At 44.1% G+C, this 104,599-nt stretch overlaps 5 protein-coding genes across 9 annotated transcripts; 2 read left to right on the forward strand and 3 right to left on the reverse strand.

Moving 5' to 3' along the window:
- Positions 1-20,298: 20,298 nt before the first annotated feature.
- LOC120788818 (hepatocyte nuclear factor 3-beta-like) lies at positions 20,299-28,302 on the reverse strand. Of its 2 annotated transcripts, none has more exons than XM_040124972.1 (2): positions 28,064-28,302; positions 20,299-21,641 (listed from the first exon to the last, which is right to left on the reverse strand). In XM_040124972.1, exon 2 carries the CDS (start codon positions 21,564-21,566, stop codon positions 20,529-20,531), a length of 1,038 nt encoding a protein of 345 aa, XP_039980906.1. In that variant the 5' UTR covers positions 21,567-21,641; positions 28,064-28,302; the 3' UTR covers positions 20,299-20,528. The 2 variants fall into 2 exon arrangements, with proteins under 2 accessions (XP_039980906.1, XP_039980905.1); XM_040124971.1 differs by lacking the exon at positions 28,064-28,302 and adding an exon at positions 24,202-24,454.
- Positions 25,003-31,797, forward strand: LOC120788820 (protein CEBPZOS-like). 4 transcript variants are annotated; one of them, XM_040124977.1, is made up of 4 exons: positions 25,003-25,083; positions 29,109-29,226; positions 30,344-30,388; positions 31,201-31,797. In XM_040124977.1, the coding sequence occupies exons 2-4, from the start codon at positions 29,109-29,111 to the stop codon at positions 31,281-31,283; spliced, it is 246 nt and encodes an 81-aa protein (XP_039980911.1). In that variant the 5' UTR covers positions 25,003-25,083; the 3' UTR covers positions 31,284-31,797. The 4 variants fall into 4 exon arrangements, with proteins under 4 accessions (XP_039980911.1, XP_039980908.1, XP_039980909.1 ...); XM_040124974.1 differs by lacking the exon at positions 25,003-25,083 and adding an exon at positions 27,793-28,016; XM_040124975.1 differs by lacking the exon at positions 25,003-25,083 and adding an exon at positions 28,310-29,003.
- On the reverse strand, positions 31,302-45,423 carry cebpz (CCAAT enhancer binding protein zeta). Its single transcript, XM_040124968.1, has 17 exons — positions 44,589-45,423; positions 42,118-43,616; positions 40,931-41,162; positions 39,181-39,340; positions 38,916-39,004; positions 37,689-37,742; positions 37,451-37,553; positions 37,139-37,198; positions 36,889-36,955; positions 36,279-36,385; positions 35,788-35,848; positions 34,466-34,656; positions 34,146-34,181; positions 33,904-33,999; positions 33,661-33,728; positions 33,066-33,147; positions 31,302-31,484 (listed from the first exon to the last, which is right to left on the reverse strand). The coding sequence occupies exons 1-17, from the start codon at positions 44,787-44,789 to the stop codon at positions 31,321-31,323; spliced, it is 3,270 nt and encodes a 1,089-aa protein (XP_039980902.1). The 5' UTR covers positions 44,790-45,423; the 3' UTR covers positions 31,302-31,320.
- On the forward strand, positions 45,132-57,510 carry ndufaf7 (NADH:ubiquinone oxidoreductase complex assembly factor 7). The gene is made up of 10 exons (XM_040124970.1): positions 45,132-45,819; positions 47,244-47,404; positions 47,559-47,639; positions 47,969-48,079; positions 49,337-49,550; positions 49,631-49,689; positions 50,366-50,479; positions 53,551-53,694; positions 54,091-54,264; positions 54,867-57,510. The coding sequence occupies exons 1-10, from the start codon at positions 45,753-45,755 to the stop codon at positions 55,086-55,088; spliced, it is 1,347 nt and encodes a 448-aa protein (XP_039980904.1). The 5' UTR covers positions 45,132-45,752; the 3' UTR covers positions 55,089-57,510.
- Positions 57,511-58,496: 986 nt separating this feature from the next.
- LOC120788816 (serine/threonine-protein kinase D3-like) lies at positions 58,497-103,908 on the reverse strand. The gene is made up of 18 exons (XM_040124969.1): positions 103,612-103,908; positions 85,315-85,453; positions 83,485-83,616; positions 80,151-80,308; positions 77,430-77,622; positions 77,118-77,195; positions 76,263-76,446; positions 75,773-75,896; positions 73,621-73,698; positions 70,823-71,099; positions 65,941-65,993; positions 64,695-64,767; positions 64,311-64,417; positions 63,752-63,913; positions 62,520-62,618; positions 62,153-62,420; positions 60,833-60,918; positions 58,497-59,584 (listed from the first exon to the last, which is right to left on the reverse strand). Exons 1-18 carry the CDS (start codon positions 103,906-103,908, stop codon positions 59,411-59,413), a joined length of 2,682 nt encoding a protein of 893 aa, XP_039980903.1. The 3' UTR covers positions 58,497-59,410.
- Between the last annotated feature and the right edge of the window lie 691 nt (positions 103,909-104,599).

Genomic DNA, 104,599 nt, shown 5'->3' on the forward strand with positions numbered 1-104,599 from the left:
AAAAATAGTTGAAAAGAAAAAGTTCCTTCTGCAGTGGTCTGCGCTCCTCCCGGCGGGATCGTCCACAGCTGAAAACACTGACTGTGTTTATGTTTAGGGGGAAAGTTCACATTTATCATCCGTTTGAGACACTTTGAGCCCGTCGGCGGGCCGATGGACCGAAGATGGAGAGGGAGACTCACTTTGGAAGCTTCTGACTCTACGGTCGCGGCGTGTTCTGCACACAGCACGGTGATGCTTTACACCGCGGCTGTAACAGGGGGTAAAGAACCACGCTTTGGTAGCGAAAGCCTCAAGGTGAAAACAGCTGATTGCAGCCAGTGCGGGACAAAGAAAATAGTCTGACCATCAGGACAGTGCTGACCGTTGACGGAAACGAGAGCCTGAGTCCAAAATGGAGGAAACTATTGTAGGTTATTCATTCGTTTTGCACCAACCACTTTAGTTTAACCTCCACTGCCACAGTATAAACTGCTCTACTAAAGAAGAATGGCTTGTGAGACAGAAGCCTATGGTCTTCTGAAAAGACACTGTCCACCCATTGTCCTACTAGCAGCTGAGGTAATGAGTTTGCTAACCGACAGCTGAGTTTTTTTTTTTCTGCATTTCAGTACCTCACAATGTGTTTTTCCAGTTTCTTAAAAACTGAAAAAAAATCATCCACTTCACGCAGTTATTGGTCTGCAGAGGTGTGAAAGCAGGCAGAGTTTGGACGTCGCTGTCTTTTTAAAAAAAAAAAAATTATTACTTTTCACACCACTACATTCATCTGTGCAACACTATGAATGCCTTTGAGCAGGGACCGTCCAAATGTGTGAGCTGTTATCCCCATTTGTACAATTCGTCTCACCCAGACTCGAAAAGAGCGGAGGAGGAGCCCGTGACAGGGGGGTGGGCGATTCCACAGAACGGGGTTCTGTTCCAATGCCGAGCAACGCCAGGGCCAGGGTCACTGATATCTGTGCCGATATATGTGCAAGCAACACACACATGAGTCAAGACGGCGCGTGACTTTGACACTGTTGGCATAAGGTTTCCTATCGACAGACAGGAAACAGTTCCCTTCTAACCATGACCGTGATCTTTCCATAACCTCACCCACGTAGTTTGTTGTTGCCCAGTCTTTTCCAAGCCTTAACGATAAGCGTGTTCGGTCAGAAAATGCTCATGTGGGTTGTTTCGGAAGAGACCGACAAACAATAGATTTGTGTCGTTTAGTTTTAGAGAACCTATCGGTCATTGACTTTTTTTTTTTTGAGACCACTATTGAGAGTGCCAAAGTTGGATATTTTCATATATGGCTGGGTTTGTTATTTCCTTCGTAAACATAGTGGCTGTAATCTCAGGGCGCGGTTGTAATGGCGTCTTGCTACAGCCCTTTGTCCTAGAAATTACAGTTCAATAAAACTGACGACCGTCACACCCGAGAGCGGCGTTGGCATCCGAGGGCCCCCGTCTGCGGTTTAGGCAACACAAGCACTTTGGTTAAGGTTACAGAAAGACTAGATGTAAATAAACAGGTTGCGTCTGAAAGTCACTCTGAACTTTTTCTGTGTTTAAACCAGACCAGGATCTCTGCCGAACCTGAACCAGGTGCTGCGATAGTCTAAACGGAACCATAAAACAGTTCAATAAAGCTGGAGTCACTACGATGTTGTGCTGCAAGATCGGACATTTTGACAAAAACAAATATGTCGCCTGCGAACATTTTAACGATTTGTTCGTTATCAACATATTTGCAACTCGCCAGATACGTAAATTAACAACACGTCCTCATTACATGATTAGAAGACGTAATTGGCCACAATTACATTTCATCCAAAACTTCAGTTCAGCTCTAAATATGCGTAATTTCGAGGACACATGGTTGCTTCTGTGGGTTTTACACCGGCCCCCCACCGCTTATGGACCCACCCTTATCTATATGACCTTTATGTTTAATTTGAAAGTATGTAATGTCATGTATTGTAATGTAGGACAGTAACATTTGGGCTTGACCTGGAGTATTTCAGAGGAAAACCTTGTACCTTTTGCTCCACTATCATTTATCTGGGCAGCTTCTTTTATAGATTAAAATTTTACATACAAACAATATTGCGATCTTATAAAGTATGATGGACTGGCTTTGACTAAGCAAACCCAAAGGTAGACAAAATGAGTGAAATATTCCACATCCCATATTTTGTGCTAAAATATTCCAGATGTCTTGCGCATATTTCATAGACATCACCCCGGCACGCCGCATATGGTGACCCTGGAAACTTAGAATTTAAAATACAGCCCTGTGAGTTTGAACACAGTTTGTGAGTTAGTGACCGACCCTGCAGTGAATCAGCCAGGATGAAGAGGATAAAGTCGCCTCGTGAATAAATTCTCCTGAACAATTTTCCTCTGATGCTTCAGCTTCTCGTCCGGCGAAGAATTCCTGTAAGGCCTGTCGGGAAAAATTCTGGGCTCGTACTCGGCCAGAACCAGACCGCACAGTCCAGTCATCTACACAAATATCCTCGCCTCAGACCCACGAGGCGACACCACCCACTGTATGTTTTCCTTGGCTGTTGAGCCCGCCGAGGGTGCAATACATCGCACGTTCCCTCTGGTACCGTTTAATGCGTTGACTCCAAAGCTCACAAATGCAGTAACCAAGTGAAATGTTCTGAACCCAAAACTGGACGGCCGACTGGACCCGTCTATCTTCACTGTGCAGACGCTGACCTCAGAAGACCCGAGACCTTATTCCGGCACACATCACTGTTTCTGTCCAGTTTGCGGTTTCTGATTTAGTATGCTCGTACACTGGAGCACAAATACTTCAGGTATCTTCAACCATGATTTAGCGATGATCGGAATAAAAACGTGCCAAGAAAAGTAATGAAAAACAATGCAGTGAGTTGTGCTGATCAGACATGAACAGACAAATCGCTTGTGTGGTATGAGCTGCCTCTAGGAAAACAGCCACATGCCCGTCCTCAAGTCCAGCACTGACAACAGCTTTCCCCTTCTCCCGCCTACTTGGCTTTTATATGTTACCAAACTACCCGTCAGCCATGTAAACTAAAGCATTACAACCTCAAATACTGTTTCAAACTCACTTGAGTACTGCGTGACCAAGTTTAGCTTCAAGCAGTGCAGCAACATAGAGTTTTCCCCGCTGGACTTCGCATAGCTGCGCGATCCTGCTGCCGAGACCGTTCGGCACTACAAACCCGCTCAAACCCGTACGCTCGACTCGACCCGGCTGGTTGCGGATACCAGTTCTCGTGCAGGCTCGCTGCCCTCGTCGCTTCCCGCACACCACGAACTGCTGCCTGCGCGCCGAAGGGACCGACCGGGAGATTTGGGGCTCGTCTGATCCGTTCACGTACCAAAGTCAGGCAGTAGCCTCCGTGCCTGTTAGCCTGTTAGCCTGTTGGCCTGTGGATATTACTCCTGATTCCTGCTGCCCCTTAACTTTGGAGAGACCCCCCCTGGTCATAGTTTGGTTAAGTTACACGACTTTGAGTGCCTGTCCGTGTTGATAATTGTTTTGCATTTTGATTTAAATACTTTTTATCTCCTCAGGTTATTTCTTATTCCCGCTGCTGTCACGATACAACGCACATCTGAGCTGTTGGATTTTTGTTTATTTACTGTAAAGATACTCACGTAGCATCACCATATTATCATCAAAGCGAGGTAAGTAAACACTTCCTGATTTCATAAATCATCAGCTTCATGTAGCCTGCACCTTGATACTTTGGGAGGATGATTATGCATACGGTTTTACTGCCGCTCGCCACCGACATACCATGTTAGTGTCCTGCACTCTTGTGGCCTGAAGGGTGCGCAATACTGGAAAACTCAAAATACTCTGGCTTTCATCAGTCAAACCCCAAACTTTGTCGACTTAAGTTTTCCTCAGGCTTTTCTTCGTTGACTTGTTTTTTTTGTTTTTTGTTTCTTTAATCTGGCGATCGGCTATAGATGAACGCTAACATTAGCATTCAGCTACCACACAGTCTCATGTCTTCTTCCACCCGTAAAAGGTCCGATCAAACCTTCATTTAAAACCCCCGATTTTTGCAGACAAATCCATTTATTTCAACGGGAGACAAAGTAAATATGCACAGATCTTAAAAAAAAAAAAAAGAGTCTAAAAATGGACGAAGCTATTGTGACTCATTAGCAGTGGTTACACCATCAACTTTTGTTGTACCTGACGTTCTGTCAGAATGTAAACTGTACACAAAAGAAACACGGTTTGCAGATAGTTATGAGACGGGGGTCAACGGCACACATACGCGTTTGCTGGGAGAGCTTTCCGTCCCCCTTCAGTAACAGAATTTAGCCTGGTCAGACAGGTGGATTTCCTGCGCTACTTCATAAAATGCTCCACTGTATCCATAATGCACTTCAGTCATTTTTATGTTTCTGTTTTCACTGTGACTCTTGTGAACACTTGTTATTTCAGCCCAGTTCGGCCAAATGAGGCATCACAGGCGCCTCAGGTGAACGCTGTGCCCGCGCCGCTGACGTCACCCTCCACTATATTTAGTTTTTTTCCGGTTTTGCTCGCACGGTCGCGGCGGCTTAGCGCGGCGAGCCGAGCGGGGGGGGGCGAACAGCTTTACGGAAGCTTTGCTCTCTCTGGCAGAAGATGACTTTTCGGCTTTTCGAACATTAAGACTCGATTTGGAAGTCTGACACCGCAGCTGGTCGTCATAACGAGCCGCCTCATCCCCCATCAGAGTTACCGACTTAAAGGGATTTCTCTCTCCGATTCCCATTTGGAGGGTAGACCGAAGCATCATGCTGCTGAATGCAGAATGAGACCGGAGGAAATCTGAGACTGGGGATGTGATCTGTTTCCCTCATTTCCTTCCCTCCCTCTCCTTTTCCTCATTACCTTTCCTAAGCGCCAGCATCTAACCAGCCATCCTAAAACTGTGGGCAGAGAATTAAACAGCTTTAAAACCTCTTGTAAGCTGACTTTCTTAGTTGGAACACGCGGGTATTGAATCAGGAAATGTTTCTACCGCTCATGAGTTTTACAGGAAACACAGTTGTGTTTACACTGGACACACACAATGTGTTTCTCGCCAAAACACATTGTGTGTGTCCTTCAGGCATAACAAATGTGTTGAAATCATTTCCGCGGTCATTAAGGAGCAACTTGATTCCCCCTGAAAATCTTGTTTTTGCTGACCGTCAGTGGCTCAACTCCTCAGCTTGCTGCAGTGATGTGCAGGTGTGGTCCCGGGCCCTGTCGCATCACTGTCTGGGTGTGATTACCGGTGCAATGGAGCCCCGCTTCAGACCGCGAGCTCGACAGTTTAAACCGGAGAAGGCAGTAAAATGGCGGCAAAAACGCTTCTTTTCCGTATTTTGCCGGAACAGCGCTGTTGCTTGTCACACTGCCACCACCAACTGTTGATGAGTGGAACAGTGTGAAACTAAGGGGACGTTATGTAGACCTGCTCTCATTCGATAGACGCGGTCGGGCTCAGTGTCCCTGCTTTGACTGCCGCCTTGGTCACGCGGGCCTCCTTACTTCACCTGCTCTTATTCTTCTTTGAGTTTTACAAACATTACACTTTTTCGTCACGGCACTTGCGGTTGGAAGGGACGTGTCCCTCTTCGCTTCCGTCCCCGTGCACGCGATATAAACAAAATGGGGGCCCACACATCAACACATTGCTCCATAGTGACAAAAACTAGAGCACCTTTAATGCCCATCTAGAGTACTTTAAACCTGCAATAACCGATTTGCCATGTTGTGACCTTTTAAGTTCATATTTTGAACTTGTGATCCAACAGTTGTTTATTTCCACATCAGTAGTTTCAGAGCAACATGATGATTCATCTGGAGTTGTCTTTGTCTCCACCTGATAATTCTATGTCCAACATTCTCTCTCTTTTAGCTCTGTTTTTGGTCTCCACCAACTCGAAGATAAAAGCTCCACCGCGTCCACCAGCCGGTCTCTGACTGTGTCCGTCTGCTGTTTGCTGCTGAGCAGGTAGTGTGCCCTCCGTTTTTAGAGCAGTTTCCGTTAAAACCGCGGCGGCCGTGAAGTGCGAATCATGACGACGACGAAACAACAGCAATTGTGCTGTTGATCATTGTGAAAGGTTGACAGCATATCAAGTTTCTGTTAAAAAGTGGGACACCGCGTCCGTCCTCGTCGATAGCAGGCACCGACCTTTTCCGGTAGAGGTTAGTTTCGTTGGGTTTTCTGCTTTGCCGTTGTCTTGGCTGATTTCTTGTTTGGTTTTCCCATTTGCCGTTGTGATTCGCGCTCCACGGCCAACCCTAGAAAAACCTCTGCCTGCTGCGGCCCGAAAACGACGCCGCGAGAGCGGCGAGACTCGACCGGACAGATTAACAATGAGCGCCGAAACCCACTGTAAAGCCCCGTGAGGCCGAGGGTGGGGGGGCTGTAGGTTCATCACCACCGCAGACACCTCTCACATTGTCATTTGATGTATTGTTATCATAAAAATATCAGTTATGGCCACTTTGAAACTGCACTTCATGGTTTTATCATAGAGGACCGAAACTCTTTCTAGCTGTTAACATTTTGAAACTGAGTGAAGATGATAAATTCATTTCAAAAACATCCGTGTACAGAATGAAATGTGGGAATTTTGGGGGGGGGGCTTTTGGTGGCATAATAAAATCAGAGTATCACTGTCTTACAAATAGTAACAATCTCTCTGGAATTTAGAAATAATAGAAATACTGACCAAAATTAAAAAAATAAAAAAAAGCTGTGGAGGCTTTTGTAGCTGGGGGTGAGCCAGTTTTACGGCTTTTATAGTCTCATCGTCTCTAGACTTTTTATGACATTTGATTGTTACAGTTGGAGATTTGCGATTGGCTGTTGGACTGATGTTTTGTCATTGAGGCTCTTCATCTACAGGCTCACAGACTCTAACTTTTTATGATGGTAAAAGCAGACGCTGTCCCAGTTCTGTTCACTCCGCTTCTCCTTCAGTGTCTCCTTTTCTTGCCAAAAATAACAAAACAAAACAAAACAACTTTTTATTCGAAAGGGTTTGAAAGAGAGAATCTGGTAACAACATTTCTGCCCGGAGACTTTAAACTCTGCATTAGTCGCCACTGATTTGGAGAAATCCGTGTTGCAGTCAGTTGGCGGCGTGTCGGCGCAGTAACACTGTGTGCCTGTACCCTGTCCAGTAGATGGCGCCACTGGTCTGCTCCTCAGCCGACCTCGCCCTCGGAGAGAGGCCCCCTCAATAAAAACCCCAGTGCCTCCACTGCTCCTGTGGACGGACGTGAACTGTGTCATAAACGCGTCCCTTTTCATGCGTCTCCATCTCAGGACACCGTCCTGGTCCGGATCAAGGTCGAGTCAAAATCTGTTCGTTTGGGGAAGAACGAGGTGAGATGAAGTAGAACAGAGCGTTACACAAGTTCAAATGTTGTCGGGTCTGTGAAGTACTCAGTATCCCGACAGTCCGTCGGAGGAGAGCATAAGGGATTACAGCACAGAGTAATCTGGTGTGTGTGTGTGTGTGTGTGTGTGTGTGTGTGTGTGTGTGTCTGTGTGTGTGTGTGTGTGTGTGCGTGTGTTTGTGTCTCTCTCTCTCTCTCTCTCTCTGTCTGTGTCTTTGTGCGTGTGTGTGTGTGTGTGTGTGTGTGTGTGTGTGTGTGTGTGTGTGTGTGTGTGTGTGTGTGTGTGTGTGTGTGTGTGTGTGCGTGTGTGTGTGTGTGCGTGTGTGTGCGTGTGTGTGCGCGTGTGCGTGCGCGCTTCACATCGGTTTTCATCGTTTGCTTCGGTTTCCCTCAGTCTGTGTGTCAGTCATCGCATTTCTGAAAATGTATTTTACCTCATATCCGTGGGGGAGAAACCAATGATTTTTCATTACTGAATAATAGGACTCTATTAATATTTAGCCGGATAGTCAGGACTCTCATCTGAGGAGGAGGAACCGTCAAATGTTTGGCAGTTGTGCTTGAAAACGCTCCTAAAACAATTAATCGATTATCAGAATATCTGCAGATTAATCGTCTGTCAATCAAGAAATCGATTAATCATCGTAGCTGTAATCCAGTTTTCAATTTACAAAAGTCACAGCACACACACACACACACACACACACACACACACACACACACACACACTGGATGACACCTCAATAACGCTAACAAGTTCATCATATCAAATTTAAAAGGTTAAACAAAATCAGTTGATGCAGGTTTTAAGAACTGATTTCTGTGCTCAATATATTTATTCTGTTCCCCCAATAACAAGTATTCCTGAGTCTGGCAGAATACCTGCCCCCACCACCACCACCACCACCACCCTTAGAGTAAACTACAAGCATCACCTGGAGTCTTCCTGACATGTCGCCTGCTAGATTGATCTAAATCTTGGGGGATGTTTTGCACAAAGCAGCTGGTTTCCTGTCAGTTGAGGAAACACAGATTTTTTTTTTTTCCCCTCAGTCATGCTTTGTAGATTTTAAGATTTTTGCGGTTAAACCAGAGAAGACGCTGGCTGCCATGATGTTTTCTCAGTAAACTCCTGAGATCAGCCCGTGTGAGTTTCACCATCTGATCTTTTTCTCTTAACTGGATGCGAAACGACCGCCAGATTCCAGTCGGACTTTCTGTCGAATTTCTGTTTACACATGATGAGTTCGCCTTACAGGCAATGTTTACCCGCCGGTTCTGAGCACTGAGGGAGATCTGCCAGTATTAGGGTTCTCTGTAAAGCCATGGAATTCGGCTCATCGCGAGGCTGAAAACCAGATTCGGTCCCGAATAATGCTTTTCTACCAACCAGAATGCAAAATTACCACCAGACCCCATTTAAAAATTGGTCATTTTTTGTTTCTGTCAGTGAAGGCAGGTCATTTATACATAACAGACCAACATCTGGATTCCTACTCTAAGAAATAATTAGTCAGCTATACAAAACTCATAGTATCTTGTAAATTTGGGGACTTGTTAGAAAGAAACTACATTTCCCGCACTTTAAAAGGGACAAACTTAAGGATTTGTCTAATATTTAATCCCAGAGGAAGCAGGTTTATCCCCTCTGATGTCAGATTCTTTGTTCGGGACTTTTTGATGGCATGCTCAGTGTTTGCGGCCTCCTTAACAAAGAGCCCCTAATCTGCTGATAACATACAGCACAGATGTGTTTATCACTCCACCGTGCGCTTTACATCGAATGACCCCGCTCGCGGATGTTAAGTGGGGGGGGTCAGAAAAGGTGGCAGCAGGGATTTTAGCGTGAGGTGGTTTTGGTGAGGAGGTCTTTGTATGCAGAGGGAGCTCTTTATCATCACTTAGTCCGTCTGAGGGGGAGGACGGACGGGTGAGGAGAGGGACAAATGGTCTTAGTTGAACTGCAGTAAATTTAAGTTCTGTTGCTCAGTGGTTTCGAGTAAATTCTCTGAATACCCCGTTTGGAAAGTAGATATTCTTTCTGCGGTGTCTCTGCAAGATGAATCTTAACACAAAATAACATTTTTTTTTTTAGACTGTTGTCTAACCTTGTCTAGAGCAGTATTTATTTTACAGAGCGCTTTTCAAGAACAAGTTACAAAATGCTTTACAAGGACACGTAACCGAGAAATACCAGATCAGAGTGGAATACAAATAATTAAATAGGATTTCAGGTAATACAGTCGCAAGCACGTTTAAATTTATAATTAGAGTTTAGAGTTTAAAAAAAATGAATGAAATTCTAAAAACAACTACGATCTTCTACGAGTTCTTATGCTAAAGGTCAAGATACCGTTGTCGTTCCAACGGCCTCCAGACACCAGCATTTTCTGATGCCTCCGTCAACTGGGTGACTTCGCCCCCTTCAAAAATGAAAGCCTTTGTGGGACGTGACAACGCTTCGGTTAAGGTTTGCTTAGGTGTGAGCACCAAAAGACTCCGTCATGTGCAGGGGAAGAACAGTGGTTCGGGTTAGAAAAGGCTCCTTTGTCGAGGTCACGGGCACCGTCACCGCGTGGTTAGAGTTAGGGAGCGACTATGATGCATCATTCAGAACAATAAAACCAACAAGGAAAAACACGCATCAATACCAAAGATCAAAAAATATAACAAGGCTTCAAAAGCCAGATCAAAATTAGCTTCTGCTGATTCTGCCTCCTTTTACCAGGCAGCGAGGGTCTAATCAAAAGATGTCGCCCAGCTGCATTATGGGAAGTGTAGGATCCAGTGTTTTCGGAGCTTGACCTCCCGGGGGGAAGACACGTCTCTGCCCCTGCTGCTCTCGATCTTAGCCTTTCTTTTACCCGCCCGTCTGTCCACTCACCTGCTTGGTTTCTGGAGCAGCCGTCGGAGGTTCTCTGAGGAAAGGTTGCCACGCATGCGGTCGGTTCTTTCGCGGTTCGAAGGGGCAGGACGGGAGGGGAGGAGGGACACTACGGGGTCCTAACTCCAGCGAGACATCTCAGACCAGCCGGCGCTTGCACCGCAGCGAGATGCGGTATCACACAACACGAGGAATGAAATGAAATGAATAGAACCTAATGTTAAATTCTGTCATGTCAAGTGTATGATTTGTAGTCAGTGGGCGCCAACGTGCTCCGACGTTACCACCGTCCTCCGCCAACTATGTTCCGTTTCTCGTGTACCTGGTTCTCTCCGGAGGAAAGGCACAACTAAAATAATCTTTAAACATAATCCTCGAAAACCGCTCACTGAGGGCGAGCAAAGCATCCAGAGTTTTTCTTTGAAATGATTCAAAGTCCATAAATAAAAGGCCGAAAACTGAGTTGGACTCTTTCTGCCGCCCAATATTTGTACACCTTGTGTAGCGGGAAAGCTTTAATAATCTCCAATAAAACATTTCAGGGAGCATTTGGTGATGGGTGGCCCACCCCTCCGGCTTAAAGCAATTAATTCAGCTTTCTGACATCAAACTCTCGGCTCAGCGCGACAGCTTGGAGCTCAAATAAAAAAAAATTAAAAAAAAGGCAAGTTCTCCTGGGAACAGAGTAAAGATGGCAGGCTCCTTTCTCCCATGTTTGCTCAATGGCTCTGCGAGCAACCTGCCCCCCCCCCCAGCCTGAATGAGATGCGAGGGCACAAACAATGTGCTGGAGGAGAGAAAGGGCCGGCGGGGAATGAGCAGTTTGGAGTATTTGCTCAGTGGAGGAGCAGCCACAAAGGCAGAGCCACGGCGTTCCCATGAATCAAGGCGCCGTCTCAGGCGCCTTTTTGTTGTGGCGGGCCTGCGTCGCCAGCTATTAGACAACGCTACGTATAACTGGTTTCGTGTCATTTAAAGCCCCTTTCTCTGTAAAACTGTACCATCAGGTGACCTGCTGGTGACTTGTTGTATTTGGCCGGTTGGCGGAGAGGCGGTGGGCCGAGTTTTGCGCCGCGCGTGGCGCTGCAGCTCACCTTTTTTTTGGGGGGGGGTGAAATATTTAGCCGGATAGTCAGAGTGTTTCCGCACTGTAAATGTGGGAGAATGAAGATGAGATTTCGGCCAATAACTCTGACGTTTAGCTGTAGTTGACCGTTGCCCCGCCAATTTTTATCCCCAGCCCAAACCCCCAGATCCAGATCTCTCTGGGTGGCCGGGCTGGAGGTCTGAAAGGCACCCAGATTGACTCTTAAGCCCTTTTCGCCTTAAGAAAGCGTCATTGTACATGTCCATGAATGGCAAACTGCTGTTTATCTAAGATGGACCCGTTTTTTGGTTTTTTCTTTTGTTTCTTGGTTTTTTTTTGGTTTTTTTTTGGAAGTATCAGCGGTTCAAAGACGCCCCGCCCCTGTGAGACCTGAGATCCACTGTTTGTTCTCATCACTTCAACATTGGAGCAGGAAAACTATTCTTACACTGAGATCAAAGATGAGAGATTCCTTTCCTCTACAATGCTGCACTCGGCAAAATTTTCGTGTTGACGTGCAGTGATTTTTTTTCCCCACAGTATTAAAGTCTGGCTACAAGAGAGATGAGCTCGTCCTCATCCACAGATTCTCAGTCAGTTTTAAAGTTGAACTGAACTTAAAAATAATTAAAGCTAAGAAGTATATGTCTTTACAGTCTGTTTGAACGTATGTACCTATTCTCTGAATCTGTCCATCTTTCAGGACCCAAGTTCCTCTGATGGTCTGCTAAACAATCTAAGAGTCCAAACTAAACAGGATTTATTTTAATTTATTTTATTGCTAAATCGTCGCCCTAATTACTTTGCGTTTACAAAAGTAATCGCCAGCTGGATTGTGTTCAGAGACAACAATTCTTTTGAATAAATGAAGGAGCCACGTTTATTAACGGTGCCAGAGTAACGGGGAAGTGGAGACCACAGTCCTCTCTGTGGTTTAGGCAACAGAGGCACTTTGGTTAAGGGTTTGGGAAAGATGGTGGTTTTGGTTTAATGCAAATAAACACCTTGTGTCAGGAGTCAGCGTGAACTTTTTCTGTATTAAACCAGACCAGGATCTCTCCCGAACCTGAACCAAGTGCTGTGAGAGTCTAAGCAGAACCATTATAAAACAGTTTTATAGGGCTGGAGTCACTGCAAGGGGGATATTCTACAGCAAGACCAGAAATTCTGGTGGAAAATAAATACGTTGTCTGTGAACATTTTAGTCATACATTCAGTAACAACGTATTTGCGTCTCGCCAAATCCCTCATATCCTCATATCCGCAAATTAGTCGTACGGAGATGTAATTTCTTGGAGACGGGGTCGGCTGGAGCAAACTTTCAGGAGATAAAAGACCTGCCCCCACTTTTTGACCGCCTTTGAAAGTGCAATAACCAATGGTGTCATATTAATCATCAATCAAATGAACAGGTGTAATATGAGGTTTCACTAGCTGTGATGAACCCACTGAGAAATAGCTCCCAGTCTATCAGCCCTTTTCTTATCTTTTCTCTTTTGGTTTTTAAACATTTTTTTTTGCAAATCTACTTCTTGGGTTCAGCGTCGTTTCCAGCAGCAGCAGCAGCAGCAGCAGCAGCAGCGTTCATCAAAGCAACATCCAGGACAAACCCCAGGTCATAACTCGGTCAAATCCTGACCCGCAGACATGAAACACATGTTGATGTCGTTCAGGGTCATTTACTCTTCCCAAGAACATCATTATCTCCCATGTCCTGCGGGAATAAACCTCCATAAAGCCACTTAGAAATCATAGGAAAAAAGACACCTCAGAACTTGCCTGAGAATCATCACTTTTTTATGTTTTTCTTCAGTATCAAAGTAATCCCGTGATCGTTGTCTGTACACCCATGGGTACACGGTAAAAAAAAGGAACCGCTCATAGCCAATTCGGTAACCTTTACTGGCGCCAAATTGTCAAAACGTAAACAAATATAGGCTCACAACGAGGCTCAACAGAGAATACTATTACCTACCTGTAGCTGATATCGCACTGTGTTGTCACATCGGTTCCCAAATAGGCCCATATTTATCACATTAGCAAAAACCGTTGCTCCGGGCAGGTTTTAAGTTACAGGAGGGCCAGCAAGTGAAAAATTACCCAGATACACGCTCGCCACCGATCAGGGCGGGTAATGTTAAAATCTCCCCCAGAGCCCAAACGGGGCTTTAGATTTGCCAGGTGGTCTCAAGGTAGATGCTAATGTGTTGCTCTGTGTCTGCTGGATGTGTAAATAGGCAACATTTTGCTAACACTTCGGTCATAACAACTTTATGAAGTGATAATATTTTGATGTCGGGTCTAAAGCTTGTTCCGCTGCCTCCAAGCGTCCAAAAAATTAATCAATGCTGCTTTAAACACGGGTCAAAAAAACTTTAATGTTCTCTAAATGTCAGACAACTGTTTATGGGTGAGCCTCCGTCGGCAGGCCGACGCGGAAACATCGCAGATCCTCGTCGTCCATGCTGAGCCGCTGAACAAAGCGGAGCAGAGATGATGATTAACCGCATTTAAAAAACCTGCTGCCTTTGTAGACGGCCGTTATCTGGCTGCTGCCGCTCACTCTCTCTGCCGGGGCCGAGGGGAAGGCTGCTGAGCAAACACAGTTGGCTGGAAGTCAGGGACAACGCACTCTGACACACACCGACCCAACAACAACAACCACACCACAAAACAACACTTCCTGGACTCCACTGATATTGGACTTTGAAGGCTGATATCAAACTTCAAGCCAAACGGTTTGGTGGTAAACATAATTGCTGCCCGGATTATATAAACAAGAAATGTTTTTTCAAGTGAAGGAAAAAGTCACTCGTTTCTGCTGCCCCACGAATGGGCAAAAAAAACAACAACCCAGTTATCGCAGGTTTAAGCTTTGGGCAAGATTGTGGTTTCTGTAAAACGTAAAGCGTAAACTTGTGATTTAAGTCACCGTCAACTTTTTCTGTATCAAACCAAGACCAGGATCTCTCGCAAACCAAGTGCTTGCGTGTTTCAGCAAATAGAAAATGCTCCAGCTCTGCTATTTCGTCTTTTAAACTCAGGTCTACGTCGGACGTGGGGAGGAGTCGCCTGGTAGGTTGATTCTATCGAACATCCGGCCGGTCTCATAACGTAACGTACGCCACGAAGGACCGACGGAGCCGGACGGAAACGAGAGACTTGCTTCTACAGCAGGCTGACAAACGTCGACTGATTTTTTTACACAGCGGCGCCAATTAGATCAGTTCTCCCGCGCAGCTCTGTCGATTAGCGGGTCGTGTTGCTGTTGCAACGGTCATGCTGACTGGTCTCGTTGTTTTTTGTGTTTTTATTAGGTGTTTACAACAATGTGATATCAGAACAGAGGTTGTCTGAGTGGACGCTCAGAACGAAGCAGCTAAAGAACACAGCGTATGCTAGCTGAGTTAGCTGTGAGCTAGTCAACGGCGAACGTAAGACTTGCGATCTCGCGGTCCTTTTTAATCCGATACTTTTGCCGGACGAGGTGTTGTCAGACCTAACGAGAAACGTACAGCAGGCTGCGTGCAACAGTCAGGGCCGCGACATTTTACCTGTGTTCTCCACCGTCAGAGAAAGCAACCGGAAACTGAACAAACGATAAAAGGGGACAAGCATCCACAGACGCCATTAACTTTCGGACAGTCCCTAAGTAGTTTGACACCAGGGACGTAAGCTCCTCACTTTCCCACCTGGAGGTGCCTTCCTCGACGACTCGTGCATGGCAGATATTTAGAGAGGAGACAGGGTTATTCGTTCATTTTCAGTTTTCCTGCTTCTTCTGTGCGGCTAAGCAACCATCATCACGTGACCTCATCTCAACCTCCAGCAGCAGGGCATCACGTTCCCTGTCTCTCTGACACACATCCCTAAACAAGCCAAATAAAAACAATCCCCTCGAACTTTTTAGGTTTTTTTTTGTTCCGGAAGCCGGTCGGGGGCCCGATAAAGCCCAGCGCAAATATGAGGAGGACGTGGAGGTTTGCTCAGAGCACACATGGTCTGACAGCGGCCGGAGAAGCTCGGCCGAGCTTTGCAGGGGAATCGGAGGTCTGAGGAGAAACCGGGAGGCGAAGACACTTACAGAGCCTCAGAATTTGCTCAAACTCAGGAACGCAGACTGCATGTCTTTCGTGCGGCACCGAACATTTACTCCCACCTCACCGTTGCTGAAACTGAAGTGCCAGAGGGAGTTGTGGAGCCGTGTTTGACCAGCCGCCGACGCTGGCCGAAGAAGTTCCGGGGACCACAAAAAGTCAGTGCAGATCTCGTCCTCGGAGCACCGCGGCATTTCATGGCAAGACATCCGACATTTGTTGACACATTTCCGCCTGAATCCAAGGAGGTGGGCGGTGCAACGTAGCCACGCTGCTCTTAAAAAACGGCTGGGGCGGAAGAAAGCTGGCTGGATGTGACAGTATTGAGCAAAAAAAAAACAAACATAAAATACTGAAAGCACTGGCCAACCTGGCGCTTGTCGAGAGTAGAGACATCTGAAAATAACGTTTACGCAACGTTATAGCTGAAAACAACAGGAAATTACATGATTTCAGAGCCTCAGTAATCTTTCATGACCCGTTTAGATTATTCATATAACTCCTGCTAATGTAAACACGAACCTAGTTTTGGAGATTTCTTAGTATTTGACAATGTGAGTCCGTCTGATTTTAATCCTTGGAGGGGTTTGTGCAGGACTGTAGGAATAATTGTGCATACAAAGCCTGAGTAACCCTCATATGTATGCATGCGTGTGTGTGTGTGTGTGTGTGTGTGTGTGTGTGTGTGTGTGTACGTGTGGTAAACGCTGCTTGTCCAAACACGGCATCGCTGGCTAAGCCCTGACCTCGAACGGCCCGGCATGCAGCCCTCCCATTATTCTTGGCCAGGAAAAGGTCGTTATTATTCATAACGTGCTGATTGTTTCCCGAGCTCGGCGGCGGCGGCGGCGGGTCTGGAGAAACCAACCCCCCCCCAACGCCTCTGCACCGATATGTGCCTTTTTGTTCATGAGAATGAACCACACCAAGAGTTCGTTTTCCCCTCAAATGTCCCCCCGTATGTTATACTCCTCTGTGGGGTAACACGCACAGGACACGTCCCGCGTCATCTTGATCCAGGTCTCCACTGAAGCTACGCCGTGTTTACACCGAGTGAAATACTCAAACCCACGACGCCGCGTTTTTTTAACCAGGTTAACGGTGAGTCCACCGCTTTGGTCAAGACCGAAACAACTGGATGGATCTTCATGAAATTTGATAGAGACATTCGTGTTCATCAGAGGATGAATCCCACCGACCCTGGTCCTCCCCTGACTTCTACTCTAGCGCCACCAAAAGGTCGAGGTTTTAACCGCAGTCTGACCAATACGGGATTTCTGAGAGACTTTCCTTCCATATGAAAAAAAAAAAACCCCAAAAACAAAACATAACTCGTCGCCCCCCAATCAGAGCTCAATTGTCCCATTCTGGAAGAAGCTTTTGTGTTTTTGTCATCAATGTTGAAATATACAGCTTCATTCTTATCGTTCATTCTTATTTGTTGAGCCGATTTTTATATCGTAGCTAAAAAAATTTTGGCAGCGTAAACAACACTGGCGTTCTCGTGGTCGTGACGTTGGCTTTCAATTTCCTGGCCGCAGGCCCAATGAGCGACCGGCTGTAAACACGGTTTTCCCGCTAAAACTCTGGCACCAGAAATGCCGAGGAGCTTAATATTCAACGTGGAGCTGATGTGGCGTCTCTTTTGAACACAGCCCATTGATCCCGCGTGTTGAGAGTTAATCAGCAACCTGCCCTGTCTGTGGATGCTGCCCCCTCTGAGAGCTCCCCGGACGGGGGGAGCTCTTTTTTTTATAAAAAAAGAAAAGAAAAAGACAGACCGACCTGAACCGTGCGGGTCAACTTCGGTTCTCACACACACACACACACACACGCAAACACACCGTGGATGCTGAGCACGTGTACGCGGCTGTGACGGACAGCTCGGTTTCTGGCCGTCACCATAGAGTCTCTTATCTGCCAGGACGTCAGATTATTCAACTCTGTAAACAGCAGTTTGAAGCAGCTTTTGGTTCTTTTGGTTCTCGACGATTTCCACAGATAATCCCGGTGCCAATTCAGACGGGTTTTTTTTTTGTTCGTTTTTTTGACGCAAGGCTGCGTAAACAATGATTGTGTGCGTGGCGGCGTCATTTTTCGACGACGTCCACTGCGCCTGCTGCCACCGGCAGTACGGCTCTGCCTATACCGCCTAACCACCACAACAAACGATAGTATATAATGTGACCCATATATTTTAGTCATTCTGGGCCTAAGTGGTGTGCGTGGCCCTCGGCTGTAAATGTCTCCACGCGATATTGTGATTCTCTCTCGTCGCGATTCCCCCGCGGGCCCGTTTCCACCTTTTCGTGACTGATTAAATGATTTCAAATTCAACGTCGTCCGGAACAAGCTGACATCAGGCGCGTCTTCTGAATCGCAGATCTCCCCTGTAGTAGCGGCCTGTCTGTCATCGGGCTCCAGGTCCGTCCGTGAGAGATAAGCATCAGGGTCAGTTAATGTGGAACCGGGTCTTTGGTTATGGGTGGATTCATAGAGCAGGGGGGCGTGCAGTGTAATGCTGGCTGACAGGTTTGTTCTGGAGCGGATCCAAACCGGTTTTCCCCAAAAGTGATCAGATATCACGACCCACGTGTAAATGTCTGGTTTTTAAAAGATACCAGGTATAAAAGTCTGGAATATGTTTTAGTTTGGAAATAGCGAATATTTTACGAGGTTTTTGAAGAATTCCAAATATTAGCGAAACGCGTGTTATTTGAACGAGGACTTACCATCACTTAAAGGACCTGTGTGTAGGATTTAGTGGCATCTAGTGGTGAGGATGAAGATTGCATCCAGCTGAATACGTGCCCCGACGCGGGTCCTTTAAATCAACACAGTCGGTCCTTGTCAGAGTTCAAATTTGGTTCACATGGTTTGGTAAAGGGGGTAAGGAGACCTTGTGAGTGACAGGTGTTAATAATTATTAATCACTTACCAAGTTTTTTTTTTTTTTTTTTTTTTAAATCAACGTAATTTGATTTTGTGAAATTTTATTTTTTTCCACCACAAAGGAAGAAGAGTGGTTTTGTTTTGTTTTCCCCATGCTAACTTTAATTTTCCAATAATAATAATAATTCATGCTTTTTGGTAATTTTTGTTCTATTAGTAGTTATTTTTAAATAGAGCTGTAACTACCTGATTTTCGTCATTGATTAATCTGATGCTTATTTCTTCGATTAACCAATATCTCGTTTTTTTCTGAAAAATGTCCTTATAATTTTCCCCTGACGTTTGAGAAGCAGCAGTTGCTTGAAAAATGAGTAGGAGGATTATCTGATCATCAAAATAGTCCTTGGACCAACTGCAGCCCTCCTTCTTTAAATGGTAGACCTTCCCTGTGTTTTAAAAACTCAGCTTTTTAACTACCGGTAGCCACGTTCTCACACGGCGGCCAGAGAAACGAAGCCGCTGAATCCTCTCTTCTGTTTGACCTTTTCCACGTGGAGCCACACTCGCCCGTACGAGCGCGTCGCATTTCGGATGCCTTGCTCCGACGCCGCCCTCGTTCATTCGTCACGTCGTGGGTTCTCAGGGTCGCGGTTTGGAACCAACGATTTGAGACGTGACTCCGTGTTGTCAGCCGTTACCTCGCGACTCTGCAGGTGGCAGTGTCAGTCGGTCCGCTCTGGTTATTTCTTGATCGTTCTCGTAGCGCCACCAGCGGGTTCATCTTATTACTTACTCTGTGAAGCATCTAAACAACTTCTAGGCGGACCGGGCCGAAATTCTGCACGGACATTCGTGGTTCCCAGAGGATGAATCCTACTGACTTTTCCCTCTAGCGCCGCCATGAGGTTCGCATTTGTGGTTTTTCACAAATCGCCTCTGAAAACTGCCCCGATAATTCGGGACGAACTGTGATGACTTTTTCTCTGATCCGCTGACTGTTCATCCGGCGCCATCATCAGGTCAAACTTTTAATTTGTCCAGTCCAACTGCGAAACTACTGACGTTCTCGCGGGGCCCGGCTGTGGTTTGAGCTGAGAGCTAACTAGCATGCGTCAGCGCGATAACGTGCTGAACTGAGGCAGTGAACACAGTACGAACCCGGCCGCGAGCGACGCTAGGCCGAAACTCTTTGCCACCAGATCCTTCTCTGACAAGAACAAATAAACGTTTAGACTGACAGAAACCAGGCTGCTCCGGCGAAGACCTGAATCTGCTGTAAAAAATCAAAACAAGTTCCCCAGTTCCCCAGTTCCCCGCCTGCCCCCTGAACGTGGCGGCTGACCTGTGTGGTCTGTTATCGGCTGTTTAAACACCACCTCGGTCTCCTGTTGACCGGACTCGAGTGCCTCTTGCTGTTGTCTGCTGACTCTCCCACCTGCCTCTGCAGGACACAATGAAACCGCTTAGTGCTAATGTCGCCCTTTAAACACAAACAGAAAAGGAGAAGGGTTGGACTGGATCTCAACAAGTCTAAAGGAAAGGAGGCCTGCAGATGAGCTTTTAACAATTACTCCTATTTTTTTCCCTTGTGTTCAGTTTCTTAATTTTGTCTCCTACTGTCCAATCAGTGCTTTTTTCAGTTGCACTGTGGCACCCAACCACAAACGTGGCACCTTGGTGAAGTTATTATGTAAAAATGTACTATTTAAGATCACACTGTCCTAGTTGTCCTTAACCCATTTAGCAGTTTTTTTAGTTGTATGCATTTGGTTATTCAGTTCATTTAATGTACGTGTTCACAAATTGCTTCCTCAATGCTTATTCATATGTTTTCTTATTTATTTGTGCTTTTCTTTGGGGGGCCTTCATAGCTTTTATTTTTTGAGTCCGCTGAAAACCCCGATTTATAAAAAAAAAAAAAAAAAGGTTGCAGAGTCCGGGTCAAATACACCTTTGTGGAGAACTGGGACAAACCAAATAAAACTAGTGAAAAACATCAGGTTTCCATATAAAGATTTTTATCTGTTGCACATATAAACACACAAGTGAATGACGGTTTGGGGAGAACAGTTCTTCAGGCCTCGGACTAAACACGTGAGGGACCTTTACTCGCGTTTTCGACGTCGCCCACAGACGGAGGTGGTTTTACTCCAGAGAAAAGTCCCGTTTCCTTCATGTGGAGTTCACTATGGGCCTGGCGTACACGCCGTGGTAGTAGTTGGTGTCGGTGTGAGCTGGATCCAGGCCGGTTTTGGCCGCCACCAGCGCCCCGGCGGACACCGGGCATCCGTAGGCTCCGTACTGCAGCGCCGGCTCCGGTTTGTGGTGCTGTGGCTCGGACATGAGGTTGTTGATGGAGAACGGGTGGTTGAAGGGGTAGTGGGGGTGGGGGTGGGGGTAGTGGTCCGGTTTCAGGTGGGAGGCGTCGTGCAGCAGCAGCGGGTGGGGGTGGTGGTGATGGTGGTGGTGGGGGAACAGGTGCGGGGAGGGCATGCGCACTGGGCTGGAGGGCAACAGTTCACCCCGGTGCGGTTTGAGGTCGAGCCCGGCTCCCTTTGCCTCTGAGGACGGGGGCGAGGAGGAGGAGGAGTGCGGGGAGTCTGAACCGGAGCCGGTGCTGTTCGCAGAGCCCGGCTTCCCCGCCGCCTCCTTGTCACCGGTGCCGGGCCTTTTCCCGCACTTGAAGCGCTTCTGCCGCCGGAGGTAGCAGCCGTTCTCAAACATGTTCCCCGAGTCCGGGTGCAGGGCCCAGAAGGAGCCTTTCCCCGGCTTGTCCGGTGAGCGGGGCACCTTGATGAAGCAGTCGTTGAAGGAGAGCGAGTGCCGGATGGAGTTCTGCCACCGCTGCTGGTTCTGCCGGTAAAACGGGAACAGGTCCGTGATCCACTGGTAGATCTCGTTCAGCGTCAGCATCTTGCTGCCCGACTGCTGGATGGCCATGGTGATCAGGGAGATGTATGAGTACGGCGGCTTGGCGTGCGTGTAGCTCCGCGGGTGCGGTTTGGGCTCCCTGGACCGGAGGCCGCAGGCCTGTCCGTACACCGGGCTCATCACCGGCACGGCTCCGTACGGCGGCGGGCTGATGGGGCTCAGGCTGGGCGCCAGCGCAATCCCGGCTCCGGGGCTCTGCGACATCCCCACGGGCACCGAGTGGTGGCTGACCCCGACCGGGTTCACGTAGGCCGCGTTCACGTGGCCGGCGCCGGCCATGCCGGCCGCGCTCACGTAGCCGCCTATGGAGTTCACGGACAGACCGGAGCTGATGTTTCCCGCCGCGGCGTAACACTGAAACACAGGGAACCGGTACAAGCGATGGTGGAGTTAATAGACGCAGGGTGATAACGAGACTTTCTCTAATAGGCCCAACTTTACTCAAAAGAGAAAGCGAGACCCCAAATCGCGCGTTGGATGAAATATACGGCTACGTGAAGTGCGACAGACAAACCAACGACAACCAAACACCAACGCGTTGCTGTGGTTCTCTCTTAAAACTAACGTTTTAAAAGGCTGCAAGTTGCTACTGTTTCATCAACGACAACCCTGATGATTCTTCTCTTGATCCATTGTCTGATCAAATAAAAAACAACTTATGTCCGATGGATTTTCTGCCAATCAACTCATCAACTCATCAACTCAGCTCTGATGGAAACGTGCGTTTGGGCCTGTGGAGCTTCAGGTTACGCATCATTTCTGTCCGCGTGGTTACGCCGAGTGTGAACCGAACGCGCCGTTTAACGGCACCGAGCTCGGTGCCGTTTGGGGATCGAGTTTCACGGCACGGAAAACCACAAGCCCTCCCTCTCCCGAGGCTGGAACCAGGGTTTTTTTTTTTTTTTTGTGGAGCTTTTGCTTTGAAACCGGTTGCGGATCAAAGTTCCTGACGATCGATTGATTGGTTAATTATCTTGTGCCACCGTGGACGTGATTTTTTTTTTTTTTAATTGTTCTGTAACGCACCTGGTTTGCTGTTCATTAACCCACTTTAACATTCATTTGTCCGGATCTACCGAGACCGGCACAAAGTTGAGTGAGTTAAGTAAAGGGATGAATTCAATCACGTTATTTTTCACGACACGAATTTACTCCTCATTCCTTTATTTCTCTTTTTTTCTTTCTTTCATCATCTCATCTGATGTTGTTCTAATAAATAAACTGTGACCCGGGACACTCCGGCCTCCTCCTCCATAGTTCAGCATTTGTTCACGTGAAGGCTCCTAATGTTACTGGACTGTAGTAAAAACTCTACCTAGGGGGGCCATGTATAAAATACCCGTCCCTCTGCTTCTCTAACATATTTATAATAAGGGGCGATGTCTCGTAAAGAGGCCGCGATTGAAGAGGTCGGAAGACTTGACTGAAGCAGGGCCACGGCAGGATTTCGGGAATACTGAGGTCAAAGTCCTTCGGTCCCCTGAACCCAGCAAGCAAGAAGCAGATTATTATATATATATATAAATATAAATACATTATATATATATATATATATAAGGTATTTATATATAGTTAGCATTTGAATCTTTGGTCGCTTGTCTATTGCAGTCGTTCGATCAACAACGCAGCATCACTTCAATTAAAATAAATGTCTCAAAAACCTCCGGATCACATGGTTCCAGGGAAACTTTCGTTAGGAAATTATGAGGAAATTATTCCCCCGTAAGCATAACTTTTTCCTTTCTTTTTCTTTTTTTTTCTGGCAATATGAAGCTCTACATGCTGTTCCAAAGGTATCTCCACAGCACCGGGGATAAAACTCGGGTGGAGAAAGACCGGTTTCCCTTTCTTTACCTAATTAAAGAAAGGGAAACCGGTGGGAAGGATTAATAAAGTGATATAATCCTGGTGGTAAATTTTCAACTGTAACAAAAAAAAAAACTCTCCTGAAATCCTCCGCGTTACAGACACAGAGGATCCTGGACTGAAGCTAATTATCATCATCATCATTATTATTATTATTATTATTATTATTATTATTATTAACAACAAAGGAGAGGTGCTTAACATTGATCTTGGCTCTTACGATAAAAAAATTATAATCAAAATACTGATAATATCATGAGACGGGTTCAGTACAAGGCCTTTAACCATAAAACACTATTTCAGACATTAGAGTTTACGGTCACTTTACATACTGTGGCTTTGGCATACTTGTCTTTTTTTTTTTTTAAGTTTTATTAAATCTTACAAACATGACCTTTCCTGAAATTTCACTTTAATTTGACTTGTTTCCAGAACAAGTCTCGGTTTATTTACTGTAAATGTCATCAATTTTTAATATGATCCCTGCACTGGAAATGAGGAGAACTGTCTCAAGAAAAATACATTTTTTTTTGAAGGCTCTTTAAAAAAAAAAGTCCTTTTAAAATCAAATTTAGCTGAAGAATTTTTTTTTTTTAAACTGAGGTTATTTTCCATAAAAACCAGAGATTGGATTTTTGTTGTTCCTTTTATCTCTGATCCCAGGTCAGCAGGAGATCTGCGCTGTAATTTTGACACAGTGCGGGAACAGAAGAAACAATCATCAATGAGAGGGAAATGAAAGCAACGGGTCTATTTTTAATTCCAAAGTGTAGATTGAAGATTGAAAAGGGGTGAAAATGTGGAGCCTCGTTAAAAAGGCGGTGGGATGAGTGAAACGCTCCGTGGGCCCATTATTAAAAAAAGGCCAGTAAGTGGACCTTGAGTCAAGTTTTTCACGTTAACCCGGATGTTCATATTGATTATTTCATATCAGATGGAGGAAGCGACCTGCTCAGTATTTAACCACGAAGTTAAAACTCTCTCTAATATTTGGTTTTATCATCAGCGGGGTTCAGCTCAGATGAATCCCGCTGTCAAGCGCACAGACCTCGGTCTCTCCGTAGTAGCCGCCGCCGCCGCCGCAGCCGCCGCTCCAGTCCGGATGGTCGTGTCCCTCCATTTTAAAGGCGCTCAGCATCGTGCGCGCTCCGGCGCAGATTCATCCAAACAGCCGCACACGAGGCGGGAAAAAGCAGAGTCCTGAACCCCAGCTGTCCTCAGCTGGTGGCCGGCCCCGCTCCGGTGTCTCCTGGCTGATTACAACCGGCGGCTGGTGGCTCGTACCTGGGCAGCGACTGTAACCGGGGCGCGCGCTCTGCTCAGTGACCGACACTCGGTGGCACTTGCGCTCGAGCTGCTGCGGAGCCAGTAACCAATCAGCTCGCTCGCTCTCTCTCTCTCTCTCTCTCTCTTTCTCTCTCTGACCCCCCCGACCCCCCCCTCCAGCACACGGTCTGATTTGAACCTCCTCGACACGTTGGCACGAGGCTTTGAATACCTGTCCGGATCACTTCGTACTTTTCACCCGCTGCTGTGAAGTAACGAAGTAGTTTTACCTCAAGCACCGAAGTACTGTCAGTAAAACCTCGAGGCTCTTGTACTTTATACCTGTACCTCACTTCATGTCAGAGGGAAACACTGTACTTTTTATTTCACTACATTTAACTGGCAGCTGTATTATTATTATTATTATTATCATTAATAGAATATATATTAATAATTAATATATACAGCATTTTATTATTATACTTTACAGATTTAGATTTAATATAAAAACTCATATGAAAAGCTTGTAAATTAAAGACATTGTTGTATTGCTATCGTTGCTCACTTCTTAATTTGTGCACAAGGACGAATTAACAAAGGACTCACACAGAGGGACAGAATCACCGTGGAGCATCCAATCAGAGCGGGCCCTACAGGACGACAGGTGAGTTGATGTGCGCGCGCACGGTGTCCTACGCGACCCCGGTGATCGCCGTTACCGGCTCCACCGAAGACGCGATAAACCTCCCGACCCGGGGCTCAGGGGGGGCCGAGCCCCGGGTCGGGAACCCGTGGACGCAGCGGTGACGTGCCGCCGGGGCACTGCTGCGCCTGCGGCGACGCTCTGACGACGGCGCACCCCGCGTGCTTGCTGCCGGTGCTACCGCACCTGGACGCGAGTTGAATCACGTGATTTTGGATGCAGGACTTGTGCTTGTTGATGGGGGGGGGACACAGGTTTTGTCTCTTAGTGAAGTAGAGGATCTGAGTCCTTCTACCACCGGCTGCACCGCATGACGCTTGTGCTCGTGTGTGTTTGAAGTGGTGACATGTTGAGTCATTGTATCATCATGACTCGTTATTAGGCTTGTTGTTATTATCAGTATGAGGAAGAGGAGGAGGAGGAAGAGTAGTATTGGGGGGGGGTGTTTGGCCCCGGGGCCCTACTGCAGCAGAACCTTCATTCACACCGGCCATGCTCGTGTGAAACAGCACGAGTCCTGCGACGTTTAGAAGCGGAACGATTTTGTTTTTTTTTGTTCGGGGCCGGTTTCGGTCAGGGCGGTGTAGAGTTCGGACACTCTCGGATCAGACAGCACGACAGCTCCCGACACTGGTCCGTCAGCGACGCGTTGCCCTGACGTGATCAAGAGGGCGACTCCCGCACCGGAGGTGAACAACGTCTGTACAGTGAGAGGAACGGAACAACTTTTCCCAAAAAAAGAAAAGGAAGAAAGGTCGTAACTGCTAAGTTGAGATGTGGAAACAGTCTCGTCGCCAGGTCCATTGAGTGGCTGCTCTGGAGCTTTCGGGCGTGTCGCACGCTCCGGCGCACTGTCCCTTCGAACCCTCGACCCGCCTCGTCTGTCATTTCGATCTCGGGTCCCGAAACGTCTCGCTGCCGTGATGCATTCTGGTCCACGCTGTTGCGTCGCTCCCGTAGCTCTGGCCGCGTCTCTTCTCCTCTGCAGAGTGGAGACCGTCGGGGATCTTCCTCCTCCTCCTCCTCCTCCTCCTCGTCCCGCCGGCCGCAGGGTTACTGTTTGTGGTCTGACAGTGCGTATTTACCTGGCGGTGGATCTGAAAGGACAGACGGTGCAGGCAGCCGAGGTCAGGCTGGACCCCCGTGCCCTCTGCACGCACATGCCTCGTCCACAACCCACAGTATACCCCTCTCCTTTTGGGGGGGTCACGCAGGGCACCGCGACTGTCAGGCCGGAGGGAGACGGTTGGAGCGTTTATCGAAGCCGCTGCGGCAAAAGTCGGCCCAGGTTCAGAGGCCTACTCCTCCGGCAGGAATGTGCTTCGTGCGGCCGCCGCACTTTACCAGAGCACAGGTTCACTTTTTTTTCCCCTTTTTTACAGTTTCTGTGAAAAACAGTCGCCGGGTTCCCCCGAGCGCGTTGCTTGCTCGCTGTAATCGGTGCCCCTGTTCATACCGGCCACCCAGAGCCCCCGTTCCTGGGGGGGGGGGGCTGTTTTGTTGAGACGGATTTGGGAAACTGGCTGAGAGGAGGGACCAGAGACCAGAGACCAGAACCGAAGAGACCCTCGTCTTTCATCCACACGACGTCAGTGGTCATTCATTCATTCACGAGTCAACACTACGTCATAACGCAAAGCAGTGCTGGCTGAAGAAAGGGGGGGGGGGGTTAAAAACCCATGACAAGAATAATAACAGCAACAGGTACCAGCACCGAGTCTGCGGCATCAACGGGGCGTAAAGAGTCAGAGGAGACGTTTTGAGCGCGCGGTTCCTCTCCGAGACCCGGACAAGCAGCAGAGTCCGGTCCTCGATTTCTGTTTTCTTTGCATGACTTGATGTCATGCAAAGAATCCTCAGCACTCGCTGCTTCCCCTTTCCTCTGACCTTTCCTCTGACCTTTCCTCTGACCTCTCCTCTGACCTTTCCTCTCTCCCCCAAACCTCGGGAGCGGCGGGTGGGGGCCACGTCGGACCGCGCTGACACCGAGCGGCGAGCCCCTGCCACCGCAGCCAGAGGCAAAGTAAATGAAAAACAAATACAGATCTGTACTTGTTTTCGACTTTTATCGACATAAAATGAGGGAAAAAACCAAACCAAACCAAAAAAAAAGAATAAAATAACAGTGGCGTAAGCAGCAGGGGAAGGGTTGAGTTTTTAGATAGGACACCAGTACGGATGCGCGGAGGGAGACATCTGTGATGTGACATTTCTGCGGGACATGATACAATATCTAGGTGTTGAATCAAGAGACAAGGAAACACCGAGCACGTCCAGAGACCAAGCGCCACACGCACTCTCTAAGCGGTGTCCCCTTGTCCTTGCTCCAACCGGTGTCCTTTATATGTTCTCTCATTCCTTTGAAACCTTTTCATCCCGTCACAGAGAGTGAGACTAAATATTTCCTTAAAGAGATAGACAACAAACAAACAACGGGACATCATGTGACAAAGTAGTGAAATACGGACTTTATGTCATTATTACCTGACAATGTAAATCTTATTATTCACTTGTAGAGTTAGTACCGATACAATCGATTAATTTATTCTCATTCTTTATGCATATATATATATGTGTGTGTGTATGTGTATATGTATTTATACACACACTCACTATTAGTGGTTGTAGTAATTGCAATGTTAAAAGTCCCTTTATTGACGGCATGAGACCTTTCATGAAAAAGTCGATTCGCGTGCCGACGATTTGTACCGACCGAGCTTCCGTACTTGCGACATAGCCGAGCAGCCCGTTAGCCGCTAGCTCGTGTTAGCCGCTAGCTTTGGTTGTGCAACGCAAGGGCAGAGGAGCGTTGGAGTCTGCGGACACTTGACGTGACATTTAACATTTTTTTTTTTAACCGCCATTCAGTTTTCTACTCCACCTCGAATCCGAAGGTAAGTTTACTGAAGGTTAGAGGAGGTAGAGTGGACGTTAAACCGACCGTTGGACCGATTCCTCTCGCGTCCCCCCGCCCCGTTTAAAAGTGGCGGCATGTGACCGGACTTCGCTGACAGATCGCGGTCAACTTCGCTCCACCGGACGTTTTTGTCCTCTCTGCCAGCCGGAGAGACGCCACGTAACTGTAAATGTCCCGTCGTGCGGCCCAGCAGCCTGGAAACGACGAGCGTTCGTCGGTAACTTGTGAGCGGCTTCACGGTGACAACAGGAAACCGTGTAGTTTAGCTAAAAAGAGCGAAGCGACGAGGTGTGTGTCCCGGTCAAATCGGGGTCACGTCGGTGCAGGTCAGCACGTTGCAGCCAAATGAGACCGAGCCCCATCCGGTCCATTAAAGGCAGTAGTGGCATAAGGTGGAGTAAAGTACAATAAAATAAGCTAAACACGCGAAACAGTTTTAGGTTCTTGCTCAAAATGAGGCAGAAACTGTAATTGAACCTGATTTCAGCTCCAAGCTCTTGGTGTTGATCAGAGCAGACAGACTTTACTTCTTCTGAAAAAATTCCCACATTTTTAATGTTAGGACCGGCTCACAACAATCATCATCATCATCATCATCATCATCATAGTAGTGAGTCATGATACACGGGGCTGCTCATTCTGTCAGCACAAACACAAAATGTTCCCATGTTTCTTGAAGTCTTGTCCACACAACAGTCAAAACCCCAAACGTATTCAGTTTTCAATCACAGGAGACAAAAGCAGCAAATTCTCACACTGCAGAAGCTGGAACCTGATAAGCGTTTACACTTGTGCTTAAAAAAATGATTGAAATCATCGATCAGTTATTAAAATAGTTGATTATTGACACGTGGTCCAGTCGTGATTATCTGGTGCCTCATCTTCCGGTAAAGTTAGGACCTTGCACGAGCTGATCTTGTCGCGGTCGCAGTCCACACCGCGTCCGCCTGCGTCGTTCTCAAAGGTGTGTGAGTGTTGCGTGGCAACGTGGGTGTAAGTTCAGACCGGTTTTCATCCCCGTCAGTCTAAATAAAGTTGTGTTTGTGTGTGTGTGAATCTGTCTCCTCAGATGCCGCCCAAACCCCTGGAGCCTCTGGCCAAGAAACTCATGAAGGGAGTGATCGTTCTGGAGCTGCTGGGCGTGTTCGGGGCGTACGGTCTCTTTCACAGGATGAACAGCAGCCAAGGTACCTATTGAACGCCCTGAAAGAATGAAGAGCGTCAGACACGCCCTCGATTCCCGTAAGGTAGAGCGAGCCAGGCCTTTACTGGGAACCGACTTATAGAGAACAGGCCTGTCGTGTCTAATATGCCCTGTCCTCCAGTCAATGGAAACTCAAAACCTCCTGCATGTTTACCGGTTACCGAGGTGAGTTCGGCCTGAAGTCCTTTCCCACAGTCACGTCAGACTCAGCACTCTGAGTTTCTCTCCCCTAACAGAAGGTTTGATTCAGTATTTGTTCTTCTGCCCACGAAGGTTTCCAGCGTATGGGGACAAAATCAAACCTAAACCCAACCCCCTCAGAGAGCCAGTGGCGCAGAACGTTCCGACCCGCGCTCAAAATGTTCGCCCCCGCTCCGTCGTGTTCCACTCTTCTCTGCTTCGCCTCCTTTTTACTCCACCAGAGACGTGCATTGCCCAGCTGACAGCACCAGGTCCTGAAGTACTCACTTACACAAGTTTCAACTTAATACCCAAAAAATCAAACACATAATTCCCAGAATCGTCATCATAGGTCATTTGACATTCCTACTCCCAAAATAGCAACCCTGCTATTTACCGTCAGTTTTGGTTCTTACACATTGACTCAACAGACACAATCCTAGAAAAAACATCCAATATTATTATATTCATTTTTGAACATGGATATTTTGGATAAGGATGCTTGACCTATAGTTATTGAAGAGCTGCGACCAAGACATGTACTGAGCAGGACATTGTGCAGCTGAAGAATAAACTAGTTTTAGTGTCAGGAACTAAAACCACTGTTGGTTGTCGCCTTCGAATAACGTGCACTTTTTAATGATGCATAAATATAAGCGAACTGCAAGTGAACTGCAAGCATGCGTTCTACAGCAGCTGTCAGCGCTGCACTGATGAGGCAGAAAATGAGTGGGGCTCCGGGACGGCATTACTCCGTTTCCGTGTCGTTGGAATCGGTTCTGTGGAAAAAGCGCTTAATACCCAATTAAATACGTGGTGCTAGTACATCACAGGTAATTCCAGCCCCCTTCAGTGTTCTTTAACTGCCACGGCCGAGTGACTTTTATTTACCCAAACAAATCTTGTTTTATTACCCGCAGATTTCAGGAACACCATGAACAGAAGGTTTCCATCGATTCTAGAAGGTAAGAGGAGCACATGAAGGTATTTATCCGCCACCTGCTGTCAGTGTCTCTGTTGGACTGACAAGAGTTAAGGGAATTGGGTGTCAGCCTGAGGGGAAGTCCTGAAAAATAGAATTACGGCATTTTCTCAAGATGCTGCCAGTTATGCCTGAGCAAATCTTAAAACCTGCAACACTTCTTTTTACATCGGTCCACATTAGACGGGTTCTGGGTTTTATCCAGCACGTGCAACTCTGTAAAACACTAACTTTATTTTGAAAAGTGCTGAATTAACTAAGTTACAGACGACTCAATATTGACATTTGAGTCACTGAAAACGTTCTTTATTGGGAATAAATGACTGATTACAAGATCAGCAGAATTGTGGCAGATTAATTCCATCGGCTCTAATATTTATTATTAATCTGAGCCCGTTTTTTTTTTGTACTTAATGTCCCATAAAATAAAGTTACAGCAGTTATATATTTAACCTTACCTGGTATGATAATGTGGTTTTGGAATTAAAGGGGCAATCCATATTTTTTTTGCTAGTTTAACTTGTAGACAGCTTAAAATAACGAAATCAGCATCACGAATCAATAACTTGACTTTTAGTGAACATCTCTTGGATTTTTATTAAAGTGGAAATGTATACATGATCCTCTGCAGACAGAAAATTATGACAAAGTCTTTAATTTTATAAAAAAACTAAACATGGCTCCACACATCATGAAGATTTTCAATCTCGTCAATGAGAGAAAAGTCAAACAGCCGTGCAAAGCTTTCTTCAGCTGACAGACCGGATCTGAAAACCAGTTTCTGTTTCCTCCCAGTTTACTACCAGTCCAACGAGTGGGCGGGGGTGTACGGCATCCGAGAGAGAGACCACGAAGCCTGGTCGGCCAAACAGGACTGAAGGCGCCCGTCAGCGAAAAGTCCGCATCATCAAACGGCTACTTCTTCCTCCTCTTGTTCCCGAACGTCCTGCTTCCCGTCCTGGATCGGCCGAACGCCATCTTGTTCCGGTTGAACAAGGTCTTCTTCCTGCGCAGCGTCTTGGCGTCGCGGCCGTGGATCCAGTCGTCACGCTGAGCCTCCCACTTCAGCTGCTTCAGACCTGCAGGGATCAGCAATCAAGTGTTTAGAAAGGATGAGGGGATGACGTCTGCGTCGTCGCCAGCTCCCGCTTTATGAATCGGACCGATTCAAACGAGAGGTTTGCATTTTCCCTAATCTGGCTCATTACGATATTAACAGAGTCATGGGCCACTCTAGTCATATTTATTGGTTCTGGACCTTTGGTCAAACAGAATGATGATCTCAAGACTTCACATTCGACTCAGCAAAAAAATGTTGCTGTTTCATAAATTAAATGGTTAATTATTTGTCACTGCCCTAATATAAACATTTATTAAATACTGTATAGCAGATCTAAGTGTTTATTAATGTATTTATCAACGGCTCTAACTCCTCCTGTTAAACACCCAATGAACGACAACATAGTAAAACACAGCTGGAATAATATAATTTGTCTTCATATGAGAAGTTGATAATTGTTGACAAATACTTTACATTCAGAAAACACCAAAAAAGTTCTTATCTGCTTATAACTACAATATAGTTTGTTAAACTGCTAAATAAGTAAAGACTTTACTTTAAATCCTTTGGCTACAGCAGAGGGTTGGTAACATTTAAAGCCTCTGAAATATATGACATTATGACTTAACAAGAAACAATCAAGGTTAAAGTCTGGGGGGACAGAAACATTCTTAGTTATGTATTAAGAGTCTAACACTCAAAAACTCTGCTAAATGGCTTCATCAGATGTGATTGGCAGTGTCTAAACTTAGTTCCCCCACCGTTCTTGGTCTTTATGCTGGGCTCCAGACGTGAGGGGGGGATCAATCTGCTCATACAGCTCTTTACAGGAAAGCCAATAAGCCTATTCCCCAAAATGTTTGACTATTCCTTTAAGACAGACTCTACAAATCAGGCCGGGAGAAGTAGATTTTATTTTAGGGTTGCGCTGTAATTCATTATTGATGAGTTGTTTCAGTTTTACACACGTGCAGGGTTTTTCTGATGATGTATAAGACACAGAGGATCAGTCAACTGAACGTTGGTTTGATCACATTATGGAAAGTATTAATATTGTGATATTTAATTCATTTCAGACACACCTCTTAGCCCTAATTTATTTATATCCTGAATCTGAGTGATTTTTCTCTGTGGAGAAGTTTATTAAATTCAGCTGGTATCCAGCAAACTGAAGAAAATCCTTGTCTCACCTGTTCTGTTTTTTTTTTAAATTCTAACTCGATGCTCAGAGCTTGATGATTTCTACTTGACACCTACCTACATGTATATTAGACAAGCTGACACTGGTTTTAACAATCTTAAGTTAATCGTTATTTCAAGTAATTGAGAATCAAAAGGTGAAAACGACAAATTAATCTTTTCTCTAGACGCCTCAGAATTTAATTTGTATAGATGTAATTTTGCAGGTTTCTAGCAGCTACTTTATTTCTAAATAGTGAAACTTTCCCGTATATAAGTGGTTACGACATTGTGGAGACGTGTTCTCTGCCCCAATCCTCGACTGAACGGGTAATTCGTCTGCAGCTTTTCATGCACAAAAAGGCGGCGTATGAGCTGCGTCATCTGATTCATCAGGTTTCAACACCTGCAGGCGTCTTACCTGCTCTGTCAGTGTTGGCCATGGCGTTCAGCCCGATATTGTCAAACTTGGAGCCAGCGTTCTCATCCAACAGGGAGCCAAACTGGAAAACAAAAAACCACATTTGAATAAATAAAATCAAGTTTCAGACCCTACGAACAGTCGGATCTCAAAATATTCATCTCTCTTTTAAGAACACAAAATCGTTTGGATGAATGACTGAGACTTTTGGGGTCACTTTTCAGGCAAAATGCAGAAAATTAGCTTGTGTTTTTTAACTGTATGACTGAAAATAATTAAAGTTCTGGTAAACTGTGATTGACACTTTTTGACCTCTATACTCACAGACGCAGTCATTAAATCACAGAAATAGTCTGCAGATTAATGGGAGTGAAAATAATGGTTAGTTGCGGCCCTGTACTCATCTAGGACCAGGTCTTGCTCCGAGTTGTCTGAAACCACGAACCACACTAAAACGGGAGCAGTTTGCACCAGACAGCGACCACCTGATCGAGGGTCACACCGTCCACACTGGAACAGACTCGGATTTTTAGTTTCTCCCGAATCTTTTCATCATTTGAACCAGTTTACAGGAGTTGTCCACGTATCAGCTCACCTCTTCAGCAGAAGCAAACATGGCTGCGTCTTTCTTTCCTTTCTTCTTCTTCTTCCCCGGTTTAGAACCTGTGATCAATTTAAAATAAGCTGATCAACTACAGTCTTTCACTGACATAGAGGCTAAAGCTTTGCTCACAATAGTTCAAATTAAAAACAGGACGATTTGATGCGATAAATACTGTCGAGTACGTTAAGGTGCCAGGTTAAAATTCCTTCTTCAAGTAACCTCAGAACCACTAACCTGAAGATCCTGAGAAGTCGAGCTCCTCTGAGGATCTCCTCTTCCCCTTCTTGGTGTGAGGAGTGATGTCTGGAACCTCCATCTCTTCGTCTGAATCTGCAGAGGAAGAGGGAGGTGTTTGAACATTTCCACATTTTGTCATCATCAAGATTCCCGCTGCGATTTTTCCATAAAAGTGACCAGGGCTCTTATTCAGACACAAGACGCGTCTGAAAAGGGGCTTGAGGAAAACCTGTACTCACCACCGAATCCAGCGTCGTCATCCTCCAGCTCTGGATCTGAAAGAGAGCAGAAGGAATAAAAGAAGGGAGAGATTTAATCTGGCGTCCAGGTCAGAGGAGAGTCCTGCAACTGTAACAAGTCCTGAAAACAGCCAAGTCACGTGGAGCACTAAACTGAATCCAGGACAAAAGCAAGAATCTACGCTGATTACACACGAATATCAACATAAACATGATGTAAATCACCACTTTTTCATATTTATATAAAATACGTACGAGTCCAGAAAACCTCCACATACAACGTGATAACCAACATCCAGTTATTTTTTGATGTTCACTACCTTCGTCGTCGTCTTCGTCTCCATCTCTGCCTCCGTCGGGATCCATGAACGTCCCTCCTTCGTCCTCCAGCTCATCTCCGAAGTCTTCCTCGTCCATACTGCCCAGAGACACCTCCTCGTCGTCCAGGTCGTCCATGTCCGAGTCGTCCGAGTCCTCGGTGTCTTTCTTACCTTTTTTACTCTTCATATTACTGAGAAGCATCGAGGGGAAACAGAGGGAGACGCGTTAGGCGCGATGTTGCTGAAATTAAAATCAATCAATCGATCAAATCAGAGAAAAAACAGCAAATCCTTCCAGAGGAGAAGCTGGAAATCAAAGTGTGTTTCACATTTTGTGCCTGAAGAATTCAAACGATTCATTAATTACCAAAACTGTTGCTGGTTACACTTCAGTTGATCCAATTATTCATCTTTTCCCAGCTTTGGCTCAGTATCAGTGTTTAGCTTTTAAGTGGGTTAAAATGCATTCAGTTAGCAAATGGATCAAAACTCAGAGGTCCAGTCCAGTGATCTGGATTTGAGTCTCCTCAGGCACGGTACCACCAGGATCACCTGGAGTTAAAGGGACAGGTGCACAGTTTTTTTTTTTTTTTTTCACGTCCGGTTCCCATATGAACACCGCAACAGATTTTTCTGGCTGTAATCATTCCTCCTGTTCTTAGTGGCAACAAAGTGACGCGTGAGCGAAAATCCACCAACACCCACTCAACGGGGAAACACTGTCTGGAGGGAAGCTTATACTAAAGCAACAGTAACTTTGGAAGATCTTCGCCGGGTCTGTCTACGTCAGACGGGCTGAAGCCTCACATTAACCTCCGATGAACAGAACAAGGACTGTGGATTCAGTCCCCCATCACTTACACTGGAGGGGATCCCTTAGTCTGCAGTTTATTAGGAACACCCGGCTAAAAACGAATGCCGTCTAATACCGCAGTCCTGTAATAAATCCTCCCTTCACGAAGGTTATAATGATCCGTTTTTGTTGAAGCTGTAGCAGAGAGGCGTCAACTCCGCTTCATGCTCCGGTTGGAGGCTGCGGTTTGTGGTGCTGTTGTACTGTACCGCGTTCATCTCTATTATTTTGTCCACCCCATTCATATCGATGAGGGGAGCCTGAATAACAGAACTACCTACCTTCATACGTCGCCGGGATGACCTTGTGAAAGAGGCGGATTTGAAGGCTCACCAGGTTTTCACTTTGTCGTTATTGGTTATCGATTGTAGATTGGTGGGCAAAAATGGCGAAAAACCCTTTTGTTTTGTGGTATTCAAACAACAGAACACAAACTGACCAGCCGGGCGGTAAATTACAGAAACCTCACCCTGCAAAGTCCAGGTCATTATCCGCCAGGTCGACGAAGTACGAGTCCCCCTCACAGGAATCTGCTCACAAACAAAGTCAGGTCCAGTTAGAAAGTCACAGAGGAACCAAAATATTAAAAATCTGTGAATTCATGATTAAATATTCATAAAAAATGTTCACAGCAGAGCTAAAAAAAGTGCTGTATGGATAATAGAACTACGATGAGTAAAACCCTCTTATTTCATTATTTTCAGTACTGTAAGTCACTTATTGACATTACTCCAACTGTAGCAACCGATTTTATTATTATTATTAATATTTTTTCACCCTCTAATTTGTGACCAGTTAATGCTGAAACTTTTAGTTTGTTTGCTGATTCATTGCTATTTGATTTTCTGATTCATGTGATGTTAACCACTCACTGAGCAGCCGGCCGTTTTCCGGCTGAAACCGGCCGGCGTGAACTGACCTTTGGCAAAAAGAAAAACTAGCCTTTCGGAATCGACTCACCGAGGATTTTCTCGAACTCTTCGTCGTCCACGTCCTCCACGCTCTCGTCATCGCCGTCTCGCCGTGGCCGACGCACCTGCTTCTCCTGCTGCCGTTTCTTGAAGAAGCTGTTGAGGAGATTCGTCAGATTACAAACCGCGTCGATCCGCTGACACGAGTCGCACTAAAAGCTCCCTCCTACGTTTGCTTGCGTTGGTTTGGTGAGGCAGAGGATTGTATTGATTATTGGTAATTCTGCATCCGTATCTACATGGACATCGTGAGGTCAAAGTTAAGACTTTTTTTGAAACTATTAAGTGGGATGGAATTTAAACCTGTTTCAATAACAAATATAAACAGCCTATGAACGATTAAACAAAATGCGAAACAGCAGCAAATCGTCGCTTCTTACAAATTGAGTTTTAATGTCCAACCCTTGTGATTCTGTAACGAGCGCAGAATGAACTTTCCTGCCAAACGAACAGAAAACCTGTTGGAATAAGTCGTCCGGCTTGGCTGCACATTAGGCAGAATATTTGATTTTTTAAATTTTATTTGAGAAATAAAAGCTACATTTGATCGATCACTGCTCTAAAAACAACAACAGAATCAAAACATTTTCCTGACTCACCGGTGGAAGAAGATTTCCTCCACAGGGATCTGACTCTCTTCTTTAGACAGGAACTCCTCACAGTTCACTGACGGGAGAGAAAACGTTCACGTCACTGATGCAAAGACTGAATGAACAAACTGGAGACGTGTGTTGTTGGAGACTTTTCAAGTGGTGATAACACGTGTGAATCAGACAACAAGCTTTTTATCATCTTCTTGAACACAAATCTTCAAAAACAAAAGGAAAGAAGAATTTTCCCTGAACTCACCTGGTAAAGAGTTGACAGGTAACCTCTGTCTGGGCTGCAACGCTGCAGAATCTGTGTTTTCTGGGAAACAAAAATATTAGAACAAATCAATTTTTTCTCAAGCGCTTATTTTTCGTTATTCCGTAGCTGAACGCTAATTAACGCCGGAAATACTGTCAGAATGTGTGAAATCGGTGGGTTTTCCTCTGGTTTCATGTGTTTTAGTTTGTCTTGTATGTCGTGTTTTCCACCACAGATGCAGCCTAAAGATGTTTTGGATAAAACTAACAACCAGCAACGAAATAATAAATGATAAAAACAGTAATTCATTACGTTTGCCCTTCAGCTGTTTTGGGTTTCTGAAGACGAATCGATCCAAGAAGCGGATGAGGGTGAAGTCCTGCAGAGGGTCGCCGGAGTACAGGACGAACCCTCCCTGTGGAAAGAGAACACCAGACAAGCAGCACAAAGTGTCTGGCGTGAGTCAAACCACCAAAAAAACCCATCCGAGACAAAACGTGAATGTTGCGATGCGCTCGTAATAAAACAGCTTGACTGTATTAAACCGTACCTGCAGGACGGTTTTTGCAAACAGCGACACTGAGGGATGGAAGTGAAGAGTGAGCTGCGGAGACACAGACGCAGGAAACATTCAAGGGAAACCGAAGCAGAGCTCAGACATATTCAAGTGAACGGTTAGCGATTGTCAGTGAACTAAATCCCAGCCTCTGTTTTCCATCCTAGTGAGCAACATTACCGTCGGGGTTTTGAACTACATTGATATTCAGTGCCTTTGTTTTGTTGTCTTCACACCTTATTTTTTTATAAAATGTATCTCGGTGCACTTAAATAAAGACGATTTTAAAAAACGATAAAATCATAAATATACATTTTAAGAAAAATTAATATTAATTATCCGAAATTACATCAATGTTCAAAAAGAGAAGAAACTATGAACTAAGGCCTGAAAAATACGGGATGTTTTAAGGTTGATAAGCATATTGATGTATGGGGGTTTAAATAAATCTGATTATTTATCAGCCAATAGTCAAAATAAATGTCAACACAAACCTCTCTACAGGAGAAATCTTCTAATGGAGACACTACACCGATACAACATATCGGGAATAAAGTGATAAAAGCTGATATATTGACCTGGCCAACTCCTCTTTCCAGCTCCATTATGAACTGAAACTTGTAATGAATTATTCTTCTTCTCATCAGGAGGGTAAATCTTCCGAAACTATAATATTCAGCTCGGTGAGGGACAAACTATTTCTGCAGAGGTGGTTGACAAACAACCTCAGTGTCTCTTTTAAATCTCTACTAAAGACTTATTTTTGTAATTGGTTTACAATGGCTTTGAATGTAGTCTTTCTAGTTTACTAATTTATTCAGTACTGTTGACATATTTTCATTTTTTATAGATATTGTCTCCCTTGTACGTTCATTTTCTCCTTGTTTTTATCTTCTCATGTCTGTAAAGAAAGTTGTCAACTTGTTTTTGACAGGTTTTTTTGAAAATAAAGTTTATCATTATTATCATCATTATTATTATTATTATTACAGGAACATCAATTTGTTGTGGTAGTTCTCATCTAACTGTGCTTTTATTTCGGCCCAACTCTCGTAAAAGAGATCATGTCATTCGCCATCTCTACAGCGCAATAATCAGTCAGTCAGTCTATCAATCAATCAATCAATCAACATTAGACTGGGCCTTCCCCCGCTTGAATTAAAGCTGCATCTATGAGTCAACACCTGCGTGTTTACTGTGCTTTGTGCGTTTGTGTCTCACCCTCTGTAGCTCCCATAGAGTCGTGTGGTCGGCGCCGCAGAATAACGGGTTCCTGTGCAGCGGGTCGTAGCTCTGCGTGGCCTTGCCTCCTGGAAGTAAACAGGAAGGAACGACAACAACGTGGAACATGGCTCTGTAGTGACATATCAGTGATATGTGACCGTCTCGATTATTTGCTGGCTGAAGAAACAACAGCAACACGTACAAAAGCCAGATATTGATCAGTAATCTCAGAACTGACTGGGAATCAGAGCGGCTCACAGACCTTCCAGGTTCCGGTGATGTACCCATGATGCAGTGGGTTTGGACCCCTCGGCCTCTGCACTTGCTCCCTCCTCCAGTTTGTCGGCGTCCACAAAGCGCTCCTCTTCATCCTCGTCTTCATCCTCTTCAGCGAGATCTTTGAACTCCTCCTCCTCTCCATCCTGAGGGAACGCAGCAGGGAGTGAAGTTGAAAAAACAAACTTCGACCCCCGTCAACAGAAAAACTGGACAGACTGCACTCGATTTCAAAAGCAGGGAGTGGGAGGTGACTGTCGTTGTAAAGACACATCAGAGAAATAGTCAGATACCAATATTGTATAGTAGCTGTGGAAGCCAATTTCTGCCAAGAGAATTAGAAAAAAAAATATTTAAATTGAATGTTAGGAATGACAGAAACAAAATCATTCGCGTGTTCAAAAAGATACTAAATCTAAGAATCCTTTGCCATAATTTTCACCTAATTACGATGATCTTAATTATACCTAACATCCATATTTTCTTAACGCTATATTCCTCAGTTTAAAAAAAAAGAAATCTCTCAATCTGCACACACACATTTCATTGATTTTCTTCTTGCTGCATAATGAAGACGAAGAGGAGGATTTTTCCAAATTATAACGAATACAGGAAATTTGAACGTACGCTCATTTTTCAGGGAGCAAATTTTCTAAACATATAAAAATATATAATAACAAAGAACCAAGGGGAGTCTGTTCTTACTGCAACATATAGATTTTAGTCTAAGTCAGCTGGTTAGCTTGAGCACTGGTAGCTCAGTAGTTTTAACTTGGAGAGACTTCCCCAAAGGTTTTGTTTAACCAACAGTTCAAAACTTGAAGATGCTCAGTTTACAAATTACATACAACAAAGGAAACTTCTCTCATTTGACAAGTTGGAACCGAATAACGTTTGGTTCTTTTTCCTCCATTTTTGCTTGAAAAAAATAAAGATTTATATTTATTATCAAAATATTTGCAGATTATTCTTCTGTCGATCAACTAATCAATTAATCAGTGGCATCTAACAACAGCGTTATTACTGCTACTGATCGCCCTACGCACTTTTCTCATTTGTTCGGCCTGGTCACACCAGCATTTATTGCAGCCACGTTTTGTCCGTGACCGCAAAAAGACTTTTCCTCTCAATTTTGCCACCACAGCACAACCTGCTGGAAGTTATCAGTTTGCTCATCTGACATCTCTCTCTCTTACTGACTTTCACTGCAACATTTTCTTCTTTTTTGGAAATCTTAAGAAAAAAAAGATTTTCGTTGAGGTTTTACCCCTTAGAGCGTGAAAAAGTTACGGGGAGTCCTGCTGCAGGGAGACAGTGGTTACAGCAGTTTAAATCAAACAAGGTCCTTTTGTGAGGAGCACCGCTCAGGAAGTGAGGAAGGGGGAGGATCTGGTGCTTTTCTCTGTCTTGGGCGACAACAAACTGAGTATCTCTGGAGTTCAGGATTGTTGGTCGGACAACACCAGACGTCACCTTGGGCGTTAGAAAACTGTGCTGCAATTTTATTTATTTTATTTTTTTTAAAACTATTTTTTGACATTTTATACGGCAAATGCCTGATCAGTTAATCCAGAACTTAATCAGCAAATTCATCGATAAGGAAAATACTTATTGTTGCAATTAATAAAAATACATTTTAAACCCCTTTTTTTTTTTAAAGAATGAAGAGGATGACATGCAATCAGACCGGGCCCATTACTAGGCCACCAGACGCCCCAACCCATTTTGAACTTTACCCCGTCCTCCTGCAGCAGCATCATCAGGCCCGGCTTGGACTTCATGACCTCTGACACCAGGAAGAGCGCCCCGCAGGCGAAGCTGGCGTTCTGCTCGGCGCTGACCTGCAGCAGCCGCTTCACGAAGGCCTTGACGCGCCGCAGCATGATGTCCGCCTTCAGCGACTTGTACAGCAGGTTGAGGAACATGCTCTGTCTGGAGGACGACGACAGCCCGGGGTCCAACAACTTCCTGCAGCGACGAAGAAGAAAAGTCAGCGTCTAGGTTTTCGTTTTATGTCACCTTCACGTCCTATTTCCTTACATTTAAGCTTGTTTCACAGCACCACAGTTATACGTATTCTTTACCTGCCCGTTCCCTGTTTTTCATTGAAGCAATATGACGTTTACACAAAATATTCAAACCACAGATTCCATGTTTTCTAAAGCTGCACCATTCCCATCGAATGGAAATATTTCAGCTGTTTCGTGCTTCAGTTTATACACAGTCCTCCAAAATTCCGCCTGACATATTTATTACCTTTGGAAACTTTGGGCAGCGGTATTAGAAGGTTAACCTCATTCATTTATACAAAACTCTTCTCTCTTACATTAAACAATCTTTTTGTAACATTTCTGCAGTAATATGTGGTTCTAATGTCAAATCTTATGACATAATGATGTGAAGCTTTCCGTGGCTTTTCGGGCTGAATGACCTGAATCCTAACACGTTGTCTGTTCCTAACTTATTCTAACCCAAGGGGTGCGTTTGTCGGGGCGTGTTGCTTCACGTACCCCTGAGACGATGAAATACGACCCCGGAAATCCAGTCGGAGGGAGCTTATTAGAAGCTTAAAGCTTATTAGACGCCAAAACACAGCACAGTAGTTTGAAATACTCTCAGACAGGATTTTAAAACTGTAGGAAGTTATCACGGCGGCAACTGATTTATCTTTGAACGTGACAATCTCGGGGTGAAAAGCCGAAATACAGTGTCCCAGCTGCAAAAAATATGTGTTGTAATCCAGGTAAAATGACCTGGTCATAAATTTCCCAGATATTCCACAATTATTCCAGAGGATTTGTTAAAATCCCAAACTTTTCCCTGTCTGGAAAACATAACGTTCAATTACCAGACATTAAAACCAGGAGAGTGGATTTGGTCAAATATAGGAAGGGTAGAACCTGACAGGCGGGGACAGTTTTACCTGTACAGAGCGACGTAGTATCGGTCAGAGATGGTCTGCTGGGAGTCCATCACCTGGAACAGCAGCATTAGAGCCTGCACGGCTGTGTTGAACTTCACCACATGGACCACTTTGAACAGCGTGTCCAGCTGCTCCTTCACCTTCTCGTCTCCGGTGCCGGCGTAGGGATACGCCCTGTTCACGCCCGACAGCAGCGCGCTCAGCATCTTCGACTCGATGTCCTTACTCTTGACGCAGGCGCGGAAGAAGGAGAAGTAGATGGTGATGAGTTTGGCTGCGAGCTCGGCCTCGTCGTGGCTCAGCATCACCTGGCTGAGGAAGCAGACGGCGTAGTACTGCGCCTTGGGGCTGATGTTGGGCCGGAACATGAGCCGCTCCACCTCGCAGCACACCACCGCCTTCATGTTGGGGTGTTTGTGCAGCAGCGTCTCCAGCAGGTACGACGCTTTAGCCGCCGTCTTGTACTCGGGGTCTCCCAGCTTGTTGACGACCTGGATGAGCAGCGCCTTCTCCTGCTCCGGGCGGCTGCACAGCAGTTCGTGGGCGGTGGCCAGCGCCTTCGCCTTGGTTGCCGCGACGGTGTCGTGAGCCACCGAGTCCAGAGCCACCACCAACTCGGCCACGTGGTGCTTCAGCTGGTGCTCAAAGTACCAGAGGACGAGGCGGCGGTCGCGGGCATCGCGGTTGCCGCTGGCCTTCTCCTCCAGCTGGTCAAACGGGTGCAGCGCGAAGGGGCGGAGCTTCCTGTTCTCCGGCAGTAGGTCGGACAGCAGCAGTTCTCGCAGCGTGTCCAGAGCCATCAGACCCATCCGCCGGCTGCCCTTCTTCTTCACCATGGACACCAGGTTCTCCACATGCTCCAGCGTGTGCACCGGAGCGTCCTGGATCAGAACCGTCATGGCCGCCATCCTGTCTGCCAGCACGCCAGAGGAGACGACCGTCTTCATCCAGGTGGAGTTGGCTCCTTTCTGCAGGTTCTTCTTGCTCTTGTAGAGCTCCACCTCGGCCTCGAACAGCCGCTGGGCGAGCGTCTTGTACTGGGAGACCAGTTGGGGATCCTGTGGGGTGGATGAACCCTCCGCTGTGTATTCCAGGTCGAACCATTTCCCTCCAGGCTTGATCAGCAGGACCTGCCTCTGCTGAAACTCAAACACATTTGCATTCTGTTTGGCCTTTTTCCCAGCGGGCGTCTTCTTGGCCTTCTGTTTGCTCTCCGCCTGCTGGTCATCGCCAACTTTCTGCTGCGCGTCGGATGCTTGTTCCTCTACTGAAGCTTTCTTGGCTTTGGCCTTTTTACTTTCCTTCTCGCCCGATGCTCCAGAGTCGTCGCCGCCCTCTGGCTCGTCTGCAATGACGAGCTGCCCGGCGAACGCCCTGATGCCCAGCTTAGCGATGAATTTCTCCAGCTCGCCCTCCTCCAGATCGTCTATGGCTCCTTTCTTCCCCCCGTCCACGAGCTCGTTGGAGTCGTCCAGGCCGGCGAGGAGGATGTAGTCGGCCTACACGTAGAGAGGAGAGAAAAAGAACAAAAGGAAAAGATTAGATGGGTTCACAAACTACTCTGTAAGTGTCAGACTGCTCAACAACAGACAGAGAACACCAAAAAGTGTGTGAGCACCTGAACATAGGATGAAAAATTGGTGCGTTGGCCATATTATGTGTACCAGTCATGACAGAGAAGGCTTGCACTCAGAGACAAGAGGTCACTTTATTTACAGAAGACAAAACGTTATCCACTGTCTGACCTTCATCACTCTGATGTGTGATATTTTACTTTACTTTACTTAATCATATTATTCATTTGAATTAATTTTCATTTTTCTGCATTTTTCAGTCCTGGCAAATTATTAAATGCCATAAATTTTCCCGATTCTTTTCATTTATGTTGTTTCCTGTCGCAACAATAATGTTTCAGTCAGCCTTTCTGTCAAATTTAAAAATTAAACAATTAGTGGATTCATCTATTAGTCAATTAACACAAAGTTAATCGGCAACTAATTTCTCAAGCAAACCTGCAAAAAATTCTGGTTCCAGCTCCTCAAATTGAGAGGATTTGCTGCTTTTCTGTTTTATATCATTATCATTATCATATCATTATATCATTGTAGACTGAACCTCTTGGTTCTGGACATCTGAAGACATCACTTTGGGCTTTAAGGATTTGGGATGGTTATTTTTTAGAGTTTACTGACCTATGACTAAAAATATGCAGATTAAATAGTTTCGGACTGTCGTTTATAGGATACTTAGCAGATCAAAATACTTGATAGTCGCAGCTCTAGTTATGTTGTCATTATTGTGTATGAAAACGTCCATACTGGAATCTCAATTAAAATTCCTTTTAAAAAAACAACAACAATACATTCAAACAAGTTTAAATTGGGTGAATGTGTTCAAGCATCCAAAAACATCCAGGTTAATGATGAAGAAACCCCTATGATGTTCTGAATGAAGCCAGGTTTTTATCTCACCTGTGTCCCACCGAGCCGTAAAACCTCCTCCAGACTGAACTCTTCCTCATCTTTCTTCGCTCCGTCTGCACCTTCATCACCTGCTGAATCTTTGTCCTCCTCTCCGCCGCTGTTTTCAGCCTCCAGGTCGTGTTCTTCCGGCTGAAAAGTCACTTTACTTGGCGTTTTGGATTTTTTGCTGTGCTTGTTTTTCGCCGCCATGCTTGCTACAGCATGAGGAGAGCGACCCGGATGAGGAAGGCGACGTCACGTCCGCGTTTCCGAAACATTTTAGTCATTTCCCGTGCGTTACTTGTTTTAGATATGAAAATTAAATATGAACAAAAACTTTTTACGCAGAAAATTACCTTCGTTTTGTTTAGTTTTTACGTTAATGTCGGCATCTCGGGGAATAAAAAAGGCAAAAGTTCAGAGCCAATCAAATTTCTTCTCCAAACTACGTCACCGCAGGCCATCCAATCAGACAGTTTGTTGTTACAAAAAAAGTGTAAAGTTAGCCGTTATAAAACAAAATTATACAGGAAACGCGGATTTTTTTTCGAAATAAAAGTTAACAAATACCACTTAAGAAAAAGGGGAGCGTTTCCTGAAGTGGGTTCTTCTAAAGGACTTTGTCGTCGTGGCCTTCGTATTTCTAAAATCCTGGAAATAACCCATAATTTTTATCTGGGCTCATCGATGCATTAACCGACACATAAAGGGGAGTACACACAATGATTCAGATTAACCCAGATTTGTTTTAAACTGATTTTTAAAAAATGTGCATTTCTGTTTTCATTTGGCCCTGCAAACATGTCCAATAAAATGATTTTATTGTGAAAGGTTAGCCGGACGTTATATCTTTCGTTTCATTACTCTGTTAGCATTAGCATTAGCGTTTCGCTCTTACACAAGAACTTTGTAGATTTTATCTACTTTAAATGACAGGAACAAATTAACATGTGCACATTTTTATAGTTTTGTACACGAATATAAATTGTGTTTCAGTCTGCGGTTCTCTGCGTCTTTAGCCATTAACGCACTTGTAGCTAGCGTGGCCAATGCTAACCGGCTAGCCGCTAATGCTGTCAGAGGGCAGAAGTTAAAGTTAAGTTTTACTCACATTCGACAAATAATGCTACCCAGTCAGATATTATAGTTGTATTTAGATGCACACGGAGCAGAATGAGGGCTTTACTTGGTGTTAAAACACAGCAGCTGCTCAGCAGAGTCTTCAGACCATCAGCAGCAGGTGAGACCTGTTATGTTTAACATTGAAACACAATTTAATTCCGATTTATGGACAAATAGCCTCCACAGAGGTGCTTTAAATGTCAAAATATTACTGTGATATCCCTGTCCAAGTGTAAAAAAAAAATAAAAAATCATTTGCTCATTCCGAGAATCTTAAATGACATGTGACATTTAGTAATTACATTTAAATAATTAATCTTATTAACTCTGTCCAGTCGGCGTTCGTACAAGCCAGGAATAGAATATCATTCCCTACAACATGATTCATAAATCACTGACAAAAAATATGTAAAGCACCGGAGAAATCAGATCATGTTTGTGAACTGTGCTTTTAGAATACTGGACATCTGATTCAGGAAAATAACCTAATTTTGAAGGTTTTGTTTCATACATATCATCAGGTTTTATTGGTCTCGTTCTTAGATGCGTCTCTTATAATTGGCTTTTTATTAACCTGATCAGTTATATTGATTTATGAAACCAGTTCCCTTTCTATCTATCTATCTATCTATCCATCTATCTATCTATCTACCTAATTCATAGACTACAGTTTTAGGGCTGTGAATAATGATTATGTTCATTATCAATTAATCTGCGATCTGTGATCCATTGTTTCATCTACAAAATTACAGTGAATTGTCAAAAATGCATTTTACAGTCTTATTATGTCTGACACACAGTCCAGAATCCAACAATATTCAGTTTATTATCATGTGTGACAAAGAAAAGCACTAAATTCTTACATTTGAGAAGCAGGAAACAGCAAATATTTGAGATTTTTGCTTAACAAATGATTGAAAGGTTTTTTTTTTGTGATATGAAATGGTTGCCAATTTCTTTTCTTTGGATTGACTAAATATCTAATTGATTAACTGACTACTCACTGCAGCTCTAAACGGTTTTATTAAGGGCTACTTTCTATCAAAATTCAACCACTGCTAATGAAGTCTTTGGATTATATTTTGCAACTGTCATATTTAAAAAGAGATGTTACTGTTTGGAATATAGCTACAACGAAACTTTATTTATATTCATTTTTGAGCCATCTGTTGAGCTGAGGGTTTTTTTGTTTGTTTTTTTGGATGAATTGATGCAAGGCAAACGATTTGTGCCACTAGCTACACAAATTTTGATCGTGTGTGCCGAACTTTTGAGTTTGTTTTGATTATTTGTCCTGAATTGCACATATATCAAAACATTAATTTTCTCAATCGAAAACACAATTCTGAAAAAATGTAATTCAGAACAGACGTCAAAGATGTAAAGGGTAATTCCAATACACCATACAACCACAGGCAAGAGTTGTTAGCCTGTGTTTTTGGGTAAAATGTACCTTTATGTTCCTGGACATCTCACTCAGGAGCAGTTTTTTTGTTCTTCAAACAAAGGTTTCTTTTTTTTTGGAATGTTTGTGTTTGACAGTGCGATGGCGAGCAGCTCAGACCAGACTCTTCTGCAGCTCTTCGCCAGATGAGGGAAAGCCCCGACCGTCCATGCTGCGACACCTGACCTCCAAAATAAAAGCCACAGGTCCGATTCCAGTGGCCGAGTACATGAGGGAGGTGCTCACCAACCCCGTGACGGTAAGTGACGACCGTTCCAAGCCGCCCGCAGTTCCCGGATCAGGGAAAAACAGCAAATCCTTCCAGAACCAGCAAGACCTGTTACCACTTGGCTTTTGTAGAAACTGACCACAGTAGTTATCTGTCACTCAGGCTGATTTGCTTCCTCTTTCAGGGTTATTATGTGAAGAACAACATGCTGGGACCAGATGGAGATTTCATCACTTCACCAGAAATCAGTCAGATTTTCGGAGAGGTGAGGCTGGAAAACTTCAACCTTAAAGAGAGACCATATCACCGTTGAAACAAGTAATAATACAATCTTTCTTATATAGATGAAAAGTTTGAGTTCAGAAGCAATAAAACTCAACGCTGCCCAGTTCAACACACCCAGGGTTTTCAAAGATGAGCTTCGTACATTTTGCCTCATGACTGAATTAGTTTGTTGACTTTATGACTCTGTGACAGTTGAGGAAAAAAAAGTTAAACTTGTTAACGTGAGATAAGATTATGAAATCATGCTGTTCGCTATTTGATTTTGGATGTGCCTCTTTCTGTTCTTTTTTTTTTTTTTTTAACCTCCAGCTGCTTGGTGTGTGGATCATCAGCGAGTGGATGGGAGCGGGTGGACCCAAACAGCTGCAGCTGGTCGAGCTCGGACCTGGAAAAGGATCGTTGGCCAGCGACGTCCTCAGAGTGAGAACCGAGTCGTCTCGCTTGTCACAGCCGCGGCACTTTGCGCTGGTCATGAAAGATCATAAAACTTGTCTGTTTCAGACGGGGAAAGTTTACAAACAGCTCCCGTTCCTCACGTATAATATTTGGCAATAGATATTTCCTGATAGCTTTTGAACACGGTTATCTTACCGGTATTTTTAGGGGAAAATTCCTATAATAAAGATAGAATAACGATAGAATAATATTACAGTTTTCAAAGGTCAAGTTAGTAAAGTGCTTCACACAGGGCAGCGAAATGAAATCAAAATCATGAGATAAAAAAGCTAAAACTAATTCCAGTGATGTTAGATAAAAAAGAAATGATCAAAACCGGATTAAAACTGAACAAAAAGACAAATCAAGTTTTCAGACGGGTCTCTGGAACAGATAACAGACCTCTGCCTGAGGATCTCAAACTACGCACTGGCTCATATGCTACTAAAAGGTCATAAATGTAACTGGGAGAAAGGCCATAAAGAGGCTTAGAAGTAATCAGTAAATCTTAACATTATTTCTGGAGTGACGTGGTCCTGCCTCTTGGTTCTGGTTAAAAGCCTGGCAGCCGAGTTCTGAACAGTCTGCAGTCGATCAATAGAGTTTTGGCTAGGACAAGTAAAAGCAACGTGTCCCACCACAGGGGAACTAATGCTATCTGGCCATGTTTTGTGCTAAATATAGCCCAGAAATGAACCTTAGCAAGGAGGGAAACAGTGCAGCAGTGCAGAGTAAACATCCGAAGTAAATCTATCTTTTATAAAACTTCAAGTTGCTGCGAAGAAATTATTGTAAAATTGATTTGGAAATTTCAGTCATGTGATTGAATATTTCTGCAGCAGGGGGCGCTATAAGTCTGTGTGTCTGTCTGTCTGTCTGTGTGAGTGAGTGAGTGAGTCAGTGAGAGAGCAACAGCTGCAGCCATTGAATATGTTTGAAGTACTTTTCAAAGCTAAGTTCCACTTACAAAATCCAGTTTAAAAAGAAAAGAAGATCAGAACATTCATCTTATACATGTTTTTTTCAGTTTTCTTAATTTTCTGTATTCACCTGCATGCATCTGTTTTTTTGTGTTTAAAGCCTCTAGATTAAAATAAGTTTCATTTTCTGTATCTGTACTGGTGCTAATAATCATGATGGTACTTCACATTTAGACATGGCTACATTATCATCATCTGGTGCCTTAGAGATTTGATGAACTTTCCCTCGGTGGAAACGGTGAGCGTTGTTATTTCTCTCCAGGTGTTCGGTCAGTTGCGGTCGGTGCTGGGCGACGTCTCGGTGTCGCTGCACCTGGTCGAGGTGAGTCCGGCTCTGAGTCAGCTTCAGGCCCAGAATCTGACCAGGGACCGCAGCCGGGAGGCAGGCGCCGAGGACGAGCCGGTTTACCGCCGAGGGGAAACTGCAGCCGGCCTGCCGGTGTCCTGGTACCGCCGCTTAGACGACGTCCCCACAGGTACACTGCAGCGCAGAGGCAGGTTTGGATGTGAAACGTTATGAACCATCTCACAGCCAGTTTCTCCCTCCTCCTCTCAGGTTTCAGCATCTTTCTGGCTCATGAGTTCTTTGACGCTCTGCCCATCCACAAATTTCAGGTGCGGTTTAAAGCCACTACGTGTAGAACGTTTACGTGATGATGAACACTTTTTTGTTAGCGTCTGTTTTCGTAGAAGAAGGAAAACAAAACTTCCTGGTGCAAACTGTGTTGCTTTCAGCCCATTCATCTCAGTGTCCTTGGGCTATAGAGGCTTGCATTGCTGACTACCAGTGTCATATGTTTTATATATATATATATATATTTCTACCACCAGATGGTAGTGAAGTGACAATCCATCACACGGTAACAACATCTAAAGAAACAAGACAATTACACAAGATATCAGCCAAGATATCAGTCGTAGTAGTAGCTACGTTGGTAGTTCCAATGAGTTTCTGAACACAGGGATTGTATGAGATCTTACTGGTTTTCCAAACTCATCACTTCCATTTCTCCGTTTTCCATATATCACCATTTAAGTAATGTGTTAATAGTTTGTCCTGCTTTGTCACACTTAGAATGAAGTTTGTGTTTAAATCCTGTAATAAACAGGCAGCTATGAGTAGATTTTTCTTGTTTCTGCTTGTTTTTTAGTTGTTTAACTGGTTTGAATATTAATCAATTTGATGAAAACCCCGTAGACAGAATGAAAGCTGCTGTCACACAATTTTTTTTCCTCTGGGGTTCTGGACACTCGTCGTCTAACGTTGTGTGTGTTTGTTTGTTTTGGATAGAGGACGGAGAAAGGCTGGAGGGAGGTGATGGTGGACATCGACCCGGGGAAGCCGGACCAGCTGAGGTTTGTCAAAGCGCCGTCTCCCACCCTGGCCTCGTCCACACTCGTACAGGTAGGTACCAGAACCAGAACCGCCGCCGAGCGACCACTAGGCTCCTGGCCCCACACTGTGAGGCAGTTGATTAGTGCGGACAGCTCGTCTCACACACAAATACGTGATGTTGTTTTAAATAGTTTGAAATGGAAAGTTCTGATACACATCTGTTTTGAGTTTTTAGTCTTTTCTCTGAACTTTTTCTTTTTTTCCGAAAAACGGGATAAATAAAACCTCTTTGGGCCTGAGACATTTATTTAAACGAAACCATCCGATAAGTTTCGAGGTGAAATGTCTCTTCTGTAAAAACAGCTAACAACTCATAGACATCTGAAACATGAAAAGGAGACAAGACCAGACAGTTTTTTTTTTTTTTTTTTTGCATGGGGTCACAAGCCAAACTGATGGGAGCTGCTGGTTTTAACTTGATCAATGTGTTGTGTTTTACGAAGGGGTGATTGAAACGTTTACGGCCTAAGGTAGAAGGAGATGAGTTAGACGGCTCTCGTCACATGCTCGGGCAGTTCAGCTCTTTGAGTGATTATGCAGAGAGTTTGAAGGCAATAACTTCTGTGGTATTTCCACCGCTGGACTAAGTGTGTAAATGTAGGAGGGAACTATGTAGGAAAATAAATGCGCTGTGTTTTGTAGAACTGACTCCTTCTACCTTAGGCCAACAACTTATCAATCACCCCTCGTGTTTTTGATGAGCTACCCACCGTAGTTTTCCAGAGCCGTCTGTGTCATCTTAAAGAGCGTGTCTCGTCCGACCAACGGTCCAAAAGCCAAAGACCTTCAGTTAAAACCGATGTAAAACATTGGTCCACATCGGAGAAGCCGGGACTAGAGAATATTTGGCACTTTTTCAAACAATTGATGATCAAACGTGAGCTGTCCGTCCATCGACTTAACTGTTCGAACACTGAGCTCTGTCTCCAGACATCGCCTCAGGTCCTGAAATGTACCATTTTAACAAAAATGTGAAACATTTGTGGGGGGCGGGGGGGACAAAACAAGCTATTCTATGTCTTTGTAGAGGTCATTATTCAGATCATTCCTACTGGCATGTTAGAATGGCTTTTAACTGTGTAGATGAAAATATAATTGCACTGAAAAACAAACAAATGTCCTTGAAAGCAGTAGTTGGAAATCTGAAAGGCAGGTACACGCGCTCATTTAAAAAAAACAAACAAACAACTTATACAAAACTACAAATACAAATGTCGGGACTTTTAAAGCTTTGGAGGTTTAACTTAATTTGAGAGGACTTTTGAGAGTTTGATTATTTCCACTGTAAAGCCCAGAATGAAGAACCTCTTTAATCTTTTAAACACTGTGGAAATGAACTCCTCACGCGTACTCTTAGAGGTTTGTTTTATAGCCTCAATCTGGTTTTTATTGCCCACATTTATGCCATCTATACATTTGCAGCCTGTTTGCTCAGTTTAGTCACTTTGAACATCCTGCCAGAGGCCTGACGTCGTCGTCATCATCAGCCTGTTTGGATGAAGAACCTGCTTTTAAATCCAGTTTGAGGGCTGGAGCCCAGCGTGCATATCGTCGAGCCAGACACCAACCGTGAAACTGCAGAAATGAGATTTCAAGAAAAGAAGGATTCATTTCTCAGTGAGGTCATCTGAGTTTTTTAAAATTCATACAATGGGCTGTTTTAGCTGGTTTTAAAAACCAAAGATGCACGAGTATGTGATGTGGTGACTATAAAGACTTAACTGAGAAACTCTTTAAAAAGCAGATGTTGCTGATGATGCACCGATGCTCTTCCGTTTAGGTGTTTGCTGTGTTTTTTCTGGACGATGAGACAAACGCACAAAGGGTCTAGATATTTCCAGAAGCTGCAGAAGTTGTGTTTTTAGTGTCAGTCCCTCAGGATCAATGAGGGAATCAGAAATGTAGGAATTTAAGTCAAATAAAACAGAAGAGGGATGAGCAGGCTGAGGCAAAGCTGGAGCACAGAGTAAATCACAACACAACTGAACATCGCATCAGATTTTATGTAAAAAAAAAAAAACAAACAACTTATACAAAACTACAAATACAAATGTCGGGACTTTTAAAGCTTTGGAGGTTTAACTTAATTTGAGAGGACTTTTGAGAGTTTGATTATTTCCACTGTAAAGCCCAGAATGAAGAACCTCTTTAATCTTTTAAACACTGTGGAAATGAACTCCTCACGCTGCATTCTTAGAGGTTTGTTTTATAGCCTCAATCTGGTTTTTATTGCCCACATTTATGCCATCTATACATTCGCAGCCTGTTTGCTCAGTTTAGTCACTTTGAACATCCTGCCAGAGGCCTGACGTCGTCGTCATCATCAGCCTGTTTGGATGAAGAACCTGCTTTTAAATCCAGTTTGAGGGCTGGAGCCCAGCGTGCATATCGTCGAGCCAGACACCAACCGTGAAACTGCAGAAATGAGATTTCAAGAAAAGAAGGATTCATTTCTCAGTGAGGTCATCTGAGTTTTTTAAAATTCATACAATGGGCTGTTTTAGCTGGTTTTAAAAACCAAAGATGCACGAGTATGTGATGTGGTGACTATAAAGACTTAACTGAGAAACTCTTTAAAAAGCAGATGTTGCTGATGATGCACCGATGCTCTTCCGTTTAGGTGTTTGCTGTGTTTTTTCTGGACGATGAGACAAACGCACAAAGGGTCTAGATATTTCCAGAAGCTGCAGAAGTTGTGTTTTTAGTGTCAGTCCCTCAGGATCAATGAGGGAATCAGAAATGTAGGAATTTAAGTCAAATAAAACAGAAGAGGGATGAGCAGGCTGAGGCAAAGCTGGAGCACAGAGAGAGTAAATCACAACACAACTGAACATCGCATCAGATTTTATGTAAAAAAAAAAAAATCTTTACTCTGGTTTGACTTACGAGGACGTAAACTATGAATTGGAGCTGTAACTAATGATTTATTTTTTTATTTGTGATCGTAAAATAGTTAAAAATGTCCATCACAAGTTCTCTCAGCTCAGCACGACGTCTTCAGATTTGTTTTGTCCAACCGTCAGTCCAAAATCTGACTGTTTTGAATTTTGTGTGTGTGTGTGTGTGTGTGTGTGTGTCAGGCAGACGAAAGGCGGGATCACGTGGAGGTGTGTGCAGAGGGCGGGGTCATCGTCCAGCAGCTGGCCCGGCGTATCGCAGAGGACGGCGGAGCGGCGCTGATCGCCGACTACGGCCACGATGGAAACAAGACGGACACGTTCAGAGTAGGACGAATGCCTCATATCTGAGTCTGGATACATGCTGAGTGTTTTAGTGCTTTTTAAAAAGGTTTTCTTAATAAGTTGTATTCGGATCTTTTATTTGTTCAACAAGACATTTGTGCAGTACTGTGTAAAAGTTTTAGCCTCTAGAACTAGAGCGAGGGATGCTTTCAAAAACTTCATACTTTATACAAAGTGCAGTAAAGAGAAAAATCAAGTCAGCATTTGCTGTGACCCCCCCTTTGCCTCTAAACCAGCACCAGATCTCCTCGGTACACCTGCACACAGTTTTTCAGGGTACTGGGCAGGTCGATTGTTCCAGCATCCTCCGCTTTTCAGTTCCAAAACACCTGAGCCTCCACCCTTCTTCATGTCTTTGTTCTAATTACTATTCATCAGGGTTTTAAGGGTCACCAGCTCCACGACGTCCTGGCCTCCCCCGGCTCGGCCGACCTCACCGCCGACGTGGACTTCAGCTACCTGCGGAGGATGGCGGGAGGGGGCGTGGCCTGCATGGGGCCCGTCACTCAGAGGACGTTCCTGAAGAACATGGGCATCGACACACGACTACAGGTGAGTCTGACGGTGCCTGAAACGCTGTGAATCATTCATTTCAATTGTTGGTTTCTCCACCAGGCAGTACAGTGTGAAAAGTCAGTACATATCAGCACATAGCCTCTGTATTTTTTAGGGACGCAACTAATAGTTATTTTCATCACCAGTTGATCTGCCTGGGGGCAGGGGTTTGGTTCAGTCTCTACCAAATCCTGGGAAAAATATTTGGTTCTTTAGCTGCTAAACGCTCTGCTATGCTCACCGGCTGGTCTCCGACTGTCTGTCTGAATTCTGAGTAGGTGGTGTACAAGGGGTCGTAGAGCTTCTTTTTTTTTTTTTGCTGAAAACAGCTGCTGCTGGACACACTGACACTGAAACATGCAATAAGATCAAAGTATGAGCTAAAAGAGGCTAAAAAGCTCCATAGAGTTGGTGATATCAATGTGGGTCGGTTACTACGAGAGACACCTTTCACATTACATAGTCATTTGATCCACTGTTAATATAGAAATATCGATTAGCAGAGCTTTAATGTTGTTTATTTAACCAGAAACATGTCCAGAGTTTTGATGGAGAGCCTCACCTTCAGAAGCTCAAACTCCCCCCTCGGTTCTCTGCAGGTTCTGCTGAGGAACTGCAGCGACCCGTCCACCAGGAAGCAGCTGATCAGCAGCTACGACATGCTGACCAACCCCGCCAAAATGGGCGAGCGCTTCCACTTCTTCAGCCTGCTGCACCACAGCCGCCTCGCCAAACCCAAGACACCAGAGGGGCTGAAGCTGGAGAAGAAGAGCCCGGCGCCGCTGCCGGTGGCCGGATTCACCGAGCTCAGCTTCTCCTGAGGGTTTTCATCAACAGGTCAGAGAAGTCTGGGAACAACTGGAAACTTATCTGATCTTTTTTTAGTCAAGTGTGGGAGCTGGGACAGACATTATGGGATATCTGGGAGATTTTGAAAGCTCCAAATTTGACGGATCATGTCAACGGGACAATGCTGTTTTTACGGCTGATGTTTAAAAATGTGCTGTTTTCACACAGGTGAATGACACAGTGAATCTAACTTAGAGAACAAGAAGAAAATATTGCAGTATTGAACCTGGTTTTTTGACCAATATGATGTGAACTAAAAATACAGTTTCTCTTGAAGTCAATTTTAAAGGCATTTTAATGCCAAAAAGGGAAGACAAAAAATATTGTGTGGGTTTTTTGACTTTGATTGTTTAATCGGTGATAAAAAACAGTTGCTTAATGATGTAAGAGAGACTTTCAGAATCCAAGCAATCTCCCAAATTCTACAATTTCGTAGCCATGTGCGAACCCTGGTCCTTAAAATTCAGAGCATACTGACACCTGATATCCATCGACTGGAGTAAACTGTGACACCACTTCAGGTCAAAGGTCGTCCCGCTGCAGGAGGATCTTTTTCCTCCCTCGCACGTCATCTCTCGGCCGGCTGCCTCCGTCCACATCTTGAAGCAGTTGGCTGAGCTCACAGTTGTGCAGCGGCCATTCAGAACGAGCCCGCCGCTCCTCCGGTAGCAATTAAAAGATTCAGTTACACATGTGGGGGGGTCGCCACTGCCAAGACAAGCAGCCGTCCTCCAGAGGAGCGGCAGAGCAGGGCGATCGTGTTCAGGATTGGTAATTAAATGATCGTTTCCAAACATCCTGCTGCGGATCGTTATCAGCTTTTCCTCTGATTCAAGAGGGTGTTTTTTCTTTTTACTGACCGGATTAATTTGATGGGTTTGACTCGAACATTTGGAAGAAATTAAAGGATTTTATCAGACCTCTTGAACTGAAGATTTTTTTAAGGTTTCTTGCCTTGAAACTGCCACAGGACAAAGTCAGATGTTTTAATAACAGTTTGGTTTGTGCCTTTAAGTCTGATTTAATTTTGAGATTAGACAAAATTTAAACAAAAAACAAAATTTGTCCAATTTTTTTGGCTCAGATTATGATTTAAGATCTAAATTGAAAATTTGAAATCTTGTGGCAGCACATTATCTATCAATTACACGGGTTACATTCTGATTTCTTCACGCTCTCTGTACATTTAACGTGTTATATTATCAACTTTACACCACAATAACCCGAATGATAAAATGAAAGTAGCTGGAATAAAAATAAATAAATAAATAAAAAATTGAAAGATCTTCAGGTTTAAATAAATTAAACATAAACCCTCAAAGCAAACATATATTTCAAAGGATGTCTGTGTTCATTGCGTTGTGTTTTGCAAAATCCTCCTTGCCGAAATTATTATTCTCTTATTTTTTAAACACCTGAAATAGTTAAAACTTAAAAGGCAATGCTAGTTTATAAAACCAGGAGTAAAAGCCCGTTTCCACCTCGAGAACCATTCTTGGGACCCAGGAACTTTAACAGTCTCTCAGCCAGAGGCGCCAAGGTCTAGATTTGCAGCTGGTCCCCAAAAAGTCCCCTTTTCAGGGGTAGGATGGCCCAGGAACTATTGGGGTGGAGTTTGTAGGGCCGCTCGCTCACTGATCAATCACAGACCTCGTGGCTGCAGTAGTTCCTGAGCAGCTTCCTTCACACGGTAAAATAGCCCTGGGCACCACTAGAATTGATACTAGCATGAGTGTCAGACATTTCTTATTTATTGACGTTAGGTACTTTTTACCTTCGCATCAGTTCATTATCAGAATATGAAGAATAATATAACAACTTTGGGTTTTTTGTTTGTGTCTTGGAACTATTTGGTTGAAAAGTGGCATTAGTCATCTTCCTTTAAGTCGAACTTTCTCCAGCCCAGAACATAATGTTTGAGTGCACCACACACACAATATAAGCATCCTACAATTTCCTAGTTTTATCTGACTGTGCAGCTTTTCTTCCTCATACCTACCCAAACATTTTATCTTACCTTATGTGTCCGATCCCTTCATTTCCTCACCAAGGAGTACTCTTTGCTCATCTTTTTTTAAAATGACTTGTAAGAATTAAAACTGTTATCCAAAGGAATTATAAGTGTATGTACTGAAGCAGCTTTGCTGTTGATTTGCGGCTGGTTGAGGCGTCGGTGACACAAGGACCGAGCCTCGTTCTGCTGCTGAATCCACGACTTGCTGTGAATAGGAGCATAAGTTGAGCAACTATGATGTAAAATGAAGACTTTCTCAAAGTTTGCCAGTCAGCTTTAATATTTTCCCATCAAAATCATCCACACGATGCAGAGTTTCTTGCAAAAATATAAAACATGAAATAAATTCTCAGGCTGGAGTCAGATCAGGATCAAAGATGCTCTACAATCAAGTCGTTTTTTTTTTTTTGTTTTGTGTTTTTTTTTTTTTTTTTTCTCAGGCAGGTTTCCACAGAAAGACAAAGACAGAAAATAGCAGCTCGAATCTCAGCTCGTCTTCATCCAGAGTTTAAGAAAGAATCTCTCTGAAAATAACTGGGTTTGTTTTTCTGCAAAAGTATAATGTTTGTAGATTAACTTCACAGTATGTGCGGCAGCCGGGTGTCTGCTCGATCCGTTTGAGCTCACGAAAACAAAGCTTCCACAGCTCAGTCTGTAATGACTTTTGAAAATAATCATATCTGTTTGGAATAGAGCAAAGCCTTCATTTAAACCACGTTAGCAGCTTTAGAGACGGTATTGTGGGTCTATTAGATGTACTGACATGAAGCTTGGTTAAGACATTCATGGTCGCCAGAGGATGAATTTGAATGACTTTGATGAACCCCTGACTTTTCATTTGTCGTTCACCGCTTCACTTCATGCCAGGATACGACTGAAATTAATGACGAAATTCCCACCAACCTCAGCTGTACCTTCAGATAAACGCTAACGTAAAATTCTAACATGCTAAACAACACATTTTCCTGAGATAATGAAAGTTAGCGGTTAACATGTTAACATTGAGTATTTTCACATGCTAACATTAACACTGATAGCTTGCAAGTTTCCCTGGAAGCAGATCTCTATGCAGTTAGCTACAAAAGCTAATCTAGGAGGCTAGTTTCTGTGCTTACTGTCGGCTGGACTCAGGGACAAGTGTTTGAAATGATTTATGTAAAATTTAAGTTTATCTGTAAAGCATTAAGAGGCCTGTGCTGCTTGCTTGTCCCAACATTCGCTGTGTTTTTTTTGTTTAGTTGTGTTTTTGCCAGGGTCATGATTACTAAATCTCTACAATTAAGGTGCTTTGCGCAAAGTTAGCGTTACTCTCAGTCAGAATAGCTACAACTATATTTAAAAAAAAAAAAAAAAAAAAGGATCCAGGTTGAAAAATAATGGAATTTTCCTTTAGCACGCTAACATGCTAAATGTCAATATGGTAATGTTAACATGTGAAAATGCTAACATCTCCTGAATCGCTACAGCTGAGTTGGTGAAAGTTAGAATAATGGCCAGAATTATGAGAATTAAAGGAACCAGGTTGAACCAGAATGACCGCCTCGCAGTTGTATGAAAATCAAGTCTTTTGATTTAGGTAACAACATGACCTTTCCTCTGACGCCACCTTCATACTTTTGCAGATGAACAAACCAAAAGTTATTATCATTTTTTCCTTTAAAAGAGTTTCCCAGATAGTGCAAAGACATCCCAAAAAGGAACAATGAAAAAAAAACCCAACAAAAACAAAACATTATAGTCAGAACTTCTTCAAGACATAACATGACCCAGTTTGTCAACTAGGACACTTTTAACTAAATGTAAAATAGCCGTCACATCTCCTCCTCTGCACAGCTTTATGAGATCTAAAATGTAACAACGACATAATAAAAATATGCTATTTGAGCTGAAAGTCTTTGGATTGTTTTTTAGGCTAGCCCTTCTGTGGCTCAACTGGCAGTAAAGACAATTATTTAACAAAAAAAAACCAAAAAAAATCCGGATTTGGGCTCACGGGATCTGTTTGTTATGGCTTGTAGAAAAAAAATTGGAAAAAGGTTAAATGTGTTAAAAAAAAATTCAATGGACCTGATTTGTCACCACAGTGAGCATGTAGAAGTGTCCTCATTGAGCTGCCTGACGCGTCCTCGTTATCCATGTTATCCCGCGCCGCCGTACGGACAGCTCACGGTGTCCTTGTTGCCATGGACTCCATAGCATCTGCTGCAACCGCTGAGGGACTCCTCGGGGGTCTGCTGCCTCATCATTGAAATGCTTCAAATGTTGACCCTCTTGCAGCCACTAAGGGTCTTCGTCCATGTCGTCCAGGTTTGGCGACATGATGAAGTGTTTGGGGTAGTGCAGGCCTCTCTCGTCGGCGTACTCCTCCCAGCGGGTGTCGTCGCTCTCATGGGTGATGTAGCGCTCACCTCGACGGGTCTCGAACTCCCTGAGGTCCAGCCAGGTCTGGTAGTCCTGTAGAATGACGACAACAACAACAGGAAACAACAGGAAAACAGCAAGATTCAAACCAAGGAACTCCCATTAAATCAATGACACATGGTTCACAATCTTTACTCAAAAATAGAGCACTTTAGTGACCAGGTCACAGTTGGTAGAGGTGAAAGAAGTAGTGTTTCGATCCACAATGTAAAAATCCTGCATTAAAAATGTCACTCAAGTAAAAGTAAGAGTATCATCGGTAAAATTGCAAACTGAATATCTAAGTAACTGAGTATTTTTGGATTTTGGACTATTGGTTGGACAATCTGAAAAGATTTTAGAGTCTAATGGTACTGTTGAGGGGAAACATTGTAATCATACCCATTTTCTATAATATCGGGGGGGTTAATTTACTTTATAACAGTCATCATATTTTGTATTTTCATTATAGGTTTTTAAAGTTTTTAAAAGTTAAATATTTCCATTTAAAACATAGTGGAATACAAGTATAAAGTAGCATTGTATTAAAATACTCAAGTGAGTAAATATGTTTTAGTCACGTTGACGTGGTCATCTTTCTCCAGTAATGTAAAGGAGAAACTTGGTTTTTCTAATCGGAGGCAGGGGATTAGCTAGATTTTTCCTGGAGAAATTTGGTTTCTTGGCCATGTATACACGTAAAACAGGTTTCTGAATCGAGAAGAAAGTATCACTGTACATCCTTGTATTTTAATTAACTCCATTGAAAAACTGAATGAAACTAGCAAAAAGTAGCCTGTATTAGTCTAAATAAGTCAGCTTTCAAATCTGAATATTTGACGTTTTGTAAAATTCAGACGCATTCAGCTGTGCTCTCAATTCACCGTCAACCACACAAAATGAAGCCAGAAAGCAGTGTATCGCATCACAACTACAGTCACAATAAAAAGCCCCTTTTTCCAAAATAAGGTCGGGGAGTAGAGGAGTTACCTGACTACTGACCTGCTGCATGTATACACAGATTTACAGTTGCCAGATAACTACAGTGTATGTAAACGTTTTCTGAGATTACCCATGTAACCTGTTTTCTCTGAGTAACCTGGATACTTGAGTGCATGTAAACGCATTGACTTAAAATAGCTTTCACATGCAGCTTAAGTGGTTGACTGATATCTGCAGGAACTTGTTGTCATAAATGCTCTAGTACTTATTTATCAGTACGGTGTGAACATTTTATTTTGAAATCTCTCCTGTTCCTGTGTTTTACAATACTATGTAAAAGTAAAGGGCAGTATTCAGTACCTGCAGCCAGGGGTGGCTCAGTGATTTGTCCACACTGTAGCGCTTCCTCATCTTCACCTGCAGCAGGTTGTTAATCAGGTCTGTGGCTGTGAGCAAGAACAAAAACAACACCTTAAATCCACTCAGAGAATCTGCTTTAAAATCTGATGTTTTTCTATTCAACCGTGAGGCCAGTCATTTAGGATTCATGGCCCTTAAAGTATTTTAACTTTTTAACTTGTACCAGAAAATTTCAGTTCCTCTACTGTATTAGTTACTTGTTAATCCACTATCATTTCTCAGTTTCCTTTTCAAAGTGAAAGTGGGAAGGAAAATATACTTAATTTCTCAAATAAAACAGGTTTCAAAAGATAAAAGAACATCAAAATGGTAAATGTGCAGCATTTAGTTCTTTCCAACTTTACCTTAAAACTTGTCAGCTGTGTAGACTAAATGTTTAACCATATACATATGATTCCTGGAACACACTTGATTCAGTGTAAAGTTTAAAACCATAATGACCCAAAATTTCCACAAAACTGAAAAAACGCAGGGACCCAAACATGTCAGCATCCTACTAATGGAGCACTACTACATAAAGATAGTTCCAAGATGTTTAAATATGCTCCTGCTCATGTTTTAATTACAGAAATGCATGAAAAGTTATTGGAAGAATTAACTACTCCTTCAAAATATCCCCAAAACATCACAACTGTACGGTGCATACTTGATTTTAATCTGATTTCTAGTCTACTTTTCTTATGTCTACAACTTGTTTTGGTCTTGTGTGGACCAGTTATGTCAACCATATTGTCTCTCCAGCACTACAAAATGTTAAAAGAAGTTCATCTACATATAGTGACGCGTTGGTCCTCGAATGTACTTGCATTTATTTAGGGCTGCAACTAATGATTATTTTCATAATTAAAATCCGACCATTTTCTCTAAGTCCATAGAATGTCAGAATATAGTGAAAAATGGACATCACATTTTCCCAGAGTCCTTGTTGATGTCATCAGATCAGTCTTATTTCAATCAACCAACCTGAAAATATTCAGTTTACAATGACATAGAACAGATAAAATCAGCAAATCCGCCTAGTAACGTACTCTCGTGTAAGCGCAGTCGGATTCCCCTAGCACAACGGTTGTCTTTTCCTAAGTCCTTATGAATCCTCCTTCACATCTTTCCTTGACCTCACAATGTTTTCCATCAAGGTCAAGGAAAAGCTGTTAGAAAAGGACATTTTGACTTTTCGACTGCAGCCCGAGCCTTGGTCTTTGCTTTGCCTCAAGCTGCTTATAGACCAATTTGGTGATAAGATCTAAAACTGTCCCTTACCCTCCACTGAGATCTCCTTCCAGGGGTTGGGTGGGTACATGAAGGCAGCGTTCTGGATCTGGTCGTTGATGTCTTCGTCCTCGTTGAAGGGAAACGTCCCGCTCAGACTGACGTAGATGATAACGCCGACTGACCACATGTCCAGAGATCGGTTGTAGCCTTTGCTGCGAAGAACCTCAGGCGCCAAGTAGGCTGGAGTGCCAACTACCGAACGACGGAAAGACTTCTCCCCGATGATACGTGCAAAGCCGAAGTCGCAAAGTTTCACCTGGAGGAAAATGGAGAATTGAATGTTCCTCTGAAGTAATACTACATTAGAGCAGAAAGACGAGACAATGACTGGAGTTTTAAGATGATGTGTTCTAACCTGAGGAAAGGGTTCTGCTGACGCCAGGAGGACGTTCTCGGGCTTCAGGTCACAGTGGACGATGTTCTTGAAGTGAAGATGTCTGAGGGCAACCAGGATCTGTGAACACAACATGTGCAAAGTGATTTAATACTCAACAGTCAGAGCGCTCCAGCGAAAAACAGCAACAATTTCCGATTGAATCTCAGAGATCTCGCAAGACCTTAGTCCAAATTTGCAGACAAATTCTATACAACAGCTGATTGACACATCTTACCCTCACACAGACCTCATAAACTCTTCCTATAGATGATTGGACAAACAAACTCACTCGCTGGCCGGTCATTGGTCTTTGCTTTAAAACTTTAAAAACAAGGTGTCTGTTTCTTAAAAATTTTGAAATTTCTCTAGAATATTGCAGCGAAATCAGTCTCCGAATAAGTTATATAAATTGACCGTATAGCTGCAGAATCACACGTGGTTCTGTGTCTAAACTACCGTGTTTAAAGATGCATTCATTTGTGATTTAGTGCTCTAAAGTTAATGTTGTTTTTCCAACATTAACATTAAAGCTGCAATGGTTAGTTGATCGACAGAAAATTGTGAACTTTTGTCATTTTGACAATCAATTTATCATTTAAGGAATTTTTAAAGAAAACAATGGCAAAATGTCCTCAGTTCATCATCTCAAATGTGAGAATCTGCTGTTTTCCTCTGTTCTATATCTTTGAAAACTGAACATCTTTGGTTTTTCTTGACTGTTGGTTGGACAAAATAAGACGTGTGATGTTACCTTTGGTTCTGGGACACTGTTATAACATTTTATAGACCACACAACTGATTTTCAAGTAAATAGTCTGTACATTAATGGACAATAAAAATACTCATAAGTTGCAGCCCTAATTAACATATTATTACTTAATAAATTAGTTATGGTGGATGTGTCAGCAAACATTTGGTATTTACACATCTAGCAAATACAGACCCACATGGACATTCATTTGGAATCGTGTTTGTGTCCACCTGATGAATGTAAGTCCAGAATTCACTCTCCTTTTAGCTCTATTTTGGTCTCCAACAACTTCTCGGCTCTTTAGCTCCTTCAGAACCAAGACAGTAAAGTTTGGGGGCCACGAAACCAAAACCAATGAGCGGAAAGATGCCAAAATGCTCTGTGGAGGTGAGGGGAACTGCAGTGTCGGCTGATTCTGGTGTATAGCTCAGCAGTTCAGAGGTTTGTGGTAGTCACTCACCTGTGTAACCAGGAACTTGGTGAGGCGTTCGGGCAGTCGACTCTTCTCGCTGGATAAAATCGTCTCCAACATGTCGCCATGAAGCTTCTCCATGACGACAAACACCTGTTCGGGCGTCTCAAACATGCACTCCAGGTTAACGATACCAGGGTGGTGGAGGTTCTGTCAGACACAAGACGAAAAACTGCTAATGTTGGACAAAGCAATTTGATGGAATAATGCACTACGCCTTAACTCCGTACTCTGAGACATATTCATACATTTCTTTCTTTGTTTTTTAATATCTTTTGTATATTTTCATTTATATTAACAAATCAGGAAGGAAGATAAAAAGAAACAAAGAAAATTATAGTAAAATAAAATGCACTTTACCATTTACAACAGCAAAAGAAAGATGAATATGAGTTAGTACTGACATATCCAAAGAGCTTAATCTTCCGAAAGTCCCAAATTAATTATTTAGTCCTAGAGCACGCATGGCTTGTTTCCGCTTTGTGACCAGATTTGATTTAATTTGATCTAATCTTGTTTTAAACTGGCACCAGTCGGTGTGTCGTACCTGGAGGATGGCCACCTCGTTCCTCAGCTGGCTCTCCTGCTTGGTGGGAAACCTCATTTTGTCAATGATTTTGATCGCTACGTCTCTGCCGGTCTTTCTGTGTTTACCTGCAGAGGACGAGGGTGAAGAAAGGAGGTTCTTTATTAATCGTTAATTCAGCTGACATTAGAGAGAATGATGTGCAATCGGCAGAAATGACGAGAGACACAATGATCCACAACTGCGGCAATGTTCACTTATTTTTCTACATTTTATGTCAAACAGAAGCTAACGTCTCAACAGAAGCCTGTGGCTGTAATTGTAATGTGCTCCCCATTTTCACTGGTTTGAACCCAAAGTGCTGCCGCACAGGTGCGGTTTTATTTCATTTGTTTCAAGTCTCACCTCCGTAGACGATCCCAAACTGTCCGGAGCCGAGGACCTCGTCTGCAAAGATCTGATACACTGAACTGATATCCTGAACAAGAAAAAGATCGGAGCGGTTTCAAAAGTTGTCAAATTTCTAATCTTTACAAAGTCAGTTATATCCAGAACAGAATTATCTCCACACGCCAGTAAAATGTTACTGTTAACATGACCTAAACTAAATTGGTGAATTAAAGGTTTGTTTGTCCCAATTCTTTGTTTGTGACACTAAAATATGCAGACAATGTTTTGTGTATCAGTACGAGCCAGTGAGTATGGAGGCCCAGAAGTGACAAATGTCACAAATAAAAAAAAATAGAGGGAGGTAGGTAAATGGCAGAGTCAAATAAATTTGCTATAGTGACAGTGGCAGCCTGGCTAAATGGATGGCACTGTGGGTCCGATGATCCAGAGTGAAACAGTTGTTGGATGGACTGCCACGACGTTTTGTTCAAACATTCACGGACCCCAGAGGATAAATCCTATTGGAGATCCTCATCCACAACATTTTCGATTATCAGAGGCTTCACTTCATGTCCTCCAAAAGGTTATAAAGACCACCGAATGTGGATTAATCTGCTGCTGAAAATGGTCCCCAACAAATGCACCATTTCCTCCTGTTTGTTTAGATAAAACTTTAGTGACCAGCTGTTTTAGGAGAATTACTAAACTTTCTTTTTCTTTTTTTAAAACATGAAAGCTGTGAGCTGTTTTTAGAGATTTACATCTTCAGTAGGAACCAATGGGCTTGGAGCCAAGTGCGACAGGATCTGGTCTTTTATGGGATTTGCTGATAATCTCATCAATTGAAGCCCAGACTCGCTGCACAGACAGAGGTAGACAAGATGCAATAGCTGGGATATGTAACTCCTGGGGGTGCATGTGATAAAACTGCCAACAGAAACTTTTATTTAACTCACTTACAGTATTGGAGGTTAAGTAAAACCCATTAGTGCTGTTCGCTGCTATAGAGTGAATACCAGAAAACATCGCTATACCACAAAGAATTCAGAATCAGAGAAGGAGAAAAGACTAATGCTGGCAGTTTCTAAAAAGCCGAATGAGACATTTGTTTCTCAGAATCCCAGTGATTTAATAAAAGAACACATCAAAGAGATCATTATTGTTGTTCATCCCCTGTTAAGTTTAAAAAACAAAACAAAATGTGTTGCCCAAAAACACTGCACTGTCAAAACTGGACAAAAATATAAAATATACGACTTACCACATTTTCTTGTATCTGGGAGTTGGAAACTGATATGCTGATAGAAAGTTCCTCTGAGGAGAGACAGGACAAAAAAATGCAGTATGTAAATGTGAAAGCCACGGATACTGTAATCCATAACCACACATGTAAACCCCCTCACTTACTGTCCAGCAGAGACGTGTGGGGTTTTATTTTTCTAACCTTTAAATCATTAAAATCTCATTTCCTACGTTTCCTTGTTTAATAAAGAACAAGATGACAGGAGATTTCCAGCTGAGATCAAACCAGCAGATGTGTTTGTTAAACACGAGATGAAAGAGCACTGAGGATGTTTCCAGCTGGTACAACAATCTCAAATCATTTTCTAGATTTCAAAAAAATAAAAGCTTCTATTTCCCGTCTCCTTTTTTTTTTCTCCCCCCCCCCACTGTGTTTAGTACTATACGTGTGCATGTGCAAAAACAGGATTCTCTCTCAAAGCGTCCCAGACTGTTACGTGCAGTGTTAATTCAGCATGACATTAAAAGGCGCGTTCTGCGTAGATGAAACCCGCCGCTGTGAGTGAGTTTCCACTGATGAGCCGATATGGACTTCAGATCGCTGACTGGGGTTTGATTGGGTCATCGCTCCGCGATCAATAGCTGCAGTCTGATGTAGGAAGGCAGCTGTTTAATATTGAGGTCACCAGTTAGGTCATCATTCAGAGAGTTTACGTAACTTTATCGACAGAAATGTGGACTGTGGGAAGGTCACATGCACAATACTGAGGAATTTCAACTCAGTGTATTCATTCTTAAAAAAAAAGTTGGCAAGAACATCATTTAGCTCAGTGTACAAGGAAAAGTGCGTCGTCCTATTTCAGTAAGAATCCTTCCTTCCTGTCGTACCAATTTGCTGTTCCTGCCGTTCACTTCCACCATCTGTTTCATAATAAAAGACTTCCAAGAGTTCAGAGAAGCAGAATCCAATTTCATCCCTGGAATGCTTTTACTGTGAAAAATGTGCAGGAATCGTTTTCATCTACAGCAGCTTAAAGGAATAGTTTGACATTTTGTTAGAAAAAAAAAAAAAAATTGGCTTTTCTCCAAGAGTTAGATGAGAAGATTAGTATCAGTCCCCTGTCTGCGCATAAAGCACAGAGCTGGTTAGCTTAGCTTAGCATGAAGGCTGGAAACGGGGAGAGGCAGCTAGCCCGACTCTGTCCACTGTACAAAAATCCACCGACCCACACCTCTGAAGCTCATCGATTACCTCGCTGTATCCCCTTTGTTTAAACCGTACAAAAACACCAACGCAAAGGGATGTAAGGGTGGTATCAATTTTCTCATCTTACTCTCGGACAGAGAGAAAATGTTGAACTGCTCCTTTAAAATCTAAAACCCTCACAGCAGTTGAGGGAACAAATTCAAGTTCCAATCCCAGAGGGTTTTCATTGTGGAAGATCTGCAGGACGTGTTTCCTTTCATTTAACAGGAAGTTAACACGATGAAGACATTAAAGGAATAACTTGAGATTTTGGGAATCAGGAAATCAGGAATGAAGGAATCACTGAATCTTAGGATCAGTCCAGACTTCATTTGGTTTGTCTGCTAAATTTTGGGGTTATTTTTCTGGAGTTGGTTGGTAATTAAATAAATGTACCAATACGACAATGTAAAAATACTCCACTAAAAGTCTGACATTCGAAGTCATAATCAAGTACAAGTACAGAAATATTATGAGCAAAATCTAAAGTAAAAGGGCCTGATCTGGTTCTGACATTATTAGATTGTGTGAGCAGCATTTTACTGTTGTAGCTGCTTGAGTTGGAGCTACTTTTAACTACTTCATATAAAGTCTGGTAGTTGAGTACAGTGGTGCCCAGCCCGGGGGTCTACTACATTTATTTGTCAAATAAAAAGGGCAATATTAAGTCTAAGTAACATTAAGTACAAGTACCTCAAAAAGTACAGTTCTCAAGTAAATCTAGTTACTTAATTTTCCACCAAAAGTGCAGTAAATACAAACAAAACATATAATATAACCATGATTGTTGGTGTTGGGGGGGGGGGCAAATAAACCAAAAACTCAGAATGAGATGCAAATCACCCGCAGTGAACTCTGTCGTTGGGAAATAAACGGAATGAAATAACATTTCATAATAACGAGCTGAGTTTTAAAACGTGATTGGATTATTTTACAGTTTCAAGGTTTACGTTACATGTTTTGTTTTAATGTTTAAATATGGAACATTCTGGGTCTCTGCAGAGTTCGGATAAACGCACGACAACACGCTGACTGTGAACGCAGCATTTAGTGTTTGCGTGTCACCTGATCACTATTCAGAGTTTACGTAACTTTACCGACACTGATGTATCTGCATTAGAGCTCCCAAGCATCTCATAACGTAGTGTAATATTTGCCCGCTCTATTACATGTTTTTATTTACTCCTGTCATTTTTCGGTTTTATGTTACTCTTGTTATGCACCATTGCGGTCACTAAAAGGTCCGCTGTTTTTTACTGTTTGTCATTGAGACGGTTAAAAAAAAAACTAAACTAAACTAAAAGCTTCGTTACATCATCTGTCCATTAAATTATTGAAGTGTGTGTCATTGCCAAACAAAACATCCATTTTCGGACCGAAGCTGAAGCTCGACATTAATTACCCAACAGGTGGAGAAAACAGCTGACTGCATCCTCTAAATTACAACTGTTTCACAACAATAAAGGTCTTCCATAATAGCTAATGGTCATTTTTTTTTAATACCACAAGGTCTGTTTAGACATTTAGTACTGGAAATCTAATGTTTGGATGAAACTTAAAACTCTTATCTTCAGACAAAAGGATAGTTTAACCTGAGATGAATCAGAGCGAGATGAAGCGGAAAATCCTCTGAAATCCCTTCAATCGTGTTAAAGTGTGTCCGTGTGCGTGTGCTTGTGTGTGTGTGTGTGTGTGCGTGTGCTTGTGTGTGTGTGTGTGTGTGTGTGTGTGTGTGTGTGTGTTTGTGTGTGTGTGGTGTGTGTGTGTGTGTGTGGTGGCGGGGTTGTATATCAGTTGTCTCCTGGAACAATATTTGGAAGATCTTCACAGACAAAGCCACACATTCATTAGAACATAAAAACATATCAGAGTCTCATCTGATTTGAGAAGTTACAAAACTCAACCGCCAGGGGCGCCACTGGGTCGGGCTTTCCAAGAAGCATTAAGCACAATCTGCCTTTTTTTTTAAGTTAAATTTGGTTAAATTAGTTGAACAATGTGGAGGAAATTTTTGGGGCCGATCTTATTTTCTCAATGCTTCCCCAAGGACACATCGCACGTATGCGTGGCGTTAACCTGTTAAAGGCCAGGTCTGGTGATTTTCTACATTTTTGTTACCGTCAACAAATCCCCTGCAAAGACCAACACTGTCTCCACACGGACCCATGGAGGACCCAGCGCAACCCGACATACATGAACTGTGTTTCCGAAAAAAAAAAAAAAAGGGAAGACCTGGTCCCAGGGGGGCCCCGAGCGCAGCCGGATGATTGATGGAAAAGTATCAATAGCAGCAATACCATAATAACAATGAATTAAGAACAAGTATAGTGTCTGAATAAAGTCACAGACACTAAATTCGTTCATATGCCTCAAGACCCACTGGGGTCTTGGACATATTGACACACAGTAGAACAAGACCTTGTCCTACCAGACCCGTGAAGACCTCTCCAACACCGTACTGCTGCTGCAAACACGCCCTGACACAACAAGTCTGCAGCTGAAATAGTCCCCGACAAACACACCGTTTCCTCCTTTTTGTGTAAGGTTCGCTAAAAACTACAGGGTCCAGCGGTTTTAGGAAATTACTGAGCCCTTTTAAAAACACGAATGTTGTATATGTTAGCCCATTTTAAAGATTTACGTCCTCGGGAGGAACCAGTTGGCTCGCAGCAGACAGACGAGGGAAGTCAGAAAGTGCTGAGGGACGAACACACTGTTGGTTTTTGTCTTTTCTTGGAATTTGTTACGTGTCGTACCCGTTTCTCTCTCCCCTCATTTTCCTTCCTGCCCCTAAACATTCAACTATCTAACGAGGGCAAAAAAGACTGTAAACATCTATTACTGAGAACCGTTGGCCCGCTTTACTGCTAACTGAGTCTGAAGCGCCAGTATTTGACTGAGGCTCACGCGCACATTATAAAAAGAGCGCTGGCAGCTGGAGACGATAAGGTGATCCCGCAGTTTTTGGTACAAAAGTAATGAGACGAAAATGTTCATCGTCTCCCAGAGGGAGAATTAGCTGTGATGTGGCCAGTGACGCGGTCAGAGCTGTGGAAGGTTTGACACTGGAAGCGCAGGGGGATAGGCCGCGGGCAGACAGCTCACGGTGGCGCTGTGTGTTTTAGGCCCGCTTCCTGAATATCGCCGAGGCTGAGTTTCAGCTTGGGAATCGGCGACAGCTGATGGAGGAGCAGACTGATGACTCGTTGTTACAACGGGACACAGTTACAATTACAATTTTCCAGGGAGGAAAATTAAAGCAGGCCCAGAGAGTCTCTTTTTCATGCCCCCGCGTGGCTGATCAATAATTCTGATTAAATCCTGTATTGACAGTTTATCAGGACTGAAGCTCTGCCTGTCCACACTGCATTTGGCGTTTTGTTCTTCTGCTACTTTCACTTCTACTTTCACTTCAGTGGAGTCTTATGCTGGGCTGACCCCACCAGCTGAGCACTCCCTTTACTGTAAACTGTACTGAAACACAGTTTTGTGTACTATGCTGTAAAGAGAGATAAAATTCTGTTTCTTCCAGGTATTTTTGTTGAAGATTTATAAGAAATGCTCTTTGAGCCTTAGCTATATTGTTGTTTTCAGATATTTTTTAGACCAAAGAGATGACTGGGTTGAGCCTGAAGTGTCCGTTTCTGATACTCACTGTGGTCCTTCCCCTGGCCGGGCCCGGTGCCGACGCTGGCCTTGGGCGTGACGGGCATCAGCGCCTGTCGGATGGCCTTCTCCCAGCTCTGGCCCACGTCCCGTCCCACGCCGGACGCCGCCAAGACGGGGTTGTGGTACAGGCTGCCGGTGTCCTCCCCAACGTAGTAAACCATGTTGGCCGTGATCACCTCGAAGCAGTGCGAGTTGCTGCCCTGAGGCAGGCTGCCGAAGTCCTGCGCCGGCTCCACCTGCAGGATCTCGGACAGTGGGATCTCCTGCGGTTCGTGGGGACAAACGCAAAGTCACACAGAACAATCAGATTCCTGTCATTTTTATAGGTCAGGTTCAAGCCCCCTGGAAGAGCCAAAGTAATCGGAAAATGTTCCTGTTGTGTGTCCGACCCCCACTTTCAGCCCAGAAAAACCAAACCTCTCTCTCCTCTCTTTAAATTCTGGTAAACTGCACTTGCCATAGCTGTTTTAAGAATCATTTCGGCCAATAAGAAGCATCCACAAGGTCTTGAGATGATCCAGAGGACACAGGTTCAGCTGGCTAATATTCCCTCCATCCCAGCACCTCTCCTCTCTTTGCTAAACTGTGAGACAACTCTTTGTATTTCAGTGTTTAAAACTTCCCTTCCTTCCTTCTCTGGCAGAGTGCAGCCCCCTTCCAGCCCTCCGAAAACCCTAAATCCTGCCAGATCAAACATAAAAAGGAGAATGGCTCGGTGGTGTCTTTATGCCCCTTGGTGTCATCTGAACGTCTTGTGTTTTGCCAAGTCCCCCCCACCCCCTTCGACACCAACCACGCCCTCCCATCAGCTTTTATTCATCCTGTGATTAAAAGCCAGGACATGCCTCGGCCGCTCCGGGCACGAGTCAGCGTGGCGACGTGCCAGAGAGGCGGCAGGGAAGCGACCCAAGGTCCTGAAACCGCCACAGCTCTCCCCCTGTGCCTCTCGCCGCGCTCTCACTTTCTCTTCAAACGAGGGTTTCTGCAGCGCTTTGTGGTAAAGGTCAGCAGGTCGCTGGCAGACAAGATGAAAGGAGGTGGAGCATGAGAGAGGAAAATGATGGAGAGTGAAAAGAGCTGCAGCTGCACCCACCGGTTCTGACCTGAATTCACAATCACGTCATCGCTGGATATTTCTAAGAAACAAGTTCTCCACCTTGGGAACTCAAAACTAGATCAAAAGAAAAGTGCGTTTTTGCGTTCAACCTTCAACTAACCTGTTGGTTAAGTCTCTGGTTGGTTGGCTGGTGTCTGTTAAAACTGCAGAGGAAGAAACCTCAAATATACGCTGGTTCGGGTCCACGGTTCAACGACTGTTAAAAATCAGCGCTCCAGGTGTAGCAGGCAACTACGGCAGCAGCTCTGATGCTGCTAAATCCTGACACGGTCAGTTAGTTGACAGGAGTATATGAAAAATGTTAAATATATTAATCGTTTCAACAATAAGTCATGTTCTATATTTTTCTTAAAGTCAACAAAACTTCAGAACCTACAATGAATTGAAATGGTGTGTGTGTGTGTGTGTGTGTGTGTGTGTGTGTCCAAAACCTGATACGTCTTATCTCTTTGAGCCATAGAGCTCCATTGTTTCCAAAAACCATTAAAAACACATCAGTTAGCCACACTGTCGCTCTGGGTGACATGTTCCTTCATTACCATGAACACACACACACGCCTTAGTTTATTTTGATTCAGTCCCCCACACACACACACACACACACACACACACACACACACACACACACACACACACACTGTCCTGCTGCCACAAATACCAGGGCACCAAATGTGGATTAATCCACCGCTGAAAATAGTCCCCAACAAAGTCACTATTCCCTCCTGTTTGAGTTTTAGAAAAATACTGAGAATTTTTTTTTTTTTTTAATGAAATTTTATAACAAAGTGAAGAAGTCAGAAAGTGTTGAAAGACGCACTAACACATTGTTGGTTTTGGTCTTTTCATGGGATTTGCTGACAGTAACAAAAATAGAGAACGCTTAACTTTATCCCTTAAAACACGTCATCTTTTATAGTATCTACGACTTATCGTATGGCAGCTAACTAATCCAGACGTTTGTTTGAATCACAGCTACCTTTAGTAGTTAATTGATATTTGCATTTCACATTATTCTGTCAACTTTGAAGACCAGACGTAAAAACATTTTTAAAAAACTTTTCTCTTACGTTAGTGTCTTTAGAGATGTTTCTGTTGTTTAGCCTACCCTCGAGGATATAAAGGGGTTGAACAAAATACTGGAAACGCCTACAGTCAGTACAACACAACGCAGTTAAACAGCCCCACAAACTACATCCTGTACAACGATCACAAAGTTGAATCAGCACTTCTCTAGTCCAGTTTCAGTCTAAACCGGAACCCTTGCGAAGGGAGGTTTTATTGTTTTGGTGGATTGTTTTACTGGCACATGACTCCTGCAGAAAAGAATAGCTCTTAAGTCACATGATAACTCACCGTATACATCGAAACTGTTACTGTCAATCATAAAAGGCGTGAAAACCTCCATATAACGATGAAATTGTTCGTCTAATATTTTTCTTTCCTACATTTTCCTGAAACAAATTGGATGGCTATTAGTGAAAGGTGACGACCTACTGTAAACACCCTGACATGATAAGCATAATTACAGTGAATAATCTGGTTATAATTAGACAGTGATGGAGCTGAATGTTACTGTATGAACCCGACTCCCTCCTGCCTTCTCTTCACGCCGCTGCTTTGTTTGGCCGAGCGGCTGAAACCAGATCCGAACTGACCGGGTCTCCTACCTTGTAATACTTGGCTCCACTTTCATTCTGAAACAGGGTCAGGCTCTTGCTGTCCAGCCTCCAGTAATGTCTCTTCCTCTGCAAAGACAAAGAAGATCATCTGGGAGAAGGCTCGGCACATTCAGGAGCGTTTTTTTTAAACCTACAACAGTCCACAGATATATTAGAGAACTGGACATTTTAACATTGAAGTGCATGAACAGTGTGTTCATGTACACAATGCTCCATGTAAACATGATGTGCAAAGTGAAATTAATAATCATGACGTCAGTTAAAAACAAGCCATAAATTAATGAATAAATTAATGAGAAAAGCGTGTTTTATCAGGTGTATGTTTTAGTCGCTGTATTTATTAGGATTCGTGTCTTGTTAGGAGGTGTGGTTTGTCCACCTAAATGTTTATCGGGGCAAATGTTTAGAACATGTTTTTTTTGTCGGGGCGCAAATTCGAGGTAACGCAGTAGAAGTTTTTGTGACCAAAAAGCTCGATATACGTCGTGCACAGTATTTCTGTTCACACAAAATGGAAGACATAAAATCCGAGGGACAACATGTTGAAGCGAGAAAACTCCCATGGTCCCAAGAGGAGTAAAAGACGAGGAAACACGTGTAACATAAAACTAGACAATAAACACCTAACATCCAGTAATACATCACCACACATTCAATGAAAATAAAACCCACATCCAAAAAAATACAGCAAAGACAATTACAATGGCTAAAGAGAGTTGATTTGTGAATCTGTGATCCTTCCCATGAAAAAGTCCTAACTTACTTACTAAAAACTGAATGTGTAAAAAAAAAAAAAACTCAAGGTACTTTCCATGAACTGGTGTTATCGCTATGCTGACAACGTACCGTTGCTATTTGTGAACACAAGCACCGCGGAACATACCCAGTTCATGATACTGCGTATACGATGCATCTTCTGTTGTTCAACCCTGAGCTTTGCCGACAGTAGTTTGTTCCTAAAGTTAGTGTCACTGTTTATTACCTCAAAAACCACGAAATGACACTGTATCGAGTCAATAAAACCTGATTTCTGTGAAACAGGAACCAACGTTTTCAGGAACTCTTATATTTGCAGGAACCTAATATTTCAGCAACCACAGATTCACAGGAGAGCGACTGGTCCAGGATTGTTCTTAAATAGGAGACACAGTTTCAGTTCTATCTCAAAAGTATTAAACGAATCGAAATTTTGATGGCGCTAGATTAAAAGTTAAAGAATCAAAGTTACTGCAGTTCATCCGGATGGGAAGGCGAATGGTGTGTATAGTCGTCGAGAGATTTCCCTTAAAAACCACCAATATTCAACCTCACTGTGGCGCTAGAGTGAAAGTCAGACGATCACCAGTGCCGGTAAGGTTCGTCCCCTGGGGAACACGAATGCCTGTACAAAATTTCAAGGCAATCCCTCTAATAGTTGAGATGTTTCAGTCTGGACCAAAGCGTTGGACAGGTCCGACCGATGTCCCCATCCCTAGAGCCAAGCCGGAATCAAGGCTTAAAAAAAAAAAAAAAGGGTTCAAATCCGTGCGTCTGAGATACAATATTACCTCTGCAGCAAAAAAAAAAAAAAATAACAGAAAGTGTATGAACAAGTGTATGAAGAGGTCAAACGGAAATGGGAATAAAAACAACAGATCAAGTTTGAGATACTACATGATAAAGGTCGGCACGAAGGATATACTAAAGTTGGGTGATATGACGATAGTGTACCAGGAGACCGCCTTCTGTCAAGGTGTATATTTTGTTATATATATGTCACCTGGCCGTGTGTTTATCAGGGTAAACGTTTAGTATTAACGTTAAGTTTCTTCATATTTTTGTTGCACGTTTTCAAGACTCAAAAGGTTTTACTTGTCACCTGCTCAGTAAGCGATAAAGGATCATCGTTAGCTTAGGAGTAAAAACATAAAGAGATTTTTTAAAAATATATATAAACGCATGTAACATGAGAATCAACATGGTAAAGTGTGTATTGGCCCAGAGTGTGGGTGGACTGTGCAATATATCCAGTATATAAAAATGTGAAGCCTGCATATGTCACAGTTGTAAAGCGACAGGTGTTCAGTGCATCTTTACTGTATTTCGTGAATCTTTTTTTTTTGGTATATTTTGCGTTTGCGTGTTTTGCGTCTCTTCCCACCAGGTTGTCCCGGCTGGTGTAGTGCACCATCCAGCCCTCTTTGACCACCGTGGAGCTTTTCCTCTTTGTGTGCTTGATGGACTGAACCACGCGCATCAGAGGGATGTTGCTGCTGGTGGACGGGCTGCACCAAAACAAATTTTAAAAAGATAAATACACACATACACACACACAGAGGCATTTGTGGGCCTGGGTCAGAGCTGGCGTTCGTTACTGACAGAGGTCGGTTTAAGCTAATTTAACATTTTACAGTAAATGTGACGACCAGTATTTATTAAAGGCTTCAGAGTCTCTCAAAAGCCTCTATCAAGAGGTGAGTCTTCTTCCTACGAATTGTGACACATTTTGGTGAGAGAGAATCAACCGTCGTGATTCTCTTTAATCAAACCGATGCCGAATCAAAAATCTGACTGAATTTCTATCACAAACAGCCCGAGGATCCTGTGTAACCCAGGCCGCAGAGGGCGTTTCGGTTTTGAGGGGGCGTCACCTGATGGCTCTGAGCGTCTCGTCGTCTTTCTCGCCGTCCGTGCAGGGACTCTCGATGAAGAAGAGCTTGTCCTCGGGGGTGGACGGCTCGTCCTGCTCGTCCATGCTGTGACCGCCGTCGCTGTTCACGTCGCAGTTGTCCACCTCCATCGTCGCCTCGGAGTCCAGACTGGGACTGGCCGGCTCTGCAGGAGACACGAAGTCAGAGTCAGGGTACGGGACCTACAACTGACCATTTTTATTAGAACTGAAGATTTCATTAAGCTGCAGTTCCCCTAACTGGCCATTAGGCCATTAAAAACCTTAAAACTGCATTGAAGTGAATGAGAAAACCCCCAAATTCTATCCAGAAAAAATACATAATAGTGAACTTTGTTTAGGAAAGTGCTTTTTTAGATAAAGTTACAAAGTACTTGACAACTAAATAAAACAGTAAAATTTAAATGCTAACATCAGATAATTTCACAGGGAAATAAATAAAAACAAATTATTATAAATGCAATTTTTCAGGAAATAACTTCACTTCTCGCTGGTAATGTTGAAAATAACCCTCGCTACAAAGATTATAAAAATTGAAAAAAATAAAGCTATTGTAGGGGGCGTGTCCAAGTGGTTCTGCCACAAAGTGGCCTTCATACAACCCGAAACCCAACAGTTCATTGGGATGTCCTGGCGTCAGGTCACGTTTTGGGTTTTCAAATGTAACTTTCTCTCTCTGACTGTGACAACTGTCATCTGGGGATCCATGTTTGTCATGTGTCCTAAGTAGATTTGCACAGCACAGATTTTGCTCAGAGTCACGCACCAGAGACGACAACAGATACAGGCAGTTTCCTCCGACGTGAAACCGACTCACCTCCGTTGAAGTCGACCTCGCCGAGGCAGTCTCGAGGAACTTTGGCTGCACATCTCTTATGGCAGTTAAATTTACAATCTAAGGAGGCAGAACAAAGACAAACGAAAGCCCAGTAAGTCTCAAGCAGTCCTGCTTCCTGGCCCTAGAAAACCATGACGGACACTTTTTTCTATGACGTCTTAATTGAGAGAATGAGCAGCAGATGAAGTGATCATGAAAACACTCGTTGCTCGCCGCCGTAATTTATAACCTGAATAATTCAGAGAAGATATCGGTAGTTTTAGGTCCCAGTGGGCTCTGGCGTGTGGTCACCTTTGCACTGCATCCCCTGGCGGAAGAGTCCCTTCAGCAGGCGTTTGCAGAACTGGCAGATGGTGGGACGGGTGTAGGTGTGGACGGAGAAGGTGTGAGGGACTTTGACCCGCCCCAGGACCATCTTCTCCATCCAGATGGGACGGCCGCTCAGCAGGGAGTTACGCTTACCGGCACCCAGGAGGGGGCGATGCTGATGGAAGGCGGGGAAGCCGAGAACCGGGAGGGAGGGAGGACAAGGAAGGGAGGAGAGGGTGAAAAGTAAAAAAAAAAAACAGGGGTGTAAGAAATTAGGAGTTTACCCATTGAGCGTAACCCTCTGGTACTGCCGTCCCCCTACAGGAAGCGGCCCCTCCCTCCGGATTGGCGACTTTCCGACAGGTTTGAGACTCTTACTTTCACATATATTTTGTTTTATGTATTGTGAATGTGATTCTATGTCATTTTCATGTATATCGACGTTTCATTTGCGGGTTGTGTGCAGGTTTAAGTCGGGTGTGTGCATGTTGACGTTTTTACTCGTCGTGTTCCTCATTGGCGCCCAATAAATGAAGCTTTGAGCTCTACACTGATGAGCCGATTGACAGTTACAGCCTTACTGATACTGAATTTTTCTTTCATAAACTCGGAGCAAAAATATTTCTGACGCAGATCCTTTCAACAGGTTGAGTTTTACCTGATGAAGGCGCAACATCGAAGCTTCGTAATTGAATTAATGAATCGTTTTGTTGGGAGCTCTTTTCTCTAAAGTAGCTCAAACATATTTTGTCGTATCTCTACTGCAATCTCTTGTTGTGGTACTTTAGCAACTCTAATATACGCTAATACCAACATAAATGCAATACATTAACATTGGCTCTAATTACAGGTAATGGTTTTGTCAGGATCTGAGAGTATTTCAAAAATACTATTACAAATTAACGACAATAATAAAATATACCGATAAAACCAACCAACAAATATGGAACATTCATCATTAAAAAATGTTAATGCAGAGAATCATGAGTGAACTTTTGTCCAAAAAAGGATGCAAACGACCAACTATTAGGATTCAGTCAGTCGTGGGGATTGAAAATCATTATCAGTATCTTTAGGATTAACAATTTTAAAAACTTAAAATATTCAAGGGTTTCACAGCAGTGTTCGCCATATCATAAATTTAAGACTTTTCAATACCTTTTAATGCCAACTGGAATGCAAGTCAATTCAGTGTTTACACTCATCCCTGTCAAAGAACGATGGAAAACCAGTAGGGTCAGTGAAGGCTACGATCGTTTATGAAGTACATGAGTTTATAGGCATTAATATGGTTTCATCATCACGTGTCTTTTTCTAAGTACGTCCCCAGATGTATATGACGATGACTCCCAGTAATTTGTGAATGAAATATAAGACCTTTTTTTTTTTGAGGGAGATGAGTTCAATGACATGTTTTTAACATCATCAAACTGCTGGTTGAACATGTCGACACGCTGAACATCCTCTTTGGCATTTTTATATTCTTCTGCAAATGTTAAATCTGGAATGTTCTGTGTGAACAGAGTTACAGTCAGTCTTCTCCGTTAAGCTGATTAGTTCAACATGTAAACGAGAAAGCCGATTTCCCCAGGTAGATTTCTCCCAGAGAACGCAATTGTTTTTTTTAACTAACACACACGTAACGTGACAAAAGACTGACAGGGAGAGTAAAGAGCGGAGAATCTGGATGAAACGAGAGATGATTACTCGGAGCAGCGTGTTCTTGTGATAAAAATAACACCATCCAAAGGCAGCTGAAACTCACACAACGTAGCCTGTAGAAATAAACGCACCGTAAACACATCCTCATGTGTTTTCTGAGTAACCTGATTACGCAAGTGCAGTGAAGTGAAGTCCCTGTGTTGGTGGTGAAGGTACTTTAAAGTTTAACGCGGCTGAGAACTGATACTCCATAAACACAACACAGGTTTTATATTTTTTGTGGTTGTAAGAATGCGGCGGGTTTGTTCCAGTTAGTGAGAAGCTCTCTGTTGGCTGGTTTGAACAGGATGGAAAATCCGGTTGTTTGCCTCCAGCCATCATTGTGCGTGTGTGTTTTTGTGTGTGTGTGTGTGTGTGTGTGTGTGTGTGTGTGTGTGTGTGTGACAGACAGAGAGAGAGAGAGCGAGATAGTTAGTCGGTTGCACAGCGTAGATCTGCTAGCATGGAAAGTGTATGTTTTCATTCATTATCTTTCTTTCACTTCACTGACAACTCATCAGCATGTGACTGGCCTTGCATGAAAACCTCCTAACTCCAGTTACAAGGCCGTCAACAGGCACTTCATTTGAAGCGCCCCGGCACCTCAAAGGAGGCCGGAGCCGGAGTGTGGACTGAACGGATGTGTGTCTGGTGTGAGTCTGGGAGGTCGGTCTACGCCATTTTTAGGCGCCTTAAAGCGGATATGATCAACATCTTTATAAAGACATTGAATGAAAAGACCATGTGAAAACAATGTGAAGGGAGTCGCTCGTAGCGAAGAACCAACAGAGAAATATCTCCGTCCAAATGGAAGGCTTTAGTGCTACAGCCGAAACAATTAGCGCAAAGTTTCTGTGACTCTACAGCTGATAAAAACCCCTCCGACCCCCGCGGATAAGCTCTCAAACTCCCCGTCGAAGGCCCTAAACACAGGTCCGACTGTCTGTCTTGACTTTCTGGAGATACACGGTTGCCACCCCACAACGACCGTATTGAACCAACCTCCTCCTGCGGCGTCGGGGCGAACTCAGTGGAAGGCGGGCGTGCGACGGACAGGGCGGTACCCGGCAGAGACACGTTGGACAGCCGTCTCTTCCTCACCCCGCTGCAGTTGTTGGGGATCTTGAACGCACATCGTTTGTGGTAGTTCAGTCCGCACCCTGCAGGGGAGAAAAATCTGTTACGTCTGTTCAAACTCGCAGAAATTGTGGAAAACCCAAGGTGAACAAAAAAATCCTGAATATTTCAAGCTAATTTGTGGATAAATGTGTCGAAACGAGCGTCTGCAGCCATTTGCAACATCGGGTCCCCATCAAAATGGGGAAAGGATGGAGGTGTGGGGTGTTATATCGTTGGGGCGTTGAACCCTGCGCCTAAAATCTAATCTAATTTATTAATAATATGTGCTATCTTTAAAACACTCCCTCCGAATTTGGTCACCGTCCCCTTAAATCTTTTATGTAGTCAGTTATTATTATTTCGACGCCGCCTGCCGGATTTAGGGGCCTTAGTTCGTACTGTTCGCGGGATCCAGACTCTTTTAGGGGACGAGAGTAAGAATAAGAAAAATAATAGCGAAGTGGTCAGTTATTAGCATGCTAACATTTGCTATTCAATGTACAGCTGAGGCCGATGGGAACCGTCATGTGTTTTGCGGGTACTGGGTCAAAAACCAAAGAACTGAACAAGTTTAAATGTTGACGTCATGACGGCGCTAGATGAAAGGTCCGACGGATCCGTGTATGTGATGTTTGTACCAAAGTTCCTGTAAAGAGTCGCTAGCTGTTGAGATATTTCAGTCTGGACCGAAGTGGAGGACCAAACGACAGACAGTTGACGCTGGAGCCATCCAACTGGAATGGCTTAAAAAAAAACAAAAAACACCTACCATCCCCGCTACAGGCGTGTTCAAACACAGTTTCTCCGCTATTTTCTCTTGTCTCTGTTCATTTATGAAGCAGATTCATTAGGCCCCAGGATACGCACAAGTTTTTTCGCTCAGGTTTAAAACACTCTTTACTCAGACTCAGACTCTTGACGTGTCTTTGCGCGTCAGTTCGCTCTGCCGAGGGCGGGTTCCCACCTGATCTTTCTAATCTTTCCACTGACCTCGTTCGCCTTCATGCCGCCTCTTAAACTCGGTTCACATTCCGTCTGAACACACAGGTCGCCGGGTCGCAGGTCGTTCCAGCAACGTAGCCGTCCCAAAACTACACGTTGTCGTTTTTACATTTTAATTTGCGTCCAGATTACACAAACTAAACACAACACGCTGGTTTATGAGCTTTAGATGTGCTGTTAGGTGTATTCTTGAACCTTCGGACAGAGCCAGGCTAGCTGCTTCTTACAGGGTTTGTTACAGATAATACATCAGGTGCGTGCAGCGAAATTCAACAGCCCCATTCATAGAAAAACTGCCCGCACGCTGACAAAAACCTGAAACTCTAAAGATGCAAAAAAGCGTAAATTTATTTTGTGTATATGTGATTTTCACTGTGTCACTTTTTAGACACAAAAGAAATGCACTCTTTTTTGCCTTTTTAGAGGCTCTGCTACTCTTTTGTCAGTGTGTGTGCAGTTTTTTTTATGAATGGGACCTTTGTGTCGGTGCCTTGGCCGACCAGTCGAATTAAAGTGTCTGAGTAACCCTGCGAAGGGGATGTGCATGACAAGATGGGGAAATCAAAGGGTTCATTCATGCAGCCGACTCCTCACAAAAAAAAAAAAGGACCAGGACCGAGCTCAGAGACCTGATCCTCTCACAGTCAGGACGCCCCAATTATCTGTTGGTGTGCAGCCGTTTCAAAAAGCAGGTACATGAATTTTAATGAGCTCCGGATGCGACTCCTGAGGTTGTTTGTCTAGTTAGAGGCTTAAATCTTCATCAGGGTTGTGTTTCTTGTCCTTCGCCTCCATCAGTCGGCGATTCTTGCGTTCCGCCTTTCAACCACTTCAGCCTCCAAGCAAGTGGCGTATGTGAGAGGAAGCCGCGTCCCTCCGCCGGCTGCCCAGAATGTCAAGCGTCTCTTTTCTCCCTGCTTGGCATCGCTACAGTTGAGATTCACTCTGAGGTTACTGAGCACCGAGCTCTGGACTTTAAAAGACGAGGCCCTTTGAAAAAGAATCGCAGGAAGTCCCAGAGTCAATGAAGACATCCTGCTGCGCAGCCACTGCAGCTTTGATTCGGGCCCTGAAAAGCGGTGTGTGAAGAGCTGCGTGCGTGCGCGCGCGTTGGATGCGCGCCCGGGCCTCGATTCGAGGTGATGACTCGGCCAGCGTGGACGTGGCAGAAAATCAAAGCCGAGGCGGAACCATGAGAAGTCACCGCGCGCAACCTCAGTGACAATAGAACCCGATTGAACGCATTAACACAAACATGACGTCGCACCGAATGAGTCCGAGAGGCCGAGGTTTCTAGTTGTATACGTTTAAAGATCCATTTTTTTTCACGGCTGCGCACGTCAGCCCGCAGCGACGGGGGGACTGACGCGCGGCTTCCCGTTCCTCTGTTACGCTCATTGACCTCCGATTTCTTTTCCATCACCACAGAAACGCTCCTCAAGCTTAGCTGAGAGGAAGCCCGTCTGATTTCATCTAAATGCCCAGATATCCTGAACATCCATTCCTGATGACTTGTAAGAAGTCGCTATCTGATCTGCTTAACACCTGTTTGACTTTGAAGTGGGTTTCCGTGTTTATGTAGCTGCTACAGGGATTTTTGCAGGTGACGAGTCCCCGGAACGAGAACTGGACAGTTTTGCAGTGACAGTTGATCATTGTTCATCTTTTGCATCTTATCTTTATTGATTTTCAGCCAAAATGTGCGCAAAACGCCTACATACTGATGTAATGGGCTACATCCTATAGGCACAGACAGGTAGTCTACACGGTGCAGCGCATCACCTCGGTATGTAAGTATCTATTCATTTCATGTAGTTTAAACTAAGACAAAATTGAAATCGTTTGTTTTCGGAGCCGAAGAAGAACAAGTAAAAATCAGTGGTCAGCTTCAGTCAGTCACTCGTGGGTTAAAAACCTTACGTTCTTCCCCCACAGGGGGTAACGATCTTTTCACATTATTTTTTCACTGCAGTCAAGACCTGTAGCACTGAATGAATTTACGAACATCATGCACACATGAACGTGTGGAAATGAAACCTTCAGCAGTCCTGCGGCTCGCTGAGACTTACAAAACCTGCGCATGCTGGTTACTGATAAACTGCACTCACGGTCTGTCAGCAGCTCAAATCCGTTCCAGCTCTGTCGGAGGAGCCTCATCACAACATGACGTGCCCTGACGTAAACCCAGCGGCTACTAGACCTCGAACCGTCTCACCTTCGCACTTGAGGCCCTGTCTGACGAGCCCCCACAGCATCTCCCCGCAGTCGTCGCAGAACGCCGGGGCCTTGTAGGAGTGAACGTACAGCGTGTGAGGTCGGATCTGGAAGTCCTCGGCTGTGGCGAGAGCTGAAATAGATAAAAAAAGAAACGCGGAGCAAAAAGTTAAGGAAAACTACAATCTCCTCCGTTTTTCCGACTGCGTGCAGCCTCTCTTTGCCCGCCACTTTTAGGAAATTACAGTATTTCAGTTCACTTGCTTTCAGCGTATAAAACCAGAACAGCCTTGGGGACATTCTTTAGTGAGAAAATCAGGACCATCCCGGTCAGGTTTTGGTTGCCCCCCGATCCACTTTAAAAAAACCAAAAAACAGAAGGCCTCGATCAATCCTGATCTCAGTCGGCCAGAGCTCAACGCCAGTTACTTATGTTCCTCATCTGCTGATGCTGAGCCCAATCCCGGACACTAGGCTCACACTCGACATGGTAAAACCAACCCAGATGTGCTTAGATGTGTGGCGGCCGTGGATCTGTTGTGGCAGGAACATTCGAACAGGATTCGAGCATTATTCTCTTTTCGCTGCACTCGGGAGTTTTGATGCGCCTACTTTCATTGGTTTTGTTTGCACTGATCTAATTTTGGTTTCTAAACTGTATAGCAGGTTTAAAAAAAAAAAAAAAAAGTTACGAAGCGCTATTCAGTAAAAGAAGGACAAAACAAAGAGCAAACCTAATCCACATGGTAAAACATAAAGCGGGTAAACTACAACGTCAGTAGACGAGTTTTTCCGGTTCCTTCACTTGATATGAAGTCAACTGATAAACAAACAACTACTCCTGGCGTCATCTTTGAAAGCATCCTCGGGGGGAGCAGATGCAGCCTGAACAGTGACGGTAATAAAGAACTAAACCAGCAGAGATCTGCAGGCTTTTGCAGCAGCTGCAGCAGCGGGAGGAGGAGGAGGAGGAGGAGGAGGAGGAGGAGGAAGTGGTCTCGGGTCTGAGCCTGATGCGGTTCGAGCTGCGACTGTGTAATTTAAACCCGCCGCTGCTCTGCGTCCGGGTGTCGAGCTGTCAGGGTGTCAGTTTTTAGTTTTCACAGCCCAACCTGTCAACACGACTCAGGAAATGACAATCCTATAGACAATATTATGGTTAGAGCGTGCAGGGTGATCCGGGGCGACGCTGCGGTGGAGGAAACAAGATCCGGGCCGGCCTCGCCGCTCCCCCCTCTGAGCTGGATTAGCGAGAGTGGGGGAGGCCGAGACAAAACAAATACAATAAAATTCATATAAGAAGTGAATTAAAGCGTAGAAAGAAAAACTTTTTTCTCCCGCCCGTGGCTTTGAGGCTGGAGAAAGTGACACAGGTTCAAGCCTGCGCTGGCAACAAACACGGTGCATTCATTCAACTCATGCTCGACCAACGGCGGTGATAAGTGAATACTTATTTTTACCGTCGATTCACACATGATTAAGATTATTCGGTGTTCAGAGCTAGAGCCCTACAGTTTTAGATCAGAGCGATATTCTTCTTATTTTTCTCACTTTTATGTCCTGAAAGTGGCTGGAACTCAGCAACTAAAAGCAGCAAAATCTGACAGACAGGTTCAAAGTCTCGGCTGCCACCAGACTCCATAAAGATTTCAGGAGACCAGGACCAAATAAAGAGAGAGACTAGCTTGCAGATACGTACATTATTTATAACAAAATGTAGATTAGATTTTGCGTTGCACCAAAGATGTAGTGGTGATGCTGTTTTGACGCCGGCATCAGGGTCAGGGGCTGCAGGAGGCAGGAAGTGAACTTGGAAGTGCTAGTTTCTTACCGGAGAGCACCACCTCCACCAGGTCGCCCTCGTGGATCTCCTCTGCCGAGGTCAGCCGCTGCAGGATGTTGTCCGAGTTCAGGTCATGACGGAAGAGCAGGATCTTGTCGTACATCCCGAAAAATCCACATTCGGGGAACTGAGGAGGAGGAGGAGGAGGAGGTCAGGGATACATACAGACTCGGAGAGAAGTTACTGCTGCGATGAAAACTTTTCAACGTGAGCTGAAACTCTATGACTCCCAGTTCAGGAACGTAGAGAGGCGAGAAACTGGAGGGACATGGTCAATAAAAACCGGAGGTCTGCCTGGGCTGTGCTCTACATGCAACACAGAGGGACGGGAGACACGGATCAAATCCTCTGTCAGGATAAAGGACATAAGTCCCGGCTTCAGTCTCTGGAATGTCAGAAGACCGTGAATGATGCCCATCAACATTTCCCAAGTCATTACTCAAGAAAATAACAGGAAATGAAAATAATAACTTAGTTGCCACACTCTCCTCCCGAGAAGGTAGTTTTCCTTCTCCTGCAGTTAAACCATTACCTAACCCGTTCATATGAGGAACACATGATGTGTGATGAAACTAATTCAGAGAAATACCACACTGAAAACTACCGGCGGCCAGAACGCCGTAGAAGGCTTCTGACTGTGGCAGCTGATTCAAGCAGCCGCCGTTTACGGTCGGTCTCAAAAAATCTGATGTTCCGGTCACAGGCACCAGCGGCTGCGAGGATTGTGTTGTTTTAGGGTTTTTTTTTAAAAATGAAGGTCTCTCAGCAGCTACAGCGCTTTCACTCTTTATTATGAACCTTAAAATAAATAAATAAATGAATAAAGTGTCCGACAGTTTGCACTGTCAGGATGAAATCTACAGGTCAGGTCAGTCCGTGTCAAGTCTGCTCCACAGGTCACATACGACTTCAAATACATCACGTGGGACGTGGATGAATGGACGGTCGGGTGTGTGACGCAAAGCCAGGTCAGGATACTTTCCAACTCCACACGTGTCGGTTAAAAAAATGCGACCACTAGACAGAGAGTTTTAGACTCAAGTTTCTTTACATAAATAAAATACTTCAGGCGTTTCTCCTGCAAATGAATCCTGCGGCACTGGGCCTGATCCTTGAGCACTATGTGATTTAATATTTGATCATTATTCTTTTATTTATGGAGGATGAGAGTGGACCCAAAAATAAATAAATAGATAATATATTTATTATAAATAGACCTATTCTGAATCTTTACTTCTCTACTCACTCACTTTTCCTCTTCCCCATTTCATTTTACTGCCATTCTATTATATTTATCGATTTTCTCCGACCCGTCTTTGACCCGTGCCTGCAACTACATGAATAGCTGTTTCACAAATCCCAGCGGACATGTGCGGTCACATTAAGAGCGGACGTCTTTTGACCGTGAGCACTCGCCGGTTAATATAATAATCAATGCGTGAGAGCAACGTGCGTAACCAGAACCGCGTGCGCAGCGGGGAGGGAAGTGTTTTCACTGCCTGTTTAAAAAACAAAGGATGTAACCTTCTGTATCGATAACGCTGCATCTCGAGACAACACTGGGTTTAAAAAAAGGGCCGTGCCAGTGGTTTTTCTACCCTCCAGAGAGCAGTTAGTTCCCTCTCATTTCTGTTCATTTAGTTTTGCAGACTCAGTTACGAAACCTTTCTCTGAACTCCGATGAAAGGTCGCTGTAAAGAATTCCATCAAGAGCGCGGCTTGACAAAACCGATCCCAAAGTGTGTGAGGAAAAGGCAAAATCTCTTTTATTCAGTTTTCAATGAATCCAGACTAAAAACTTCGCTAAAAATAATTACATTTTTGTCAAAAGGCTAAAAAGTCCACATCAGCACGCCAAAAACGAACGCCGCTGAATGGTGTATGTTGATATGATGTGTGTGTGTGTGTGTGTGTGTGCTTATGGAGCCTCTGCAGCTTCTGCAGGTGGAGCGGCTTCCTGCCCCGCGCTGCCCTCTGCGTTAGCAGGATGTTAGCAGTGTGCAGGTAGCGCGCAGCGTGGATCCTGCAGCGCACGCTGGCAGCAGGAAACCCGACAGACAGGTGATGAGTCAGAAGCTGCTCGGATCAGACCAAGGTGTGCCACTCGCACGCACGCACGCACACACACACACACACACACACACACACACACACACACACACACAGACAGAAGGTCTATCGCGAATTATGGCTCAGGTCCAGTGTCTGACACCCTGCAGTCATTAACCAACACACCCCTGCTCAAACGAATAGACAATGACGGACAGAAACACGGGGAACAGGTCCGAAAAGATCCAAAAGAAAAGAGACGGAAGAGTCGCTCTGTCCCGGAGGACTTGTCTCAGCGGCTGAGGACGAGCTCACTGGCCAACCTGCGATGGTCTCCTTCAAACTAACGTCCATGGCCAGATTATGAGACAACAGGCCCCTGGGCATAGACATGTAAAAGCCCCCCCACCCGTCCTGCGTAGGAGCAAGTTCTTCTCTGTCTCTTTATAGTTGCTTTGTGTCTCTTTGTGGACGTTTCTATCTCTGTGATCATTTTGCATCTCCTTGCAGTCGTTTGGGGCTTTTTGCGGTGGCTTCGCGTTGCTCTGCGGTCTTGAACATTTACTGGTTTCCCGTAAATGTGAGGGTTTGCTGTTTTTCTCTGTGTAATATAATTTTAACAACTCGAATGTTTGGGTTTCGGACTGTTGGTCATTAACAAGCAGTTTGTCTCTCTGAGCTCTGGGAACCTGTGAAGGGAATTTTAACTTTTAAATAAGGTACATTTTAATTTTAACTAATTATGTTCTGATCATTTATGAACTAAATAAGCAACTGAATCATCATGAAGAAAATGAATCACCATTTTTATTATCTATTTTTATTTTTTATCTTTTTCAGTTATTCTGATTAAAAAAAAAAACAACCAGCTATACCTACCTTCTAGGGTTTACGTTCCGGATGTGGAGGTTTTGAAAGAGTCAAGAGCTCGAATTACTCGTAAATACAACTCTCTCAAGGGTGAATTCAGGACACGTGCAGTTGTATGCAAAGTTGTGGGTAAATACTTAGTTGAAAAAGAAAAAGAAGTGAACCCAACCCCTGCAGCAAGCACTGCACTGACTGGGCTGTGTCCAGTCACGTTTGCGCCTTCAGTTAATGGACAAGAGTGTGTGTTTAATACACACTGATCCCCTCTTTATGGTTAATCCTCCATTAACCGGGCTTAACCTCTACACACACACACACACACACACACACACACACACACAATCCCTCTCGCATTCTCTCACTCTTCACTGACGCCCTCACCAAACTGAAACCAGATTTCTGACGACTCCACAGCCTCGCTCCGGTCGTCAGGGTCACGTGAGGCCAAAACCCCCGGGCCCCGCTGTGACCTTTAAACCCCTCCTGCAGGAGCTGGAGCAAGGGAGGCCAGGAGGTTTCGTCCTCCGACGTTAGGCCGTGTTTTTACTGAGCCGGGGGGGGGGGATATCCACCTCCTCTTAATCTGTGCAGCACTCATGCCATTATCAGAGGGACTAAGTGTTCATGGAGCCCTGTAATCCTGCTTCACTGTTCTAAAAGGGAGGACGAAAACACTAAACATCCAGCCCACAAACACACACACAAAAACACAACTGCAGGAAGTTTATATTTATGTTTGTATCGTAAAGTAAAGAAGGGAGAATATTCTTTTAGTCGCATCAGGTCTAAAGCCCCATTTGGCCCAAATTTAGGTCTCTAAGGGAGGTTGGGGTATTTTAACATTACCTGGGCTGGTTAGTGATTTTAATCCAGTCTGGAAAGCATGCGGGCAATTTTTCAAACCCCCCCCCCGCCTCATTAATTATTACAGCTGCAATTACCTATTGTTTTTCAGTGAACTGGCTGCTCCTCCGTTGGTTTTAAATCCCGTCCAGAGCGACGGAGCAATTCCACAAAACAGGCTATTTAGAGCTGCTGGTACTTCTACTTACTCTACCAGCGGTTTCTGCAACCCTGGAAACATGGTGACACCGACACACAGGCCCCGTTGGGAACCATCATGATGAGAGAAAGAATTAAAGCCATCAAAGGCTCATCAAATCGCTGTTGTGGTTTCAGCTGGTATTCTCTTTGATGCCCCGTTTTTTGTTTTTGTTTTTTAAGCGAATAGTTGTTTACGCTATGGCGAATTGGCACCATTAAAAGTCTTCCGAATTAGCTAGAAGCGGCTCCTGTTTGCAGCGTACCCGCCGGTGTACAGGCAGCGAGCACTCGATTACTGTGATATTGACGAAAAGTTACAAATGCGATGATTCTCAGGCAAGATCTGAAGCGACCTTTTTCTGTTGCTTTCTCAGCGGACTCATGGACGTTTGTGACATCCTCGGGGAGAGTAAGTCACACTGAATGATATCAACACGCGTTTCATGTCTGCGGGTTAAGGTTTGACTGAGTTACGACTCTGAGCAGAAGCAGTACAATCTTTTGACTCAGATTCACCTCCGGCGGCGTCCTTGCCTCCCCCTTCAACTCTCCAGGGCGGACGTTATATACATTAATGTTGTCAGCTACTTTTGGATTTAGTCTTAACCCTGAGATCAAAAGTCCGTGTTAGTTTTTCGTCATAGACAGTCAACCTCATCCTTTTTAGTAAATTTTTAGTCGACTAAAAATGAGAGACATTTTAGTCTCGTTCTAGTCGAAGAAAACCACAAGATTTCTAGTCTGGTTTAAGTCGAAGAAAGCGCTCGACGTTTTAGTCAAGACCAAGAATACGCATTTTAGTCAAGCTTCAGCAAAATGTTTTCAAATAAGATTTCATCCAACTCGTTTTTGGCCGAAAGACAGTTACAATGAAAATATGCCATAAAATGACAGGTTGCATGATGAAGACCGCAGCTTTGCAGCTTTGCAGGCAGGGTGTCTGGTCTGAAGTCATTGACACCGCCACGGAGGTTGTGTTTGTCGACCTGTGCGCTTTGTTGGTATCTTTCTTCGTCAGCCGGATTACGTGAAAAGTACTGAACCGATTTACACCAAACTTGGTGGAGGGATGGGGCGTGGGCCAGGATAGAACCCGTTAAGTTTTGGTGCGGACCCGACACAATCGGAAAGAACCCCTGAACAAAAGCCCCGCGATAAATCCCACCCCCGTAATGTTCAGTTTTGTCAGGACCGTGCCAGAAATGTGTTGATTTTGTTTGTACTACGCTGTGTTATACTCATTCAGTCAGTGTTCCTAACAGGTTGTGAACAACCATTCAAATAAATTTCCAAAGAAAGTATTCGGAACCTCTTTGCGCACAACACAAGCTCGGTTACCTATGCAGCTGACCACTGCCCAGCGGACCTTATTCAAGCCATCGGTCGTCTTCACACCGTGTCCTTAACCAGAGGCCCCTGCAGTCAGAGAGCTGAGGCACGGGAGCCCTGTGGTCTTACCTCCTCAGAAAACGTAAAGGTGGAAACGCAACGCCACACACATCAGTGACTTTTGTCCCCAACGATCACAGTAATTATACATGCACTGAAATGTGTACACACACTGTCTATAGTGGTGACCTGACGTGTAGACATGAATGTTGCACACGGTGTAAATAGGCTACATTTGCTAACTATTGCTATAACTCTGAGATCCACATACAGGCCCCACATATAGATAAGACAGGGAGACTCATAGAGGAGCGCTAGGGGAAGAAGTCAGAGGACGTCCGGGTCCAAGAAGAATCTATTAATACATGTATACACACCCATACACACCCGCAATTGATTATTAGTAATATTCAAAATAATTTACACAATCCCCCAGCAACCTGTGGCTTAAAGATGTCGTCTCTAGCTGCGACGATTAGCCCCTTCGACAGGAAGAATAATCTGCGACTATTCTCATAATTCATTAATGGTCTCGTTATTTTTTCAGGCAAACGCACCCGAATATTTGCCGGTTCCAGCTTCTCGAATTTGATGCTTTTGTTTGTCATACACGGAAATAAAACTGAGTATCTTTTTGGTTGCGGACTGCTGGTCGGATTAAATGAGGAATTTGAGAAAACAACAAACAGATTACATCGATAAAACAAATGAATCGTTAGATGCGGCCCTCATATACACATCATTTGATCTATTATTATTACTACTACTAGCACACTAAATGTGTACACTTCCAAACTTCTGTCCTCCAGGTTTTTGTGATTTTAAATATGTAAACTTCAGGTATCATTTCCTTTTTAATACCGACTGACAAACAGCAGCTCATCATTTCGTGTTTTTTTTTCATTTCCCCACACATCTGACAGCAGCTTATAAAAACGATAGCAGCGGCAGCGATGTGAAGAGCGCAAACAGATAAAGCAGCTGTTATCTTCCGCTGCAGAACGCAAAAGGGCCTTTCGGCTGCAATAAAACTCTCCAACTCTTTCGCTGCACGTGTGCCGTCGGCCTGGGGGGACGGCGCTGAAACGGACTGATGGGAAATGTGAAGGTAAACAGCCGCGCTCCTGCTTTCCCCACATCCGCTCTGGCTCCGTCACCTCGCTCAGGAAACAACAGGAAGCAGCGCTGAGTGGGTCAAGGTTGTCAGAGAGCGCGAGTGTTTGTGTGGGAGTTTCATTCATGCTCTGGTTGAAAGGCTGAAATCAGTGGTGAATGCAACAACCGAAAACCACCCGCCCATACCCACACACACACACACACACACACACACACCTCAGTCTGCAAAATCTGCACGCTTTTTTTTTTTTTAAATCAATAAAGAAACTCCGTTCACAAATGACAAAAGAAAAAGCTAAATCCCTCATGTTTTCTTACCTACTTGCTGCTACTTACGGTTTCTTTCTTTCCTGGTTTTGTCTCCGTGCTCTCTGACCTCTTTATTGCCTGGTTCATTGTAACTTTGTCCATTTAGGAGCTTCATTTAAATCTACTGGCTCCAACTGTGAGTCTATGGAGCCCGCTGGGTGCAGTGGCAACGATCTTTGACAAATCGCTCCTCTAAGATTTGCGTTTGAAGCAGTGGACGGACCGATTTCATTCAATTCATACCCTTGGTTCCCTTTGATATTAACCCCTTGAATTAATACGTTGCGTCCCGGAAAGTACCAAAGTGCCCTTCTTCAGCTGAAATGATTAGTCTATTATTCAATTAGTCGACTGACAGAGAAATATTCAGCAGCTCTTTTGATAATCAGTTATTGGTTTCAGTCATTTTTCAGGCAGAAGTAGTGAAACAATGCCAAATGGATTATCTGGAGGATGACTCTGATTCTGGGACGACGTTCCTGAAAAAGAGATGCAGCTGCTGATTTCAGAACCATCTTGTTACAATACTCAAACTGTTGCCATACAATAGAAATGCAACTGTTTTTTGTCGTTACTGCCGAGTCTTTTGTCCATAATGTAATTTCTATCTTCCGTTTGCTTTTTTTTTTTACTGTTGTGTGCCGGTCTGTTTGTCTTTTTTAATTTGTCTTATGATAATCATTCTAAAAAAAGAAACGTCTGAATCAAAAACTCGATACCAAGTAAGCGGTAAATGAGAAAATACATTGGTTTTTTTGTTTTGTTTTTTTTTTAAATTTAACAAGACCCTTTAAATGACCGGTTTAATAAAGCGACGAAGAGACAGTTTACAGCTGAAGGCCCGAATCGGGGCTGCAACTAACAATTCTTTTCATCAACCAATTAACCTGCTGTTTAGTTTTTCAATATAGTCGCTTCAGTCGTTTTGTCGCTAAAATGCTAGAAAACGGTCAAAGACGCCTGTTGTGATTCCCACAGACCAGCGTGACGTGGTCAACTGCCTCGTCTTGTCTGACCAACAGAGCTCTTCAGGTCAGCATCGTGTTGAACTACAGCTCTGAGCGGCTCTGGTGGCCGGAACAAAATAAAGAAAACAGTAAAGTACGCGACCGCCAGTTCAACCAGAACAGGGAGCAAAACAGGGAACCAAAACTAACAGCACATCTGCTGCACGACAGCCACAGGGGAAGAACGCTCTGCGGACTCTAGCTGAAGGGTCGACACATCCGCCCTGTTCACACGTGTTTACCTACACCTCTGCTCTGTTTGCCTTTTTTTTTTCGCTGCTAAGTAACATATCTGGAATCTGAAATCTCCGACAGGTACGGCGCTAACCCGGATCAAAGGACAGTAAAGTTAAAGCAACTCACTGTGAAATTCCATTTATTATATTAATATGACTCAACAGAAAACCCGTTATAACCATTTATGACCAAACAACATTAGATAATAACCTCTACAACATTTCAACCCTGTGAGAACTTTTATCTATTTTTAATCTTTCATTCATCTTGATAAACTTCAAGTGACTGGCGAATTTGAAGCCTCTTTTTGTGGTCTGCGGTTCTGATTGACAGCAGAAACTCACGGCACGAAATAATATCCATTATTAAGCATAGTATCCACACAAACCTCAAAGTCCGTTTTTTCTTTTCAAAATTTTCAAAATCTGAGATAAGTCTAAGAATGTTCTTGTTTCTAACGCAAATTTACTTTTTAAATGGAGGGGTTATTTTCAGTGACTTTCAAATTAATGACACTTGCTTTTATAAATACTTTTTTACACATCCAGAAGTTACAGAGCAACATGATGATTCATCTGGATCTGGTGTCTGTGTCCACCTGATGAATCCAAGTCCAATATTCCTTCTTCTTTTAGCTCCGTTTTTGGTCTCCACCAACTCCTGAGGGAAATATCTGGCTCTTTAGCTGCTAAAAAAAAACAACAACAAAAAAAAAAAAACGCTGGTGGGTTAAAATAATAATAAAATAAAAAATGAAATGTGACGTGAAAATGATAAACTCTAAGTTGCTGGGTTAGAGCCAGGGTCAGTTGTGAGCACTGTGAGCTGAGGCTCTGAATCCATACTGTGTGAAGTGATGACCCAGCCTGGCAGAGGTGAGCTCAGAGATCACATGGGCAACCACAGGAAGACAGCTGCCTTATCACACACTCCCCACACACAAAAACACCTAAACACATCTTATTTTTTATGCAGAGAAGCATTTCTCCTTAAAATAACAGGAATTCTGTTTGACTGAGGACATTTTCAGAACCTCTGAGCCGGCTCAACAACTGAAACCGTTCACAGTTCAATGGCGTAATCAGTTTGTGGTAATAAAAAACAGATCAATAAACGTAACGGATAAACAGATTAGATCCAAGTCAGTTTTCCAAAACACCATGAGGTTCATGAGACATTAAAAATCTCACGTAGTGTCCCGTCTACACAAAATGCAAAATGAGCGCCAGATATCCTGGTTAGATTTGATATGTTAGACGGAGCAAAGTAAACACTGAACGCAAACCAGTTTCCTGTTTCTGATCAGATCACGATCGGGGAGCCGGAAACAAACCCACTTCCTGGTACTTATCAGAGCGACAGGTACAGCTGGCGCAGATGGAGGAGGAGGTCTGGAGGTCACGTATACGTTCACGTTTAACGGGTGCATGTCATCATCTCAGTCAGGCGTATTTCAAATGTGACTGTTGCACTCGTGCGGTTCAGAAATGGCGTCGGACTTTTTTTTCTTTTTTTTTTTTGCCCTGAACTCAAGACTTTGTCCTACAGCAACCGCCACCAAAGAAAAGTCCTTCAGTTTATGGCCGTTTGCCCTTGGTCAGCCGAAGCCAAGCGGGACAAATGGCCCTGTAGTTTAAATAACTTCAACGGCAAAAAAAAAAAAAAAAAAATCTATCTATCAAAACTTCCTGCTGAAGACAGACCAGCTGCTGGCAGTTTAAAATCAACCTCGACTCCTGATGCCATCTTAACGTACACGCTTACACTTCCGAGGACGTAATCTCAGATGCAAACGCAGCTCCCCCCACACATTTGCAAACGTTACAAGTCGTGATTCATCACTGACAACGAAAAGTAGGTACAAAGAACGACAGTGAAGCGACGAGGCGATGTCACACGCCGGCCTGGGGTTAAAGCCACGATAACGAGACACAGACAAAAATGACCTTAAATCACTGCAAAAATCAAAATCATTTCATGCCTAAAAATGAGTCCTGAAAGCCTGTTTTCTTAAAAACTCGCTGCTGGAGGAAAAATATTTCGATCTTGCTACTTGAAATCATGGAAATACGCGTATCTTTAAAGCTGCTTTAATCTGTATTTTCATATTAATGTTGGCTGGAACACATGACTGTATGTACGTAGCGTGAAAGGTGTCACTAACGGGGAACTATCCATTTCCCGTCAGATCCACACGATGTTTTAGCATCTTTCAGCTCAGTTTTTTTGATTTCACGGCCTAAATCCTCAGTCTTAGAAAAAGAGCTCTGATGAGCCCGCTGCACACTACCTGCCCAGCACCGAACGACTCCGTTAAGAGACTCCACGGCGAAACCCAGCGGCGCTTTTAGCAGCCGGAGAGCCGGATACGTCTTTTCAGGAGTTGCCAGAAGAGAACAAAACGAGAGCTGAAGTGAGGGTAAAATATCGGACTCAGGTTCGGTAGGTGACCCGAAACACGACTCCAAGCTAATGCTAATGTTGCCCCGTGTCTGCTGATAACGTGTAAATTGTCAACCGTCGGCGACAACAACGGGAAAAGTCGCGTGCGTACAGCGCGTTTCGCTGCACGCGAGTGGAGCAAAAAACTGAATGAATGCCGGTGTAAATAAGAAAGAATATGGCAATGAGGCTTTTGCACTAAAAAAAAAAACTAAACCGGATTTTATTCTTGAAACAAGTTGATTTTCAGTAAGAAACAAGTTGAAATCATCCTACAGCAGTGGCAGTAAAAAGTATTTAAGGACAGATAATGAGCAGCTAGTGTGTGATTATAAGGAAATTAACAGTAACAACAGGTGGAGGTTATGTTACACCTACTATACCCACTGTGGCATTTAGATTTTTTTTCCACCGTTTTTATTCATTATAGTTCAAAGTACAAATTTAGACGCCGTGCTGCGCATAAATCTACGGAGGAAGCGACCATCGACAATGTCAGGACTGTTCCTGATTTAAGTCAAAACAAGACTTTATGGTTTACTGAAGGCAGCGTTCCCATACGTCTGCCCGTGTTTAACATTTTGACATCGGAGCTGAATGGAAAAAAGCCCTAGTGTCCGATATTTTTCGAAAGACAAGTTTTTTCGAAAGTTCAAGCTCCTGTGTGACCTCTGGTGGCCGCCAGGGGGACTGCGGCTCGAGCGTCGCCACGCCTTTGCAGGCGAGCGTTTACCCGTTCGCCCGCGTCGTTGTCCTCGTTGCGGCTCGGAGGAGTGAAAAGGCAGCCCGGGTTGGAGGGCACAAAGAGGCGCCGTAACGGGATTAAAAGTGATTTCATAACACCATTTGGTTCTAAAGGCGGCAGCTGTGTGTGACGTTTCAGGATCAGAGTTCAACTGGAAACTCGGTGCCTTTCCGAGGATTTTTACTTATTTATTTATTTAATTATTTAATCTACTGAGACGACAAATGGAGTTTGAAAAGTTAAGCCGGGATTTTAAAAAGTTAAAAGGAGAGTGAGAGAGAGAGAGTCAGACAGACGCTGTTAATGGTCGTTAATTCAGCGTCTCACATAAAAGAAAATAAATGACGGAATTAATCCTCCTCACTTAACATTAAATCACATTAAAAAAAAAAGAGCACCACCTGCATGTAGAAACTACTTTTGTTCATTTTGTGCAAGATTAACTCTCCTCTTTCTTTAATTCATATTTTGTCATCATTGTAATTTATATGACCCATTTTTAATACACTCTCAGTGGTTGGAGCTGTGGTTGAAATAGGTTGAAATAGGTTTTATCGCCATTTTCTTCCCTTTTATTCAGTTTTTCTCCGCCACTTTTACTTGTTACCTGCTGCTGCACAGTCAGACTCATCATATTCCATTAATCACCCGAGCACGTTTGATTCTTCTTATCTGCAACTGGCAGACCGACGAGAGGTGCCGAAAGTAAAATTCAACAAAATGAACAAGACATGAGGCGACTGCTTTGCTTTTTCGCCGCTGAGTCAGTTTGAAATGGTTAAGCAACATGTTTAATTTACATTTATAGGATGTTTGATGTGGAGAACCACCGATGTCAGCTCAGAGCAGCTCTATGTATGTAACACCAGTCTAGAGTTTATTTTTCTGCAAAAAAAAAAAAAAAAAGGAAATTGAAGGGAACTTCCTTACAGTTCATCCAGTGGTGTCTTTTTTTCCTGCAGTAACATATAGGATTGTTATTTATTTAAAAAGTTTATTTCATTCGTGTGAAATCTTAAAATCTTCAAGAAAAATCTTGATGCATTTAAAAAAGGGTAAAAAAAAATATCGACAGGGTTGAAATAATAGGAAATTGGCTGAAATGGAAATGAAACGAAAATTTCGGGTACGAGACGTCCGGCTGTTGGTAGAGACCAGGAACGTGGGAACGTCAGGGAAAATCAGATAATAAGGAGAATTTAGTTCCAAGCGCAGACAATAAAGATACTGGTAAATTAAATCAACGGCAAATTTGTTTTTCTTGTTTGTTTGCAGCTGAAAAATGATTAAAAAAAACAAACAAACAGGAAAAGTGGTGTAACGTCCCATCAAATATTCAAATGCAAATAACAGACAAAAACTAGGCTATTATTAATTACACTGCTTCAGCTAATGTAATAATATTATGATGATGATGATGATCAGACAGAAAACGTGCTGGGTTCTGTTTCTGTGCTGCACTCATCGAGGATCTGGTCCTCGCCATCCTCACACACATTAAAGAATTAAAGTTAAAAGAAGTTTGTCCGTTTATGTTTTATGTTTTTAAATGTGGAAGGATTCTTACTTTTATCTCAAGTCCACAATTTTACTTCTAGCAGTTTGAGCCCAGGCCGTTCGGTTAATTAGCAAATTGAGCAGAAAGAGTGTGAGAGTGGAAAAGAGAAAGAAAGACGGAGAGAAAACAAAGAAACCCCGTCAGTGTTTGTCCTCGTAAACCCCCCGGTCTCCATTAAAATTCAGGCTCAGAGGAAGTAGGCAGGTCGAGCGACCATTAAAAAAAAAAAAAATTACTGACATCTCTCTCTCTCTCCTCTCCACCTGAACCACCGCCTGGCCTTGGTAACCATGGAAACCAGCAGAGCGGAGGACGCGGGTCCCTCACATCGCCGTGGCGACGGAGAGAGATGCTGTTTCTACGTTGTAAACGGTGCTTCTGGGGCCCATGTACCGGAATCACTTTTTATTCATAGATTTATTCATTTTTTTTAATCTTAAATATTAATATCTTTAGTTTTATTGAGGATAAGTTTATTTCTTCCACGATTTCTCCCAGATAATTCCAATCTTGAAAATAAAAATCAGTATATCTAAACAAAATATGATTTTTTTCAGCCATTTTTTGCTGAAAAAAAAGAAATGTTTACAGCCAAAAATGGCTGTAAAGGCTGCCAAAGATGGTTTGTGTCACTTGCAATATCAGCAAGAACTTGTTACCCAAATATTTAGCTTCATTAATGAATCCCACACTTTTACTTTTAAACATTTCAAATACACCTGCAGGACGCTTCGGCCTTAGTGGCGCCACGGTACTCGAGGTGTGTCTGAGTCTGTACCGGACTCGGTCTTCACACGACAAAGTCTACGCGGTTTGAAAGCCCTAAGTCTCCTGATTCTGTCTGTGCAGAGCACGTTAGGATCCTCATGTCACCGCAACAGCTGGGGGACGCAGGACTGGTTCAGACTTGTGGCTCCAAAGTGTTTCCTGGACAAATGGTCCTGCTACGGGCCTTACGCTGATCTGGGAAGCAGCGCGTGGAAGCGTCTTGGGTTCTTCGCCGCAGAGGGTAAAGCTACCAACAGAGACGAGGCTGTTTGCCGACTTTGTAAAAAGCAGCTGCCCGACTCCGCGAACTCAGCAGATCTGGGGACTCGTCTGCTGCTGCAGCCCAGGTCAGTCCTCAGGTGTAACAACACTCTATTATGGGATCTGTTCAAATTAGTTTGAATGGACTACGTGCTTCTTAAAAATGTCTAAAGTCTTTGGGAAAACAACACAGTGATTTAACGGTGCAGGTTATTGGTCCAAAGCTAAAAAGGAAGAGCTCACAGTAAGTGGATCAGATCAGATCCGATGTGCTGGCAGAAAAAAAAACAATAAAATTCAGGAGAAACCCACAGAGACGAAACAGACAAAACAACCCTGACATATTATCATCTTCTCAAGAATCTGGTCTCCACCAACTCAACTGAGCAAATTGTGTGGCGTTTCTGGATGTTCCCCTTTCTTCAGCGGCCGGTTCGGTTATCCCGCTCAACAAGTCACTAGCTCGTGTGCTGTAGCCTGCAGCTGCCAGACTCGAGGCTGGTGAGAGACCGAGCCGCAACGTTAAATTGCGCCGTAAAAGAAAAAAACCCGACACTGTGCGCCGAAAGAGGCCAAAGAGCTCAGTAAAGCTGCAGGTGATCGTCCATCAGTGCCACTTCCATGTAACATAAACTCATCTGAGTCACTGCTGATGTCGAAAACGTTGATTAAAGAGTTTTCTCCCTGTGTTTGTGTGTGTACAGAGGAGGGTGGTCAGTGTGGCGACCCACAAGGGAGGGGAACTTCCCTACTTCCCTTAAACCCCCCCCCTCCACAAACACACACACACACACACACACACACACACACTAGAGAGGTGACACAACAGCCGTAAATAAGACCTGAAGCTTCCATCCACCCTCAGACGGAGCTCACAGGCCCACGATGTGGACACAAAAGGAGGAAAAACAACACCGGCGATCGTGTCTTTCTGTCGGCCGACCTGGAATTTACTTCCACCATGTCCTCACACGGCGAGCTCCTGCTGGGATTCCCGTTTCTCTGGTTTCAGGCCAGTTGAGAAAATAGGCAGGTGGCTGTGATATTTACCTAGTCTGCCGAACATCAGCACGTCCAAAAAATTAAAAAAATCTTCTGTCCATGCACAAAGCAGCGAATCAAAGCTATTATACTGATCTTTAAACAGCTGTAAACAACTCACTGTTCCTCTGAGAAGGAATAAATACCAGGGCCGTAGATCTGTGATCAGCTGCTGCTGGACGAGAAGCCAGAAATACTGTCGTTTCTTAAATCAGCTTTAGCTTTACTGAAGATAGTAGTTGATAGATAGATGATTGATTTTCACAACGTGTAGCTCCAACCTGAACATGGGCTGAGCGGCAGAAGACACGAACAACAACAACAACAACACAAAATGACATTTTCACCAGGAGGTTCTGATTCACACCCATGGGCCAAATGAGCTCCAATTATCCATTTGATGCACAAAGAGCTGCCGCGATCGGCTGATCACTTCTCCGCTCGCAGTTCCCTGGCGGTCGCGGACAGACGTTACAGGCTGACGTGTCTTTTCACTCACAAACAAACAATCTTTGGCGGAGTCCAGTCAGCGGCTTGGAGGCAGGGCACGTTGACCAACAGGGTAAAGCTTCGCTGGACACGTTGCGCAGTTAAACATTGATTAGATCCAGCTGAAATAAACTGCCACTGCTGACGCTGGGTCGGCTTCACAGGGGAAAGCTAGAAATGAGAAACCCACTAACATAACCTGCGATTTTTTGTTCCAGCACTGCTCTTTGCTAATAAAGAGTAAGGAGGAGAGACGGCAGGTTTCGATAAGAGATTCGTCGGGTCTCTGTTCGTTAAGACAGCCAGGAAAGTCAGTCTATCTACTTCCAGGTTGATCTCAGAGGCAGCACAGGGTTCTCGCTTCTACTCAATCTATTCCCCTCATACTCGCGTACGGTGAAACATGGACTCGTCTGTCTCCAAGATACCACTTAGTCAATCTCTACGGAAGGCGTCCAAGAAGAAAACCCGTCGCTCACGAGGGACAGTGCGCCGACATGGGGGCCGCACGAGTGCAGAAGGCGTGGAGGAGGTGACATTCGTAGGCGGCGCTGCGAATGCAAGGTTTCTGTACCCAAATACTGAATGAGAAGACGACTCCCAGTCCCAAGAAGAAGGTGACAATGAGCCCAAACCCGCTGCAACAGCCGCGCAGGAGTTTTTCACAGAGGAGAAAAGCGAGAGCTAGGACCTGGCCAAGTGAGCGTCCCCTGACTTAAAAACCAACAGAACATCTTTGGGGTATTTTAAAGTGGAACGCGGAGCGACCAAAGACCCCCCCTCCAGCAAAGAGCGGCTGAAAGGAATCGTCTGTGAGGAACGGAAGAACCACGTCACTCCACTGGTTTGTGTTAGACCGGTGTGATCCACGCCCCCGGGCATCGAGTCTCTCATCGAAAATAAAAGGCCCACGTACAAAATATTACAAAAGTAAAAGAGTGGAATCTCACTAATGAAGGGTGACTTTTGTTTCAGCTGGTTCTTAGATGTGGACCCTTCAATTAGTCCTATGACTTCATTCTTCTTGGGCTTTGGCCAAAACTGTTAAATGGACAGGATTTGTAATTAACATTTAGTGACAACAACCAGGGGTGCGCTCTGCTTTTCTGTCTACTGTAATTTCACTTCCTCTAAATTTATTCTTCGTGGAAACTGCAAAAACTACAGGTTTGTTCACAGGGTTTGGAGAGGAGTTAAGGACAGGTCCATTCAGGACAGGGGTCTCAACCCAGGCTCATCTCAACCCGACAGGTTTAACAATCGGAGTGCGTATCTTCACCGCACGCAGCTAAGGCGCTGAGAAACAAACCGACCACCCCGCTGCTGCTTCTGCAACACAACACGCGCCTGTCGAAGAGGAAACAAAAGAGCGCTGACACAGCAGCACCGACAAGGAAATGGCATTCCCCGTGAAAAGACTTTTCCTCTGCGGAGCTTGAAAACACAGAGTGGCAAGAGAGGATAAGTGTGTGACGGCAAAGCAGCATGCGGACGATGAACGGTTTGGTCCGGAGCGAAATTTATTTAAAAAAACTAAAACACTGGCTGTCCCAACAATCGGTCAATCAATGAATCCATCAAACAACCAGCAAGTGAGTCAGTGAAAGGTTGGAAAAGTACAGACAGTGGGAGAGTACTGGAAGAAGTTCAAATGAGAGCATCATCGGGTTTTCCTCATGCCCTGCAAAACAGGTGAACCCATTCGGTTCGTTGCAAAGAGCGTGTTGGTGTGTGTTGCTTTTAGTGTGGTAAACACAGGTGGTGCGTTCAGTGTGAGCGGTAAAACCAGCAGACGGCAAAAAGATAAAAGTCGAGACGAGAGCGGGCGACGCGACAGCCCCCGGCCCTGACGTGAAGGAGGACGCTACGCCAGCTTTAACCAAAACTGTCCATTAACACAGTCATGTGACCGTCACGTCTAGTCCTGGGTGGTTCTGAATAATTGATCAGTGTCAACCTGGGTGAAAAAAACAAAAAAACAAAAACAAACAACAAAACAGTGACATTTTCTACAAAAACAGAAGGAAAACAAAGTTTTCTCTCATAAACATGACTTCCATAATTCCGAGGTACCTGTGGTGTAACTACAACATTTCTACTATGCATTGTTTTTGAGCTAGTATGTTCGGTTTCTTCCTAATGAAGCCAGTTAGTTAGCGACATATTTCATTCCACCCTGCTTGTCTTTGCATACCACATATCTGATTATCCATTTGATCGTGTTAGTTCACCACGCCCCATAAAAACTGGGAGCGTTTTCTCTGGCGGCTACAACCAGGTGATTCGCTTGCAGCTTTTACTTCGTGGAACTTTGAAATGCAAAAATGGTTTGAGGGAACTAAGAGCCAGAGAGTCAAAAAAAAAAAAAAAAAAAAGAGTATAAAGTGCTCCACACAAGAGACATGGTGTGAAGAAGTCAATGGTACAAATACGTCTTCTGTGTAAACTGTGTTGTTGGTTTTTTGCCCCCCCTCTTCGGTATCACTGTATTGAATAAAATGACGTACAACTGGGAGTGCAAAATGTCGAGGGGGGGGGGGGTAAAGAGCACAGCACAGAGAAAACACCAACCAAACCTGAAAGTAAGCACTATGTCACAAAGCCCTGCTCAACCAGATGTTTTCATACTTAGCGTAGACGCATGGATGAATTTCACGTTGCTAATTTCTGGTTCGACTGGGAATTAAGCCAAAGAATTGTACGTCTTGGTAACAGGACCTTTATCTCGTAATTATGGGATAAGGACCTTGTTATCTTGAGATTTTTTTTTTTCACATAATGACGAGAAAACACCTCCAATTTCTTTTTTTTCTCATTTTGGGCATAAATCTGAAAAGTTGAAATTTTTGTGGCATTAAAAAAAAAATATAAGAAAATCTCATGGTCAAAACCTAGCGCACATAAGCGATTACCCTCTACGATCGGCGATCCGAAGCCGAAATAAAGTCTGCAAATTTTACCTTCTGATCCACGATGGAGCAGACGACCTCCCTGACAGCAGACAGCGAGTGGTCTCCGGGGTCGAGGGTGACGGTCTCCCTGGTGAGTCCGATCTGGACTAGGAAGGAGACGCCGTGGATGGACCCCCGCGAGTTTGTGGGGCTGGGGGCCGTCTGGCTGCCGTTAGACAGCCGGCTGCAGAGGGTGGCGGGCGGGCTGGGTGACGGCGACGGAGTAGGCGGGGCCGCGTGGTGAGGGAGGACGGGGAAAGAACGCGGCGAGGCCGGCGGCGGCGGCGGGCTGTTGTCGGCCGACATTGGCTGCTATCTGTGACGTCGTCCAGGCGGGAGAAAGGCCTCGTAGGTGAACGACATCCAAAAAACGCGGCCCACTGCTCGGGTTTGTTCGTCAGCCGAGCGTTTTCTGCCCCTTCGTTTGTCTCGATTCACATTTCTCACCACTAAATTCCTGCAAGGAAAGCTTCCTCTCACCGCCGGGCATCTCTGAGCTAGAGACGAATCGGGGGGAAAAAAAAAAAAAAAATCTGTGAAATTAAAAGTTTGGGGTCCTGGGGAGTTCAACCGTAGAGAGTTTTACGATGCAGTTAAATCCTCAGGCCTCCAGTGGCGGGAAAACAACCATGAAACGCTGCAGCTCTGTGGTTTCTCTTTTCACTGGAAGCATCTGTTGAGAACAAAGAAAACACGTTGAAGAATAATTCCCTCAGGTTTATCTCCCTATCTGCAAAATCTTTACAGTGCCTTGCAGTTTTAATAGAAATTCTTCAAAACTTTAATACTTTGCGCCAGCTCATTTTGTATCGGGCGGGCGTGACCAACAAGGGCGACTGGGAGTTTTACTTTGGTTGAAAACGCACTATACAAGCTGTGAAATACTTTTGGGAGTGGACATAATGTAGTGGGGACGATGCAGTAGTAGTGGTGTGACTAAGCTTGCACAATGGCAAGAAAGAGTTTGTGAAGCTTTTGGAATGACCTGGTTTTCTCC

This window comes from Xiphias gladius, chromosome 4 (genome assembly GCF_016859285.1).
Source record: "Xiphias gladius isolate SHS-SW01 ecotype Sanya breed wild chromosome 4, ASM1685928v1, whole genome shotgun sequence".
Lineage (NCBI taxonomy): Eukaryota > Metazoa > Chordata > Actinopteri > Istiophoriformes > Xiphiidae > Xiphias > Xiphias gladius.

Bases quoted from the DNA above. Each gene is read 5' to 3' on its own strand.
- LOC120788820 (XM_040124973.1), top strand. From the start codon at position 29,368: ATGGAAACTCAAAACCTCCTGCATGTTTACCGGTTACCGAG. The intron at 29,409-29,516 runs GTGAGTTCGGCC...CTGCCCACGAAG, and splicing joins CATGTTTACCGGTTACCGAG to GTTTCCAGCGTATGGGGACA. The intron at 29,696-30,343 runs GTCCTGAAGTAC...TATTACCCGCAG, and splicing joins TGCCCAGCTGACAGCACCAG to ATTTCAGGAACACCATGAAC.
- LOC120788816 (XM_040124969.1), bottom strand. From the start codon at position 103,908: ATGTCGGCCGACAACAGCCCGCCGCCGCCGCCGGCCTCGCCGCGTTCT. The intron at 65,994-70,822 runs GTGAGTATCAGA...GTCTCTCCTCAG, and splicing joins CGGCCAGGGGAAGGACCACA to AGGAACTTTCTATCAGCATA. The intron at 63,914-64,310 runs GTACGACACACC...TGTGTCTGACAG, and splicing joins ACGAGGTGGCCATCCTCCAG to AACCTCCACCACCCTGGTAT.
- LOC120788818 (XM_040124971.1), bottom strand. From the start codon at position 24,291: ATGCTGAGCGCCTTTAAAATGGAGGGACACGACCATCCGGACTGGAGC. The intron at 21,642-24,201 runs GTCTGTGCGCTT...CCTGTGTTTCAG, and splicing joins GCTACTACGGAGAGACCGAG to TGTTACGCCGCGGCGGGAAA.
- ndufaf7 (XM_040124970.1), top strand. From the start codon at position 45,753: ATGAGGGCTTTACTTGGTGTTAAAACACAGCAGCTGCTCAGCAGAGTC. The intron at 47,405-47,558 runs GTAAGTGACGAC...TTCCTCTTTCAG, and splicing joins TGCTCACCAACCCCGTGACG to GGTTATTATGTGAAGAACAA. The intron at 49,551-49,630 runs GTACACTGCAGC...TCCTCCTCTCAG, and splicing joins CTTAGACGACGTCCCCACAG to GTTTCAGCATCTTTCTGGCT.
- cebpz (XM_040124968.1), bottom strand. From the start codon at position 44,789: ATGGCGGCGAAAAACAAGCACAGCAAAAAATCCAAAACGCCAAGTAAA. The intron at 36,386-36,888 runs GTGAGTCAGGAA...TCTCCTCAACAG, and splicing joins GAGGAAATCTTCTTCCACCG to CTTCTTCAAGAAACGGCAGC. The intron at 34,000-34,145 runs GTGAGTACAGGT...CTTCCTCTGCAG, and splicing joins TGACGACGCTGGATTCGGTG to ATTCAGACGAAGAGATGGAG.